This window comes from Mytilus californianus, unplaced genomic scaffold, assembly GCF_021869535.1.
Source record: "Mytilus californianus isolate M0D057914Y unplaced genomic scaffold, xbMytCali1.0.p SCAF_17, whole genome shotgun sequence".
Taxonomy (NCBI): Eukaryota; Metazoa; Mollusca; class Bivalvia; order Mytilida; family Mytilidae; genus Mytilus; species Mytilus californianus.
Window position 1 is genome coordinate 5,638,684 of NW_026262659.1, and position 144,179 is coordinate 5,782,862.

Here is a 144,179-nt window from a genome sequence, read left to right on the forward strand (position 1 = left end):
TCGCTAAAAAACGACGATTTTCAAATAAAATGTCAAAAAATAGTTGTCAAATCCGTGAGTAAATACGTAAATACGTAAACCTTAGCAACAAATACCATGAATTGCGTATTTTAGATATTCAAGATAATTGAAATAAAAAAGATCACCCCCCCCCCCCCCCCCCACCCCCCCGAAAAAAAACAAAACAAAACATGTAAGATAGCTTTTTGTTTTTTTTTTAAATTACATGTTTAATTTGGATATTGGTTGGCGTCGTATTTAACTTGTTTTCTGGTGTTTTTCTTTTTTTTTAATGACAAATGAAAAAAAGAGTCTAATATTTATAATCTTGTATAAAATAAAATTTTGAACAAAATAAAAACCCAAAATTTGTTAAAATTACTTTAATAAACGAGTATTCAATTATAATGTCCATGCCGTACAAAAAAAGCACCCGGAAAATAGCAGTTTGATAAAGGGATAAATTCGTATATACCTGGCAAATAATGACAAATACCAAATTCTATTATTATGTATACATGTATGTATATTATATAATCATCACAAATGTATATTATTGCTTATGTGTATAATATCATCCAACAAATTTCCATTGTCCAGGTGATTGCGACCGATCGATAATATAAGTCCAATATGCGTGTCGTATACAGAACGTCGTCCCTCCTCTGGTCGGTTGACAAATTAAATATGAAATGACAAGTATAAACACACAAGAAACAGATTATTCGGTCTGTACATGCCTGTATTGGTTGAAGGCATATAATTGCTGATATATTTGTCATTGAAACTCTGATTGAAATTTGTCTTATTGGCATCGTACAACATCTCCTTATTTATATTTTGAAAAAAATGTCACTGCCAGCGGTTATGTATAATAAATGATAATATTGATGAACTAATGTTTCTGTTTAGGTTAAACCAAATATCAACATTTACTCTTCCACCAGACAGTCTGAAATATTTTATTATTATATAATGTACACTTTTGTTTGAATCTTCAGTTTATTTTCTCACGTGTTGTGTTTAAATTGTTCTTTTCAGTGAAAATTAACAGTAAAAATGAATCGAATTTTTGAGGGTTTTATTTGTCAGTTATATTGATCATGCGCAATGTCCAAGTATGTAAAGTTTATATTCCACGATTATACTTTAAAATACTGCTCGTTACCACGACATTCAATTATTTTAACAACCCGACAAGTATGAAATTCAATGTACATTTGTAAGAATATATTGGGTATAAGTGAAAAGACAGCAACCCCACGAAACCAATATGCAGAAGACATCACAAGACCAACATACAGTCAATAACAGTAGACAGGTTTACCCATATAGTGTATAACAGTTGAGAATTAATTTAACGGAAACAATGAAATATCTGCCATCAACGCCCATTTTATTTTTATAAAAAAAATTCTGAACATGCATGTAATATTTGCCACTGGACGTTAAGCAATTATCAATCGATCATTTTCATAAATGATATTATGTTTTTGAAGCTCAAAGTAAGTATATATTTATATATAGACCGTAACACGTGAAGCTGTGATACTGTGATTCTTTTTTATTTGTGAAGATGTTTTAAAAATAATGCTTATTCAGAATCTCGTTCTCAAGTTAAACATGTTCACTCAGCAAGGTCTGTGTATAATATGAATTCATTTAGGAAATAAGTGTTTAAAAAGAGTAAATTTGGTGTGGGATAATTTCAATTTTCCAAAAAAAAATATGATCATCAACGTGTCGTCTATAGAGAATGCAGTCATGCAGCCATTGCCGTGAAAGTACATGCAAATCTTCCATAGGTATACATACAAGTTATCATGATCTAATTTTATATAATCTTCATGGAAAGCCTATGTCTAAACCTTATATGCAGTTCTTGTATAGTTTGTCTTTTTAATGGTAACACGATAGCATGTTTTAAAACTGACTATTTTAACCCCCTTTTTTACATTGTATCATTATCCTTAAAAGTACATTCGAGAAGAGAGTTGAAATAGTTTGGTAATTTGTAGAAATAAAATGTCCAAACATGTAAGGCTTGTGCATATGCATGCATTTCTTTTTTTTTTTAGATTAAAAGTTAGAACTAAATATACACAGGTAACTTTCAACCGACTGTAACATGTGATTTAAAGCCGAGGTGGACATCCTTGATTGGGTTGGCGATTAGCTTTTTTGTTAATTTGTCTGATACATGCATGTATAGTGTGCGCCGATACGGGTCACCGAACACTAAACACCTGGTTATCGAATTAGCCTTATTCGGCCACTAACATTACGGTACGTCTAAATACCGCTCAGAACATACAAAGTGCACTCAGGACATGTAATAGATGTTTTAGTGTGCGTTAAGGGTATGCATTCGATAGATAATTTAATTTTTGATCTTATAATTTTTGTTTTCATAAAATCAATTCAATATTTGAAAAGTTATTTAAGTTTTTATCGACACGTGCCGTTTTTGGGGATATGCATAACCAATTATCATGTTGATTAGGTCGTTTGATCTTTAATAATTAGGAGTTTCACTGTGATTAGTGATGGTAATAAACACATACAAGTAAACTTGGCAAACAAAAAAGGTTTCCCTTTGAAAAATAATAAACATACTGTTTTTGCAAAAATGTTAAATAAACTTTTCATTTTGTTTGTAAATATTAAAGCCAATTGAGAAATCTTCACAAAGTCGGGAAATTTTCCATTCAATTTATTTAATTTGAAAACGTTAAAAAATATCGATAAAATTCATTGCCAATTGTGGCGTTCTTGGGGGTCAAAACAGCGTTTGTCTCTTTTTGTCTATTGCCGAACATTCTAAAAAATAATGAAACTCGTCGCCAATATCACCGGAATTACATAAAGTACAAATAAAATTTTCTCTCTTATTATTTTGCCATCTACCAATTTCAATAGAAATTTTTGTGTTCAAAGTTCTAAATCTACAAAAAGAATCACTATTTTTTGTAATATAGAATATCAAAGTAGGCTTCGCAAGTTAGACTGTTTTTGCATAGTCTTTAATCCCCCCCCCCCCCCCCCCCCCCCCCTAAAAGGAGAAGGTCCGGTAAGGGCTAATTTTGGCCTAAAATTTGACTTACATCTGATGAAAGATTTTTTATATTTTTTAAACACTTAAGTGTCTACTTCAGTCGATTCAATTAGTTTTTTGTAAAATATTTTAACTGATTTGGTCATTAAAGACGCTGAAATTCAAGCTTAAGTATGAAAATCTATCAATTATGCCATAAAACGTCACTTTTCAGATGTTTTTTTTTGTCTAAAATGAAAGTGGCCGCATTCGTGTTCAGTCTCAACCTTGATATATCTGATGTAATATCATCAAATACAACATATATCTAAATATTAAGACTGAACACAAGTGCGACCACTTTTAATTTAGACAAAAACCGTCTAAAAATTAGCACAAATGTTAAAATTGTGAAAATTTTAATAATTTTGCAAAAATTAATGATGCTAGTACCTGATGCATGTGCATTGTATGGTAAAAAACAACCAATATTTATGTAACGAAGGTATTAGGATTTCCAATAAATAGCTAAAAGCTTAAATTTTAACAAATTTGTAAAAATGCTATATTTTGGGGTCAAAATGGGGTCTTACCGGGCCTACTCCTTTCTGGTAACCCCTGATAGTGTTGAACATTATTAATAGACAGCTTACATATGCAAATTTTATCTAAAAAAATATTTCGTCATTAAATCTCATTCTTGTCCATTAATACATTTCTTGAACTTACTGTACTTATCAAAATTCGATTTTCATATGATCAAATCTCATATAGTAAGATTTAATTTCTTATTAAAATTGTTCTTGTCCAGTATTACAAGCATTGAATGAATTTAAATAAATTCTGAAATATTAATTTATCACCGCTTTCCTCTCAGTTTCTGTCGTTTATCATATTTAGGTATTTTTCTGATAATCAAAATTAAAGTTTTTTGTATCTCCGTGCAGTGTGATACGAGAAATATGTCTTCATGCAAGAAATACATAACAGGTCACGATCATAAGAGAAACTGTATTAAAATGCATGGAGTGGGAGTTTTTATTTTTTACTTCATAATCGTAAAAATGCACTACGCATAAAGTAAATTTAATACATGTAACATTAAACAATTCCGAAACAACTTAAAAACATCGTATAACATGTATAATTCAATTTTAGTCAAAACACTGTTCTAATAACATAATATTTATAAACAATAAGGATAATCCAATCAATTTTGTTGATTGGATAATTCACGGCTGAGTAGTTGTGTAATCAGTGACACGTGCCCTCACTATTTTATAAATATAATAAATATCTCTCGAAGTTCGTTTTCAAAATCTACCAAAATTTACTACTAAAATAAACAGCGTGCAACGAATAGATATATCCGTCCTGTGTGCATATACGGTAACTTTAAAGAGTCCTGGGCATTTTACTGGTTAATATCCATTTGTATTTTAGGTTGCTAGTAACGTTGTCGTTATTCAACTTTATTAGTCTTACGATATACATGTACATGTATTTATAATATCTTTAAAATATGAAAAAGGTCCAATTTGCTCATATAGCTCCTCGTGTAATTTGTTCATAGGGACAGACAATTAAAGGGGGTTATGTTTTTTTTTCTGAAAAAAAAATGATCCGGGAGAAAGAAAAAGAACTAGTCAGATTGAAAGTATTTGCCATTCATTTTAATTTTAAATTTATATAAAAAAAATCACGACAAAAAATAAATTATTTGAAATTAGCTTGCATGGTACGAAAAAAAAATCAGAAATCTTAATCTAGCTTATATAGTATCAAAGAGATATAACCTGTTATGTTGATTTTATGACGCGTCACTTTTTTTCACAGTCTGTGGTTCGGTTTGTAATGGTATATATTTTGTATTCTTTGTTAACATATACCTTTTTGTCTACTATTTTTCTTCAATCGATAGAATTTACTTTTAACCATCCACAATATTCATATCTAAAATTGACTGGAACGAATTCGATCATTGTGATCTTTTTTTCAGATATCCAGTGACAAATATTTCAGTGATCAAGAACAATAAAAATGAGGTTTGCAAAGTAAGTCAACCGTGATGACGAGCAAATATTTTAACCGTCATCCGTCAAAGTATTATGTGGGAAGTGAGTGCCCTGCAACATATCATTTTAGGACCCCTCAAAAGTGTTCTTGCAAAGGGTTGTATGTGTCCAAGCACTGGCTTTACCCCGCCGGTGCATCAGGTGTAATGTCTCAGGCCATTTTATCCTGTTGATAAAAAATCAAGTGTATCAAATAAAGGAATCCCCTCTTTTACACACACATACAAATAAGCAATTTGTTATGAATAAAAAGGTAGACTTGTCCAGGATTTTAACATGCGTGATCATCCTATATACATTGTTTTTTTTTATTATTATTGGCTTTGAATTAGCTGTCAGAAACTGCTGAGTACAGATCTGACTTTGTGGGGGATATATAAATACCATGCCACGTCGAGTCTGTGTTTTTGTTAGATGTTTTTCTACTTTGTATTGATCTGATGAGTTAAGACTTTTTTGACTGATTTTTATATTTTGTTCTTATGTTGTACTGTTACCCCACTGCCCTAGGTAAAAAAAAAGGGAAAACACGTTTAACCCCGCCTGTAGTTCGGTGGTTGTTGTTGGTTCATGCCCGTCATATTTGTGTTTATTATATGGGTTTTTCTCATTATTGGAGGCCGCGTGGTTGCCTATAATTGTTTACATCCACTTCCGATGAACTTAGGTGGATAGGTGTCTCATTGGCAATCATACCACATCTCCTTATTTTTAATATACCGTGCTTGGATGGATACAAATATATGTCCGACACAAAAACTCTTGTGAGTGATTTTGATAGACGTAAACCTGTTTCAAAGAAAGAAACTGACCATCGTCTCAGATTTTTGATTGTTTTTGTTTGACTTATTCACAATTTGATAATGACATTAACTGATTAATACACATTAAATTATTAACATGTTGTTTTCATTTTTTTATAAACTTTGGACGATTTAGAACTTGCTATACCGGTATTCTATCATGTCTATATACTCCGGTCTTTTGTTGGAATACTCCATGCTGCTCTCAAGATGTCCTTTGTCGTTCGGTTGCTGTCATACTGACGTGTAATCCATAGAAATGCCGAACTGGCTTATACCGATATATTATTCATCCTGTTACATGTAACAGCGAACGGACAATTTTACCTTGTTTGGAATTTATTAAATTGTCACATATATTTGGTTATTTATTTCTTATTGTTACTCTTTGCGGGTAATCATAGCCCGTGTCTTGTATGGATGGAAAAATATTTTTAAAGAAAATAGGATATGTCATCTATGTAATCAAAATATTGGCGACGAATATCATTATATGTGTGTTTGTTCACATCCTAGTGTGTCACTTCTTAGACAAAATCTCGTACCTAATTATTACTTACAATATCCTTCAAGGCAGAAATTAATCGGTTTACTTTCATTGTGCAACATAAAGGTGTAAAGGAAAGTATGTACTTTTCTTAGAAAGATTACTTATGTGTTGTAGATACAATTTTTTTACATTATATATATATTTAGGTACTCACAATCACTGGAATAAATAGGAAGATATCTGTACAAATGTAATCCTTTAAACTTAATAGGTAACATATAATGTATATATCTCAATGTCATGAAAATCACGTGCTATTATACATTACTCTTCTGTCGATTTATGTGTGTACTTTATCATGTTTAGACCTCTTGTACACGTTTGTGTCTGAGGAAATAAAATATTTTGTCTTTGTCTTGTCTTGTATTTATAGGGGTTTCCGTTCACAAATTATTTACAAAAAATAATTTAAAACCTGTTAACTGATTTCATTTGTTTTGCTTTTGGCATCCGATGGCCGAAGGATTTAACCAGTCGACGGCATAACTGTAGTGAATATTAAGTTTGCGGCAAATTAAATGTGTTTAGTTTAAACAGTATTTATTAATGAAAAATTATAACAATTAAGGAGTACAATATATGCAATGGTACATGAAATTCAAATATGGGATTCGGAAACAAGTTTGGAAAAACTTTTTTAAATCCGTCTCCCGAAAATGTGTTTGTTGTTGTTATAAGTGGTTTCTGTTGACATGGTTGACAAGGAAACAGATATTAACAACATATTTGTATATGATTAAAAATATATGCATAAATGCTTAAACACCATAAACCATTTGTAAACGTTTGGTGGTACATACAATTGTATTTTTAGGTGTTCGTCTTCGGTAAAAGAGCAAGGAGGAACGTGGTTACATGAACCGTTAAAATCAGTTGAAAACTGAAATTTTATTCACTACAAATGCAAATTGAGAGGTCTATGTATCGTGTGAATCTCTACGAGACTCAAATAAGAAACACAGTGCATGTGTAGTCCTATAACATAAGACTTCGGAGTTTCATATCATTTACATTCAACGTTTTTTTATCGAATAATTTTTTTTTACTATCAATGTTGAAACGGGTTTCAACATTGATAGTAAAAAAAAAAACGGGTTTCAACATTTATAGTAAAAAAAAAACGGGTTTCAACATTGATAGTAAAAAAAATTTTCCAATAAAAAACGTTGAATGTAAATGATATGAAACTCCGAAGTCTTATATTATTGGACTAAGTGCATGTAATGAATCATAATCGAGATAAAATAGGTTATTTTACAAAATTACAGTCTGGGAGGTTTAATCTTCGTGACCAAATTTTGTTTGGAGAAAATATGCTGTTTGGGTTTTGCCAAGGATTTACAGAGGCGGATTTAGAGGGTTTTTCAGGGGGCCCGGGCCCCCCCTTTTGTGGGAAAAATTTGGTTGATTATATAGGGAATCACTGAAGCATGACTGGAGCGGGCCCCCTCTTATGAAAATTTCTGGATCCGCCACTGATTTATATATGCATTCTTGGTTTTACTCACTGCTGTATGCCGTACGGTGAACTATATATAGTTGTCTGTTGGTAACTTCTAGGTCATCTAGTCTCTGGTGGGTTTTTGTCTCATTGGCAACTATACCACATCTATTTTTTTGTTATTCTCTAGTTAAAATTTCCAAAAAACTTTTTTATAAGTATATGTTGACCTTAAGATATTTGTTAATTTTTGGTTGATGGGTAGATGTCTGCTACTTTGGATTCATTAGTGTTTGGGATACCAAATATTGGATTTCATGGTAATAGATAAAGCACAAAATTAAATGTTCAACGAAGTACACATTTTCTAAAGAATTATATTTAGACGTTGGCAAACCCACTAAATTAAATATCCACAAGAATACAATTTTTTCTGAACGGAATTTGCTAAAAATATAAGACTCGGCAGTAATGTAGGTCTGGATGGGGTTAAATCAATCTAGAATAATGGCAAAAAAATATAAAGAATAGAGAAAAATGGGGAGCCAAAGTATAAAGAATAGAGAAAAATGGGGAGCCAAAGTATAAAGAATAACGGCTGTAAATAAAAATTACAATACTGATTACAGAAATGAATGAAGTACAGAATAAAGAAATCATACACTTGTATAACTAATAAAATAAAATCTAATAGTAAAATGATTTTCAAAAGAATTTAAACTGAATTAACACTTTTTTCAAAGATGAGGAAAAATGGTCTACAAATTTAAAGAATACAAAAATTAACATGTTTAAGGAGCCCCCATCCAGACTACAAGAAAGTTTTGGACTTCTTCAATCTGGTCAAATAATGGGACATACTATTACCATCTATGCATTACTGGTATTGTATCATAGCCTTAACTGAACTTTTTTTATGTGACTTCGACCCCAGCTGGTGACCTCTATTAACACTGGTATTCACATGGGTTTTTTTTCTGTTCCAATGAATGAAGGTGGCTTTACATCAATGGAAAACACTATGCATATTATGGACACCATTTTTATACATGTATGTAAGAAACCTGCTTTAATTTGTAGTAGACCGATCTAGGTTTAACTAGATTTTAAGCATGCTACCTCAAAAAAGAAATAGTTTGCTGAAAGACATTCAACTCTTTTCTTGAATGCTACATGCTTTGTCATGTATACTGAGGAGTAGCAAATACTAATTTTAAGTCTAGAATAAGAGACTAACTTACAATCACCCTTACTTAAATTTGGTAGGCACATATTTAGCGGTTGTTTGTTGCAACATCATATTTGGTCTCTGGTTGATAGTTATCTCACTGGCAATCATACCACATCTCCTTCATTTATATTATACAAGACTACAATATCATGAATATAATTACATGTACATGTAATTGAATATTTATTGTTGTCTGAATTTTGTTTAATAGCAAACATAGCTGTGATCAATGGTCATATAAATAAAATTATACTTTGAAGTATTGTTAATATGCTTGACCAGAATAAAATGCCAGTTTGGTTATAAACAGTGCATTTGTAATTAAGATTATCAGAAATACATGTATCGGTACACATTTAGACTTTAAGCACAGTAAGCAGTCAATTGGCGGTAAACATTGCAACATATCCAGAAAATTCAGGTGTACTATAATATAAATATTCACTGAATCTATGAAATTTTATTATTCCAAGGCACGATTAGATTCAGATACATGTATGAGCATGATGATGCACTACAAATATATGCACTAAGACTTTGAATACTTATAATTCCAAATTGCTATTTCAAATGAATAATTATCCAAGGTATTAACAGCCATCCAGTTGTATGATCTTTCTAACAAATTTTTAGTGTGCTATTTATTCAATGTACTATTTGCTTCTTGTCCAGTTTAATCCCAACATCACTTCATGGTACTGTACAATGCTGTTTGAGCTATTCATTTTTCCAAAAACAATAAATAATATACACAAAATTATGAATTCATCCACAATTGACATCTGTCTATATTTCCTACAAATCATAAGTGCACATTTATCATTTGTAGACTGCTTTATTTTTCTAGCTGGGAATCATCTACAAAAATCATATATTTGATATTAAGAATGGACTTGTTTCTTTAGTTTATATATGTTTTGTGTAACAAATATGTTAAGTACTAGTACTCTAAAATTATATGCCAAGAAGAAAATCACAATTACAACAACTTTTATTTAGGTAGGAGAAAGCATTCAAGCATGGCACTAGAACACAGTTATTTCATACTGCATTTATAAAAAGATTTAAAGTGTACTATCTGAATATAGTCCGAAATGCAAATTCAAGCTTTTTTTTACCTAGATTAATTTAATCCTTAAATTTGACAGCAATACACCAAACTTCTAAACAACCTGGGATTCAGTAAGATTAATATATTACCAAGGTAGCTGTACGGTTTTATGAAAATCCAAGTTGATTTGAAAAAGTTATAAAAAAAATTAAAGATGCATATCTGAATTTAATCATTTTTTTTTTTACCTATTAATTAAATTCTTTCATTTCACAGCAATGAATCAAGCTAACAAATAAACTGGAATTTTGTAAGATCTTTATTTAATTTAGTTAGATGGACTGATTTATACCAGTGAAGACTAAATTTGAAGGTCCAGACTAGTTGAGACAGGTCGAGACTGGTTAAGACTGAGTCGAGACTAGTCAAGACAGGTCGAGACTGGTTGAGACAGGTGGAGACTGGTCGAGCCTTGGTCGAGACTATTTCAGACTACACCAAGATCATCAAGTACTGAATCAGACTAATTAAGTAAAGTCGAGACCTAGTCGAAAAATTCATAGAGATCCATTCACTTTAAAGTTATTGTCCGGAAACCAAATGTGTCTTCGGATGACGATGACATCATAGCATTATACAACGCAAACATTTTTTTTGCCGTCGTATAAAAATCCCACCTGCGCTTTCTCAACAATATCATAAATATTTTTACAATGTGCTGAACTACTTTTGGGACAAATTATATCAAAATTATAGAATAAAATTGTCTCTGGTTAATTTTATGATCTTTGTCCTAATACAAGTACATGTTATGGGAAAACTTTACCTCAAGTCAGCCAACTAAAATAGCTATAATTTCCTTCTAAAATTTATCAGAAAACCCTGGGTTTCATTTGACTTTTTTTTTTTTTTTTAATTTCTTTCATCATTACATTTTGTAATAATTAATGTTTTGCAGTTTTAACCAATGTTTAAGTTGATAAATGAATACCCAATATAACCTTTATAAATGCATTTCTGAACATAATACAATATACATGTAGCATGTTGCTTCATACTTCTTTTTCAAATTGTTTTGAATATCCAGTAAAATTATGTGAGCAGGTACATGAAAAAGGGTGCAATTTAACATTTGCGGAAATCATAGTTGTGTGGGATACCTACATGTATGACCCTTTGAAATTCACCACTCAAGACAATTTACTGTCTTGTTGACATCTGTTTATTACCTATGGCATTTTAAGTATGTACATGTATATCATTTCTGATTATTACAAATACAATGTTAATATCCCGATTATTAGCTATTCTAATTTCACTTTTGTATGGTTATGAATTCATTTTCAGTAAATATATAATACATCATGAATATGTGTACATGTATTAGATATAAAAAATATTTTTCAGGAACAAATTAACTTTAAAATTAATATTGAAACCAACATTGTATTAATTAGCTTATTTTCAAGATAATTATGAACATGATGAATTTTATGACAAATAAGTAGATATCAAAGTTGTTTTACATACAATTGTTCAAGAAAATACGAAATTTACTTAAAACATATAAATATGGTAAATCAAAGACAAATTTATCTCATAACTTAATGATCACTTCTACTGTACCCTTTTGTCTAGGGCAACTGGTAATAAACATGGATATAGTAGATAAGGAGATGTTGTATGATTGTAAATGAGAAACTATCCACCCGAGACTTAAGGACGAGGATGTTAACAACTATAAGGCACTGTACAATAATCAACAATGACCAGAACCCATACCGTATTGTGTGGTGAGAATGAAAGGCACAGCATGACAAATTCTGAAATTTTCATAAGAGAAAACTAATGCCATGAGTTAAATTATGTTCTAATTTTGAAAATCAGGAGATGTGGCATGATTGCTAATGAGACAACCATAAACCAGAGTTCAAATGGCAAAGATATAAGCAATAACGTGTATACATAAGTCGCCGTACGACCTTCAACAATGAAAACCCCCATAATGTATTATAATATATATAGTCAGCTATAAAATGTTTAATGTCCAACATATGCGAAACAGTTTAAACATGTTAAATGAGAAAACTAAAGGCCTTTGAGAATATGTTATAATTTAAATCATACTTTATCTCAAGTGCACTATTCAAAAGATTATAAAGAGATGTGGTATGATCTCCAATGAGACTATCTTCCAGACTGATCATTTAATAGCTAGTCAAAAGATTGATGTACAGTTCAACTTCACAGGAAATTCATAAATTTCAAAAACATATAAAGAATTAGGTGTGACGCTAAATTCTTCAATAAACTACCGGTATACAGCCTTCTCTTCTTCTGTGTATCATTGTGTGTTGTTTTCCCCATACAAATTTAAAAATCATCGAGTATTGAAAACACATAATTTCCTATAGGTTTAGATTAACAAGCAAAATAGGTCAGTGTAGGTAAACAAATTCCTGAAAAGCATTATGATTATAGTTATATTTTGATTGATTGGTGTTTAACGCCACTTTCAGCACTATTATGATTATTGTCATGATTGTGCTATTTCCTGGAGGTCTGTGTATATTGGTGGAGGAAGTTGGAGAGCCATGAGAGAACCATCAAACCTTTGCTAGTAAAACTGACAATCCTAGACAATTAAGATTGGAATATAATTTAGTAGCATGCTAAATATACAGATAGATCTATAGGTTAAAGTTGCCACTTTTACATAACAAAGTGAATTTTTTACATCAAAATAGATGACTATTGAGTTTATGCACTTTCCAGTAAATTTCATATGTCACAATGCTTATGTTAATATGTCACAGTAGGAACCGATTGCGCGGGGCAGCTGTTCGGTAACTCCTTCTTAAAAAAAAACTTGAGATTGGTGTATAAAGATAAAACTTTGATTTCTGATGTTGTATAAATAAAATGTTGAACAACCATTGAAAGCAATTGCTTTACTTAATCCATATAAAACAATGTTAAGTTCTATTCGTCCGATTTTGGACTATTACACTAATAAAATAGTCTACATGGTCTAGGTCCGACAGGCAGCTCCCTTGTTGAATTATGCTTGTCACTGATAATGTTACCCAGCTGAGCCAGAGGCGGATTTAGGGGGGGGGGGGGGCCTGGGCCCCGCCTTTTGTGGGAAAAAACTTGGTTGATTATACATGTATAGGGAATCACTGAAGCATGACTGGAGCGGAGCCCCCTCTTCGGCGGTCAGTGGACCCCTACCTATGAAAATTTCTGGATCCGCCACTGTGAGCTGCCCAGTGTATCAAAATAATATGAGGATATGTTGGAACCCCCCTTTTTTGACGATCAATGATTTTGAATGGGGACATAAGGTTGGAACCCCCTTTATCCTGGGTTTGGAACCCCCTTTCAGAAATGGCTGGATCCGCCCCTGCTGTCCAGGTTTATTCTGATGTTAAGGCTAAATTTTATACTATTAATGCTTGATATTGATCAGCTGCTCGTTTTAGATTATTTTGTTTTAAATTTCGAAGAACAGGAATTTCAATGAACAGATGTATTATAACCAAACCCCGTTTCTTGTGAAAGTCGTCGATATAAACAGATAATGATCATTCATTAATGATGTATAGAAAATCCTTGTGTAAAGTAAGGAATGTATATCAATCGAAACTGTCAAAATGTTTTCAAAATATATACTTACGTTAATTCAGTCGGACACAGCAAGAAACTACTAAAAGACCAGACAAACGGCGCGAAATCATAGCGTTGATATTTTCGAAAGCTATCGGGATTTTTCATTATTCTAATCTTTACGGAAAGCGATTTACAGCTGCAGTCTCAGTTTACAGTCATCAATATTTTATATTTGCATAACCATTAAAGAATAATTATTAGAATGTTATTTGGTTATTGCTATTTTCATACAAATATTTTAACAGTTATTATCTATGTTATAAATTACCAAATTATGAAAATGAAACGCATGTTAACAAAACCGTGTATCTACAGTCCCGTTGCCGATCATGTCTCTTTATATTTATTCATTCAATTTTTTTTTCGCTTTTTTTTTATTTTTTTATTTCGATTCCTCTGCTAATCAAAGGAAAGCTATCCTCATATTATTTTGATACACTGAAAAGTACTGGACAACGATTCTATCGATGAACTGAAGTATACTAAAATGTACTTGTCAGTACTAGATTTAACGCTAGGCGTTTTTTCTTAATTACCTGAACCAGTACTAACTGGTACTTAATCGATCGCAGTAGTTAGTGTACTGAACATGTACTGAACAACTGAAAAAGATCTTGACATTTTCCCTTGCGGTAAATTCAGGCATTTAAGAGTTGTTCAGTTTAAAATGACCGTTTCAGTAGTAAAACCCGTTACTAGTGAATGTAACTCATCGCCTCAACATCACTTCATCACTGTTATTGACCAACCAAAATGTGTCTTGGATAACAGCTCAAGAGGAATTTTGGCAGTAAGATATGTTTATTCCTGTGGTTTGTATTGACAGAGTCTTAAAGTTTTATCTTTATTCCGAGCGGGTAGGGATAAGTGTCATGTTTACTTAAATAACACTATGACCGCAACATTTTAAAGATAAGAGCAATTTTTTAGGTCATTTTGTAAAAGATATTATCTTTAGATATGTTTCATAATTGCAGAATTGTAGGGAAGGAACAGTTTGTAAATTATAAACGAGCATCTGTTTTTTGTCAACCTATTTGGTTATATACTTCCGATTAGATTAGAAATTTCTATGGAATTTGCTATGCATATAAAATTTTGTTTTGTTAGTCCGCTGGGACGAATGACTGATTTTATGAGTTGCGTTTATAAGAGAATAAACTCATCATAGACAATGCTAAAAGATAAAAAAAAAGACGACGTTTCAATTAGTATCCATGAAGGCCTGTGTAAAACCATTTTAATAGTGGTTGTCATCTTGGATTATCTGTGGTTTCAAATTTTGTTATTTAAAATAAGTATTATGAATGACATTTCAGGAACAATGTGCTACAGATGTCGTCTGGTATTCATGAAATTGGACACCTAAACTGGCGAATGATACTGTGTTTATTTGGTGGGTGGGTACTGATCGGCCTTTGCATATTCAAGGGAGTCAAATCTGTTGGAAAGGTTGGTACCAGTTTCATCATATATCAAATCCTTTTTGTTACAAAAAAATGGATAACCCAAACTAAACAAAAGAAGTCATTTAAAAAAATTTTCTTTAGTCATTTGCAGTAAACACAGATCAAGAAAGAGATCACTTGAACATTATGTCATAAATGTGTAAATTGAAATTTGTAAAAACTCATTAAATATACCAGGCTTATAATTTGGCACATCAGACGCGCGCTTATTCTACATCAGATTCATCAGTGGCACTCAAATCACAACAGTTGGAAAGCCAAATCAGATACAAAAACCCAAATATTCAAAACAGCTGCGACAAATATGACTATGGCAATCTATGCCTGGGGCTAAAAAATGTAAATGTGAAATGTTTAAGTCATTTGCAATGAAAATTAAAAAAAAACAGAACGAGAGCATTTATTTGAACGCGTGTCATATATGTGCAAATTTGAATGTGTAAAATATATGTGTGAAATTCTGATAGTGAATGATATGATTTTCATGAATACAGTATGTGGTCGAATGTCAACAGATATAAAATGACTTTGAGAGTAAAGACCTTCCGAAGAGTTCACATTATAGATTCAAGAAACGGTTCATGCCGCTATATAAACAAGATATGTCACAATATTGCATAACGAGTCCATTAGTGATTATAAGGGTACCAGATAACCGATAAACTTTTACTGGATACTGATATAAGAATCTTTATTCATATAGTCAAGACTAGATAAGATTTACCATCCAATTGCAAGAATTGAAAAAACGTAACATTTCAATTAGTAATTCCTTTTGATGATAGCTGTTCAACTGTTTCAGCATTTCGAACGCATGAAATTTATAACGGGTTGGTTTCATTTCTTACAGGTTGTATATGTTACAGCTACACTGCCCTATATATTACTGACAATTATACTGGTCAGAGGATTGACTTTAGACGGTTCAATAAATGGTGTTATTCAGTATCTACAACCAGACTTTAGCAAGTTGTTGAATGCTCAGGTATGTTTAAATATAGACATTTATACTTTTACTCGCGAGAGTATATGTGTATGCTCCATTAGAGATATTATAGCATGTAAAAATTTGTATTTGGTTCCGTCAGAGATTTTTTGCAAGCATACCTGAGGATTCTGTTACAGGTATACGGGTACATTCTGTTACGAGAGCCATACTTGAAATCATATGATCGTGTATTATAGTTCATTAGAGATATACTTGCAAGAATACATGTGTAATCTGTTCCATTTGATATATACACGCAGGTATACATGTGTATTGCTCCTTGAGAGATGTACAGTGTGTACACATATACCAATTCAATTGCGAAAATAACGAATTTGTAAGTAAAAGGAGTAGAACACAGTTTTGTCTTCAATGTCGTCACAATTCAATTCCCGTATTTATGACAAGAGACCCAATCAATACAGTGAAATTGTAAGGAAAGGGAACTATGTTTATTATATTGATGAAGGATACACCAAGAGGCGCCCTTTTATACTAATTTAAGAAATTTAAGAAATATTTTTGCAAGTTCACAAGAAAACAAAAGTGAAGCATTTGTTACTTTACATTTATTATGTACTTACACCCTAAGGTATTTTTTTTTTAGTTTGCATTTGACTGATTATTTTTTTAATTTGAATACTTCAGATTTGGATTGAAGCCGCGGTACAGGTGTGCTACTCGTTAGGAACAGGCAGTGGAATACTTATTACACAAGCGAGCTTCAATAAGTTTGACAATAATTGTATCAGGTATAACGATAAAATTTAATATCTCAGCTTTTAGTAGTCAGTGGTTTAGTACTGACATGACATACATTTCTAAAATTCTCTGTTGAAAAACTAATCAATTTCTTAGAAACTAAAACTCGCTCTGGAAAAGTTGACCTTAGATGAATTTGGTTATTCTTTTTTATGAAAAAATCTAAGAAGTATTTCGATGTTCCGTATTCCATTATGTTTGATTGTAATAATAAATAACAATAGTAGTGAGGTGATTATACCTGGGTAATATCAGTCCACCATCAGTGGTATCGACCCACCGCTATTACTCAATTGTTTTTTTTTTATTACAAATATTGTTTATCAAATGTCCTCCATAAGTGAATAGTCTGTTTATGCTATAACCTTGGACTTCAATAATATTACACACTTGTTGTTTGTATTAATTGACAAGTTTATATTCCAGAATTATTTTATTACAGGGATTCCATAATGTTCTCCTGTATCAGTGAATTCACCAGTATTTTTTCAGGACTTGTTATTTTTACAGTTCTTGGTTATATGGCAGGACAGTTGTCAATTCCATTGGAGAACATTGTGAAAGGAGGTAAGTTTGTTTTGACAATAGAAGAAAAGTATAAAATAAACTACATATAAAGAAATTAGCCATGCGATTAAAATTGTTTGTTTTATAATAACTACATATAAAGAAATTAGCCATGCGATACAAATTGTTTGTTTTATAACCAGCATTTTGTTTTATAAACAGCCTTTTTATTTTTGAACCAGTTGTTGTTGAGCCTGCAACTTTTGTCGGAAAAGCGAGACATAGCGATCCTACATTCCGTCGTCGTCTTCGACGGCGGAGTCCACAAATATTCACTCTGGGGTTAAAGTTTTTAAAATTTTAATAACTTTCTTAAACTATCCTGGATTTCTACCAAACTTGACAGCTTGTTTATGATCATAAGATAGTATCCAGAGTTAATTTTGTTAAACAAAAATCCGGTTTATCCGTATTTTACTTATAAATGGACTTAGTTTTTCTGCCAGTTAACATTACATTCACTCTGTGGTTAAAGTTTTTAAAATTTTAATAACTTTCCTAAACTATCCTAGATATGTACTTAACAGGACAGAAGTTGGTTTATGATCAAAAGGTAGTATCTAGAAGGAAATTTTGTAAAAATCTATTTCCTGTTTTTCGGTACATTACTTATAAATGGACTTAGTTTTTCTGCCAGTTAACATAACATATAGTCTGCAATTAAAGTTTTTAAAACATTTATTAGATTGAATTAAGGGATAAATCATCAAGCAATGTAAAAATTATCTTCTTCATCATTTGTTCATTCAAGAAATTTATGTTTCAACTCTTATATAAATCTATAGATTTAATTGCATAACTTTTTTCATACATTTCAAACGTTTTATTTCATTAACTGTAAATCTATTATGTGCATTCACCTATTACACTGAAAACATAGACAACAGCAAAAGTAGGCGAGACACTGGGTTCCGCGGAACCCTTACGATTTTTGTTTTGTTTTATAGCCATCAATGCGCTTGTCGTATTGATGAGTGTATTGTTAGGACAATGTAAACCATGGCTAAGATGAACCAATTAACAAAAGTTATCAGCACGTGTTGTAAGGCTACTGTAAACTGACAGATATGTGGTCATCATGGTCCTTTTTGAATATGACTTGTGTTAAACTCAGATCGTTTGTACTCTATCAAGTTTTTTTTCTCATATTATATAGACTAGGTAAGATTTAAAGCTCGGCATATGGTATTGACATTTGTCTATCGTTGAAGATTGTAATTATGGTGACCTCTCTCTATATGTTATTTTGTCATATGTGTAGTTTGGGTTAGTATCCTAATATCATCATATTATACCGAACATATTTATTTCTTCATACATTTAGCACATAACGATGGAACCTGGTTATCTTTGGTTTTGTTTGTGTTTCCAATTATCAAAACAAACTAGTAATTGGGTCGGAACCATTGCTGGTGGTTGTTTTGTCCCCAAGAGTACCACAAGTCCAGTAGTCAGCCCTTTGTGTTGACAGTTGACATTAAATATCATTGATATGTTAATATTTTGTAAATTTACTGTTTATAAAATGTTGAATTACTAAAAAAATAAGGTTTTTCTATCCAACGCATAGATTACAGTAGCCTTGTTAGCAGTAAAGACGGTAAAATAACATATCAAAGATGTTCAAATATATGCAAAATTAATATCAAACAAAGAAAAAAAAATGCATTGTATTTTACACTTTTTTAATGTGTTTTATTTCAGGCCCAGGACTAGCATTCATTGTGTATCCCGAGGCTTTATCAAAACTTCCTGGGGAAAATGTTTGGTCCTGTATATTTTTTGTTATGATTCTATGTGTTGGTCTTGATAGCAATGTGAGTACATAATCTTTATATTTGAGTTTTTGTCTGATAGCACCATCGTTCCCCCATGCATGTATTTTCCTTTCTTTTATAGGCCAATGAAAGAATTACATTCGTTCCATAACATAAATTGTAGGATGATCAATGTTGAGGAGCATGTCTTTTTTATCAATTAAATAAAAACATAAGATAAAATATATGTACCCAGTAATGAAACCAAACATTTTGATTTTCTATAACAAACAATATAACCTATTTGACAGCAGAACACGCTATAGATAAAAAGACAAAGTATATTTTGTGAATCGTTACTTGATTTCCCTAAATCACTCAAATATAAACATTTGAAAAATTAGAATGCAATGCAAAATGACAACACGCCTACATTTGCATAAGTTTGGTGTGCGTATTCCTTTTTGTGGAGATTACTCTCATTAGTGATGTTTAATATCCAACATCCGAAATCAAAGTTTCAAACAATGAAGAGCAAAAACTATAACATAACAGGTCAAAATTAGCAGACAATTGTACGTATATTGCACTTATCTACGACAAGAAAAAAGAGGTTTTCAAATAGCTCTTGAACTATTCCGTTCTTATACATCCTTAATTTGGCTTTCAAGTATTCGACTTTGAGCTATCCTGATGAAAGCGCTTCGAACGTATGGAATTTATAAAGTGTTGTTTTCATTTTTTAGTATTGTAACATGTATTTTGGTATTTCAAATCAGGTGTGATCGATCAATGGTTTATAGAGCTTAATATTTACAGTATATCAACTATCTAACAATAATTGTGATTATCTTTTTTTTCTCGCTATTTTGATACGAAAGAAGTGATTGTAGTATTGGTACAGGTATTTCTCGATTCCAACTCAGATAAACATTCGATCTAAACTTTTGGGAAGTAAATGTTTACAAACGTTAAGACCCAAAACGGGTCTCCAGAAGAATTAACATATATTGAAATGAATTGTATTTTGCTTTAGTTTGTAACAGTAGAAGCCGTGATAGGAGTTTTTACAGATAGCTTCCAAAGATTACGACGTAGAAGTGATTTCTTCACCGTGGCATGGTGCTTTGGAAGTTTTGTTCTAGGTTTAATCTTTTGTACACAGGTAAATAATATGCCATCGAAGTTATATTTGGAAAAAATACAGATATTTGGTTTGATTTATTGATAGTTGTTTGCTTAACGTCTAGTGGCAAATGTTTCATACAAATTCAGGACGAGAACAAATTAACAATAGAGATCAGTAAATACTATAGGTAGGTCCTGTAATAGGAGTCGATAGGGATAAACGGCGGGAATGTTAACTTCCACTGGAAAATGGCGGTATATTATATAGGAACAGAAATCTAGCCTTGCAACTGCCAACTTGCATACCCCTCAAAGAGTTGCTCCATTGGTTCTTAACGTGCAGAGAGCGTGTCGCTCTTTCTAAACAAGGCTTCGGATTTAAAGTCTTCATTCTGACCGAACATGGCTGCGTAAATATACATCCTGCAAAACCAAACGGACGCCCACATTGGCAAGGGTTTTACTGTCGGTAGGAAAAAGCGACCATACTTAATCTGATTCCCCAGTACAGGGAGAGTCACAGCTTGCCTTATTGAATACAAGGCTTACTCTATTGTTCTGCATGTTCGGTAAAAATCAATCTAAGTAACTATGTTATCATCATATTATCTATAGTTCCAATAATTTTAAGCAACATTTGCTCAAAGACTGTCGCTAATTTTCGGAAATCCTTAATTTTTTAATATATACTTCTATCTAGTCTAACTTGCGTTTGATGCCTTTACCTTTGAATAGGAAAAAAGAACCATAGAAATGTACTACATAATTGACGTTTTACAATAACCCGTTTATGTTTTATTTCTTTTGGTCGTATTACTTTCGACGTGACTCGGTATTTATGTATCCCGCTATCATTTTCTTTTTACTTTGTGCGTTCCGGGTTATGGTGGGTCTAAAGGTGCGATTCGCGTTTCTCAAAGTGTTGTTTCAATTTTGTTAATCCGTTTATGTTTTACTTAATTTGTACTTTATCGGTAAAGTGAATACTATATACGGTCTGCACTATCAACGTCAAAAACTTTTTTTTATCGGAGTCTTTGTCAATATTCAATCATCTTTAAGAACTTTTTTGTTGACGTCTTTGTCAAATATACACCCTTTTTTGTTGGCGTCTATGTTAAATTTAGTTGTATGTTTGTTTGATTTTTTTAGTCAGTTGTGTTGTGTGTTCGTGATGTTTGTTTACACAGTTTTGGCTGGTTGGTAATTATTGTTACACTGACTTTATATGTATGTTGGCTCACCCAATTTCGTCAATATAACGGAACTATAAACAACTAAAAAAAAATGTTATTTGAAATGTAAATGAAAATCAATATTGTCTTATTTTTATTTTTTATCGAGAGCATTTGATTAGAAGTTGGTTATACTAATATTTATTCCATACAGCTAATTCCAAGTGTTCCACGATCCATGTCAAACTGTTCAATGTAAGGGAAACGTTCGTTATGAAAATAACGTATTTATGTGAATATCACGATTTTAAAGTTTTGTCTGTTGAGGATAAAAATTTAACCAAAAATATTTTTTTTTTTACAAAATGATTATCCGAGTTAAATGTATTTATAGTTTTTAAACAGATCGGTTCAATTTATGTGCATAAATGTCCTTCTCGGTGTATTTGTAATTATGTTATCAGTAAAGTCCTTACAGACGAGATGCCAAACATTGAAGAGTTATATTTCTCGGTGTTTTCAAAGGTAACAGCCATGGTGGACAATATTTTTCGAGGGGTAACAATCTGCTCTATCCCCTCTCAGCTATGTGTTATTTCATTTATTATACTGCATTTCTGTTATTACTGTCTATTAAATTTCAAATTCAACTTAATAAACTATGACGTCTTGTACATAAAAAATCACCCGTACTTAACAAAAGAGCACAATTGATCAATCGTTTCCGTGAAGGGCAATAGAGTATTTAGCCATGGGATAGAATAAATTATCACCCTCGTATTAACCAATCAGAATCTGACATTTTAACATGAAGTATAATAAATATTTTTAATATCTTTACAGGGTGGAATATACATATTTCAATTAGTTGACTGGTATGTTAATGCCCTGTCACTTGCTATAATGGGTTTTCTTGAATGTATCATAGTAGGCTGGATTTATGGTAAGTTTTTATAGTCTATTGTCCGTGACTATTGCAACAATAATGTATATTCTGTCGATTGCTATGTGTTCTTTTCATGAAACGTCAGTGAAAGATATATTGTTTTTATCCTGTAAGTTTTCCAGTAACATGTAACTGGTCCTAAACTTCAATTTAAACTTGTAACAAGAGTTGACTTTGTTTAGTTCAATTAATTACTTAGGGGCAATACAATTAAGTACTATGCGAATGAAAAAGATGTAGAGTATAGGTTTTGAGATACAAATTCAAGAACAAAATAAAAGTATGATAACCATTAAGAAGGCACCAAAAGTTCCAGATATTGTCTTTGATTGCAAAGTATTTTCAATGCAATTTGTCAAGCTGTAAATAGCAGGAACAGTTGGGAATTAATTCATTAGACAATACCAATATCTGCTATTTACACCAAATTTCTATGTAATATATAATGAATGAGCAGTTCTCCCGACATTGAATAGGCTTTAAAAAGTTAATGAGTGTTTGAGGTCTCAGACTGTAGAATATATGGAATGTCGGTCGATAAAACCAGTCAATAAACCGCTTTACTCAGTTACATCATTACAATGGACGACAACAGCAGTTTCTGAATGCAAATCAATAGTCATAAGAACCCCTTATCAAATCCGTTCATTGCGTATTTATTTTCCAACTTTGGTTAAATCTAGATTTCAGAATAAACTCATTATAGATACCAGGAGCAAAATTTGTACGGCAGACGCGCCGCTGATTTTTCGTGCCCAAAAGACTCATCAGTGACGCTCGAATAGAAAAAGTTAAAAAAGCAGAATAAAGTACGAAATTGAAGAGCATTCAGGACCCAAAATTCTGAGAGCTTTTGAAAATACAGCTAAGGTAATCTATTCCTAGTGTAACAATTCCTTAATATTTCGAAATATTCTTAGTTTTGTAAACAGTAAAAAAATTAAAAAAATTATAATTATTACCATATCAATGATAATTCATGTCAACACACCAGAAATGTTGAATACTGGGCTGGTGACAACTTCGAGGAGGAAACCTCCAACAGCAGTGGAATTGACTCATTATTATAGTGCTTATCAACCAGAGACTGTGAAAGATTGACGGCATCTATTCTAATAAGTTATTGTGACCTAGGCCTTTATTTATGATTTTGATATGAGAGTTTGATTTTAACAGTGGATGTCATTACTGTAAGACATTCCCTATAATAGAATTAGTTAGTGTTGATGACATGATCATTATAAACAACATAACAGGTATGGAAAGATTTTCTAAAGATGTCAATCTAATGTTAGGACGAGGAGTTCCGATATTTTTTAGAGTCTGTATTATGTTCGTAACACCTCTGATAATGTTTGTAAGTATGATAGGTCATGTAACATCGAAGTTATCAAATATCACCTTCATCAGTTTTGTCGGACACCGAAAGTTTTTTAAACCTAATAAACCAAACTTGCTAGACCATTCAACTCAAACATGCATCTTAACAGAAGAAGCGGTACCGAAACTAACCGGACCCAAAGTAGATCGCTGCATGATGAAACCCACACCACAAAAAAAAAGAAATTCGATATGAAAAAAAGATTATATGAATAAACCGTCAATTGGACAGCAAATGACAAAAAAAGAGATATTCAGAAGACGATATAAACTCTCCAACAATTAGACAAGTTTCTATACAACGCATTGAATTGGATTAATACACATTATGATGTATGATGTGTTGACAGGTACTAATTATTTCAACACTAATTGGATACCAGCCACCTACATATGGCAGTTACAAGTATCCCACAGCGGCTGTCTCTATTGGAACGATGCTGTCTATCCTGTCTATAGTACCTATTTTCATTTTTGCATTGGTTGCCATCATTAAGGCTGAGGGAGACTCAATTTATAAGGTAATGTACAAACATGTTATGAATATTGAATATTACTAATTAAATGCTATAAACATTCGTACATTTCGTTCATCCTAAGCGCTTTTCTGGATTTACCTTCATCACGATCGCTTAAATCTAGCCATTTGAAAGAAATGGATGCGCAAATACGCCGTACCATTAGGAGCTATATGACCGAAAAGGACATAAACAGATTAATTTCAGGTCGACTTTGTATGAAGGCGTTGGAACCTTAGTCTCGTAATTATTTCTTAATTGATGAACTGGGATTTTGAATAAGAATATTTTATAAAGCATGTCAGTACCGAAGCACTGACTACCGATTTGATGATAGCTTCGGGAACTAACAGCTCATCGACAGCGGTATCGACCAAGTGCTAGTAAATGAAACAATTACTGTTCTACTTTAAAAAAAAATACACACTTACTTCAAATTGAAAACGCATCGATTTTTAGATTTTGCTTACATGTATTGGTTAAATTATGTATTCATTTATTATAATATTCCTTTTTGTGAGGTTGGGGGTATTAAATCATATTTTGATTTATCCCTACTTAAAAATGTAAAAATCTAAAACACAGTAAGTCTTCCTTTTACTATAGCGTCTTCTAATAGAACAAATTAATGATATACGTCATATTTTTCCTTGAAGATTTGTTTTCTGTTTATATCATTCATTAAAATACTGTACGTACAGACATTGTGAATAATGTAAACTCATTTAGGTATTAGTCTAAGTTATATGTGCTTATAGGAAAATGATATGTTTCCTACGTTTTATCAGCTTGAACATAATTGGTATCATTCTCTTTGACCAGTTTCACTTTGGTTGTAGTAAAAATATATGTACTTATAAGTTATGAAATAAAATTCATTCAGCCACGTTGGCCATAAAAAGAATTGATGTTTTTGCTCTAAGAGCAACAAAGGTAAACAAATCAGTATTCATATTGTTTTAACTATTGATGTTTAGCTGTAACGTTTAATGTTTTGTCTTCTCGATCTCATCGGTTCAGCAGTAGGTGATAGTTGATAAAATCATTTTAGTAGAATTGATCGTTCGACAAATTTTATAACACTTTTTAATCAAATCTTTCAGTGCCATTAAGTAGAAATAAACTTATACCGGATTGACTAATTTCAGTACTGGATTGGGTATTTTCATTGATAACTCATTTGATGCCTTACACCTTGGCCATATCATACCCCTTTTCCTTCTACAAAAACATTCGCAAGTAATAAGATATTCGTTTTATGTGTGTTAATAAACTATGGGTATTTTTATAAAGATAAGTTAAATATAAATTCAAGGACTTTCCTTGTAAATAAATAAAGACAGACATACTTGTACATTTTACTTGCAATTAAATATCACTAGTGTTTTCTTTTTTGTTTCAGTAAGTAGCTAATGCCTTGAAACCAACATCACAATGGAAACCAGTTGGTCAAGACTATGAGGCTGTGTGTAAGAAGAAAGATATTACAGACATGAATTTACTGGAGAAAATCAAACTTAACCTGCTTGGCGAGACTAACGTTTGAACAGATGTTATTAGACGTGTTAGGAAAGGGGTTTAAATACTGCGCTGATGTTAAATACCAATACCGATACAAGATTTAAGTGTGGACTTTCTCAAAATGCAATTGCACTGAAAAGTATCCCGGCGTAGTATAAAAGTTTACGTTTGTGGTGTGTTTGATACAATATAAAGCGAACAGTTAACGTCGACTCAAAATTTTAAGACGTGCATTGGCCTTACGTAGATTTTCATACATTCATACATTAATTTGTATTTGTTTGATTTAAGAGTGCAAAACAAAACTTAACAAAAATATATGTGAGAGTCAAGAATGGGAATGAAGGATTTTACGGCCACAAGTCCAAATATATATATTAAGCGATATGATTAGAATATGTTTAATAGTTAAATAACTCATTTTGTCTCTCCACAATAGATATGTCCTATTTCCGTTGCAAAATATAGTTAGCATGCATTTTGTGTCCAGGGATACAGGGACGCGTATATATGTGTGGCTTAAACAAATCAGTGCTAATCTGAACTCATCGTTATATCTATATATAAAAAAGAAAAGAAAAAGTGGACACAAGTGGATACAGTGCTATTTCTATATAAAACTTTAAGAAGCAGGGGGCTAATTGTCTAATACTTTCTGGGTATGAATGCAATGAATGGACAGAGGGACGAAAGAACGGACGGATGGACCAATTCACCCATCACTATATACCGTCCAATTTAGAAAGCGGAGTGTATAGTGAATCAAAGACAAAACAAAATGAAGCAAATCGAAAAAAAAATGACCGACATATAATTTAGCAGACTTTGTTTTGAAAGAGGTGAAAATGAATATTCCGTTTTCAAAAAACCTCCTGACCCAAATATACTAACATTAACTTCTCCATATGAAAGTTTAACGCCACTTTCAACAATATCTCAATTTAATCGTGGTGTTCTGTTTTGTTGGTGGAGGAAGCCGTGGTAACAAGAAAAAAAAAACTTCCGACCCTTCACCGAAACGTAAATTAAACATGCTTGATAATGTCCAAACGTTGTAATCTTTTAATACTTAATTCGATAACCTCTCTTTTCGATAACCTCTCTTTTCCGAAAAACTAACTGATAAAAGTTGATAGAAGGAAAATGTCAGGGCAAAATTTTTTATGTGAATAAGAATTAATTCATTTAACATTATATAAAATTGTCAGCTACCTTTCTAGATAAAATAAAAGTATAAAGATAATCAAATTGAAAACACTTTTATTTCGGTCTTTTTTTTAATTGTCAAGTACACAAATTTCTAGGTTGGTTTATTTTTAGAATTTTACTCTACTGTGTAACACATTTCTTCTCTATTCTAGAAAATGATATAAAATAAGGAGATGCGGTATGATTGCCAAAATAGACTACTATCTACCAGAGACCAAATTTTGTAAATGTTTGCAACTATAGATCACCGTATGACAGACCCCCAACACGGAGCAAAACCATTCCCGCATATAAAAGCTAAGAAAGGCCCCGACATGACAATTATTTTTTTAAATAAATTTCAAATAAACGAACGTTTTGAACAAAGATTGATGTAGAGTAAAAAATCGGATCAGAATGTGATTTGATTCCTGTGTTTTTTCTATTCATTTATTTTGATCACTTTGTAGATTTTCCTTGTAGTCGTTCAACAAAATAGTATGAAATGGGGGAACAACGGTCTTAAACTTAATCGATCCCTGCTATGACACAATGCAAGAATAATGTTCGTGTTGTTTTGCTGGATCCTCGTCCGTGTATTGCGGAATAAATTGTTACTATTTTATTGTTTAAAAATCATCTCAGCATTATCCAACAAACCCATACAGGTAACTATAATGAATGATTATCTGTGCTTTTTGAGATGGTCCCCACTATAGCCTGTAGTGGTATTGGTATTTAACATCAGCGTCAAAATCGTATTGACTTTCCTAACACGTCTATTGAAACATGTTGTTAATAATGAATCTGATATAAAGGTGTGCAATTTAATCATTACAGCTGTTTCAATTTCGTATGTATCACATTGTGTTACATTGTAATATATTTATAAGGACAATGGTAGTATGATTCCTCCATAGGCGACAATACTGCTATTTGCCTAATCTGCTTTTTTATTTATCAATTGTTTATTATATTATGTTACTTTGTATACACATGTATGTAGTGGATGTATATTTTGACTAAGCTTATATTTATTCCTATCGTCAGAACATAGTTTTATCTTGTTTTATTAAAGGTGTAGAATAGCGGAAATTCTATTTGTCTCATTCACTTAATATATATTGTCATCTAAATTGTTTTTAGTGTTTTCTTTTATGTTTAACCCCTAAACGATTTCAATCTATTCATCATATTACTTGTAGTGTTTCCAGAATATGGTATCTATACGTGTTAATGTAATGTGTTTGACAAAAGCGTAAACACAAATACACCGGCTTAAAGAAATTAAAAGTAAATGACTGCTTTAAAAAAGATTAAAGTATAGGCATCCTGCTGCTGGTGGAGGTTTTCTTTTCCTTTTATTGTTACTGAATTTTGCTATTGTTGTTTTGCAGTATGTAGGCTCCCGTTGCTATACTACAGTGACTTATAGATCTTTTCACTTCAGTTACTGATAATCCAATAGATTGCCAAACTAGATGTGGTTTTCCAATTTCGACGTGTTCCAAACAGAGGTATTTTCCTGTTGATTTATTAGTTGATGGATCTTTATAAATTTTTGACCTGTAGTTATTTATTGCTGTTTTATATTGATGTTTCCATTGTAACTTGTTATGTTGATTATTCAGTAAAAATTCTAGATTTGTTAGGTCATATAGTTCCAAGGTTTTGGATACTATGTGGTAGAAACTTCCTGGGTTGTTGATGCAGATGGAGATCTGGCGTTGGCTAAGTTGCTGTATACTTTCATTTTCGTTGTTTAGGATACTATACAGAAAGAGTTGACGTTTGTGTAACTATGCTTCTATGGGTAGTACACCTATTAGTAGATACACGGCACAGAGCGCTGTTCTTTGAGACAGTGATTGGAAATTTTGTAGGCAGTTTATGTGGAACTTCCTAAGGCGGTCAATATATATTTGTTTAACTAATGGTCGTATTTCAAGTCCAAAAAGAAGGTAAGGTATTACATAGCTCCGATATATTTGGTAAGAGGTTATGGGATTTAAACTATTTGATCCATAAGTTAACTGTTCATTAATGAGTAGAGTGTACTATGAGCTATGGACAGTCTATCCTCCACATTTATTTCATTTTATTTAATTTCAGCTCTTAATAATCCTAAATGTTTAGTTTGGTTGGTTGGTGTTATACAAGTAGTAGTGCCGATATTCCACTGTAGGTTTTTCCTAACAGTTTTTCCTCTGGTTAGGATGACAGCAGTTGTTTTTGTTGGATGAATTGTGACTCTGTTCTGTTTTGCATTTCGTAGAGCAGTGTTTCGCATAATGTGTAGTTCCTCTGCATCATCAACCGGTGGTGCTATATCATCTGCACATGTGGGTGTGCCAGTGTATATATTGCCAATTTTTATTTTTTTGTGGCTTTTCATTAGTTCATTCAATACGCTGTTAATGTAAACTTTGTACAGGTGAGTTGATATGACTCCACTTTGTCAAGAGAGTTTCAAGCAATCTTACTTTATATGATGACATCATACCACTCATGACGTCTGTCAAACATGTCGGTATTCTTCTGAACTGTAAATTTAGATCAATGGACCAGACATTGAATGCGTGCAGAGTGTTGAGAGCAACTGCTCTTTCAGTTCTAAATTCTGGAATTCATCCATCAATTTTTAACCCTTTGACTTGTTCCAAGATAATACTTCAAATATAATACAGCAAAGCCCTATATGGTTGTGAGTTATGGAACAATTTGACTCAAACAGAAATTACGATGTTAGAAAGATCTCACAAACTTGTGAGTAAAATCATCCAAGGACTTCCGAAACGAACCCTTTCTGACAAATGTATAAGTCTTCTTGGTTGGTTTTCAATTGAAACATTATCAACACATGTAAACTTATATTTTTTTTGGTAGACTATGTAGGTTGAAGTCTTCTGCGTTACTAAAACGAATAATGATAAGCAGAATAATGGAATTCAAACGTAAATGCGTTCCAGAACAACTAGGTTTTATTCCTGACATCTATGAAGCAGCCGAAAAATATAATATTACAGATTATATTGTGAATTTTGCAAATACTGTTACTTTTCCATCAAAAAAAACTTTGGTCAGTTATTGTAAACCGAAAAATAAAAGCAACCGACGAAACATGGTGGTTATACCAAATTTCATGCGATAATGACTTTTATATGTTTAGACATATTCATTCTGCAATCAAACCGCATAAAGCATGGACAATTGCTAAACAGTTTCCTGAACTTCATGCCTCTTCCAAGTATGTTATTGACTTATGTTCTGTAGTACGTTATGAAGATGAACATTTACTTTGTGACAAATGTGGCAAGTTTTTCTTGAATATTGTTGAACATTTACTGGTATCATGTGATTTTATACAAGACAAAAGAGATGATCTATGGCAGGACATAATTAACGTTAATCCCATTCTGTTCAGTGTTTTTATGGACAGTCTTTCGGCACATGAATTCACAACGACAATTCTCTCATGCAATATGTCATATGAATTAGGAAATGACGAATTAACTTTTTTTTCTAAGATTTGTAACGTCATGTGGAAAACATCTGCAGAGGTTTCCACAATCGATAGAATATGTGTCCGTTATCGCCATTATTGACAGTGCTCATGTTTTATCTTCATTAACTTGAAACAGTAACTTAAATTCTTTGTTTTTAATTTTTTGATTTATATATTTCATGTACACCAAATCTCTATCATAGAGGAAATAAAGTTATATATACAGTTGGTAGTTTCCATCAGCATGGTCAGATACACTCCTGGTCCCAATTTTCAAATCTGCTGCAGTTAAAGATGCAGGAAACATATAAGCATTGTCATCAATATAGGTAAATCTTTCACCACATTGCTTAATAAAAAAGGATTAAATTGGGCAACTTTCAATGATATTTTATCTGATGCACAGTTTGATTTTCGGAATGGTTAAAGTACAGAGTAAAGTAACAAAAATACTAAACTCCAAGGAAAATTCAAAACGGAAAGTCCCTTATCAAATTGCAAAATCAAAAGCTCAAACACATCAAACGAATGGAAAACAACTGTTATATTCCTCACTTGGTAGAGGCATTTCCTTATGTAGCAAATGGAGGATTAAACCTGGTTAACCTCTCACTTGTATGAATTTGGAAAACGTTTTTTACTGGATAATTCCAGTCCTAAAAATTACTGGAAAATAATGAAGATGTTAATAAAATCTAATAAGGGGAATAACGCAATTCCACCAATACAAAATATAAACAATGAGCCAAATTTTTACCATATTGTATATGACGATATTGACAAATGTTGACAGATGAATAAATACTTCGCGTCATCAAAACTTGAAGAAAAAATTTTGAGCTGCCCAATTTGAGAATAGAAAGGAAGGAATAATTAGTGATATTCAAATAACAGAGAGTGAAATAGTCGATATACTTCTTACTCTTCATCCTAAAAAAAGTATCCGGGCCAGACAGAATCAGTCACAGGATGCTTAGAATATCCAAAAAAAAAAAATAGCAAAACCCCTTAAAATTATATTTAATAAATCCCGGTCCCAAGGTAAATACCCTTCTTCAAGGAAAATAGCCAATGTAATTGCCATATTTAAGAAAGCTGATGCATCCCTACCATCTAAAACAGTTAACGTCGACTCAAAATTTTAAGACGTGCATTGGCCTTACGTAGATTTTCATACATTCATACATTAATTTGTATTTGTTTGATTTAAGAGTGCAAAACAAAACTTAACAAAAATATATGTGAGAGTCAAGAATGGGAATGAAGGATTTTACGGCCACAAGTCCAAATATATATATTAAGCGATATGATTAGAATATGTTTAATAGTTAAATAACTCATTTTGTCTCTCCACAATAGATATGTCCTATTTCCGTTGCAAAATATAGTTAGCATGCATTTTGTGTCCAGGGATACAGGGACGCGTATATATGTGTGGCTTAAACAAATCAGTGCTAATCTGAACTCATCGTTATATCTATATATAAAAAAGAAAAGAAAAAGTGGACACAAGTGGATACAGTGCTATTTCTATATAAAACTTTAAGAAGCAGGGGGCTAATTGTCTAATACTTTCGGGGTATGAATGCAATGAATGGACAGAGGGACGAAAGAACGGACGGATGGACCAATTCACCCATCACTATATACCGTCCAATTTAGAAAGCGGAGTGTATAGTGAATCAAAGACAAAACAAAATGAAGCAAATCGAAAAAAAAATGACCGACATATAATTTAGCAGACTTTGTTTTGAAAGAGGTGAAAATGAATATTCCGTTTTCAAAAAACCTCCTGACCCAAATATACTAACATTAACTTCTCCATATGAAAGTTTAACGCCACTTTCAACAATATCTCAATTTAATCGTGGTGTTCTGTTTTGTTGGTGGAGGAAGCCGTGGTAACAAGAAAAAAAAAACTTCCGACCCTTCACCGAAACGTAAATTAAACATGCTTGATAATGTCCAAACGTTGTAATCTTTTAATACTTAATTCGATAACCTCTCTTTTCGATAACCTCTCTTTTCCGAAAAACTAACTGATAAAAGTTGATAGAAGGAAAATGTCAGGGCAAAATTTTTTATGTGAATAAGAATTAATTCATTTAACATTATATAAAATTGTCAGCTACCTTTCTAGATAAAATAAAAGTATAAAGATAATCAAATTGAAAACACTTTTATTTCGGTCTTTTTTTTAATTGTCAAGTACACAAATTTCTAGGTTGGTTTATTTTTAGAATTTTACTCTACTGTGTAACACATTTCTTCTCTATTCTAGAAAATGATATAAAATAAGGAGATGCGGTATGATTGCCAAAATAGACTACTATCTACCAGAGACCAAATTTTGTAAATGTTTGCAACTATAGATCACCGTATGACAGACCCCCAACACGGAGCAAAACCATTCCCGCATATAAAAGCTAAGAAAGGCCCCGACATGACAATTATTTTTTTAAATAAATTTCAAATAAACGAACGTTTTGAACAAAGATTGATGTAGAGTAAAAAATCGGATCAGAATGTGATTTGATTCCTGTGTTTTTTCTATTCATTTATTTTGATCACTTTGTAGATTTTCCTTGTAGTCGTTCAACAAAATAGTATGAAATGGGGGAACAACGGTCTTAAACTTAATCGATCCCTGCTATGACACAATGCAAGAATAATGTTCGTGTTGTTTTGCTGGATCCTCGTCCGTGTATTGCGGAATAAATTGTTACTATTTTATTGTTTAAAAATCATCTCAGCATTATCCAACAAACCCATACAGGTAACTATAATGAATGATTATCTGTGCTTTTTGAGATGGTCCCCACTATAGCCTGTAGTGGTATTGGTATTTAACATCAGCGTCAAAATCGTATTGACTTTCCTAACACGTCTATTGAAACATGTTGTTAATAATGAATCTGATATAAAGGTGTGCAATTTAATCATTACAGCTGTTTCAATTTCGTATGTATCACATTGTGTTACATTGTAATATATTTATAAGGACAATGGTAGTATGATTCCTCCATAGGCGACAATACTGCTATTTGCCTAATCTGCTTTTTTATTTATCAATTGTTTATTATATTATGTTACTTTGTATACACATGTATGTAGTGGATGTATATTTTGACTAAGCTTATATTTATTCCTATCGTCAGAACATAGTTTTATCTTGTTTTATTAAAGGTGTAGAATAGCGGAAATTCTATTTGTCTCATTCACTTAATATATATTGTCATCTAAATTGTTTTTAGTGTTTTCTTTTATGTTTAACCCCTAAACGATTTCAATCTATTCATCATATTACTTGTAGTGTTTCCAGAATATGGTATCTATACGTGTTAATGTAATGTGTTTGACAAAAGCGTAAACACAAATACACCGGCTTAAAGAAATTAAAAGTAAATGACTGCTTTAAAAAAGATTAAAGTATAGGCATCCTGCTGCTGGTGGAGGTTTTCTTTTCCTTTTATTGTTACTGAATTTTGCTATTGTTGTTTTGCAGTATGTAGGCTCCCGTTGCTATACTACAGTGACTTTTAGATCTTTTCACTTCAGTTACTGATAATCCAATAGATTGCCAAACTAGATGTGGTTTTCCAATTTCGACGTGTTCCAAACAGAGGTATTTTCCTGTTGATTTATTAGTTGATGGATCTTTATAAATTTTTGACCTGTAGTTATTTATTGCTGTTTTATATTGATGTTTCCATTGTAACTTGTTATGTTGATTATTCAGTAAAAATTCTAGATTTGTTAGGTCATATAGTTCCAAGGTTTTGGATACTATGTGGTAGAAACTTCCTGGGTTGTTGATGCAGATGGAGATCTGGCGTTGGCTAAGTTGCTGTATACTTTCATTTTCGTTGTTTAGGATACTATACAGAAAGAGTTGACGTTTGTGTAACTATGCTTCTATGGGTAGTACACCTATTAGTAGATACACGGCACAGAGCGCTGTTCTTTGAGACAGTGATTGGAAATTTTGTAGGCAGTTTATGTGGAACTTCCTAAGGCGGTCAATATATATTTGTTTAACTAATGGTCGTATTTCAAGTCCAAAAAGAAGGTAAGGTATTACATAGCTCCGATATATTTGGTAAGAGGTTATGGGATTTAAACTATTTGATCCATAAGTTAACTGTTCATTAATGAGTAGAGTGTACTATGAGCTATGGACAGTCTATCCTCCACATTTATTTCATTTTATTTAATTTCAGCTCTTAATAATCCTAAATGTTTAGTTTGGTTGGTTGGTGTTATACAAGTAGTAGTGCCGATATTCCACTGTAGGTTTTTCCTAACAGTTTTTCCTCTGGTTAGGATGACAGCAGTTGTTTTTGTTGGATGAATTGTGACTCTGTTCTGTTTTGCATTTCGTAGAGCAGTGTTTCGCATAATGTGTAGTTCCTCTGCATCATCAACCGGTGGTGCTATATCATCTGCACATGTGGGTGTGCCAGTGTATATATTGCCAATTTTTATTTTTTTGTGGCTTTTCATTAGTTCATTCAATACGCTGTTAATGTAAACTTTGTACAGGTGAGTTGATATGACTCCACTTTGTCAAGAGAGTTTCAAGCAATCTTACTTTATATGATGACATCATACCACTCATGACGTCTGTCAAACATGTCGGTATTCTTCTGAACTGTAAATTTAGATCAATGGACCAGACATTGAATGCGTGCAGAGTGTTGAGAGCAACTGCTCTTTCAGTTCTAAATTCTGGAATTCATCCATCAATTTTTAACCCTTTGACTTGTTCCAAGATAATACTTCAAATATAATACAGCAAAGCCCTATATGGTTGTGAGTTATGGAACAATTTGACTCAAACAGAAATTACGATGTTAGAAAGATCTCACAAACTTGTGAGTAAAATCATCCAAGGACTTCCGAAACGAACCCTTTCTGACAAATGTATAAGTCTTCTTGGTTGGTTTTCAATTGAAACATTATCAACACATGTAAACTTATATTTTTTTTGGTAGACTATGTAGGTTGAAGTCTTCTGCGTTACTAAAACGAATAATGATAAGCAGAATAATGGAATTCAAACGTAAATGCGTTCCAGAACAACTAGGTTTTATTCCTGACATCTATGAAGCAGCCGAAAAATATAATATTACAGATTATATTGTGAATTTTGCAAATACTGTTACTTTTCCATCAAAAAAAACTTTGGTCAGTTATTGTAAACCGAAAAATAAAAGCAACCGACGAAACATGGTGGTTATACCAAATTTCATGCGATAATGACTTTTATATGTTTAGACATATTCATTCTGCAATCAAACCGCATAAAGCATGGACAATTGCTAAACAGTTTCCTGAACTTCATGCCTCTTCCAAGTATGTTATTGACTTATGTTCTGTAGTACGTTATGAAGATGAACATTTACTTTGTGACAAATGTGGCAAGTTTTTCTTGAATATTGTTGAACATTTACTGGTATCATGTGATTTTATACAAGACAAAAGAGATGATCTATGGCAGGACATAATTAACGTTAATCCCATTCTGTTCAGTGTTTTTATGGACAGTCTTTCGGCACATGAATTCACAACGACAATTCTCTCATGCAATATGTCATATGAATTAGGAAATGACGAATTAACTTTTTTTTCTAAGATTTGTAACGTCATGTGGAAAACATCTGCAGAGGTTTCCACAATCGATAGAATATGTGTCCGTTATCGCCATTATTGACAGTGCTCATGTTTTATCTTCATTAACTTGAAACAGTAACTTAAATTCTTTGTTTTTAATTTTTTGATTTATATATTTCATGTACACCAAATCTCTATCATAGAGGAAATAAAGTTATATATACAGTTGGTAGTTTCCATCAGCATGGTCAGATACACTCCTGGTCCCAATTTTCAAATCTGCTGCAGTTAAAGATGCAGGAAACATATAAGCATTGTCATCAATATAGGTAAATCTTTCACCACATTGCTTAATAAAAAAGGATTAAATTGGGCAACTTTCAATGATATTTTATCTGATGCACAGTTTGATTTTCGGAATGGTTAAAGTACAGAGTAAAGTAACAAAAATACTAAACTCCAAGGAAAATTCAAAACGGAAAGTCCCTTATCAAATTGCAAAATCAAAAGCTCAAACACATCAAACGAATGGAAAACAACTGTTATATTCCTCACTTGGTAGAGGCATTTCCTTATGTAGCAAATGGAGGATTAAACCTGGTTAACCTCTCACTTGTATGAATTTGGAAAACGTTTTTTACTGGATAATTCCAGTCCTAAAAATTACTGGAAAATAATGAAGATGTTAATAAAATCTAATAAGGGGAATAACGCAATTCCACCAATACAAAATATAAACAATGAGCCAAATTTTTACCATATTGTATATGACGATATTGACAAATGTTGACAGATGAATAAATACTTCGCGTCATCAAAACTTGAAGAAAAAATTTTGAGCTGCCCAATTTGAGAATAGAAAGGAAGGAATAATTAGTGATATTCAAATAACAGAGAGTGAAATAGTCGATATACTTCTTACTCTTCATCCTAAAAAAAGTATCCGGGCCAGACAGAATCAGTCACAGGATGCTTAGAATATCCAAAAAAAAAAAATAGCAAAACCCCTTAAAATTATATTTAATAAATCCCGGTCCCAAGGTAAATACCCTTCTTCAAGGAAAATAGCCAATGTAATTGCCATATTTAAGAAAGCTGATGCATCCCTACCATCTAATTATCGACCGATATCCCTAATTAGCTGTGTAGGTATAGTAATGGAGAGGGTAGTCTACAAACATATTTATAACCATCTACATATAGGAACAAACATATTTATAACCATCTACATATAGGAACAAACTTATTTATAACCATCTACATATAGGAACAAACTTATTTATAACCATCTACATATAGGAACAAACTTATTTATAACCATCTACATATAGGAACAAACTTATTTATAACCATCTACATATAGGAACAAACTTATTTATAACCATCTACATATAGGAACAAACTTATTTATAACCATCTACATATAGGAACAAACTTATTTATAACCATCTACATATAGGAACAAACTTATTTATAACCATTTACATATAGGAACAAACTTATTTATAACCACCTACATATAGGAACAAACTTATTTATAACCATCTACATATAGGAACAAACATATTTATAACCATCTACATATAGGAACAAACTTATTTATAACCACTTACATATAGGAACAAACTTATTTATATATATATCAGTCAGGATTTTTACCTTAACATTCAACTGTACATCAACTTATTGAATTTTATAACACTATATTATATTCTCTTGAAAAAAAAGAATTCAGTTGCTTCGTATACTGTGATTTTTCAAAAGCATTTGATAAAGTATGGCATAATGGACTTATACATAAAATGAACTCTTATGGAATAAAGGGAAGTTTATTTGCATGGACTAAAAATTATCTTTTTTAAGGAAAAAAAAGAAGTTTTGTCTTTATCATTGTCTATTGTTTCTGCGGGGTACCCCAAGGCTCTGTTCTCTGTCCCTTTTTATTTTTTGCTGTATTATAAATGATATTGGCGAAAATTTTATTTCACTGACTAAACTTTTTGCTGATGATACGTCGCTGAGATATTCCACCGCACACACTCAATGTTTGGGAAAAAAATGGTTAATGTCCTTTAAACCAGATAAAACGGAAATAATTATTTGCTCAAATACTAAGATGGTTAATGTCCTTTAACCCAGATAAAACGGAAATAATTATTTGCTCAAATACTAAGATACCAAATAATTTAAGTTTTTCGTTCAATGGAATATCAGTATCTAACACATCCAGTCATAAACACTTTAACTTTAAATCTTTCCCAGGAAGCAAAATGGAATGAGCACGTAGAAAATATTTCCAAAAAATATTACAAAGCATTTAGGAGTCTTAAAAAAATTAAATTTTAAGATGAAAAGACAGAACCTAGAAAAAAATGTATCTGGTATATATTTGTACTATATTTGAGTATGCTTGTGAAGTGTGGGACAATTGTTGTATTTGCTATTCAAACAAATTAGAAAAATTTTAACTGCAAGCTGCGAGGATTGTAACAGGATTGCCAATCTTTACTAAAACCGAATATTTATATTGAGAGAATGGCTGGGAACCCCTACACAGTAGGAGGTACAGGAGAAAACTCCAATTATTTTATAAGATATACAATGGTCTTGCTCCACAATATTTATGTGATTTAATTCCCCCAACTATACAAAGTACAACTGTTTATCCACTGCGTAATGGTAATGACTTAATAGCCCCCTTTTGTAGACTCTGCTTACCAAATTCTGCATGTATTTCCTCGTCCATCAGAGAATGGAATAAACTTAATAATTATATCTGTACACTTGATACGCTATCTTAGTTCAAACGCTCTTTGTTGAATAATACATACGAAGCAAATACTGTACCTTATGTATGGTCCGCGGAAATTGAGTGTAATTTTAAGACAGCTGCGATGTTCATCCTCATTTCTAAAAAACGACCTATTTGAATCAAATATAAAACAAAGTCCATATTGTGCCTGTGGCGCTCTGCGTGATGATGCATTTCATTTCTTCTCTAATTGCAATGAATACACCGATATATATAAGGATTGATCTATTAACCAACATGTGACAACAATAAAATTGAGAATGGAAATGGGGAATGTGTCAAAGAGACAACAACCCGACCACAGAACAGACAACAGCAGAAGGCCACCAACAGGTCTCCAATGCAGCGAGAAATTCCCGCACCCGGAGGCGTCCTTCAGCTGGCACCTAAACTAATATATATACTAGTTCAGTGATAATGAACGCCATACTAAACTCCAAATTGTATACAAGAAACTAAAATTAAAAATAATACAAGACTGACAAAGGCTAGAGGCTCCTGACTTGGGACAGGCGCAAAAATGCGACGGGGTTTAATATGTTTATGAGATCTCAACCCTCCCCCTATACCTCTAGCCAATGTAGAAAAGTAAACGCATAAAAATTTAGAGTTGCTCACTGAGGGTAGCCAAACTTTAACATACGAAGAAAACTGTGAAATCTTTAAAGAAGTCTTTAAATTTATACAAAAATCAAAAAGATTACTCTTAATATAATCAAATAAGATATGAATAAACAAAACCACCTTGACCACAGAATTTCATTTATTTATTTATTATTTATTATTTTTATTTTTTATTTTTTATTTTTTATTTTTTATTTTTCTCAATTCTTTATCCTTTCCCTTGTTAATTGTGCATGCTCTGTATAATTGTAATTTTAATATTATGTAAAGGCGAAGACTTCATAAGTTGGTTAAACTTGTGTCCGATCCTATTTGTATTTTGAGCAAATAAAAACGTTATAAACTAAAACTTGTATGGCAGTCGCATAAAATTCCATTATATTGACAACAATGTGCGAACAAAACAAACAGACATATTAGATAATTGGTTACTTTTTACACATTGTGACTTGGATGGATAGTTGTCTCATTGGCACTCGTACCACATCTTCTAATTTATATATACATGTAATAGGTAAAAATGTCAAAAATAGGGGCACACCCGTCAACATTGTGTTATAAACTTAATCACGATACAAACAAACAAATATGTCAACAAAGAAAAACAAAATGGCATATAGACAAATCACATAAGCAAAAATGAAAGACAGGAGTACAAAAAATGACCATAGCACAATAGTACAATCTTGGGATGTATAAGTACCGAGCCACCCCAAAAGGATATTACCAAAAATGGACTAAACAATAAAGGTTAATAATTTACAAAGAAAACTAAAAGAATACTATAACACGTCATTAAGATGATAAACAACGTCAGTACCTAGAATCTATACTTCAAGACCATCATGTATTATTTGTGAAGTTGATACGGAATATTTATCAACAAGGTCTTGGTATCTTCCGATGAACTATTCAAGAAAAAGGACGAGACGTTCTTTGACATAACCCTGGTTCATCAACTTTCTGCTCAGACACTGGTGACGTTCTATAAAGTCTGAGTAGCAGCTGCAAGCTCTTGAATACTGCATGAGTTGGGAAATGTATATCCCATATATATGCAGGTGTTGATGCTGTGTTTTGTTTATACTCTGTTATTCAAAATGCACACTGTAAAAGTAATTTAAGTTTTATTTTTAAACTGACACCTGTGTCATCAAAACATAGAATGTGCAAACAACATTATATTATTGTAGTTAGATACGCAATAAGATACTTTGTTTTGAAAGTCTAATAGTTACCTTGCCGGTAGAATAACCTAATAAATTGCAGTAATAAGGTCATTTCGTATATTATATGAACTCTATCTGTCATCCAAAAGAAGACATAAGAAATCAAACTTTAAATCTAAAATTTTTACACTCAGTTCATGATATCATTATTTAAAATCCCACTGTAAAATGTTATTAAGTGCCAAAAAACGACCTCAAATGAATAAGAATAAGAATAAGAATAAGAATATTTTATTGAATTCAATTAAAAGGCCCGTATCCGAGCAAATATATATATATATATATATATATATATATATATATATATATAAACAAGTCTAAATTGAAAACAACGTTCAAACCTATGATTGCGTTGGATAAAAACCGCAATTTGTATACGTGTGCATGCAAAACAAATTTCTTGGTAGATGGGTCTAAATACAGCATAAAAAACATTTTCCAAAAGACCAAAAAAGTGAAAAAGTATATTCTAACAAAACGCATTTGAGTAGTAGGTCGAACAACGGATGTTCTTAAACCCTGCTGACTGCCATTGGCGATTGCCAAATAAACGGATCATCAGATGTAACAAAATGGATCTTAACTATTAACTTTAAAACCAAACAGAAATCAATAAACTTGCGGAAAACATGGTATACCGCAAACAAAAGATGCAAACTATTAGTACACCATATCCGGATATCGACAATTAATGTCTCTTCAGTGATGTTAGGAATCGAAACGGTTTTTGGAAGGCCATATAATTTACCTCAATTTAGGATAGACTCTTGAATTTTGAGGAGTCAAAATAGGATAAACGGATCATATAAACCCGAAGGAAAATATAATACAAGCCCAAACTAAAAAATATAAACAAGTCTAAATAGAAAACAATATTCAAACCTATGATTGTGTTGGATAAAAACCGCAATTTTTATACGTGTGCATGCAAAACAAATTTCTTGTTAGAGGGGTCTAAATACAACACAAACAACATTTTCCAAAAGACCAAAAAAGTGAAAAAGTATATATTAACAAAACGCGTTTGACTAACAGGTCGAACAACAAATGTTCTTAAATCCTGCCATTGGCGATTGCCAAATAAACGGATCACAAGGTGTAAAAAATGGATCTTAACTATAAATTTTAAAGAGAAAACAATAAACTTGCGGCAAAGATGGTATACCGCAAACAAAGGTGCAAAGATTTTTTGTACACCATATCCGGATTTCGACAATTACTGTCTCTTCAGTGATGTTAGGAATCGAAACGGTTATTGGAAGGCCACATAATTTACCTCAATTTAGGATAGACTCATGAATTTATATATATATATGACAGTACGGTTGTCATAATCAGCGATCTGCGGGTAACCTCATTTTTCAGTTAGCACCATTTATGGTGTTATGTTTAATTATATATCACTGACAGTGCGGTTGCCAGCAATCTACGGTAACAATATATATTGAATCAGTATATACAATATGTATAAATTTCGAGAATAATTTTATGAAAGGCTCTGGCCAAATACTCCCAATTTGTTGTTTGGTCTTAATAAGCATCTGGGATAAAGTGCACAATTGTCTGATATAAATTTTATTGCACACGTGTATCATCTTTATTTTAGTAGTTTGTGGTTAGTATTATTAACATAATTCCAAAGTAGAGAGAATATTTACCTTAAAGTATAATGTATACCGATATAGTTTTTTTACATCAATAAAAGAGATAAAAAGTAGTTAAGAGTTATTCCAAATATATGCGGAATTTTATGTTTACAACATAACAGCTCTGCAACTGAATATTGAGGCTATCTCCATTTGTTTCGCATCTCTACTTATCTATATATTATTATTTTTTTTTTTATTCATTGAAGTCAATTCTTATCAGATACTAATTGCAGTAATAACAAAGTAATAAGAATGCTATATGTTCCATTAGTAAAACATAATATTCAACTCTAGAATGCAAAACATTATAATTAGAAAAGATGAATGGCGATTTTACCTAACTTTTATGTTACAGATTAAGGGGATATCAGTGTCATCTAATGTTTGGTTGAAAGATAATAAGTGTCATTTTTATAAAAAAAAAAAATATATTTAAATCATTTATGAAGAATAGAGATATCCATTTGTGTTCTGAAAGTTAGTGTAACTGTAACTTGTCAATAATCTGTTACAAAATATTAGAATCGATGGACTGATTACCCGCGTCATGCGAATCTACATTAGAATCGATGGACTGATTACCCGCGCCATGCGAATCTACATTAGAATCGGTGGGCTGATTACCCGCGCCATGCGAATCTACATTAGAATCGGTGGACTGATAACCCGCGCCATGCGAATCTACATTAGAATCAGTAGACGGATTACCCGCGCCATGCGAATCTACATTAGAATCGGTAGACTGATTACCCACGCCATGCGGATCTACATTAGAATCGGTAGAGTGATTACCCGCGCCATGCGACAGATTGACTGAATATAGATTCGCAGACCATAGTGTTGTATAATTTAGAAAATATATCGTGTTGGAAGCCACCATATGTTTTACTTTTTACAATTAATAAACCCAATGCTCTACTGGCTGATTTGGCTACTGCCTTAGCCATTAATTGATAATCTAAAAATTCTGTTAATAACATTCCCTGATATTGATAGTAACTAACACATTCCATTACCTTTGTACCTATTGTAAAAATAAATTCAGTTCTAGGTACAGATGGATTTCTACAATGCATAATTTTGGACTTATCAATATTGACATGAAGTCCATTAGTAATACACCAATTGTTAAGAATATCTAACATTTTCTGTAAATCTTTTTTATTTTCCGCCATTAATACCATATCAACAGCATACAATAAAATTGCTATTTTTTCATCATCAATATTTATACCAATATCTAGAGCATTTACATCATCAATTAGAGTTTTAATATCAATATTAAACATAACAGACGATAATACACAACCTTGCTTCAAACCAGTATCTACATTAAACCATTCAGTCATATTATCGTTAAGGCGTACACTACATGTTACATTTGAATAAAGCCCTTTAAGGGCATACATAAATTTTGAACTAATTCCCAAATTTTCTAATTTGTTAAACAACAATACTCTATTTATTGAGTCATATGCTTTTTTAAAATCTATAAAGGCCACATAGGTAGATAGTTTACATTTTTTTCTTGTCTCAATAATTGAAGTTATTGTACTAACATGATCAATTGTACTTTTCCCTTTTACAAAACCATTTTGCTCATCTTTGACTACCTCCCTTTCATCTAACCAATAAATTAATCTATCATTTAAAATATTACAATACATTTTATATGCAAATGGAGCCAAAGTTATACCTCTGTAAGATAATGGGTCTCTTGGATCTGAGGTTGAGCATTTTGGTATTGGGGTTATAATTCCTTTATACCACATATAAGGGACAATGCCCTTCTTAAAACATAAATTAAAAAGTTTGTGTAATACACATATAACAATGTTATTTTTACATAATTCTGCATGAATAAGGTCAATACAAGGGCTTTTACAATTCTTTGCCTTCATTACGACTTTAAACACCTCATTGATTGAAATTTCTTTTTTATTGAGCCATCATCTTGTACTACTTCGTTAGGTATGTTCGATTGCCTCTCATTGCCAATGCCAATGTTGCCAATTTTTTGCCAAAATTGCTTAGAGTCAGTGTCACTCAATTAAGCAAGTTCTTCCTAGCCTCTGTGCCAGTATTGTCTTTTTGATTGTTGGACGGATTTATCAAAGTTTTTGCGTTTTTCGATAAAAATTCTGCGCATCTCTTTTTTGTAGTATTACATGTATGTGGACTACATGTATTTAAAAAGTTTTTTTCAGCTTCACATACATTGTTTCACTTTCAGTCAGTTTGTTATTCCACCAGGGTTTTTTAAATCGCCGTCTTTTATTGTTGGTACCATTCAAGACTCTTACCCTTGATTCAAGTTTATTGTTCATTTCATTATGCATAATGTCAACAAAATTGTTATATAAATCATCAACATCTTTTTGTAAACCATTTGAACATTCTATATTGTGTATACATTCATTTATACTTTTTATTGAAACTTGATCAGACATCCAATTATTTGGAATAATTCTTATATGAATTGCATATTAGGGAAAACGTTAATATGATTGGTCGAGAGGACTTCCGGTAGTTGATCTTGACGTTGTTTATTTTTTGATAGACGACGTTGACCAAACTACTTTTCGTAACCAATGTAAACAAGATGGCGGCGATAATAACACCGACGTTAAAAACATTTATTTTCACTGTACGTTAATCGTTAAATTAAAAAAATATACACAAAAACATTCGTTTGAACGATAAAAAGAGTTTTTGTAGCTTATTTTTTATCAGATAGCAATACATATTTTTGCGTTAACCAACAAATATATTCATGCGCCAGGCCTATTCAATGACACAAATATACAACTTACGTGAGATAGAGGTTACGAATGTGAAAAAATATATTCCCTATCTCCAATTTTAAAGAATTATAAGGATTAAACGCCTTTTTAAAGGAATTTATTGGTGTATAAACTGGACCAAGTCACTCACAAACATATCATAAAAGTCCTTCGGACTTTTATTTGTTTGTGAGTGATTTGGCCGAGTTTATACACCAATAAATTCCTTTAAAAAGGCGTTTAATCCTATAATATTTTTCACATTATATGATACTGACTTTTTCTGATTTTGTTTTTTACTATTGACACTACATTTATTTGTTTTAATTTCACTATTTGAGGAAAAATTAGCCTCTAATTCCCAGCATAACATGGAATGATCAGGTATGTGTTGTGGGTTGAGTATACCTGGGATTTCACTTTTATTGCATAAAACACTTGCTCTTATGACTTCAAATTTTTTATATCGACTTAGATTTTCATATGGCACTGCAAAATAATCCACAACTGACGAACCTTTGGTTGATATGCTTGTAAAATCGTTATGAATATAATTCCGGCCATCAAGTAGACATAGGCTAGCATTTTTTAGAAAATCGTTAAAGATTTCCCCGTAACTGTTGACTGTGTTATCTATTACACTACGTTGAGTAAGATTATCTATTCCAGTAATGAAATCATCCATATCACCAATTCGGCTATTAAAATCACCACATAGATAAAATAATTTTCCATTTGGTATTGTGTAAATTTGTTCCATTAAGACATCAAAGAAATTATGTGCATTAATTGAACGGGAAGAAAATTCTGGTGGTAAATATATCAGTAGTATAAAAACAATTAGATGGTTCATTTAGGTACATGTATATCTATTAATTTACTCAGTGCAGAATTCAGAATGAGCTGATTGATTTCTTAACAAATTCATATGTATGCAAAAAATCAAGAACAGATCTGTTTTTATAAGGCCAATTATAAAGAAACTGGGATTAAGGCATTATACATTTATACTGTATTAAGCGTAATATTATATCTAAAACATTAATCAAATGTGATTTAACAATAAAGAATTACAAATTATTTGAACATAAAAAGACCATTCCTGCAAAACATCATTATCCACAAAGTTTAAGATTACAACTGTAATGATATTTCTCTAAGAGCAGTACGGGTGTAACAAAATTGTTATTTTCAAAATGGGGGTTCTTTGGCATACATTTTGTACCAATAATAACAAATTAACATGCAAAAAAAGGTCTAAAATGACTTACAAAGAGATGATCAATGATGCATGGCCTGTTCCAGGAACTAATTGAATCATATATAACTCAGACATCTATCATATATAACATCCATTTACTTTTTACATGAAAACACCAACATTAACACTTCCCTCCTATTACAAATTTAAAGAAGCAGGAAGTCTGATTTTAGTGCAGGGAGCATGCTCAGTATGCTATAAAGTTAGCGGCGAAGTTCCAGCAAACTTTAAGACTGCTTTAAGGTTTGTTTACAAAGTTCTTTCAATTTTAAGAAAGTTAAGAGTTTGCGGCAAACTTGCGGCAAACTTGTACATTTGTTTGCCGAAAGGTCGCTGCTAGCGGCGACCACTGATGAACAAATTTCAGGTCTTCTGGCGAACTAAAAAAATTGCTGCAAGTTTGCTGCAACCTTACCGCAAGGTTGCAGCAAAGTTTCTCTTCTTATAAGGGATGATTTTGACAAGAATGAAAAGGGAAATCGTCAAACAAGTAGTATATTTTTTTATATGCCAATAAGAATATTTGGCTTAATAATTTCCAGAAAGAAATGCACTTTCTCAACAACAACAAAAATTAAAAAAGAAATAACTAATTTTTATCTAAATTGGTGTTCCTTCTTTATACATTTCCTGTATTCGAATATACATGTACAAATATTTTATTGCAAAAATGCTCAGGTAAGAGTTATGCGATTTTGTTTATTGTTTCAACCAAATTACTGATAATTATAACTTAATTATAACTTGATTATTGACCTATGTCAGATGGTTATGACACTGATTTTACAAGTGAAAAAAAAACAACATCTGATTAATCATTCAGCTTTCACACAAAATTAACAGAATAATTTTATGTAGTGTAGATTAAAATAAATAGTACATTTGTAGGTTACTATAGAGGTCAAGAATTTGTGTATTCAGTAAGTTGTGTAATAAATTGTGTCTATTTAATTATGTAACAGGTCATGAGATATTAATTGTGGTGAATTTAAGACTGGGGTTGTTTCCAATTAATACTTACACCTTTGAGTGTAATTGTTTGAAAATCATGACAGTTGATAATCATACTGGTATTGTATCAGTACTCTTACTTGCCTTAGGAATGAATTGGAGTAATAGCATTTAAAAAAAGTGTGAGAAACAACTCTGATATGAATACACATCTTTTACCAAATTTAATTCAATAACTTACACGAACATAAGATATTGATAAAATACGTTCATATCTTTTATTAATTGCTAATTAAAATTTGATACATCACTTTTTCACATTAATTAATCAATGGCAATTTTATATAAATTTTGATTTACAAAGGAACTATATGCAAGTGTATATCTAAAATAAAGTAGCTGTATGACCAATCATTTCTTAATTCAAGGGCAAATAACATGTCAAAAGTAGCTATATAGGCAGTTGATGATGAAAATGGTGTATAAAGATTCTGCAAGTCATAAAAACACATAATCAGTTTCATGATATGTCTTCAACTTAGAATTCTTCACCATCTCACAATCGGGAGTGATCACTTAGATCCAGCATGGCTGATTCAAAAATATTTTGGTACTCTGAGTTACTATAAGTAAAAAGTGAATTAATAACGAAAATTCATTTCATTTACTTGGGGGACGACGGTAGGAGGATTTTGAAAATGAATATACTGGCCTGGTTAGAACTGAATATTAATAATGATAGTTCTTCAATTTAATAGTGTTCCAAATTTTAAGGTAAAATTGCAGATTGCGGACGTAAATAAAAAGAAAAGTAACAACCGCTGCAATATCTCCACTGGGACTTACAGATAAAAGAGAATCAAAGGATACCAAAGGGACATTCAAACTGATGTCGAAAATAAACTGACAACGCCCAGGCTAGATAAGAAAAAGACAAACAGACAAACAACAGTACACAAAACAACATAGAAAACCAAAGACTGAGCAACACGAACCCTACCAAAAACTGGGGGTAAGCAAATTCTGCTCCATATGTGGCACCCGTCGTGATACTCATGTAAGTACAAACCGGGTGATGTCTGATTCGGTTGATCACATTCGGGGGAAGGGGACGAGATTTTAGTTACGACAATTAAAACATATCCGTCGTCATCTGTGATACAGATATTCCATAACGGTCAACCCCCTCGTGATGGCATCCGTAAAATTTACGAAGGGATGATTTCAACTTCACCACTTGGAACTCTTGTGAGCAGCAACCCTCTATCAAGGAAATCATGATAGGAAACACAAGTCTTGGAATATCATATCAACTGAAAGATAGATATAATACGAAGTATATAATATACATCGTATGCAGGCGCTGCTGGAATGTTGCTACATAGAAATGGAAAGTTCACAATTGGGAAGCTGAAATCATCCCTTTTGTCGTAAGTTTTGTTTTCAACCGACCCTCATTGTCAATTTCTAGATGTAAGTCAAGATATGAGGCAGACTTGTTCGTTCATTATTTTGTACATAAATAAGGCCGTTAGTTTTCTCGTATGAATTGTTTTACATTTGTCATTTCGGGGCCTTTTATAGCTTACTATGCGGTATGGGCTTTGCTCATTGTTGAAGGCCGTATGGTAACCTATAGTTGCTAATTTCTGTGTCATTTGGTCTCTTGTGGAGAGTTGTCTCATTGGCAATCATACCACATCTTCTTATTTTTATATTAACTGTATCTGTTGTATCCTTTATCTCAAGTTTGATGGGATAGATGCGTTCAACATAGTCACCAAATTTTGAATTATTTAGTGAGAGAACATCATCATATAGCGGAAAGTAAAGTTAAAGGAATAAATTGAGGATATTGCTAACTTCTTTTCTTTCTTCCTAAGAAGTTCCTGTATGACGTCAGCCTCGTGTGAATAAAGGAACAAGTCAGCAAGAAGAGGAGCACAGTTGGTTCCCATGGGAATGCTGATTGTTTGTTGAAAAACACATCCTCCAAATGTAACAAATATGTTGTCAATCAAGAAACCAAGCATCTTGATAATGTCTGTTTCAGAGAATTTTTTACAAAGTATGATTTATCCCTCCCTAAGACAATAATCTTGTATCTACGTACATGTAAGCCATTCTTTTTTATGAAACAAAGCATGACCAACTCTCAATTTTTCTTTTAGTTTGGAATGGGGATACTTGTGTAAAGTGTAGAAAAGTCGAATATTTTAATACTATTGCAAGATGAATGTACTCTAAAAGATCTTTGGAATTTTTTAGTATCCACATCTGATTCACGCCACCTCTAGAATAGGTACATTTGTAGTTTCCCAATAACTTTGAAGCCCGGCTTCGATTGCTGATAAAATTGATGTTAATAATTTAGAAAGAGGTTTCGTGGAGCACTTGGAAGACCCAGCAATATAATGTTGCTTGTAAGGACACTTATGAAGTTTAGGTATCCAATACAGTGAAGGAAGATCCAGCTCTTCATCTTTGGTTGAAATTCCAAAGGATCATAGAACAGACCTATGATTATCCAGGATTTACTCCTTGGTAAGTGTCGTGGGGGTATATGTTGAGTTTATTGTCAATACCTACACAGGGCTCGACAATAACGCTAGTCCGATTGTCTGGCACCAGAGGAAAAAAGGTCGGACAAGAAGGGACAAGTAAGAAAATAAATTAAATCCAACTTTGATGATTAAAGTAAGTATCTAATAAACAAAAAACAAGAAAAGAAGATAAAAAAAAATATTAATTTGACATGTTTACTTGCGATCGATAATTTAAAACTGGTTCTGTGTCAGATACTTTATAACAGATAAAACGCATACTATTCTCGGAAACCAGTCTTACTGATCGGAATCAGCTGTGCGCTTTGTAGATAAGGTAACACAGACAGTTCGGCACCGTCACGGAAACGAATCGGCTCCATGTTTAATAGACAGTTCGGCACCGTTGGATACATTTCGGGACCAAGACAAACCAGTACCTCGTTTTCCTACGGTATTATGTTGCTTTATGATAAATATATGATAAATTTTATTTGGCAAAAATATTTTTAAAAGAAAAATGAAGAAATTATTGACCATAAAATTCATAAAATCATATTTGATCGTATTTAGACAAAACAATATTTGATTGTGTTTGAATAAACATTTTAATATATTAAAAACAAAGCTGATTGTAGTAAGGCATTAATCATAATAATCAATATTTTATCAACATAAAAGACCAGGATACAAACTTAATGAGTGTAGACTGACAGGCCTACTAGACTGTGCCTGATGTGCAGAGTCTAATGAGACTTTGGCATTAATGAAAACTAGAACCTAAGTCCTGTAACTAGACACGACTAGATTCAGTTGTTCCCGTCTCATATTTTTGAAAAGGATATCAAGAGATATAAATCAAATTCTGTTCTATTGTTTTAATTCATTTTGTTCATTGAATTAACCTAAAATGCAAAAAAAGTTAATATAAAGGTTTTTTTTTTGGACAAGTTACAATTCAATTCGGACAAGTAAGTTTTGGTATATATGTACTTGTCCTATTGGGCAAGTTGAAAAAAAGGTTATTGTACAGGCCTGCCTACTTCATTTATCAAGCAGTTTATGTTATGTGATTTACACACAAAAACGATGTTGTTTGTGGCTTTATCTGCAGGGACAGCAAGATATTTCTTTGGAGGTAGGACAGGTGTATGCAACATTTGGGTCTTTTAAGATTGTAGCATTTGTGTTCATAGACCCATTCAGTTTTTTAATTCTGATTTGTATCAACGACCTCACAGCCTTAATTCATCCAGAAAGAGTATCTACATCTTCTTTCACGTGTTTAATCCATTGTTTAGGTCACCAGTAATAATGTGGCCAGCCAGACATATAAATGTATTAGTCCCAGAGTCTACATATATATATGCATGTACATGTAATGATATATATCATAAGTAAGCTTCAATTTTGAGAGTCATCCAAGTAGAGTTAACACTTCGATTTGGGAAGTTTGGGCTCATAGCACTAATTCTGTAACTCTAGGCGACCCTAGGTTGATGAATGTAAGTAGGCCAAGAAGATTTCAGACCACTACAAATAATTTACCTGCTCCACTTTATTTCAAAAATTCAAAGATAAAGATTTTTGAGCCTCAGCTCTCTTCCGACTTTTTACTAATTCCCTACTAAAACAGTTTTAAATTACAATTCAAATTCAGTCTTTAAAACTCTAGCTAAACATGAAATTATTGTTTACAATCGTAACAATGCATAATTTGTTGTTTTCATTTCCGGTATTCAGTTCAAACACAATGACATATTATCATCGTTTTTCGTGTTAACCAACTTTCATTTCTTCTCCCCAATAGTGCCACAAGGAGCATGGACGTTAGCAAACATTCCTTTACTTACAATTATAAGTATATAATACAGAAAACATGCTGTTCGAAGCTTCCAACACAAAAATCTGTTTATCAACGCCATTTTTGTACACCTGAATGGAGCAGTTTGTTTACAAATGAAGACTTCCGATTTACCTGCGTTTAGCATAAACGATTTCAACTTCTTTAACTTTTTATATATTTGTTTTTACAATTTATCTATAAATATTTATTTAAAAAATTGCAAAGAATTTATTGTGCAATGGAGAATATATTATGATATCCAAGTAAAGGTAAAGATTCAAAATAGTTGGTCGAAATTAATAACTTCTCCCTCAGGTGAGTCAATTTCAAGAAGTATCAGCTTTATAAAAAAGCTTGACCAAGTTAGATATAAGTGATTTGACGCGTCAGATAAATTATGCCACTGTGAGAGTGTTTCACAACATAATAGGATCATAGAATGTCACCAGACTGTAATATTTCCATACACAATATAATCCGAATAGAATAGAATAGAATAGAATAGTATGTTATAATGCTGAATAATTACATTAAATTTATATACAATTATTACAACGATTACAATGATACAATGAACAATTAGAAGAAGAAAAACAATCAATAATAATCAAAACCAGTAATAAAACCAGTTGAATTGAATATATTAAGTACTGTAACCCAGTTTCATAATACTGACAAGCTGACACAAACCCACCTGCCACTTCTATCTGTAATTGTAATAAAAGATTACTGTAATTTTATATGAAAAAAACTATCAATTGACTATCTTACTTGTAGGAATTACTGTCTTTTTTCGATAATGAGTGATTGAAACAGCGGCATCAACACTTGCTTAACTTCGTCACTATCTATACTAAATAATCGTGCATGTAGAATGGTCTTGAATTTCTGTATTCTTTAGATTTTTAGAGATTTTCTTAATCTTCAAAATTCTTATGAAAATGATTATACTATTAAATTTTCATGTGATTTGGTGATTTCTTTGTTCTGTTCATCATTCATTTCTGTAATCACTATCGTATTACCATACTCTTTTGTTTTCCACAGTTATTCTTTTATACTTTTGCACCCCATTATTCTCTATTCTTTATACTTTTGCACCCCATTATACTCTATTTTTTATATTATTTGCTAATTTTTCTCTATTCATTATTATTCTTGTCATTATTCTCTATTCTGTAAACCCCATCAAGACCCTCATGTAGTGTCCACCTCAAAACCTTTACCTTGGGCACAGAATATATATGAACCATATGAGTATTTGGACCATACGCGTATGGTCCGGGTAATTAATACGATGAACGTTGAACAGTAATTGCGTAAGGCATAACCCTTCAAGGTGTCATAAATTAAGGTGGTATGGGAGTATAAATTAAGAATTTGTTCATACTTTGGCAAAACGTAGTATATATTGTGATATGTTCAAAAATATAATAAAATTGATAGGTCACCGAGCTTTTTCTCAAGCTACAGGTTGTGAAAAAATGACACATTTTGTATGAATTATGCAAGAAAAAAACATCATTACATGAATAGAAGCTAAACTAAATGATAGAATTGTAAAATAAAATACGAGAAGATAGCTTTTATAAAATGCTTTCAGAATATCAAACAAATAGGGTTACCGTACGTTTTTTCCTGCTAAAACATAAAATAGCAAAATTTCGCATAGATTCCTTTAGAAAATTTACTATTTCAGAGTTACCTCCCCTTAATACGCCAATTCAAAAACATTGAAAATCAAGCAAAAATAATCTAAGTTTGTAAAGATATTAATAATTATAAGTTAAAATCTTATAAATTTGTTCTTTTGAGTGAAAATTCACATAAGTTAATTGCATTCCTAATCAAATTTTGCTGACTTGATTGAAAATCTGGACCTTAGGTGCTCTGCTATTTTACAATCCAAGAAGGCGAAAGACACCCATACTACCTTAAGAGTTTCTAAAAATGAAATTTTGACATAGATAATAATTTGGTAATCATTGTCACCTTGATTAATGAAATAAAATGAACTTTATTCACAAGTTAAAATTACAGTAGAAGCATTTTTGCATGGTCATTATTAATTTTTCTTTACGAAACACAATATGTCGACTCCGAAAATAACTAAATGAACTGTTAAAAAAGAAGTCAACTGTTTTACACATTAGCAATTGAAGCATTGAACTCTCCTTTTTTCTTTATTTTGATATGTTAATTTATTTTTTGTAAATTAAAATTTCTTAAACAATTCAAATTGTTTTTAGTTATTGAATTTGTTCATGTTCCTCTTTATACGATTTAAAATTAGAGTAGTTTATACGTGCTACCCCTATATTCTTATGTAGAAACCACTGTTATTGTAAGATCGTATGCATAAGAGTATGAACACATCAGTTTAGTGAAAATAAGTGGAAATTAGAAGAAATTAAAGCAAATCTAATCTAAACGTCGGGGGGGGGGGGGGGGGAATGTCCATGCCCCAAACACCTGCAGTTTCACGTACGGACGAAACTGTCGGCAGGCTAAAGGTGCATAAAATTGACTTTAGATAGCGAAGGCAAGACAGCAAATATACCAAGATTCAGAAAATATTTAACAAATATAAAGTATTTCAATTAATAACTTGAACCGATTTTAATTCAGAGAACGAGCTGTGTCAGTTAAGGAAGTTTGAATATATCCAAAAAATACCTATTTGGTCTAAATACTCATATGGTCCGGCCCGTTAATAATCATGGCAAACGAGTATATATTCACATGATCCGACCATACCCGTATAGTCGGACCATATGAGTATACCCATATGGTCATGACCATACGCGTACGGTCTAAATACTCATATGGTCTGGAACATAAATAAATAAACAGTTGTCATGAAGCCACACGTTAATGTGTATATATTTAAGGAACGCAACATAATCTTATTATCATTAGATGCCATGGTGTCAAGTTTGAACCGACGTTAAGCTTTGAATATTGACTGCTAATTTGACATAGATATTAAGATATCTAGTTCAACGCGCCTAGTAGCGTAACTAACGATGTCACTATAAGTTATATGGTTCGCTACTGACCCCCTACGGATCCATAGAGGGTTAGTAAACCCATAGGGGGTGAGGCCGAAGGCCGAATCTCCTATGATTTTATTCACCCTCTATGGTCCGTAGGGGGTCAGTAGTTAACCGTATAACGAATTTATCGCCCGCGAGACTTTTTTCCGCTGTGTTTTGTAGAGAAATAAACAATTAAACACAACAACATTAATAGATGACGTCACTATTTACAGTAGACGTGACGTCATGAACCCCCTATGAAATTTACTAACCCCATACGGATCCATAGGGGGTCACCACGTGACGGCGTTAAACCAATCACAACGTTATAATTTACCGGCGGTGCGATAAATTGTCTTATTTAATTTCTATAATTCACGTCAATATTTGACATTAATCGTAAGCTGAAACATAATGTTGAATGATCAAACTCAGAAATTACATTATACGTATTGATTACAAGACGATTGAAGTTAACCTGTTTCTAATGCTTTTTTGAGTGCTTCATGTGTCGCTTTTGAAAAATTATATTCAATAAAAAGACAAGATTTCCTGGATGCATAGGATATATATGACCCACCAAACGTTATTGTACCAGAATATACACAGTTGTCATGAAAGGAACCTGTAATTGAATTGTTAACTTCTACGTCATTTGGTCTCTAGTGTAGAGTTGTCTCATTGGCAATCATACCACCTTTTCTTATAAAAAAAACAAACACCAAAACAAATAAAAACAAAAACTCCGACACGTGTTACATTTCTCTTTAGCAGTCTCCTCGTGCAAAATTTTACAATTGTTTTTTCACATTGAAGTTTTTCGGACGTCTATTTCCGTTATTGTTTCACAGGACTTCTACAATTACATGCATTTTTTGTGATAGAAATGCACTGGCAGACATATATAACAAAACATGAGGTAATCAGCAATCCCTTGTATAATATATCAGACTTTATGCAGTCACACATATAATATAATCTAAAATTTATCCATACTATTATAAGTTTATTTTGTGTGACATGCCGTAAAGGTGAGCATTTTTAATCGCTACCGAATTTTAGATTTTACACTGCAGTTTGATATGAAATGATTTATATATTTGATACCAAAAAAATTCCCCATTATGTATATTCAAAAAGTTGCATGGTTAATTGATTGATTACTTTATCACGTACAAATTAAAGCATCCTGTAGATGTTATCACTTGTAAGGCCTAGAAATTGTTCACTGTTATTTTGTTCATTAATAAGCGTTTCCTTAAGATACTGTTAGGGTTATCGTGCCCTTATTCAAATCCATGCATCAATGTTCTCTATATACGTAATAGGAAATGTCTCGTATACCTCAATAGGCTTCAATCCAACGACAAAATAACTGAAAAAGATTTCCAGAGGACACTATATACAGTCTTCAATAATTGATAAGTGTCTTTTGAATTAATTGCATGCACATTTTCATATTGTCGTCCCTTTTCATATTTTCCTATCTAGGCTGACAGTGATTATTGGTGGCCTTGAGCTGTTTTCTGCTCTTAGGTCGGGTTGTTGTCTCTCTGACACATTCCCCGTTTCCATTCTCAATTTTATAACAGCTAGATGCTCAGAAAGGTTAAACATATCCTGTGTATATTTGGCACTCATCGCTTTGTCGAATTACTTATTGGTAAAATGTTGGTATTTAATGTCATATTCGAAAAAGATCGCAATTTGAAGAAAAATTCGAAGCACGGCAATCAGTTGTGCAATATATACACGATAACGATCGACAACCATAAGACTTTAGAAAAGTAATCGCGATCTTAATCTAGGCTAAGTACTACTACAGTAACTACTATAGACTACTCTCGACACCGACTTCTGACGCCAATAGTATAAATAGGTGAAATAGAGGGATATCGTATGAAAAAAAAAATTGAGGAAAAACATTTCATGAACATATTCAATTTAACGATATGTATTTATACTATTTCGAAAAGTAACGAATATCAATACTAACATGTATTTGTAAACCATTCAACATTGAACTATATTAGTCTTCAAGTAAAAATTACTGCAATAAGTTCACATCTGAGATAGAGAGAGAGAGAGAAAAAGAAGAACATCCGAAAATACGCATTTTGTTCGATTTCTGTTCTTTTGTCCTCTTTAAGAATAATTATAAACAAATTATGTCTGCGTCAGTCATAAATTAAATAATTGTTCGCTCTATTTTAATTTGTAGATGTCAGTAAATAAAGGATTTAGTTTTTCCAATATGGAAGTTCTGACCAATAAAGAAGATGTTTCTTCTCAACGCCATTGCATCTTACTGAATATCAGTACCTTACAAAATGCTCCAGATGTTCCTGGGGTGAAGCATTATGATGTTGAAGGTAAAGTGTTGATAATCATGAAGTATTCATTATAGAATTAATCTTTAAGGCAATATTAAATTTGACAGGTCAAACCTGATGGATGCTAGTAGTTATCTTCGTTGTCCTCGGGGGTCCTCGTCTGAATATTTAAGGTTTTACACATATCATATATACTAGTAAGTATAGGGTTGGGGATTAAGCAGTTTTGCGTCCTAAAAGTCCAGAAGGTCAAGTAAAGACGCTCATAGTGTTTCCATATTTATGCCGAACATAAAAATTAATAAAATGTACTAGGAAACACGGAATAATGGCCTATAGAAACTAGAAAGTTGGTATTGTACTTATATATATGTTATTCACCATACATAAAAAGCTGGCTCAATCTATGAAGTCAACATATCGGTCGTTTACCACCAGAACTACAAGACGACATTTTTTTGAAAGATGAACTTAAAGAACGACATGACGCTGCTTTAAATCATTACAGTTCTGAAAAAACCTTATTATTTGCTTCGATTCTCCACTGAACACAGGGGTCTCGGTGGCCGAGTGGTCTAAGTAGTTACTACTGTAATCACTAGCCAGTCAACACTGAGGTTGTGAGTTCGACTCCAATCCTAATTCACTAGGATTGTCGGTTTTCCTATCGACGGTCGGTAGTTTTCTCCTGGCACTCCGGCTTCCTCCACCAATAAAAACTGGCCGCTACGAAATAGCACAAAAACGGTGCTTAAAAGTGGCGATAAAACACCAAAAATCAAAAATCAAATCCACTGAACACATAATATCTCAAAGATAGTCAGTGGTTTAGAATAATATGTATGGGTTAGGTATTTAATAGTTGGAAGTTTCCATCAGCATGGTCAGATGCACTACTGGTCCCAATTTTCAAATTTGCTGAAGTTAACGATGCAGGAAACTATCGTGATATAAGCATTGTCAGCAATCTAGGTAAATAAAGGTAACAGTAGTATACCGCTGTTCGAAATTCATAAATCGATTGAGAAAAAAACAAATCCGGGTTAAAAACTAAAACTGAGGGAAACACATCAAATATAAGAGGAGAACTACGACACAACAGAAACACAACATTAAAATGTAACACACACAGAAACGAACTATAATGTTACAATGGCCATTTTCCTGACTTGGTACAGGACATTTTAAGAAAAAAATGGTGGGTTGAACCTGGTTTTGTGACTAGCCAAACCTCCCGCTTTTATGGCAATGTTAAATATAACATTAAAATGACAACATTACGTGACAGGACTACAATACAAATAAATGGGAGAACATATAGGACAGAGAAACATACGAATGATAGCTTACAAAAGGTACCAGGCAAGACGCGCGTTTCGTCCACACAAGACTAACCAGTGACGCTCAGATCAAAAAAGTTCGAAAGCCAAAACAAGTACAAAGTTGAAGATCATTGAGGACCAAAAGTTCCAAAAAGCTGTGCCAAATACGGCTAAGGTTATATGTCTGGGATAAACCTTTCACCACATTTCTTAATAAAAAAAAGATTAATTTGGGCAACTTTCAATGATATTTTATCTGATGCACAGTTTGATTTTCGGAATGGTTATAGAAAAAAGTTAAATCACAAAAATACTGAACTCCGAGGAAAGTTCAAAACGGAAAGTCCCTAAATCAAATGGCAAAATCAAAAGCACAAACACATCAAACGAATGTTTGAGTACAGAGTAAAATAACAAAAATACCGAACTCCAAGGAAAATTCTAAACGGAAAGTCCCTTATCAAATGGCAAAATCAAAAGCTCAAACACATCAAACGAATAGAAAACAGCAGTCATATTCCTCACTTGGTAAAGACATTTCCTTATGTAGAAAATGGAGGAATAAACCTGGTTGCATAGCTAGCTAAACCTCTCACTTGTATGAATTTGGATAATTTTTTTACTGGATAATTCCAGTCCTACAAATTACTGGAAAATAATGAAGATGTTAATATCCAGTTTGATGGTTGCTTATAGTTGGACTTTCACCTCTTAGACTTGTGTGGCGCTGGCATTAAATCTGTTAAAGGCCTGGCGATCTTGCTGAAATCTTTTACAAACTTTCTTTAGTAACCAACAAAGCCGAGAAACTGTCTAACCTCTTCTGGTGATGTTGGTTTTGGCCAATTCTTTACTTTCTCTAACTTGGCTGGATCAGGCTCAATACCATTCTTGGAGACAATGTGGCCAATATATTTCACTTTCTCTTGGAAGAAGGCGCAATTCTTGGATGACAACTTCAGTCCACTTTCTCGTAATCTCTGTAGGACATTCTCCAGATGTTCTAGGTGTTCCTCATAGCTGTCAAAATATATGATGAGGTCGTCTAGGTATATGAAACAGATGTTGAGATGAAGGTCGCCTAGGATATCTTCCATAAGTCTCTGGTATGTTGCTGGGCTGTTGACAAGTCCAAATGGAAGGCGATTGAACTCATAAAATCCTAGCGGTCCTACTGTGAAGGCTGTTCTCTGTTTTTGTGATTCTTCAAGCTCCACTTGATGATATCCAGACTTCATATCAAGTACGGTATAAAAGTTGTTTCCACCAAGTGCGTCTAAGATCTCTTCGCTCCTTGGAAGAGCATATGAATCACGACAAGTCTGGTTATTTAATTGCCTATAGTCAATGCACATTCTTAGCTTCCCATCTTTCTCTCTGCACAGGACTACATTTGATGACCATGGAGAATGTAATCGACGGATGATACCAGATGCCAGAAGGTGGGTGCGAACTTCTTCGAACATTGCAGGTGGGATGCGTCGATGTCGCTGTTTAAATGGCCTTTCATCCTTCAACTGTATCAGTGTGAACAATATCGATGTCTGAAGTACTGAAGACATCTCTAAACTGGGGAAGTAGTTTCTTTCCCTGTTCTAGTTGTTCATCGTCTAGTAGATCTGTTGGTAGACTCACATCATACAGTACATCGTGGTTGTTGGTATCAGATGTTTCAATGTCAGCAACTGGAACTGGCTGTACTTCACACAAGATGGCGTTTGGTGAAACAGTGATAGTTCTGATAGTAACGTCGCTGATGTGTACTGGTACTAGTCGACTATCTTTGTAGTTGTAGGAGACTAATGATGGAGCAATGTCTAAATCGGTTGGAATGGCAGCTCTTTCTGTGGGTTGTAGCAAACAACAAACAGGATTGTATGGTATCTCATGGTCCATGTAACCTTGAAGTACTATATCTTTGTTGGGATGAATATGTACTGTCTTGCCTTCTGCATATTTGATGATTGCCAGTCTGTTACTTCTCTTCTGCAATTCCTTCTCTCGTAATGATAAGCAGCGGAAAGTGATGTACCATGGTGTAAACAAGTCTGCATCTTGGAGAAATATGGTTCCTAAACGGTTTTTAACATCATCTATAGCTGCGTTGAGGACGTTCGTTCCAAGGAGCAGTAGTACAGCGTTGTTGTAAGTGCTGTCTGGTACTACTAGAAGTAAGCATGGTTGAGATCTATCTGCTGATGTACCTGGTAACTCTAAGTCTGCTGTAATGTATCCAAGATACGGCATACTCTGACCATCAGCACACTCAATGTTCAGAATTCTGTTCAATGTCTCTATGGGTTGTTCAGCAAAATACTCTCTGTAGAAGGCTTCGCTGGCTGTGCTGACTGTTGAACCAGTATCCAGTAAGGCTGATACTTTCATACCATTGATCTTAACAGTTACTTCGTTGGTGCTGCCTAGGAGACCTGTTGTATCTCTGCGTGGTTGCTGCTGGTAAGCAAAGGCTCTGTCTTCCATGTTGCTCTGCTGATAGCTGTATGCTCGTCTAGAATGGTCTAGTCTGACGCAACATGCGAAGGATAGATGACCGGCTTGACCACATCGGTAACAGATTATAGGTTCTCTAGGTTGAAATGTTGTAGTCGGGGCAGGTGGATATTCAGGTTGTACTGGTTGGTAATAGTCGTTGTCCCAGTAGGGTCTTTGTCTGCGGTTCCTGCGTAGTCGACGTCGTCTACGTGATGAACCATACTGTTACTGGGTATCGAGTTGGTACTCAGTGGGCTCCATCGTGGAAATAATACACGATAAAAGTTCCGATATAATACAATGTAAACGCTGTATAGGCAAAAAAAAAATTTTCAAAAAAAAAAAATTAATGACTTATATTCAAGTCCAAAGAAAATATTTCAAAACAATGAAGAATCAAGTTCAAATTATTTCCCCTTCTGTATCAATTGTGAAAATAACTGCGTACATTATACAAAGTCAAGTGATATCAATCAATCCCTAAATTCAAATACCTAAACTGCAGTCAAGAAGAATGAGTAACAGGCGACTAATGCAACAAGTCAAGACCGACTTAAACCACAGTAAATATCAGGTACACAATCAAAGAACTAAGGACAATAACTCCAACTAAGTCAAGTATACCTCCTAAACAAAGTCCAAGAATCAACTACACTTCCGGTATGGAATGTCTAGTCAAGTACATTCTGATCTGATGTGCTAAAGCTAAGTGCTAATGTAAGTAATGTTAGACTGTGTGTAAAACCTCACAACTATACTAAACTACACTCTCTATAATCAAGCTAGGTAAAACAAAAATATGTTTTCAAAAATACATGTACAACTACATGTATTTATAATGCCTATGTCTATATTAAAGTATAGGTCTTATACCACCACACTGTAAAGATTTTAATCAAAATCAATCTCATAATCAAAATATATATAAGAAATCAATACTCACTAATCAATACACCACACTAAACAATCAAATTCAGTACTATTAACTAACTCTAGTTAACACTCATTGTCAGATAAACATTATGTAAACAAACTATCAAACAATAAAATAACTCTACATACTCAAGTATACCACTGGCAGAAAAAAATACCAATTTCTAAAAATCTTTTTACCACATTTAAGATTTGCTAAGTCTATTTCAGTTATACTCAGTTACAAATATGTATAATCAAGTCTAAAGTACCCAATACTATACGATAACTCTACGATCTATATGAATACCAATATCAGAACATTATGTGTTTATGTGTCACATCATAATGCATAAGCTGATTAGTACTATATACTATAACTATACGATAGTGTTGCTTTTTGTGTTTACTTGAATCTGTATAAGTCACACATGGGTTTACTAGTAGTGCAAACGAACTATCACAAAAGCCTAACTGTCACTGTGTATATGCAAGTGTGTATGAAAAATAAAAAAATTAAATGAAAAAAGTCAAAACGTCAAGTGCTATGACCAAGTACTGATGCACCAAAAACAAAATTAAAGTGTAAGTAAATGTATACTAAGTGTATGTATTGATGCACCACTACCAGTTCACACTAAACGTGGTGTTTCAATCCATCATAGAATAAGTCAGTGACAGTATAACACAATACCCTAGAAGTAAATGAAAAACAATATTCTAAGAGTCTTTTTCAATCAGGTATGTGTAAAAATGTGTGAAAAAAAATTAAGTGTTGAAAGCAAACTATGCAAAACTATAAGCTACAATATATATAAAGTAAAATTGCCTACATTATAAATAAGAATATTTTCCAACACAAATCATCAAAATATTCTTTTCACAATATACTCTAATTTATCATACATGCCGCCATTTATCTACATGAAGTATTCGTAAAATACTGGTATTACGATATCTCTAAACATTAAAATATTACGCTATGAACAGGGCAAATATTACATTACTCTATGAAAATATGACCTAGCTTCTTCACTAAGATAAGCTCATTCAAATCTTTCTTTCCGGTGTTATAAACATGCAATTTGAAGAGTATTTACTCGAAAATAGGAAAGTTAACAAAATTTATTAATTCGTGTCAAAATGTTAATAAAGAAGAATGTGCAACTTACATTGTCAATAAAGTAGTCGTGTCTAGAAACTATAAAGCTCAATCTAGTAATATCTAATAATCTGTATAATACAATCTAGACAATTACATGGACGTCTTTCTCTGACCAGTGTCCAGGTAAATTCTACCCAAGGAGCACAAAGGAAAAACTCAACTTAACCGCCAATAACTAAGAACCAATCAAAACAAGAGTTCAATTTCAACCCCCATGACTATGTATGAGTATTATTACTCAATACGTAAATTATATACTAAATCAAATCATAAAGGATAAATATCCTTTATAATAAAAATACTTTGCACGAGTGAAATAATTTAACTAAGACTCCAAATAGAATAGATTTTTATTATAAATCAATGATTTCTAAAGTACAAATTACATAATTTATAAAACATAATAAATGACTCTGGTACATCAGTACTTCTAACAATGTTTAATGCAATAAAACATACTTTATACAATTTAAATAATCTTTCTGAATTAAAGATAATAAATAATACTGATCATTTATATTTTATATTTTAAAAAGTGGGACCAAGAGTCACCATAGTTTCTTCAGAGTAAAAAAGCCTTTTAGCTCAAGCCTATGTTTCTTAGTTGAACAGTACAGTACTGCCTATAAAATATCCTACAGAAAAAAGTTTACCAAAAATATTGACAGAAATTCTTAAAAAAAAAATTAAAATTAAAATTATAAGTGACATAATTCAATTATTAGTGACATAATTCAATTATTAGATTAGCTAGCACAGCTAGTAGCCCTTTCCAAATTGCTCAGGGTATTTTATAGATTATGAAAGTAAACTTTTTGAAACCTTAAACGGCTTCTAGGCTTCTACTCTTCATGTTGCCGTATCAGCTAGTATACATATTTATAAATTGTATACTTCACCTTAATAATTGGATATTTATATCACCAATGAAAGAATAGATTGTTAAATTTTACAAGAATTTGCCATTTGAATAAATTCAATTTTGTAAGAAAACATCTCTATGAATTAAATTTCTTGTTTGACTTGATAAACTAGTTTTTGCACTTATTACTGTAGCTTATTTAGTAAAGAGATAATCAAATAAGCAAGGTTTATTTAACTTATAAGTATGATTAACTGACCTTCATTTCCTCTTTCATAAGTTTTTTCCTCAAGAAATTTTCATTACAAGGGATTTTCTCTTTCTATTTTTTTGTGTTTTTGTCCATCCATAGGCTATCATTAATTTGTCAGACTTCTTTCCAGTATGAATGAGATTTTCTAACACGTGCAGTTTCAAACGCAATAAAGATGATCTTTGTTTCACTTTTCCAATTTGTAAATTTTCACTATGCACATGACCCTGACACATATTTTGTTAACGTTATATGACGTATGTTGAAAAAAGAAAACAATGTCATCGTCAATGTGTGTAGGGACCAAGAAGGGTTTTAGTTACTTTCATATGGAGGTATCGTATGGAATTGTGAAAAACAACACTTTCTAATCACAATTTCATTCATAAATCTAATAAAATCAGTATTTTAGAGTACTTTCGAAACAGGTTCAATGAAAAGAAGTTGAATATTCCCAGTTTTAACTAGAAACGCAGCCAAAACCAGCTTCAACTTGACATGACTACTGGTCACTAAAATTGTTGTATTAGAGTAAAATATGATGGCTTTATAATTGTGTAGAAATTTGAAATAGATTAACCGGTTTCATTTAAGATTTTTACCGTTCTTTTCCGTATTTGTATACGCAAACGTCAATTTATTTAAATTCGATGTTTTTTGCGAACAAAAAAGATGGCTGATAATTTTAGAACGGACAGGATAAAGTAATAGCAAATAAAATTTATTTTTGACAATGTTTCTATGTCGTATTGAACCTATATTGCTCACCAAACCTACAAAATTTTAAAATCAATTATAATAAAAGCATGACAAGTTGAAAAAATAGTTTAAACAACGATTTTTTAGTCGATTGATTTCGCGGACTTTTTAAGGTCACCAACGACTGTAGCGCCACCTAATTATTTCCCCCTGCTATTGTTCCTGATAGAGCTTGACGACAACGGCCGTTTCTAAGGACTTGATTTCCAACTGATACATACTATTTACTTCATTATTAATGAATAATTTAATTTTGGATGTAACACGTTTTCTGATTGGCTGAAAGTGTTTTGTCTATCAGCTCATAGACATAAGTTTGTCATGTGACCGTGACGTCACCAACGTTTTTTTTACAAAATTAACTCCTTAAAAATGGAATTTAGAATTAAATTATAAGGAATGACTGTAATATTTTTTCTGTCTATTCGAAATAACCTAAAAAATGTGGTCCACACTGAAAACAAAACTTTACGACAAAAGAGATGATTTCAGCTTCCAAATTGTGAACTTTCCATTTCTATGTAGCAACATTCTAGCAGCGACTGCATACGGAGTATATATCTCCCAATTGATACGATATTCCCGGGCTTGTGTTTCCTATCATGATTTCCTTGATAGAGGATCGCTGCTCACAAGGAAGCTATTAAGCCAAGAGTTCCAAATGGTGAAGTTGATATCATCCCTTCGTAAATTTTACGGACGCCATCACGAGTTGGTTGACCGTTATGGAATAACCGTTTCACAGATGATATCGGATATGTTCCTTATGTCGTAACTACAATACCCTTCCCTTTAAACGAATATGACTTACCGAATTAGACTATTTACCGGATTTGTAATAACATAAGCAACACGACGGGTGCCACATGTGGAGCAGGATCTGCTTACCCTTCCGGAGCACCTGAGATCACTCCCAGTTTTTGGTGGGGTTCGTGTTGCTTAGTCTTAAGTTTTCTATGTTGTGTCATCTGTACTATTATTTGTCTGTTTGTCTTTTTATTTTTGGCCATGGCGTTGTCAGTTTGTTTTCGATCTATGAGTTTGACTGTTCCTCTGGTATCTTTTGTTGCTCTTTTATTCAGTGTGCACCACATTTTTTATGTTATTTCTACTTAGAAAAAAAAATATTACAGTTATTCCTTAAATAAATATAACAATTCTCGTGGTATGGCCGCTTTCCTTAGCAAGTACTTTTTTTTCAAATTCGCGCAACCGGATTTATGACGTCAGCAGATTTTCCATAATATGACTGCATCTAAAGCGACGTCGCGAAATGTGATCGTTTTTATTAGAAACATCGCGAAATTACAACGTTCTGATTAACAACGTCGCGAAAACAACACAAAATGTTTTGAAAACGTTATTATCTGCCTCTGTTACTGTATCGTATGTCTTTAAAGGAAAAAAAATAATAAATTCCTTTATCTTTGTCAATCATTCTATAACGACCCTGCTCAATAGCTACTTTATGAGCACTATTTCTCATTTGTGAGAGGTGTTTCCTATTTTCAGTGTTCTTTACAACATTCTGTTAAAGATTATCTTTCCAAAATAGCATATATCTTTTAATCAAAACATCTTTAATCTCATCAACATTGAGATTATTAATATCTACATTCAGCTGTTTGCAATAAAATAATAGAACCATATTTGTATATCATTCTAGATAATATGAATGCTAACTGTAACAATGACACTTATTCATATTTGAACATTTAAAATAATTATAACTGAACAAATAATATCAATATGTAGTGGAGTACTATTGTGTTGGTATTTTGATATTTTTGTGACCCGACAATTGTAAAGCACCGTGGCACAATCTAGGGGAGGCTTATGATAGGAGGCCGGAAACAGAAACAGGAAATAAAATCAAACTATAATATCGAGTAACTCGATATTCACTTTATAAAGAAAACATCAAAGTAATTACAATATAATTTCAAAGTACAATTTTAAACTTAAAATAAATCGAAAACAATAATAAAATACTACAAACAATTCCAATTGAATATAAAAAAATGATAATAATAATTACTGTAAAATTAAACCTTTTGAATTGAAATACTAGTTACTTATAAACTTTATTTAATTTATCCAAAATAAAGTCATAGGAAAAATAATTTTAAATCTAAATTATTTTCGAACCAAGAGACTCACCTATAATATCAAGAAACTCGCTTTTAATGTTATAGCGGCTTGCTCAGTTTATATACTAATTTCTGCAGGTCCTAGTAACATTGATTATCTTTTAACCCGTAAACCAAATAAAATAACAAACGAACTTATGAAATATTAACAAAATTAGAATACCCAAATATAGCTATGGTCCGAAACCAGGCCAAAACTATGAGTTACATAAAAATGGTTTTTCTTTAATGTTCTGAAAAATGGAGACAAGTCGATGAGGGGTACCAAAAGAAATAGCAAAGCCAGAATAACAACAGATATTGACAACAATACAAATATAAAAAATTTGAACGAACACAACGTTTGCCTTCTTAAAGAATAAAACAGTTAAATAATAGTTGTATATAAAATATTTGTTTCAGAAGATCCTACATACATTGATTAATAAACTGTATGGAATAAAATAAACTGCATTTTTCTATTACAGTAGTACGACCTAGTTCCTAACAAACTGCTAAACTAGTTGATTTACTGTAAACTCTAAATATTTACTTATAAAATTTCAGGCATAAAATTTCACATGAAAATTTCCTCTACTTTTTCTCTAGTTTATGAGAATTAATATTTTGTGATTTAAGATTACAAGTATCCCAAATTTCGGAACCATACAGTAAAATAAGCTTAATTGTGTAATAAAAATATGAAGACTTGTATCAATGTTTGGCAGGATACTATCAAAACCATCTTTTAGTTAACAACAATGCTTTTAGAGCCAATATGACAAATTACATTACCAAACCCGTTTCAGCGTAATATTCTCCCATTTATATTTTATACTCTATTAACTTTCATACATTAAGTTGACTAGTGATCTGTTCCAAATTTTTGACGCTACACGCATGAACAGTTTATAAACATGAACCATTAATATTTTCATACCATCCTACCGTCCTGTTTCAGTTATTAGAAGGCAAGTTTTTTTTTATATATATTTTATAATATTGTGTGTTTATTCACATTTAATATATATGCTTATCCATGTCTATAGATATAAGAATATGTGGTATGAGTGCCAATGAGACAACTCTCCATCCAAGTCAAAATTTATAAAAGTAAACCATTATAGGTCAAAGTACGGTCTTCAACACGGAGCCTTGGCTCACACCGAACAGCAAGCTATAAAGGGTCCCAAATGTTACTAGTGTAAAACCATGCTTGTTTACCAAAGTTTGAAACTCAAATCATGTTAATCCGCTTGATTTCTGGAATCAATCTGAAAAATATTTAAAAATTAAACTGTTATTAACGTTAAACGTTGTCTGTTACGCAGAGAAATTTAAATGGCTAATATCAAGACAGCTTTCTTTAATTAATTCAGCGTTTATGTTTGGTGCGGCAATTGTATTTCTTTTTTTTTTTGTTTTTTTTTTGTAATTATATTTCAATATCCATAACGGGTTTTTTCTCCATAAATAGCAAAAAGTTATATCAAGAAGAATTCGTTCCTGTAATGCAATGATCTAATGGAATGCGTTGAAAATACCAACTAAGTATGTTATAAAGTGTCAGATTGATATAATCCACTTTGTAGCCATATTCAGATTCCACACTACAATTGGTCACCCTAATAAAGGGCAGTGAGTAAAGTCTTTCACTTACTCATTCGGATATTAAATGTATGTGATTCACTATTACACGTTATGATATACTAATTTGTTCATCTCACTGCGTAATAAGGTTGCAGAATGTTGCAAAGAAGTTTGTAATAATTCAGCTAGTAATAAGTTTCTATTGTCCAAATCAGATTCACTCCAATGTTTGACTTCGATATAGATATATGGTCATCCATCGTACCTCTCAAGTCGGGCAGTAAAATCATTGCTTAAGTTGTTTGGCGTTAGTGCGGCTGAGCATTCTGTCTGAATACGCAACCACGTACGATCGGAATGGGGACATTTAATCTGATACCTCGTTTGGAGAGAGTGACACAATCTCTTCACAACAGGGAAACCTTGCAACAACTTCGTGAGGTGTATGTAAGTATGTAAGATGCTTGTTGCGAGGTATAATTTATGACCCATTTCCGAAATGCACTTATTATCCACTGACAGTCCGAATGTTTCCCATTTCTCCTTCATAAAAAGGGTCATGGATGATATTTCTTCATTTCGCAAATATATTTAGATTATAATGATTTAAATGAAATTTTATTATAAACTGGAACAATATTTTCACCCTACACAAATAAGAAGATGTTGGATGATTGCCAATGAGACAAACCTTCACCAAAGACAAAAGATCATGGAATTAAACCACTACATTCCGCACTGGAGATTATCGTACGGCCGTCAACAATGAGCAAATCCCATATCATATAGTAAGCTATACAAGGTCCGGGCATGAGAAATGTGAAACATTTCAAACGAGAAAACAATTTTGCCCAGCAACATGTCACCCATGGACCCCTCAAAGAGTTGTTGAAAAGGTTCTTAACGTGTAGAGAGCGTGGCACTCTTTCTACACGATGCATTGGATTTAATGTCCCCATTATGACCGGACGTGGCTGAGTATTAATTTTGTACATCCTGCACAGTCAAACAGATGCCCCACTTTGACAAGGATAAATTAACGGCCGATTGGAAGAAGACCTAATTGACCATATTTCTATTCCCTAGTCACCCATTAGGTGATTTTGGAAATGAATAGTCTGGACTAGTACTAACTGTAAAAAATAAGCCTGTCCAAGACATAATGAAAATGTATATTTTGTCCTACAAAATGCAGGAATTTGCAAGAAATATTTGTGTACAGAAAATTGAAAGAAATAGATGTGTACAAAAATTACAAAAAATAGTTGTATACAAAAAGTGAAAATAATTCTCGCGCTTAAAAAACAGACAATTTATCTACCGGTGTTAAATGAGTATCAGCAAAAAATCCCCCTCCTGCTGAAAATCAAACGGTCCACTAAGGTTATTAAATTTAACCATGTTTTAAACTGAGCAATTTTTGAGTTTTTTGTCATATAAGTAACTAGTAAATAATTTAATTCACAATTTGTATTCAATATCTGTAACATCCGTAAATATTCATAATAAAGCCATGACATAATATCTAATTTTATGTATACTTAACACGCAAAAGGCATACATTGACTATCGACTAGTCAAAACCTGTTTTAAACTACTTGTAAACTTTGATTTTTATTAATCTGAACGTAATAGAGTTTAGTTTAAGTGTTGAGTACAATTACACCACACCCAGTTTAGCTCAATGTGAACACGGCCTAAGTGTCCCTTTATCTACAGCAATACATATCTAGTTATGTTTTAATTCATTAAAAACAAAATCAATGATAGTTTCGAAAACGACAATATTCAAAGATCTTACCGCAGTATTAAATTAATAACCTTTGATAATAAGTTGATTCCAAAGATCAATTAGTTTACACGGATCGTATCCATATTTACGGCCTCTATAAACATCATGGATATCCCGCTTGTAATAAGGTTTCTAGAGGCAGAGACAAAAGTTCAAACATGCCTCTGAAAACAAATTGTTAAGATTTTAAATTATTTGTTGTAGCGAAATCCTTGACTGAAAAATACCAGTTATATTTAGAACATGTTCATTAAAATCTAAAACTTTACTACGGTAGTAAAGCATACTTCGTAATAAAGTCAAGAAGAAACGTTTTATTCTGTGCACATCAGATTCAGATTCCAAACCACAATTGGCGATCCCAAAAAGGCATTAGCTGGCTAGTATATTGTGCTTACAAAAACACATTCAACTTAGATTAATATCAAACAAACTTAATTTTATTAGCTGATTCAATATTTCCTACCCACATGACAAAATTCTTTAAAGATACCTGGCTTATGATTTAGAACGCATGCGCACAACCAATATTTGTCTTCATATACCTCAACAGTTGGAAACAAAATAAACTAAGATAGTTGAACAGCAATGAAATCCAAAAGTTACCAAAAAAGGTTTAATCTGGTTAAGGCCATCTATACTTTTGGTTAGAAAAAACGTTAGTATTTAAACAGAAACCAGATATAGGTTCAGTACTATAATTGTTTTTTTTTCTCTACCTATGATTGAGATGATATCTTAATGTATGGGGTTTGATAGAAAATAACATCTCATTGTCAAGAAACGAACTAAACCATGCAACTCTATGGACTTTGAACACTATCATTGACCTCTCAACCTTCACCCATTCACAAAGAGTACATACGTCTTCTTTTGGCGCGATTGTTTCTTGTTCCCGAAAGCGACAGATTGACTGAATATAGATTCGCATGGCGCGGGTAATCAGTCTACCGATTATAATGTAGATTCGCATGGCGCGGGTAATCAGTCCACCGATTCTAATGTAGATTGGCATGGCGTGGGTAATCAGTCCACCGATTCTAATGTAGATTCGCATGGCGCGGGTAATCAGTCCACCGATTCTAATGTAGATTTGCATGGCGCGGGTAATCAGTCCACTGATTCTAATGTAGATTCGCATGGCGCGAATAATCAGTCCACCGATTCTAATGTAGATTCGCATGTCGCGGGTAATCAGTCCATCGATTCTAATATTTTGTAACAGATTATTGACAAGTTACAGTTACACTAACTTTCAGACCACAAATGGATATATCTATTCTTCATAAATGATTTAAAAAATGTTTTTTTATAAAAATGACGCTTATTATCTTTCAACCAAACATTAGATGACACTGATATCCCTTTAATCTGTAACATAAAAGTTAGGTAAAATCGCCATTCATCTTTTCTAATTAAAATGTTTTGCATTCTAGAGTTGAATATTTTGATTTACTAATGGAACATATAGCATTCTTATTACTGCAATTAGTATCTGATTAGAATTGACTTCAATAAATAAAAAAAAAATAATAATATATAGATAAGTAGAGATGCGAAACAAATGGAGATAGCCTCAATATTCAGTTGCAGAGCTGTTACGATGTAAAAATAAGATTCCGCATACATTTGAAATAACTCTTAACTACTTTTTATCTCTTTTATTGATGTTAAAAAACTATATCAGTTTACATAATACTTTAAGGTAAATATTCTCTCTACTTTTGAATTATGTTAATGATACTAACCACACACTACTATAATAAAGATGATACACGTGTGCAATAAAAATTATATCAGACAATTGTGCACTTTAAATTACATAATATTATCCTAAATGCATTTACATCATGTGATAGACGTTGATCAAACTAAATAGGAACACAAGTGATGCGCATAGAAATCGGTTTAAATGTTATGAATTATGTATCATATATAGAAAAAATAATACATAGCGATGACTCTTGTGATTTTATTCAAGCATTGAAGTTTTATTCTCTCTTTGAATAAAAAAAAACCAGGCACACATGGTTGCCGTTAGTTGTAAGCCACATTTGTTTCTCGTTTATTGTTTTTAGCATACATAAGACCGCTGGTTTTTTTTCTTGAATTTTTCACATTTGGTCATGCTAGAGCCTTCATTACACAGTATGCGTTTCGTTGGTTGTTGATGGCCGCGTGGTGACCTATAGTTGCTTTCATCCTAGTCCTTTGGTCTCTGGTGAAAGTTGTCTCATAGCCAATTGTATTATTCTTCCTACATTTATAAACATTTTTTCCAAAAACGTTTTACCGAGAAAGGCGATTCCAACCAAATCCATGACCGACCTCAGGTGCTATGGTGGAAGGGTAACATATTTCAATTTTATCACTAATCTGTGTCTTGTTACAACAAAATAGAAATGGGTACCCATCACAAATGGTTAGTGTTATCATAACCCCGAGAAGACATTCGTACAGTTTACACTTAAAACTGCGATTGTTCAGAAGTGCTAAATGAACAGCAAATTATCCCGTAGATGAAAACATTATTCGTCTTTCAATTAAGTGTTTCAAAAGCCATTGTCGTCTCGTCCAGCTTTCTTATAACTTGCTATATTCTATGTAATAGCTTTTCGGCAATTATTTACTGTTTGTATTGTAAGCGTTCCACTCTAGTCAGCGATGAATCTTATCTTGTTTCTTTTTTTTGGAGGGGGGATAATGGTTTTAAGAAACGTATGATTGAAATTTCAATACACATGATAGGTGATTTTGGAATAACCTCCGTCAAGCAGTGGAGATGCATCTTTCTTCCAAAGCTAGTTTTTGCTTGATAAAGTTGAAACCTTAGTCTTAGTGCCATTTCATCATTTATAATTAAGCTGGTTATCTATAATAATGATATATTACTGTATACGAGAATGACATCGTCTACTTTTAGAAACGTTCAAATGTTGTTAAATGTTCATTTGAAAAAAAGCCAAATACTGCATTTCACTTTTTCAAAGGAGCAACTATCATCCTTCAAGATCTGTTATGCGTATCTGAAAATACCTTTCAGTGGAATGCAACCGCCGTATATATGAATCCAAATAAAATGTTTAATGTAGTATCAAATATAATAGACGAAAATTCATTTTTAAATGAATTATTAAATAAAAAGTAGTAAATGGGGTATGCATGTCAATGAGACAAAGGAAAAAAGACTTTTTGATAAACATATTACAAATAAAATAGTTTAAAATTTAGTTTCAAGATAAAGAAGAAGAAACCAAACGAGTCTTAATTTTGTTGCATTTGAACATGTCAACTGAAGTACGTCATATAAAAAATTTAAAAAAATTAAATTTATTTTTTATTCAGTAAACGTAAATATATGGTGTTTAGTAACGTATGAAATTAATTTAGTAAAGTTTGAGCAGAATCCATTATTTCATACTACAAAAAAACTGTGAACAGAACCAATTAGTTCATACTACAAAAAATCTGTGAGCAGAACCCATTAGTTCATACTACAAAAACTGTGAACAGAACCCATTAGTTCATGCTACAAAAACTGTGAACAGAACCAATTAGTTCATACTACAAAAAACTGCGAGGAGAACCATTAGTTCATACTACAGAGCTGTGAGCAGAACCATTAGTTCATACTACAAAAGCTGTGAGCAGAACCAATTAGTTCATACTACAAAAGCTGTGAGCAGAACTACCATTTCGAACTAGAAAAAACCCACCAATTTTTACAGAACATAACTGAGAAAAACCCATAAATTCATATTAGAACATAATTGAGAGCATAGCCCACTTATTCAGTTTATAAAAAACTGTAAGCAGAACGCACAATTTCATACTAGAACAAAACTAGCAGAACCCACAAGTTCATTCTAGAAAACAAAAACTTAGCATAACCAACATATTCATACTAGAACATAACTGTGAGCAGAACCCATATATTTATACTACCAAAATCTGTGAGTAAAACCCACAAATTTATACTAGAACAAAACAAATCAGACCCCCCAAATTCAATCTAGGTTAAGATTCAAAACCCACAAATAAATACTAGACAAAAATAGAGCAGAGCCAACGAATTACTTTAATTATAACAAAAATGTGAGCAGACCCCACAAATTCATATTAAAAATCTGTAAACAGAACCCATAAAATCAAATAACAAAAACTGTAAGCAGAACACAGGTACAAGGAAACTGTGAACAGAACACACAAATTCGTACTGGAAGAAAACTGAGCAGAACCCATACATTCATACCAAAAAGATCTATGAGCAAAACTAATAAATTCATACTAAAATCATATGTGAGCAGAACCAAAAAATTCATATTAAAAAAACTGTAAACTGAACCCATAAATTGATACAGGAAAAAACCTGTGAGCAGAACCCAAAAATGTTTACTAAAATAACTGTGAGCTGAACCTACAAATTCATTTAAAAAAACAGTGACCCGAACCCACATATTAATACTAAAAAGCACAAATTTAAACAAGAACAAACCTGTAAGCTGAACCCACAAACATATACTAGAAAAACTGAGCAAAACTTAGAAATTTATACTAGAACATAATCGTAAGCTGAACCCACATATTCACTTGAAACAAACTATGTGCAAAACCAACAAATCAATACTAGAACAAAACTGAGCAAAACCCACAAATTCATACTTAAACGATCTGTAATCAGAACCCACAAATTAATTTTAGGGAAGAATCAGAACCCACAAATACATACTCGACAAAAATAGAGCAGAGCCAAAGAATTACTTTAACTATACCAAAAAATGTGAGCAGAATCCACAAATTCATATTAAAAATTATAAGCAGAACCCAAAAATTCATATTGAAACATTATGAGCAGAACCCACAAATTCATACCTCAAAATATGTAAACAGAATCCATAAATCAGTCAGAACCCACAAATTTATATTTAAAAACTGTAAACCGAATCCAAAAATTAATACAGGAACAAACCTTTGAGCAAAACCCACCAATGTTTACTAGAAAAACTGTGAACAGAACCCATAAATTCATATTAGAAAAACAGTGATCCGAACCCACATATTAATACTAAAAAAGCAGAGTCCACAAATTCAATCAAGAACAAACCTGTGAGCAGAACCCACAAACATATAGTAGAAAAACTGAGCAAAACCTAGAAATTCATACCAGAACATAATTGTGAGTAGAACACACATATTTACACTTGAAACAAACTATATTCATATGATGAAGACATAATCTTTCAATCAGTTTAATTGAAGTCTGGAGCTGGCATGTCAGTTAACTGCTAGTAGTCTGTTGTTATTTATGTATTATTGTCATTTTGTTTATTTTCTTTGGTTACATCTTCTGACATCAGACTCGGACTTCTCTTGAACTGAATTTTAATGTGCGTATTATTATGCGTTTACTTTTCTACATTGGCTAGAGGTATGGGGGAGGGTTGAGATCTCATAAACATGTTTAACCCCGCCGCATTTTTGCGCCTGTCCCAAGTCAGGAGCCTCTAGCCTTTGTTAGTCTTGTATTATTTTTAATTTTAGTTTCTTGTGTACAATTTGGAGTTTAGTATGGCGTTCATTATCACTGAACTAGTATATATATTTGTTTAGGGGCCAGCTGAAGGACGCCTCCGGGTGCGGGAATTTCTCGCTGCATTGAAGACCTGTTGGTGACCTTCTGCTGTTGTCTGTTCTATGGTCGGGTTGTTGTCTCTTTGACACATTCCCCATTTCCATTTTCAATTTTATGTGCAAAACCACAAATCAATACTAGAACAAAACTGAGCAGAAACCACAAATTCATACTAAGAAGATACATTTTTGTATGTAAGCAGAACCAACAAATTCAAACTAAAATGATCTGTAAGCAGAACCCATAAATTCAAACTAAAATGATCTGTAAGCAGAACCCACAAATTCAAACTAAGGAAAAAATGAAATACAATGATATGTAATGGAAGAGTTGTGGGTTTAAATGTTATCAGATGTGTCATATTTATTTCAGACTTTGTTAAGTTCAGTTTTTTCTAAGAAAAACCCTTAAAAACAATTAGATACATTATGTAAAAATCTCAAAAGAAAGTTCCAATGTCATTCTGGTTTTCAGATTGTGTGACTATTTTAGGACAATCCAGTCAGTAGGTGCCTCGAAAGAACAGATATGAAATCCAGGGATGAATGCATTTAAAATGTCTTCTCTATATAATGTAAAAAAGGAAAATAGTTGATTATTTGAAAACATTTTTGATTATGAATGATTGAAAATGTTAAGAAGTATTTTCGTATTATAATAACTTTCTTATTTTTTTTTTTATAATTTAGTGAAAATGAATAATGAAAGCAAAGACAGCACGCGAAGAACTTCTGAAAGGGAAAAATGGAACAATAAAATTGAGTATTGTTTGTCGATTATTGGTTACTTAGTAGGATTAGGAAACCTCTGGCGTTTTCCTTACATCTGTATGAGAAATGGAGGAGGTAAGATCTAGAGTACTATTTGTCCATGATAGGATTAGGAAACCTCTGGCGTTTTCCTTACATCTGTATGAAAAATGGAGAAGTAAGATCTAGAGAACTGTGTGTCCATGGTAGGATTAGGAAACCTCTCAAGTTTTCCTACATCTATATGAGAAATACAGTAGGTAAGGTATAGAGAACTGTATGTCCATGGAAGAATTAGGAAACCTCTTGCGTTTTCCTTACATCTGTATGAGAAATGGAGAAGGAATAAGATATAGAAAACTGCATGTCCATGGTAGGATTAGGAAACCTCTAGCGTTTTCCTTACATCTGTATGAGAAATGGAGAAGAAATAGGATCTAGAGTACTCTTTTTCAATGGAAGGATTAAGTAATGTTTAGCGTATTCCTTACATATGTATGACAAATGGAGGAGGTAAGAACTTGACAACAAAATAAGAGTACAGTTTTTCGATTATTTGTTACCCGGTCGGAAAAGAAAAAAATCTGCCGATACATCTATTTGGAAAAAAGTCTGGAGGTAAAATCTTAAGTACTTATTGGCAATTATTGGTGTCATGGTTTGATTAAGAAAGTTTATAAGAAACGGAGGTTTGAAACAATGAGTGTTGTTTGTTAATTATAGGTAACCCTGGGGATTATGTAACATCTGTAGTTTATGAGAAATGGAATAATTACGATCTTGAGTGCTGTTTGTTAATTATTGGTTACCCTTGGGATTATGTAACCTTTGTAGTTTATGAGACATGGAAGATTTACGATTTTGAGTGCTGTTTGTTAATTATAGGTTACCCTCGGGACTATGTAACCTCTGGGGTTGATGAGAACAGGAAGGTTAACAATTGCAATTGACTTTTGTACTTTAAGTAATTGCGTTTTAATTATATTTCAGGAGCCTTTCTGATTCCATTTTTGTTTTTCCTCATATTTTGTGGTATACCACTATTTTTTGTGGAGACAGCAATGGGACAATTCAGTGGTAAAGGACTTCTGCATGTATGGGACATTTGTCCAATGTTTAAAGGTTGGTATGATTGTACCGTAAATTTGTACAATATTTGAAAATCCGTATGCATGTATGAGGATTATTTCAATAGGGTTGAAGTTTGTATGTAAATGTACTATTTGTCCATTTTCATATGCATGTATGCATGGTAAACTAGCCAATGTTTCAGGGTTTCTGCATTATACATTGACATACAAATGTTTGTTTTGTTCAGTGTAAAAAGGTTTGACAAAATGGTAGTCCTTTATAATCTTATATCCCTCAATTCTCTTCAACTTTGTATTTTACATTGCCATTTAATTGTTTTGATTCGAGCGTCACCGATGTGTCTATTGTAGACGGAACGCTTTTCTGGCGTTCAAAATTAAATGCCTGGTAACGTTGATGAAATATAATACAGTATTTGATTCAAATAAATATGTTCATACATGTATATAATTGCATACTATATGAATATGCAATTTGAATAACAGTTATAGATTTATCCCATCGTTTTCAATATCGATCGCGCAACTAAATAGTCACTTTCCTGTTTTATGTTTTATATTTTAAAACTGGCAAGACATGGTATTTGTTGTACGGATACTATAATTACTTAACTATGTCTATTGAGGTAAAATGGTAAAATACAATGCCGACCTTATGTTTCATCAGGTCTTGGATTTGGATTCATGGTACCAACTTTGATGTGGAATGTGTATTATACGCTAATTCTAGGATGGGGGTTGTACTATATCGGAAACTCATTTATCAGTCCTTTACCTTGGACAACATGCAATAATGAATGGAATAGTCCGAACTGTGCATTAGATAGAAGTTTCATTGGCCGTCAAGGAAACCCGAACACATTTTCCTACATTGATACAAATGAAACAGACAATGCGACTCATCGCCTCAACATCAATTCATCACTGACATTGACCTACCAAAATGTGTCTTGGATAACAGCTCAAGAGGAATTTTGGCAGTAAGATTTGTTTATCTATGTGGTTTGTATTGACACAGTCTTAAAGTTATCTTTATTCCGAGCGGGTGGGGGTAAATGTCATGTTTGCTCTAATATGAAATGGCGCTATACGCCAGTAAATAACACTATGAACGCAAAATTTAAAAGATAAGAGCAATTGTTAAGGTCATTTTTTAAAAGATCTTAAGTTTAGATATGTTTCATAATTGCAGAATTGTAGGGAAGTAACAGTTTGTAAATTATAAACGATCACCTGTTTTTTTGTCAACTTGGTTATATACTTCCGATAAGATTAGAAATTTCTTTATTCTATGGAATTTGCCATGCATATAAAATTTTGTTTTGTTAGTCTGGGACGAATGACTGATTTTATAAGTAAGGCTTATAAGAGAATAAACTAATCATAGACAATACTAAGAGAAATTGTATCTACACTGGTTATAGATGTATAAAATAAGACGATGTTTCAATTAGTATCCATGAAATCCTGTGTAAAACCATTTTAATTTTGGTGGTCATCTTGGATTATCTGTAGTTTCAAATTTTGTAATTTAAAATAAGTATTATGAATGATATTTCAGGAACAATGTGCTACAGATGTCGTCTGGTATTCATGAGATTGGACACCTAAACTGGCGAATGATACTATGTTTATTTGGGGGGTGGGTACTGATCGGCCTTTGCATATTCAAGGGAGTCAAATCTGTTGGAAAGGTTGGTACCAGTTTCATCATACCTCAAATCCTAAAATTTAAAAAACTCATTAAATATACCAGACCTATAATCTGGCACATCAGAAGCGCGCTTCATCTACATCAGAATCATCAGTTGCGCGAGAATAGCAACAATTGGAAAGCCAAATCAGATACAAAAACCGAAACATTCAAAACAGCTGCGACAAATATTGGTATGGCAATCTATGCCTGGGGCTAAACCATGTAAATGTAAATGTGAAATGTTTAAGTCATTTGCAATGAAAATTAAAAAAAAAGAACGTGAGCATTAATTTAAACGCGTGTCATATATGTGGAAATTTGAATGTGTAAAATGTATGTGTGAAATTCTGATAGTGAATAATATGATTTCAATGAATACAGCACCTGGTCGATTGTCAACAGAGATTAAATGACTTTGAGAGTAAAGAGCTTCCAAAGAGTTCACATTCAAGATTCAAGAAACGGTTTATGCCGCTATATAAACAAGATATGTCACAATATTGCATAACGAGTCCATTAGCGATTATAAGGGTACCAGATAAGCAATAAACTTTTACTGGATACTGATATAAGATTCTTTATTCATATTGTCAAGACTATATAGGATTTACCATCCAATTGCAAGGACTAAAAAAACGTAACATTTCAATTAGTAATTCCTTTTGATGATAGCTGTTCAACTGTTTCGGTTCTTATACATCCTTAGCTTTTAAATATTCGGCTATGAGCGTTCCTGATGAAGGTAAATCCAGAACAGCACTTCGGACGCATGAAATTTATAACTTGTTGGTTTCATTTCTGACAGGTTGTATACGTTACAGCTACACTGCCCTATATACTACTGACAATTATACTGATCAGAGGATTGACTTTAGACGGTTCAATAAATGGTGTTATTCAGTATCTACGACCAGACTTTAGCAAGTTGTTGAATGCTCAGGTATGTTTAAATATAGACATTGATCATTTTACTCGTAGAGAAAGTATGTGTATGCTCCATTTGAGATATTATAGCATGTATACATTTGTATTCGGTTCCGTCAGAGATTTTTGCAAGCATACCTGAGGATTCTATTACAGGTATACGGGTGTATTCTGTTACGAGAGCCATACTTGTAATCATATACGCATGTTTTATATTTCATTAGAAATATACTTACAAGAATACATGTGTAATCTGTTCCATCTGATATATACCGCGGGTATACATGTGTATTGCTCCTAGAGAGATTAAAGTGTGTACACATATACCAATTCAATTGCAGAAATAACGAATTTGTAAATAAAAGGAGTAGATAGATATAGGAAGATGTGGTATGAGTGCCAATGAGACAACTCTCCATCGAAGTAACAATTTATAAAAGTAAACCATTGTAGGTCAAGGTACGGCCTTTAACACGGAGCATTGGCTCACACCGAACAGCAAGCTATAAAGGGCCCCAAAACTTACTGGTGTAAAACCATTCAAACGGGAAAACCAACGGTCTAATCTATATAAAAACGAGAAACGAGAAACACGTATGAACTACATAAACAGACGACAACTACTGTACATCCGATTCCTGACTTAGGACAGGTGCAAACATTTGCAGCGGGATTAAACGTTTTAATGGTACCAAACCTTCTCCCTTTTCTGAAACAATAGTATAACATCACAACATAGAAAGACACTCTATAAAATATCAATTGGAAGTCTTAACTCAATCAAAAAACGTAAATTAACACACAATGAACGAATAAATTAGATCTGTGATACCTGAATGCATATACATAGTTAATAAAAATTATAAGGGATAAATAATTAAGGTCAAAAGTAAATAAACAGGTTTAAACAAAGTTAAATTATGATACCATTGTGAAATATTAAACAAATGTTAGAAAATCATCACTCTTGAAAAAACCTGCGTCATATTATACACAGGGAAATGAAAATAATTTTGTTGTTAAGTATACTTCATCTTCTGTGTGTATAAAATCTTCCGTTTAGGAATACCAAGCAATTTCTTTAATATCAATAAAACTAATTTAACACTTGGTACATATGGGGTGAATATCAACAATAAAACTATACAATAAGTGCTAGATAAAAATTCCTGTACAGTATTTAAGGAGAAATGAAATAAGAACACATTGTGTCTTCAATGTCTTCATAATTCCCGTTTTTATGACAAAAGACCCAATCAATACAATAAAATTGTAAGGAAAGGGTACTAAGTTTATTTTATTGATGAAGGATACACCAAGATCTTTTATATTAATTTAAGAAATTTAAGAAATATTGTTGTAAGTTCACAAGAAAACAAAAGTAATGCATTTGTTGTTTTACATTTATTATGTACTAATACTAAAGAATTTATTTAGTTTACATTTGACTGATTATTTTTTTTAATTTGAATACTTCAGATCTGGATTGAAGCCGCGCTACAGGTGTGTTACTCGTTAGGACCAGGCAGTGGAATACTTATTACACAAGCGAGCTTCAATAAGTTTGACAATAATGTTATCAGGTATAACGATTAAATTTAATATCCCAGCTTTTAGTAGTCAGTGGTTCAGTACTGACATGATTTATAACATGCATTTCTACAATTCCCTGTTGAAAAACTAATCAATTTCTTAGAAACTAAAACTTGCTCAGAAAATGTTGACCTTAGATGAATTTGGCTATTCTTTTTTTATGAAAAAATCCAAGAAGTATTTCGATGTTCCATATTCCATTATGTTTGATTGTAATAATATTTAACAATAGTACTGAGGTGATTATACCTTATGGTAATAACAGTCCACCGTCAGTGGTATCGACCCAAGGCTATTACTCAATTGGTTTTTTTTTAATACAAATATTGTTTATCATAAGTGAATTGTCTGTTTATGCTACAGCCTTGGACTTCAATGATATTACACATTTGTTGTTCGTATTAATTGACAAGTTTATATTCCAGAATTTTTTTATTACAGGGATTCCATAATGTTCTCCTGTATCAGTGAATTCACCAGTATTTTTTCAGGGCTAGTTATTTTTACAGTCCTTGGTTATATGGCAGGACAGATGTCAATTCCATTGGAAAAAATTGTGAAAGGAGGTAAGTTTGTTTTGACAATAGAAGAAAAATATAAAATAAACTACATATAAAGAAATGAGCCATGTCATTAAAATGGTTTGTTTTATAACAACTGCATATAAAGACATTAGCCATGCGATAAAAATTGTTTGTTTTATAACCAGCATTTTTTTTGTATAACCAGCATTTTGTTTTATAAACAGCCTTTTTATTTTTTAACCAGTCGTTTGTTTTATAGCCATCAATGCGATAGGCGTATTGTTACGACAAGGTAACCTTTTCTAAGATGAACCAATTAACAAAAGTTATAAGCACTTGTGGTAAGACTACTGTAAACTGATAGATATGTGGTCATCATTTTCATATGTGTAGGTTTGGTTAGTATTATGATATCATTATATTATACCGAACATATTTATTTCTTCATATATTTAACACGTAACGATGCAACCTGGTTTTCGTGGGTTTTGTTTGTGTTTAGCATATCCAACTATCAAAACAAATTTGTCATTGGGTCGGAACCATTGCTGGTGCAAGAGTATCACAAGCCCAATAGTCAGCACTTTTGTGTTGACAGTTGACATGAAATATCATTGATATGTTAATATTTTGTAAATTTACTGTTTACAAAATGTTGAATTACTCAAAATACTAAGGTTTTTCTAATCAACGCATAGATTACCGTAGCCTTGTTAGCAGTAAAGACGGTAAAATAACATATCAAAGATGTTGAAATATATGCTAGATTAATATCAAACAAATAAAAAAAAAATAAACATTGTATTTTACACTTTTTGAATGTGTTTTATTTCAGGCCCAGGACTAGCATTCATAGTGTACCCCGAGGCTTTATCAAAACTTCCTGGGGAAAGTTTTTGGTCCTGTATATTTTTTGTTATGATTCTATGTGTTGGTCTTGATAGCCATGTGAGTACACAATCTTTACATTTGAGTTTTTGTCTGATAGCACCATCGTTCCGCCATGTATTGTCCTTTCTTTTATAAGCCAATGAAGGAATTACATTCGTTTCATAACATAAAGTGTAGGATGAGCAATGTTGATGAGCATGTCTTTTTTATCAATTAAATAAAAACATAAGATAAAATATATGTACCCAGTAAAGAAACCAAACGTTTTGATTTTCTATTACAAACAATACAACCTATTTGACAGCAGAACACGCTATAGATAAAAAGACAAAGTATATTTTGTGAATCAGAAGCGCGTTACTGGATTTCCCTAAATCAGGAACGCTCAAATATAAACCTTTGAAATTAGAATCCAATTCAAAATGACAACACGCCTACATTTGCATACGTTTGGTATACGTATTCCTTTTTGTGGAGATTACTCTCATTAGTGTTGTTTTTTTTTTGTGAATCAGAAGAACGTTACGTGATTTCCCTAAATCAGGAACGCTCAAATATAAACATTTGAAAAATTCGAATGCAATTCAAAATGACAACACGACTACATGTGCATACGATTGATGTACGTATTCCTTTTTGTGGAGATTACTCTCATCAGTGATGTTTAATATCAAACATCCGAAATCAAAGTTTCAAACGATGATGAGCAAAATAACATAAGAACATAAGAACATAAAACAGGTCAAAATTAGCAGAGAATCGTACGTATATTGCACTTATCTACGACAAGAAAAAAGAGGTTTTCATATAGCTCTTGAACTGTTTCCGTCCTTAATTTGGCTTTTAAGTATTCGACTTTGAGCATTCCTGATGAAAGCGCTTCGGACGTATGAAATTTATAAAGTGTTGTTTTCATTTTGTAGTATTGTAACATGTTTTTTGGTATTTCAAATCAGGTATGATCGATCAATGCTTTATAGAGCTAAATATTTACAGTATATCAACTATCTAATGGAGATTGTCCTTTTCTCTCTCGCTATTTTGATACGAAAGAAGGGATTGTAGTATTGGTACAGGTTTTTCTCGATACAAACTCAGAGAAACATTCAATCTAAACTTCTGAGAAGCAAATGTTTACAAACGTTATGACCCAAAACGGGTCGCCAGAAGAATTAACATATATTGAAATGAATTTTATTTTGCTTTAGTTTGTAACAGTAGAAGCCGTGATAGGAGTTTTTACAGATAGTTTCCATAGATTACGACGTAGAAGTGAGCTCTTCACTGTTGCTTGGTGCTTTGGAAGCTTTGTTCTAGGTTTAATCTTTTGTACACAGGTAATCAATATGCCATCTAATATAATTTTGGAAAAATACGGATATTCGGTTTGATTTATTGATAGTTGTTTGCTTAACGTCCAGTGGCAAATGTTTCATGCAAATTCAGGACGGGAACAAATTAACAATAGAGATCAGTAAATACTATAGGTAGGTCCTGTAATAGGAGTCGATAGGGATGAACGGCGAGAATGTTAACTTCCACTGAAAAATGGCGGTAAATTATATAGGGACTGAAATCTAGCCTTACAACTGGCAACTTGTGGACCCCTCAAAGAGTTGCTGCAATGGTTCTTAACGTGCATAGAGCGTGTCGCTCTTTCTAAACAAGGCATCGGATTTAAAGTATTCGAACATGGCTGCGTAAATATACATCCCGCAAAACCAAACGGACCCCTTACATTGGCAAGGGTTTTACTTCCAGTCGGAAAAAGCGACCATACTTAATCTGATTCCCCAGTACAGGGGAGAGTCACAGCTTGCCTTATTGAATCCAAGGATTACTCTATTACTCTGCATGTTCGGTAAAATCAATCTGGATAACTTCGTTATCATCATATAATTTATAGTTCCAATAATAATAAGCAACATTTGCTCAAAGACTGTCGCTGATTTTCCGAAATCCTCCATTTTTTAATATATACTTCTACCTAGTCCTAGTTGCATTTGATGCCTTCAACATTGAATATGAAAAAAGAACCATAAAAATGTACTACATAATTGACGTTTTATTTATAAAAATGTACTACATAATTGACTTTTTAACAATAAAAATGCTAATATTGAAACCACATATTTAAAATAAAAAAATAAATATATAGTTATATTTATATCTTTTTATTTATATTACAGTCTTCCTTTTTGTCTTCATGCTATTTTATTTCTTTTGGTCGTATTGCTTTTGACGTAACTCGGTATTTATGTATCCCGCTATCATTTTTTTTTTTACTTTGCGCGTACCGGGTTAAGGTGGGTCTAAATGTGCGATTCGCGTTTTCACAGTGTTGTTTCCATTTTGTTAACCCGTTTTTGTTTTACTTAATTTGTACTTTATCGGTAAAGTATATAATATATACGGTCTGCACTATCAACGTCAAAAACTTTTTTTATCGGAGTCTTTGTCAATATTGCTGGTTGGTTCTAATTATTGTCACACTGACCTATTATGTCTGTTGGCTCACCCAATTTTGTCAATATAACGGAACTATAAACAACTAAAAAAAACTGTTATTTGAAATTTACATGAAAATCAATATTGTCTTATTTTAATTTGTTATCGAGATCATTAGATTAGAAGTTGGTAACACTATTATTTAAAAAAAATGTTAATTTTGGCTGAGTATTATAACAAAACGTTGGAAATATCATATACCTGCAAAATCTAAAGCTCGTTCCAGACACTTATTCCAAGTGTTCCACGATCATATCACGATTTTAAAGTTTTGTTTGTTAAGGATAAAAATTTATGTTTTTTTTTTACAAAACGATTATCCAAGTTAAATGTATTTATAGTTTTTAAACAGATCGTTTCAATTTATGTGCATAAATGTCCTTCTCGATGTATTTGTAATTATGTTATCAGTAAAGTCCTTACAGACGAGATGCCAAACATTGAAGAGTTACATTTCTCGGTGTTTGTAAAGGTAACAGCTAAGGTCGACAATGTTTTTTCGAGGGGTAACAATCTGCTCTATCCCCCTCTCATCTATGTGTTATTTCATTTATTATACTGCATTTCTGTTATTACTGTCTATTAAATTTCAAATTCAACGTAATAAACTATGAAGTCTTGTACATAAAAATTACTCGTACTTAATAAAAGAGCACTATTGATCAATCGTTTCCGTGAAGGGCAATAGAATATTTAGCAATAGGATAGATTAAAGTATCACCCTCGTATTAATCAATCAAAATCTGGCATTTTAACATGAAGTATAATAAATATTTTTAATATCTTTACAGGGTGGAATATACATGTTTCAATTAGTTGACTGGTATGTTGCTGCCCTGTCACTTCCTATAATGGGTTTTCTTGAATGTATTATGATAGGCTGGATTTATGGTAAGTTTATATAGTCAATTGTCCGTGACTATTGCAACAATAATGTATATTCTGTTGATTGCTATGTGTTCTTTTCATGACTGAAAGATATATTATTTTTATTATGTAAGTTTTTCAGTTACAGATAACTGGTCCTGAACTACAATTTAAACGTTAAAGAAGAGTTAACTTTGTTAAGTTCAATTAATTACTTAAGGGAAATGCAATTAAGAACTATGCGAATGAAAAAGATGAAGAGTATCGGTTTTGAGATAGAAATTCAAGAACAAAATAAAAGTATGAGAACCATTAAGAAGACACCAAATGTCCAGGTAATGTCTTTAATTGGAAAGTATTGTCAATACAATTTGTCAATCTGTAAATAGCTTGAACAGTTGGGAATTAGTTCATTAGACAATACCAATATCTGCTATTTACATCAAATTTCTATGTAATATATAATGCATGAACAGTTCTCCCGACATGGAATAGGCTTTGACCTATAATGGTTTACTTTTATAAATTTTGACTTGGATGGAGAGTTGTCTCATTGGCACTCATACCACATCTTTTTATATCTATTTAACTAGTTAATGAGTGTTTGATGTCTCTAACTGTAGAATATATGGAATATCGACCGATAAAACCAGTCAATAAACCGCTTAACTCAGTTACATCATTACAATGGACGACAACAGCAGTTTCTGAATGCAAATCGATAGTCATAAAAACACCTTATCAAATCTGCTCATTGCGTATTTGTTTTCCTACTTTGGTTAAATCTAGATTTCTAAATAAACTCATCATAGATACCAGGAGCAAAATGTTTTACGGCAGACGCGCCGCTGACTTTTCTCGCCCAAAATTCTCATCAGTGACGCTCGAATCGAAAAAGTTAAAAAGGCCGAAAAAAGTACGAAATTGAAGAGCATTCAGGACACAAAATTCTGAGAGCTTTTGAAAATACAGCTAAGGTAATCTATTCCTAGTGTAACAATTCCTTAATATTTCGAAATATTCTTAGTTTTGTAAACAGCAAATTTGTAATTATTATTATATCAATGAAAATGTATGTCGACACACCAGAAGTGTTGAATACTGGGCTGGTGACAAATTCGAGGAGGAAACCCCCAACAGCAGTGGAATTGACTCATTATTATAGTGCTAATCAACCAGAGACTGTGAAAGATTGACGGCATCTATTCTAATAAGCTATTGTGGCCTAGGCCTTTAAAGTGATTTTGATATGAGATTTTGATTTTAACAGTGGATGTCATTACTGTAAGACATACCCTTTAATAGACTTAGTAAGTGTTGATGACATGATCATTATAAACAACATTACAGGTATGGAAAGATTTTCTAAAGATGTCAATCAAATGTTAGGAAGAGGAGTTCCGATATTTTTTAGAGTCTGTATTATGTTCGTAACACCTCTAATAATGTTTGTAAGTATGATAGGTCATGTAACATTGAAGTTATTATATATAACCTTCATCAGTTTTGTGGGACACCGAAAGTTTTAAACCAAACTTGCTAGACCATTCAACTCAAACATCTTAACAGAATAAGCGGTACCGAAACTAACCAGACCCAAAGTAGATTGCTGCATAATGAAACCCACACCACAAAAAAAAAGAAATTCAATATAAAAGATAGATTATATGAAAAAACCACGAATAAACCGTCAATTGGACAGCAAATTACAACATAAAGAGAGATATTCAGATGACAATATAAACTCTCTAACAATTAGACAAGTTTCTATACAATGCATTGAATGGGATTAATACACTTTATGATATATGATGTGTTGACAGGTACTGATTATGTCCACACTAATTGGATACCAGCCACCTACATACGGCAGCTACAAGTACCCCACAGCGGCTGCCACCATTGGAACGATGCTGTCTATCCTGCCTATAGTACCTATTTTCATTTTTGCATTGGTTGCCATCATTAAGGCTGAGGGAGACTCAATTTATAAGGTAATGTACAAACATGTTATGAATATTGAATATTACTAATTAAATGCAATAAACATTCTTACACGTTTTCGTCCTAAGCGCTTTTCTGGATTTACCTTTATCACGATCGCTTAAATCTAGCCATTTGAAAGAAATAGATGCGCAAATACGCTGTACCATTAGGAGCTATATGACCGAAAAGGACCTAAACAGAATAGCCAGATTAATTTCAGGTCAACTTTGTATGAATGCGTTGGAACCTTAGTCTCGTAATTATTTCTTAATTGATGAACTGGGATTTTGAATAAGAATATTTTATAAAGCATGTCAGTACCGAAGCACCGAAGCACTGACTACCGATTTTATGATAGCCTCGGGAACTAACAGCTCATCGACAGCGGTATCGACCAAGTGCTAGTAAATGAAACAATTACTGTTCTACTTTTAAAAAAAATACACACTTACTTCAAATTGAAAACGCATCGATTTTTAGATTTTGCTTACATGTATTGGTTAAATTATGTATTCATTTATTATAATATTCCTTTTTGTGAGGTTAGGGGTATTAAATCATATTTTGATTTATCCCTACTTAAAAATGTAAAAATCTAAAACACAGTAAGTCTTCCTTTTACTATAGCGTCTTCTAATAGAACAAATTAATGATATACGTCATATTTTTCCTTGAAGATTTGTTTTCTGTTTCTGTTTATATCATTCATTAAAATACTGTACGTACAGACATTGTGAATAATGTAAACTCATTTAGGTATTAGTCTTAGTTATATGTGCTTATAGGAAAATGATATGTTTCCTACGTTTTATCAGCTTGAACATAATTGGTATCATTCTCTTTGACCAGTTTCACTTTGGTTGTAGTAAAAATAACAACAAAGAGCAACAAAGGTAAACAAATCAGTATTCATATTGTTTTAACTATTGATGTTTAGTTGTAAGGTTTAATGTTTTGTCTTCTGGATCTCATCGGTTCAGCAGTAGGTGATAGTTGATAAAATTATTTTAGTAGAAATGATCGTTCGACAAATTTTATAACATTTTTTAATCAAATCTTTTATATTTATGCCATTAGGTAGAAATAAACTTATACCGAATTGACTAATTTCAGTACTGGATTGGGTATTTTCATTGATAACTCATTTCATGCCTTACACTTAGGCCATATCATACCCCTTTCCTTCTACAAAAACATTCGCAAGTAATAAAATATTCGTTTTATGAGTGTTAATAAACTATAGGTATTTTTATAAAGATAAGTTAAATATAAATTCAAGGACTTTCCTTGTAAATAAATAAAGACAGACATACTTGTACATTTTACTTGTAATTGGATATCACTAGTGTTTTCTCTTTTGTTTCAGAAAATAGCAAATGCCTTGAAACCAACATCACAATGGAAACCAGTTGGTCAAGACTATGAGGCTGTGTGTAAGAAGAAAGATATTACAGACATGAATTTACTGGAGAAAATCAAACTTAACCTGCTTGGCGAGACTAACGTTTGAACAGATGTTATTAGACGTGTTAGGAAAGGGGTTTAAATACTGCGCTGATGTTAAATACCAATACCGATACAAGATTTAAGTGTGGACGTTTTCAAAATGCAATTGCACTGAAAAGTATCCCGGCGTAGTATAATAGTTTACGTTTGTTGTGTGTTTGATACAATATAAAGCGAACAGTTAACGTCGACTCCAAATTATAAGACGTGCATTGGCGTAGATCTTCATACATTCATACATTAATTTGTATTTGTGTGATTTAAGAGTGCAAAACAAAACTTAACAAAAAAAAATGTAAGAGTCAAGAATGGGAATGGCGGATTTTACGGCCACAAGTCCAAATATATATATTAAGCGATATGATTAGAATATGTTTAATAGTTAAATAACTCGGTTTGTCTCTCCACAATAGATATGTCCTATTTCCGTTGCAAAATATAGTTAGCATGCATTTTGTGTCCAGGGATACAGGGACGCGTATATATGTGTGGCTTAAACAAATCAGTGCTAATCAATCTGAACTCATCGTTATATCTATATATAAAAAAGAAAAGAAAAAATGGACACAAGTGGATAAAGTGCTATTTCTATATAAAACTTTAAGAAGCAGGGGGCTACAGTAGAAGGTTGTCTTGCTGCGCATAGTTTTAATATTCAAGAAAACCACTTTCCATGAGCTATATGTGATTCGTATTGTCTACTACTTTCTGGGTATGAATGCAAATGGACAGAGGGGTGAAAGAACGGACGAATGGATCAATTCACCCATCACTATATACCGTCCAATTTAGAAAGCGGAGTGTATAGTGAATCTAAGGCAAAATAAAATGAAGCAAATCGAAAAAAAAAAAATGCCCGACATATAATTTAGCAGACTTTGTTTTGAAAGAGGTGAAAATGAATATTCCATTTTCAAAATAACCTCCTGACCCAAAGATACTAACATTAACTTCTCCATATGAAAGTTTAACGCCACTTTCAACAATATCTCAATTTAATCGTGGTGTTCTGTTTTGTTGGTGGAGGAAGCCGTGGTAACAAGAAAAAAAAAACAACTTCCGACCTCCACCGAAACGTAAATTTAACATGCTTGATAATGTCTAAACGTTGTAATCTTTTAATACTTAATTTGATAACCTCTCTTTTCCGAAAAACTAACTGATAAAAGTTGATTGAAGGAAAATGTCAGGGCAAAATTTTTTATGTGAATAAGAATTAATTCATTTAACATTATATAAAATTGTCAGCGATTATAAAGATAATCAAATTGAAAACGCTTTTATTTCGGTCTTTTGTTTAATTGTCAAGTACACAAATTTCTAGCTTGGTTTATTTTTAGAATTATACGCTACTGTGTAACACATTTCTCTATTCTAGAAAATGATATAAAATAATGAGATGCGGTATGATTGCCAAAATAGACAACTATCTACCAGAGACCAAATTTCGTAAATGTTTGCAACTATAGATCACCGTATGACAGACCCCCAACACGGAGCAAAACCATTCCCGCATATAAAAGCCAAGAAAGGCCCCGACATGACAATTATTTTTTAAATAAATTTCAAATAAACGAACGTTTTGAACAAAGATTGATGTAGAGTAAAAAATCGGATTCGAATGTGATTTGATTCCTGTGTTTTTATATTCATTTATTTTGATCACTTTGTAGATTTTCCTTGTAGTCGTTCAACAAAATAGTAAGAAATGGGGGAACAACGATCTTAAACTTAATGAATCCCTACTATGACACAATGCAAGAATAATGTTCGTGTTGTTTTGCTGGATCCTCGTCCGTGTATTGCGGAATAAATTGTTACTATTTTATTGTTTAAAAATCATCTCAGCATTATCCAACAAACCCATAGAGGTAACTATAATGAATGATTATCTGTGCTTTTTGAGATGGTCCCCACTATAGCCTGTAGTGGTATTGGTATTTAACATCAGCGTCAAAATCGTATTGACTTTTCTAACACGTCTATTGAAACATGTTGTTAATAATGAATCTGATATAAAGGTGTACAATGTAATCATTACAGCTGTTTCAATTTCGTATGTATCACATTGTGTTACATTGTAATATATTTATAAGGACAATGGTAGTATGATTCCTCCATAGGCGACAATTTTATACTGCTATTTGCCTCATCTGCTTTTTTATTTATTAATTGTTTATTACATTATGTTACTTTGTATACACATGTATGTAGTGGATGTATATTTTGACTAAACTTATATTTATTCCTATCGTCAGAACATAGATTTAACTTGTTTTATTAAAGGTGTAGAATAAAGGAAATTCTATTTGTCTCATTCACTTAATATATATTGTCATCTAAATTGTTTTTAGTGTTTTCTTTTATGTTTAACCCCTACACGATTTAAATCTATTCATCATATTACTTGTAGTGTTTCCAGAATATGGTATCTATACGTGTGAATGTAATGTGTTTGACAAAAGCGTGAACACAAATACACCGGCTTATAGAAATTAAAAGTAAATGACTGCTTTAAAAATCAAAGCGCGAAAGCGCTGTAAGGCATTTATTACAGGTTGTGTGTATTTTTAGTCCAGTTATATCATTATCTTGCATAGTACAGTGTACTTATCAGAGCTGGCTTTCAGTATTTAAGATTTAGAGTTCTCTAACGATATTGAACAAATTTTATGAATGTCATATTTTGAGCACTATATGAAGGCGATTGTTCTCACTTGTTTATGAACTAGTGCATTATGTCCAGTTTGTACCTTTTTTTATCTATGTTTATAGTCAAATACTGTTTAAAATAGTTAGGCATTTTCTTTTTAGTAATAAGTAAATGTTATCAACTGTATTTTATTCAACTTTGCAAATGTGGTTTGTTACTGGTAAGTATGGATGATAGTTGTTTCATTGGCAATCATAACACATCTCCTTATTTATATAATGATTTATATTCAACAACCTCAGGTACAAAAAAAATGTATGTAACTAAACTATGATGGGAAACCTTTGACTTCTTTCTTTTTATATAAACTTTTGATTTGGTACCATAGAACTATGTAGAATAAATGTACATTGCAACATGTCAACTCTTTCAATGACAATACTTTTTTTAGAAACTAAAACTCCAAGCAAAATTATATCTCTAAGTATAAAGTAATTTATGAATGAAAAAAGGAGTTCTTAATTAAGAAATAAACTGATTCGCTGAGCGCAACTGGATACACCCGCAGAGGTCCAACCCTGAACAGTTGGGGCAAAAATGGACACAATATTCAAGCTTGATACAGGTCTGAATTTGAATTGTAATTAAATATTTGACATATTATAGTTTCTGAATAAATGTAGTCAAAGAACTTGAAATCGGTTATATGAATTGAATTTATATTCAATTAAAGATTTCTTGCTGTTGTGCAATACACTGTGCTGTTGCGCAATACTTAATAAATCTGTTGCCAGACTATAAACAAATAAAGTTCAATTTCTTCTCAATGTCATATTTGAAATTTATGAAAATCAATAGGGAGACTACATCAATAGCTATAAATAATTCACCAAAGTTTCATGCGAACTGCTTAAAGCATTTTTGAGTTGTTGTCCAAAAGCTGAAAAATCCCCCATTTTTTAATGAATTAAACCCCATAACTCAGAAATGTAAAATGTAAAATTTATAAAATTCTAAAGGGAGCTTACAGATTGATAATTTAGTCTTAGATGCAAGATTTTGTTATCAGTTGTTATTGGCTTTGAACTAGCTGTCAGTAATTGCGAGTACTCTCAGATCTGTACTTAGTGTCTTTTTGTTATTTGGATGTACAACTACCCGGCCACGTCCACTTGTATTTGTATTTATCCATCTGATGAGTTAAGCCTCTTTCAACTGATTTTTATAGTTCGTTCTTATATTGTACTGTTACACCACTGTCCCAGGTTAGGGGGAGGGTTGGGATCCCGCTAACATGTTTAACCCCGCCACATTCTGTATGTACATGTATGTGCCTGTCCCAGGTCAGGAGCCTGTAATTCAGTGGTTGTCGTTTGTTTATGTGTTGCATATTTGTTATTCGTTCATTTTTTGTACATAAATTGGGCCGTTCGTTTTCTTGTTTGAATTGTTTTACATTGTCATTTCGGGGTCTTTTATAGCTCACTGTGCGGTATGGGCTTTGCTCATTGTTGAAGGCCGTACTGTGACCTATAGCTGTTAATTTCTGTGTCATTTGGTGTCTTGTGGAGAGTTGTTTCATTGGCAATCATACCACATCTTCTTTTTTATATTTACATCAAGAGATATAAACAATTCACCAAAGGCGAGGCAACAAAACTTAGTTGTAAGATCTCTGAAATTTTTTACACGGTACGAGTTTTTCTCATTGTTGGAGATTGTACGGTGACAGTAACACCTGTAACTGCTTAAACCCATTTCTTATGCATTTTGGTTCGATAAACTCACTGAATATCATATCACATTCCTTATTTTCATATGCATTACAATTTACATGTGCATGTAATTGTAAATATATATATATCAGAACCAAATTAACTGCATCACTTTTATTTATGCATCCTTTGGCACAATACAAGTTCTAAAATTACACAACATAAAACAACTAAATGTTATTTCAGATGAAAGTTTTGTTTCAGTTCCATTCATAGGAATTATTAGAATTTTGCATGTTTTGCCAAGTCCAATAATTCGCTCTATTTGCACGTGTTAATTGGGGACTGTTCTATCCCGTATAAGAGTTTTGGAACTAATTCTGTTTCTTTTTTTGAAAAAAAGTTAGCAAACAAATCTTGCACATTTAAACCTTTGTCTGCCATCACACTGTCACCAGGATCACATAATTGAACTATTCTACATCTTTCAACTTTTTCACAGTCACTGGTACAACAAAAATATGTATTAGAGACATAGTTGACTAAACCACCAGGTGTCGAACATACAAGTAATTTCAGTGTTTCTGTTTTTATATGATGAAAAAGTTGCCTGAGCTCTAGGAGCTTTAGGTTTTATCACGGGATATTCTGTGCTGTCAATAATAATCCAAATTGTAGGAAACTTTAATTTGAAGTTGGATGGCGAAAAATACCTGACTTAACCACTAGATGGTCAAGTGTTAGCCTCACGCCACTGTTTAGACATAAAAACAATCCATGTATGCACAATATTCTTAACACTAGATTCAATCTAGAATCTAGACAGTTCAAAGTTGGTTGTGTAATGCCTCAATTTCATCAAAGTCATAAAAAAACTGATTTTCAACTGACACCCTATCAATTTGAAAATATATGTATCTCAAACAATGTGCTGCTGGACCAAGTGTGGTCAAAACAAATAAAAATTTAGTATACAACTCTAAACAGGTATAAAAATGCATGGCTGTGTTACGTGTCTTCATTTCAAAATTCTCTGCTGAAAACATATGCATTGATGGTGTTTGCGTAATTCCATCTGTGAAGCTCAACATTAGCTCGGCAGTTAGTGGTGGACAGTCATAAATCCTTTCTGCAGTATGAATGACTTCTTCAGGAAAACCAACTTTACAATCAAAACTTTCCTCTAGATTTCTACTACAATATTCATCAAGTTTAGTTCTTTTGTTTTCACAGGAAACTGCCCTGATTTTTCTTTTTGCGGACGATTCAGTCTCTTGCTTGGTCCAGGAAAATAGGCTGGGAATGGCAGTAGACTTTAGTCTCTGTATGGTGGGTTTGCGCCCTGAAAAAGGTTATAGAACATTAGTTTTTTGATAATTAAATGAACTTCCATTAGCAATGTATACTTTGTACTACCTGGCAAAATATTAACTAGATTTATTCATTACAATCTGGATAAAACTATGCCAATGTATGTTATGTAAATCCAAAGGACAAACAATGAGAGACCTATGCAACAAACATACATTGTTTGTATCTAAATAACTATAATATAGATCTGAGCATGTCATTGTTTTGTTCCTGTTAACATTGTCATTGATATTTTTCAAGAAAGTCTATGAGGCATAGCTTATGCATTCCTGTCATTACTACATTAGCATAATTACTGCTAAAATAATTCTCAGTATGATATACCTCTTGTAAGAAATCATTATAATTGTAGCAATCACCAAAAAATCTCAAACAGATCACATTGAATCGTAATCCAAAAAATTATGACGTCTTGAATTAACCCCCCCCCCCCCCTTTTTATTCTTAAACGATAATTGCGGTTGTAAACAGACTTTGGTTTATTCGCATGGCGATTACATATATAACTATATATTTTAAAAAGAAAATAGAGTTTTACCATGAATAGTTTCCTGCACGTAGTCTTTTTCAGTAAAATATGACTTGCAAACAACAGCTGATTGAGATGGACTCCACGATTTCATCGTGTTCTCGTCCAATCTGCGTATGGGCCATGGCGTTGATCCAACTTTTCCTTCTTTTTAAGTCATTTGGAAATGCATGTCCTCCTCTTAAATGACATCCAGGTACACAACAACAAGTACTTGGCATCGTTAATTAAAAATGTAACTGTAATAGTTGCACAGTGCAAAAACCGGAAGTTGAGGAATAGGATCGGCTACCACGGCGCCACCTATTCAGGAACGATAATTTGCTACTTTATATAACTGCGAAATAACAATAACGTTAGACGGGTTCACGTGCATAAACAGAAATACGCTTTAAATTGTATAATATAATTCATATTCAGTCGACCTTTAATTATTATATCAACGACTGAAATGATTTATAAACATCTAGATTGCAGATAACACTCGAAATTAACCCGACCTCTTTCCACACGGAATTCAAATAATTCTAGTTTGTCAATCGGTTGACTGCTTATAATCCAAAATACAAATATATCAAAAGTTTTTAAAACACAATGATCGTTTCTCTATTTCCCAATGTACATGAAATGAAAAAAAAAACATTTTATATCACAATAAGGGGGGAGAGAATTCAACATTTTCCGGATCTGCTTGGAGCCTAATGACCCTCCACGTAAATAAGTTGGATATCGCAGAAGGAAAGATTAAACCGGCAACCAGAAAGGCATTAAAGCACTGCCTTTAAAAATTAAAGTGTAGGCATCCTGCTGCTGGTTGAGGTTTTCTTTTCCTTTTATTGTTACTGAATTTTGCTATGTTGTTTTGCAGTATGTAGGCTCCCGTTGCTATACTACAGTGACTTATAGATCTTTTCACTTCAGTTACTGATAACTCAATAGATTGCCAAACTAGATGTGGTTTTCCAATTTCGCCGTGTTCCAAACAGAGGTATTTTCCTTGTTGATTTATTAGTTGATGGATCTTTATAAATTTTTGACTAGTAGTTATTAATTGCTGTTTTATATTGATGTTTCCACTGTAACTTGTTATGTTGATTATTCAGTAAAAATTCTAGATTTGGTAGGTCATATAGTTCTAATGTTTTGGATACTATGTGGTAGAAACTTCCTGGGTTGTTGATGGAGATGGAGATCTGGCGTTGGTTAAGTTGCTGTATACTTTCATTTCCGTTGTTTAGGAGACTATACAGAAAGCTCGCTCAGTTGACGTTTGTGTAACTATGCTTCTATGGGTAGTACACCTATTAGTAGATACACGGCACAGAGCGCTGTTCTTTGAGACAGTGATTGGAAATTTCGTAGGCAGTTTATGTGGAGGCGGTTAATATATATGTGTTTAACTAATGGTAGTATTTCAAGTTAAGTTAAGGTATTACATAGCTCCGATATATTTGGTAAGAGGTTATGGGATTTACATAGCTCCGATATATTTGGTAAGAGGTTATGGGATTTAAACTATTTGATCCATGAAGTTAACTGTTCATTAATGAGTAGAGTGTACTGCGAACTTTGGACAGTCTATCCTTCACATTTATTTCATTTTATTTAATATCAGCTCTTATTAATCCTAAATGTTTAGTTTGGTTGGTTGGTGTTATACAAGTAGTGCCGATATTCCACTGTAGGTTTTTCCTAACAGTTTTGCCTCTAGTTAGGATGACAGCAATTGTTTTTGTTGGATGAATTGTGACTGTTCTGTTTTGCATTTCGTAGAACAGTGTTTCGCATAATGTGTAGTTCTTCTGCATCATCAACCGGTAGTGCTATATCATCTGCACATGTGGGTGTGCCAGTGTATATATTGCCAATTTTTATTCTTTTGTGGCTTTTCATTAGTTCATTCAATACGCTGTTAATGTAAACTTTGTACAGGTGAATTGATATGACTCCACTTTGTCAAGAGTGTTTCAAGCAATCTTACTTTATATGATGACATCATACCACTCGTGACGTATGCCAAACATGTCGGTATTCTTCTGAACTGTAAATTTAGATCAATGGACCAGACATTGAATGCGTGCAGAGTGTTGAGAGCAACTGCTCTTTCAGTTCTAAATTCTGGAATTCATCCATCAATTTTTAACCCTTTGACTTGTTCCAAGATAATACTTCAAATATGTTACAGCAAAGCCCTATATGGTTGTGAGTTATGGAACAAGTCGACTCAAACAGAAATTACGATGTTAGAAAGATCTCACAAATTTGTGTGTAAAATCATCGAAGGACTTCCGAATCGAACCCTTTCTGACAAATGTATAAGTCTTCTTGGTTGGTTTTCAATTGAAAGCATTATCAACAGATGTAAACTTTTTTTTTTGGTAGACTATGTAGGTTGAAGTCTTCTGCGTTACCAAAACGAATAATGATAAGCACACTAATGGAATTCAAACGTAAATGCGTTCCAGAACAACTAGGTTTTATTCCTGACATCTATGAAGCAGGCGAAAAATATAATATTACAGATTATAATTTGTGAATTTTGCAAATACTTTTTCTTTTCCATCAAAAAAACTTTGGTGAGTTATTGTAAACCGGAAAATAAAAGCAACCGACGAAACATGGTGGTTATACCGAATTTCATGCGATCATGACTTTTATATGTTTAGACATATTCATTCTGCAATCAAACCGTATAAAGCACGGACAATTGCTAAACAGTTTTCTGAACTTCATGCCTCTTCCAAGTATGTTATTGACTTATGTTCTGTAGTACGTTATGAAGATGAACATTTACTTTGTGACAAATGTGGTAAGTTTTTCTTGAATATTGTTGAACATTTACTGGTATCAAGTGATTTTATACAAGACAAAAAAGATGATCTATGGCAGGACATAATTAACGTTAATCCCATTCAGTTCAGTGTTTTTATGGACAGTCTTTCGGCACATGAATTCACAAAGACAATTCTCTTATGCAATTCGTCATATGAATTAGGAAATGACGAATTAACTTTTTTCTCTAAGATTTGTAACGTCATGTGGAAAAAATCTGCAGAGGTTTCCACAATCAATAGAATATGTGTCCGTTATCGCCATTATTGACAGTGCTAATTTTTTCTCTTCATTTACTTTAAAAAACAGTACCTTAAATTCTTTGTTTTTAATTTTTTGATTTATACATTTCATGTACACCAAATCTCTATCATAGAGGAAATAAAATTATATAATTATATAGTTGGTAGTTTCCATCAGCATGGTCATATACACTCCTAGTCCCAATTTTCAAATCTGCTGCAGTTAACGATGCAGGAAACTATCGTGATATAAGCATTGTCAGCAATCTAGGTAAATCTTTCACCACATTTCTTAATAAAAAAGGATTAAATTGGGCAACTTTCAATGATATTTTATCTGATGCACAGTTTGATTTTCGGAATGGTTAAAGTACAGAGTAAAGTAACAAAAATACCAAACTCCAAGGAAAATTCAAAACGGAAAGTCCCTTATCAAATTGCAAAATCAAAAGCTCAAACACATCAAACGAATGGAAAACAACTGTCATATTCCTCACTAGGTACAGGCATTTCCTTATGTAGAAAATGGAGGATTAAACCTGGTTTTATAGCTAGGTTTAATCTTCCATTTTCTAGCTAAACCTCTCACTTGTATGAATTTGGATAACGTTTTTACTGGATAATTCCAGTCCTAAAAATTTATGGAAAATAATGGAGATGTTAATAAAATCTAATAAGGGGAATAACGCAATTCCACCAATACAAAATATAAACAATGAGCCAAATTTTTACCATATTGTATATGACGATATTGACAAATGTGGACAAAAGAATAAATACTTTTCGTCAATATCAAAACTTGAAGAACACAAAATTTTGAGCTGCCCAATTTGAGAATAGAAAGGAAAGAATAATTAGTGATACAAATAACAGAGTGAAATAGTCGATATACTTCTTACTCCTTATCATAAAAAAAGTATCCGGGCCAGACAGAATCAGTCACAGGATGCTTAGAATATCCTCCAAAAAAATTGCAAAACCCCTTAAAATTATAATTAATAAATCCCGGTGGTCCCAAGGTAAATACCCTTCTTCATGGAAAATAGCCAAATTGTAATTGCCATATTTAAGAAAGCTGATGCATCCCTACCATCTAATTATCGACCGATATCCCTTATTAGCTGTGTAGGAAAAGTAATAGAGAGGGTAGTCTACAAATATATTTATAACCATCTACATAGGAACAAACTTATTTATATATATATCAGTCAGGATTTTTACCTTAACATTCACCTGTACCTCAACTTATTGAACATTATAACACTATATTAAATTCTCTTAAAAAAATTCAGTTGCTTCGTATACTGTGATTTGTCAAAAGCATTTGATAAAGTATGGCATAATGGACTTATACATAAAATGAACTCTTATGGAATAAAGGTGCATGGACTAAAAGTTATCTTTTTTAAGGAAAACAAAAAGTAGTTATCGGAGATTCGTCTTCATCATTGTCTATTGTTTCTGCGGAAGTACCCCAAGGCTCTGTTCTCTGTCCCCTTTTATTTTTTGCTGTATTATAAATGATATTGGCGAACATTTGATTTCACTGACTAAACGTTTTGCTGATGATACGTCGCTGAGATATTCCACCGCACAAACTCAATGTTTGGTAAAATAAATAGTTAATGTCCTTAAACCCAGATAAAACGGAAATTATTATTTGCTCAAATACTAAGATACCAAATAATTTAAGTTTTTCGTTCAATGAAATATCAATATCTAACACATCAAGTCATAAGCACTTTAACTTTAACTCTTTCCCAGGAAGCAAAGTGGAATGAGCACGTAGAAAATATTTCCAAAAATATTACAAAGCATTTAGGAGTCTTAAATAAATTAAATTTTAAGATGAAAAGACAGAACCTAGAAAAAATGTATCTGGTATATATTCGTACTATATTTGAGTGTGCTTGTGAAGTGTGGGACAATTGTTGTATTTGCTATTCAAGCAAATTAGAAAAATTTCAACTGCAAGCTGCGAGGATTGTAACAGGAGTGCCAATCTTTACTAAAACCGATTATTTATATTGAGAGACTGGCTGGGAACCCCTACACAATAGGAGGTACAGAAGAAAGCTCCAATTATTTTATAAGATATACAATGGTCTTGCTCCACAATATTTATGTGATTTAATTCCCCCAACTATACTAAGTACAACTGTTTATCCACTGCAAAATGGCAATGACTTAATAGCCGCCTTTCGTAGACTCTCCTTACCAAATTCTGCATTTATTTCCTCGTCCATCAGAGAATGGAATAAACTTGATAATTCTATCTGTACACTTGATACGCTTGATACGCTATCTAAGTTCAAACGCTCTTTGTTGAATAATACATACGAAGCAAAGACTGTACCTAAGCATTTTATGTATGGTCCGCGGAAATTGAGAATTTTAAGACAGCTGCGATGTTCATCCTCATTTCCAAAAAAAGACCTATTTGAATCAAATATAAAACAAAGTCTATATTGTGCCTGTGGCGCTCTGCGTGATGATGCATTTCATTTCTTCTCTAATTGCAATGAATACACTGATATATAAGGATCGATCTATTAACCAACATGTGACAAAAAATCTAGAGTTGCTCACTGAGAGTAGCCAAACTTTAACATACGAAGAAAACTATGAAATCTTTAAAGAAATCTTTAAATTTATACAAAAATCAAAAAGATTCCTCTCAGTATAATCAAATAAGATATGAATAAACAAACCACCTTGACCACAGAATTTCATTTATTTATTTATTATTTATTATTTTTATTTTTTATTTTTTCTTATTTTTATTTATTTATTTATTTATTTTTCTCAATTCTTTATCCTTTCCCTTCTTAATTGAGCATGCTCTGTATAATTGTAATTGTAATATTATGTAAAGGCGAAGACTTCATAAGTTGGTTAAACTTGTGTCCAATCCTATTTGTATCTTTGAGCAAATGAAATCGTTATAAACTAAAACTTGTATGACAGTCGCATAAAATTCCATTTTATTGACAACAATGTGCGAACAAAACAAACAGACATAATAGGTAATTGTTTACTTTTTACACATTGTGACTTGGATGGATAGTTGTCTCATTGGCACTCGTACCACATCTTCTAATTTATATATACATGTAATAGGTAAACATGTCAAAAATAGGGGCACACCCGTCAACATTGTGTTATAATCTTAATCACGATGAAAACAAACAAATATGTCAACAAAGAAACACAAAATGGCATATAGACAAATCACATAAGCAAACATGAAAGACAGGAATACAAAAAATGACCATAGCACAATAGTACAATCTTGGGATGTATAAGTACCGAGCCACCCCAAAAGGATATAACCAAAAATGGACTAAACAATAAAGGTTAATAATTTACAAAGAAAACTAAAAGAATACTATAACACGTCATTAAGATGATAAACAACGTCTCTACCTAGAATCTATACTTCAAGACCATCATGTATTATTTGTGAAGTTGATACGGAATATTTATCAACAAGGTCTTGGGATATTCCGATGAACTAGTTTAGAAAAAGGACGAGACGTTCTTTGACATAACCCTGGTTCATCAACTTTCTGCTCAGACACTGGTGACGTTCTATAAAGTCTGAGTAGCAGCTGCAAGCTCTTGAATACTGCATGAGTTGGGAAATGTATATCCCAAATATATGCAGGTGTTGATGCTGTGTTTTGTTTATATTCTGTTATTCAAAATGCACACTGTAAAAGTAATTTAAGTTTTATTTTTAAACTGACAGCTGTGTCATCAAAACATAGAATGTGCAAACAACATTATATTATTGTAACTAAATACGCAACAAGATATTTTGTTTTGAAAGTCTTATAGTTACCTTGCGGGTAAAATAATCTAATACATTCCAGTAACAGGGTCATTCCGTATATTATATGAACTCTATCTGTCATCCATAAGAAGACATAAAAACTCAGTTTAAATCTAAAATTTTCACACACAGTTCATGATATCATTATTATAAATTTCAAATTTTATCCCAATGTAAAATGTTATTAAGTGCCAAAAAACTACCTCAAATGAATAAGAATAAGAACTAGATTTGCCATTGCAAGCAATAGCGGATGTCACCCTTCCCCCCATTGCCACTAAGTGGCAGCCATTTCAAAAATTTTAAACCGGGATGCTTATATGTGCATGGCTATACATGTTTCTGTAAATTTTCAGAACATTTAGAGCATTTTTGATCAATTAAAATTTTTTGACATTTTTGCCGTTTCCATGGCAAAGGTGGCCATTTCGGAAATTCCAAAGTCAAAAGTCTCATCTACACTTGGCAGTTAAGAATCATATTAAGTTTCATTAAGTTTGGAGCATTTTGTAATTTTATGAAATTTTTGACATTTTTGCTGGTTTCCATGGTAACAGAGACCATTCCCAAAATTTAACGACATGTGCTACATTTGTACATGGGAGGGAACATACCATTAAAATTTCAATGGATTTGACATACCAATTTAAGAAAGTTAATGTCACTTTTAGGTTTTTGGATCGTTTTGGCCTGTTTTGCATTGTTTCCATGGTAACAACAGACATTTTTGAAATGCCAACGCCAAATTCCACGTCTACCAATGTTGCTCATCATGTCTGTCAAGTTTCATTAAATTTTAAGCATTTTAATATTTTTGAAATTTTTGGTGTAGTTTCCATGGCAACATAGTAGTTCCAGTAATTGCTAAAATCATCCGAAACCAGTATATAGTGGGCACCTACATTGTATTAAAATATCATGATTCTAAGTTTATGCATATCCAAATAATCCACCAAACTCTAAAATTTAATTTTTTCACATTTCTTTGGTTTCCATGGTGATGGCATTCATTTTTTAGTGCCAAAGTTGCACTGCAACTCTTAAGTCAGGGTTCCTTGTTATAGTGAACAACCATTACGTTTGGTGCATTAGACTCTGAGAAAACTGCAGGACAAAATTAGGTGGAAGAATAATAATAATAATAATAATAAAAAAAAAAAGAAACGGAGGAAAAGCAATATGTCGATCGGGTGACATAATAAGAATATTTCATTAAATCCAATTAAAGGGCCCTTTAATTGGATTCAATGAGATATTCTTATTATGTCACCCGATCGACAATGTCGGGTGACATATTGCTTTTCCTCCGTTTCGTTTTTTTTTTATTATTATTATTATTATTATCATTCTTCCACCTAATTTTGTCCTGCAGTTTTCTCAGAGTCTAATGCACCAAACTTAATGGTTGTTCACTATAACAAGGAACCTTGACTTAAGAGTTGCAGTGCTTATGTAGACGTGGAATTTGGCGTTGGCATTTCAAAAATGTCTGTCGTTACCATGGAAACAATGCAAAGCAGGTCAAAACGATCCAAAAACCTAAAAGTGACATTTACTTTCTTAAAATGGTATGTCAAATCCATTGAAATTTTAATGGTATGTTCCCTCCCATTAAATCTCATTATCAAGATTATTGCATTCTCTGATGGACGAGGAAATAAATGCAGAATTTGGTAAGGAGAGTTTACGAAAGGGGGCTATTAAGTCATTGCCATTTTGCAGTGGATAAACAGTTGTACTTAGTATAGTTGGGGGAATTAAATCACATAAATATTGTGGAGCAAGACCATTGTATATCTTATAAAATAATTGGAGCTTTCTTCTGTACCTCCTACTGTGTAGGGGTTCCCAGCCAGTCTCTCAATATAAATATTCGGTTTTAGTAAAGATTGGCACTCCTGTTACAATCCTCGCAGCTTGCAGTTGAAATTTTTCTAATTTGCTTGAATAGCAAATACAACAATTGTCCCACACTTCACAAGCACACTCAAATATAGTACGAATATATACCAGATACATTTTTTCTAGGTTCTGTCTATTCATCTTAAAATTTAATTTTTTTAAGACTCCTAAATGCTTTGTAATATTTTTGGAAATATTTTCTACGTGCTCATTCCACTTTGCTTCCTGGGAAAGAGTTAAAGCTAAAATGTTTATGACTTGATGTGTTAGATATTGATATTTCATTGAACGAAAAACTTAAATTATTTGGTATCTTAGTATTTGAGCAAATAATAATTTCCGTTTTATCTGGGTTAAAGGACATTAACCTTTTTATTTAAAGGACATTAACCATCTTAGTATTTGAGCAAATAATTATTATTGTTTTATCTGGGTTTAAGGACATTAACCATTTATTTTACTTAACATTGAGTTTGTGCGGTGGAATATCTCAGCGACGTATCATCAGCAAAAAGTTTAGTCAGTGAAATCAAATGTTCGCCAATATCATTTATAATACAGCAGAAAATAAAAGGGGACAGAGAACAGAGCCTTGGGGTACTCCCGCAGAAACAATAGACAATGATGAAGACGAATCTCCGATAACTACTTTTTGTTTTCCTTAAAAAAGATAATTTTTAGTCCATGCACCTTTATTCCATAAGAGTTCATTTTATGTATAAGTCCATTATGCCATACTTTATCAAATGCTTTTGACAAATCACAGTATACGAAGCAACTGAATTTTTTTTTTAGAGAATTTAATATAGTGTTATAAAGTTCAATAAGTTGAGGTACAGGTGAATGTTAAGGTAAAAATCCTGACTGATATATATAAATAAGTTTGTTCCTATATGTAGGTGGTTATAAATATGTTTGTAGACTACCCTCTCCATTACTTTTCCTACACAGCTAATTAGGGATATCGGTCGATAATTAGATGGTAGGGATGCATCAGCTTTCGTAAATATGGCAATTACAATTTGGCTATTTTCAATGAAGAAGGGTATTTACCTTGGGATCACCGGGATTTATTAATTATAATTTTAAAGGGTTTTGCAATTTTTTGGGAGGATATTCTAAGCATCCTGTGACTGATTCTGTCTGGCCCGGATACTTTTTTTAGGATAAGGAGTAAGAAGTATATCGACTATTTCACTCTCTGTTATTTGAATATCACTAATTATTCTTTCCTTTCTATTCTCAAATTGGGCAGCTCAAAATTTTGTGTTCTTCAAGTTTTGATATTGACGAGAAGTATTTATTCTTTTGTCCACATTTGTCAATATCGTCATATACAATATGGTAAAAATTTGGCTCATTATTTATATTTTGTATTGGTGGAATTGCGTTATTCCCCTTATTAGATTTTATTAACATCTTCATTATTTTCCATCAATTTTTAGGACTGGAATTATCCAGTAAAAACGTTATCCAAATTCATACAAGTGAGAGGTTTAGCTAGAAAATGGAAGATTAAACCTAGCTATAAAACCAGGTTTAATCCTCCATTTTCTACATAAGGAAATGCCTGTACCTAGTGAGGAATATGACAGTTGTTTTCCATTCGTTTGATGTGTTTGAGCTTTTGATTTTGCAATTTGATAAGGGACTTTCCGTTTTGAATTTTCCTTGGAGTTTGGTATTTTTGTTACTTTACTCTGTACTTTAACCATTCCGAAAATCAAACTGTGCATCAGATAAAATATCATTGAAAGTTGCCCAATTTAATCCTTTTTTATTAAGCAATGTGGTGAAAGATTTACCTAGATTGCTGACAACGCTTATATCACGATAGTTTCCTGCATCGTTAACTGCAGCAGATTTGAAAATTGGGACTAGGAGTGTATATGACCATGCTGATGGAAACTACCAACTATATAATTATATAATTTTATTTCCTCTATGATAGACATTTGGTGTACATGAAATGTATAAATCAAAAAATTAAAAACAAAGAATTTAAGGTACTGTTTTTTAAAGTTAATGAAGAGAAAAAATTAGCACTGTCAATAATGGCGATAACGGACACATATTCTATTGATTGTGCAAACCTTTGCAGATTTTTTCCACATGACGTTACAAATCTTAGAGAAAAAAAGTTAATTCGTCATTTCCTAATTCATATGACGAATTGCATGAGAGAATTGTCTTTGTAAATTCATGTGCCGAAAGACTGTCCATAAAAACACTGAACTGAATGGGATTAACGTTAATTATGTCCTGCCATAGATAATCTTTTTTGTCGTGTATAAAATCACTTGATACCAGTAAATGTTCAACAATATTCAAGAAAAACTTGCCACATTTGTCACAAAGTAAATGTTCATCTTCATAACGTACTACAGAACATAGGTCAATAACATACTTGGAAGAGGCATGAAGTTCAGAAAACTGTTTAGCAATTGTCCATGCTTTATACGGTTTGATTGCAGAATGAATATGTCTAAACATATAAAAGTCATGATCGCATGAAATTCGGTATAACCACCATGTTTCGTCGGTTGCTTTTATTTTCCGGTTTACAATAACTGACCAAAGTTTTTTTTGATGGAAAAGAAAAAGTATTTGCAAAATTCACAATATAATCTGTAATATTATATTTTTCGCCTGCTTCATAGATGTCAGGAATAAAACCTAGTTGTTCTGGAACGCATTTACGTTTGAATTCCATTAGTCTGCTTATCATTATTCGTTTTGGTAACGCAGAAGACTTCAAACTACATAGTCTACCAAAAAATTTTTTTTACATCTGTTGATAATGCTTTCAATTGAAAACCAACAAAGAAGACTTATACATTTGTCAGAAAGAGTTCGTTTCGGAAGTCCTTCGATGATTTTCCATAACTCACAACCATATAGGGCTTTGCTGTAACATATTTGAAGTATTATCTTGGAACAAGTCTATGGGTTAAAAATTGATGGATGAATTCCAGAATTAAGAACTGAAAGAGCAGTTGCTCTCAACACTCTGCACGCATTCAATGTCTGGTCCATTGATCTAAATTTACAGTTCAGAAGAATACCGACATGTTTGGCATACGTCACGAGTGGTATGATGTCATCATATAAAGTAAGATTGCTTGAAACACTCTTGACAAAGTGGAGTCATATCAATTCACCTGTACAAAGTTTACATTAACAGCGTATTGAATGAACTAATGAAAAGCCACAAAAGAATAAAAATTGGCAATATATACACTGGCACACCCACATGTGCAGATGATATAGCACTACCGGTTGATGATGCAGAAGAACTACACATTATGCGAAACACTGTTCTACGAAATGCAAAACAGAATAGTCACAATTCATCCAACAAAAACAATTGCTGTCATCCTAACTAGAGGCAAAACTGTTAGGAAAAACCTACAGTGGAATATCGGCACTACTTGTATAACACCAAACCAACCAAACTAAACATTTAGGATTAATAAGAGCTGATATTAAATAAAATGAAATAAATGTGAAGGATAGACTATCCATAGTTCGCAGTACACTCTACTCATTAATGAACAGTTAACTTCATGGATCAAATAGTTTAAATCCCATAACCTCTTACCAAATATATCGGAGCTATGTAAATCCCATAACCTCTTACCAAACATATCGGAGCTATGTAATACCTTAACTTAACTTGAAATACTACCATTAGTTAAACAAATATATATTAACCGCCTCCACATAAACTGCCTACGAAATTTCCAATCACTGTCTCAAAGAACAGCGCTCTGTGCCGTGTATCTACTAATAGGTGTACTACCCATAGAAGCATAGTTACACAAACGTCAACTGAGCTTTCTGTATAGTCTCCTAAACAACGGAAATGAAAGTATACAGCAACTTAACCAACGCCAGATCTCCATCTCCATCAACAACCCAGGAAGTTTCTACCACATAGTATCCAAAACATTAGAACTATATGATCTACCAAATCTAGAATTTTTACTAAATAATCAACATAACAAATTACAGTGGAAACATCAATATAAAACAGCAATAAATAACTACTAGTCAAAAATTTATAAAGATCCATCAACTAATAAATCAACAAGGAAAATACCTCTGTTTGGAACACGGCGAAATTGGAAAACCACATCTAGTTTGGCAATCTATTGAGTTATCAGTAACTGAAGTGAAAAGATCTATAAGTCACTGTAGTATAGCAACGGGAGCCTACATACTGCAAAACAACATAGCAAAATTCAGTAACAATAAAAGGAAAAGAAAACCTCAACCAGCAGCAGGATGCCTACACTTTAATTTTTAAAGGCAGTGCTTTAATGCCTTTCTGGTTGCCGGTTTAATCTTTCCTTCTGCGATATCCAACTTATTTACGTGGAGGGTCATTAGGCTCCAAGCAGATCCGGAAAATGTTGAATTCTCTCCCCCCTTATTGTGATATAAAATGTTTTTTTTTTCATTTCATGTACATTGGGAAATAGAGAAACGATCATTGTGTTTTAAAAACTTTTGATATATTTGTATTTTGGATTATAAGCAGTCAACCGATTGACAAACTAGAATTATTTGAATTCCGTGTGGAAAGAGGTCGGGTTAATTTCGAGTGTTATCTGCAATCTAGATGTTTATAAATCATTTCAGTCGTTGATATAATAATTAAAGGTCGACTGAATATGAATTATATTATACAATTTAAAGCGTATTTCTGTTTATGCACGTGAACCCGTCTAACGTTATTGTTATTTCGCAGTTATATAAAGTAGCAAATTATCGTTCCTGAATAGGTGGCGCCGTGGTAGCCGATCCTATTCCTCAACTTCCGGTTTTTGCACTGTGCAACTATTACAGTTACATTTTTAATTAACGATGCCAAGTACTTGTTGTTGTGTACCTGGATGTCATTTAAGAGGAGGACATGCATTTCCAAATGACTTAAAAAGAAGGAAAAGTTGGATCAACGCCATGGCCCATACGCAGATTGGACGAGAACACGATGAAATCGTGGAGTCCATCTCAATCAGCTGTTGTTTGCAAGTCATATTTTACTGAAAAAGACTACGTGCAGGAAACTATTCATGGTAAAACTCTATTTTCTTTTTAAAATATATAGTTATATATGTAATCGCCATGCGAATAAACCAAAGTCTGTTTACAACCGCAATTATCGTTTAAGAATAAAAAGGGGGGGGGGGTTAATTCAAGACGTCATAAATTTTTGGATTACGATTCAATGTGATCTGTTTGAGATTTTTTGGTGATTGCTACAATTATAATGATTTCTTACAAGAGGTATATCATACTGAGAATTATTTTAGCAGTAATTATGCTAATGTAGTAATGACAGGAATGCATAAGCTATGCCTCATAGACTTTCTTGAAAAATATCAATGACAATGTTAACAGGAACAAAACAATGACATGCTCTCATCTATATTATAGTTATTTAGATACAAACAATGTATGTTTGTTGCATAGGTCTCTCATTGTTTGTCCTTTGGATTTACATAACATACATTGAATCAGGCAAACATAGTTTTATCCAGATTGTAATGAATAAATCTAGTCAATATTTTGCCAGGTAGTACAAAGTATACATTGCTAATGGAAGTTCATTTAATTATCAAAAAACTAATGTTCTATAACCTTTTTCAGGGCGCAAACCCACCATACAGAGACTTAAGTCTACTGCCATTCCCAGCCTATTTTCCTGGACCAAGCAAGAGACTGAATCGTCTGCAAAAAGAAAAATCAGGGCAGTTTCCTGTGAAAACAAAAGAACTAAACTTGATGAATATTGTAGTTGAAATCTAGAGGAAAGTTGTGATTGTAAAGTTGTTTTTCCTGAAGAAGTCATTCATACTGCAGAAAGGATTTATGACTGTCCACCACCAACTGCCGAGCTAATGTTGAGCTTCACAGATGGAATTACGCAAACACCATCAATGCATATGTTTTCAGCAGAGAATTTTGAAATGAAGACACGTGACACAGCCATGCATTTTTATACCATTTTAGAGTTGTATACTAAATTTTTATTTGTTTTGACCACACTTGGTCCAGCAGCACATTGTTTGAGATACATATATTTTCAAATTGATAGGGTGTCAGTTGAAAATCAGTTTTTTTATGACTTTGATGAAATTGAGCCATTACACAACCAATTTTGAACTGTCTAGATTCTAGATTGAATCTAGTGTTAAGAATATTGTGCATACATGGATTGTGTTTATGTCTAAACAGTGGCGTGAGGCTAACACTTGACCATCTAGTGGTTTAGTCAGGTATTTTTCGCCATCCAACTTCAAATTAAAGTTTCCTACAACTTGGATTATTATTGACAGCACAGAATATCCCGTGATAAAACCTAAAGCTCCTAGAGCTCAGGCAACTTTTTCATCATATAAAAACAGAAACACTGAAAATACTTGTATGCTCGACACCTGGTGGTTTAGTCAACTATGTCTCTAATACATATGTTGGTTGCACCAGTGACTGTGAAATAGTTGAAAGATGTAGAATAGTTCAATTATGTGATCCAGGTGACAGTGTGATGGCAGACAAAGGTTTAAATGTGCAAGATTTGTTTGCTAACTTTTTTTCAAAAAAAGAAACAGAATTAGTTCCAAAACTCTGATACGGGATAGAAAAGTCTCCAATTAACACGTGCACATAGAGCGTATTATTGGACTTGGCAAAACATGCAAAATTCTAATAATTCCTATGAATGGAACTGAAACAAAACTTTCATCTGAAATAACATTTAGTTGTTTTATGTTGTGTAATTTTAGAACTTGTATTGTGCCAAAGGATGCATAAATAAAAGTGATGCAGTTAATTTTGTTCTGATATATATATATTTACAATTACATGCACATGTAAATTGTAATGCATATAAAAATAAGGAGATGTGATATGATATTCAGTGAGTTTATCGAACCAAAGTGCATAAGAAATGGGTTTAAGCAGTTACAGGTGTTACTGTCACCGTACAATCTCCAACAATGAGAAAAACTCGTACCGTGTAAAAAATTTCAGAGATCTTACAACTAAGTTTTGTTGTCTCGCCTTGACTTTGGTGAATTGTTTATATCTGTTGATGTAAATATAAAAAAGAAGATGTGGTATGATTGCCAATGAAACAACTCTCCACAAGAGACCAAATGACACAGAAATTAACAGCTATAGGTCACAGTACGGCCTTCAACAATGAGCAAAGCCCATACTGCACAGTGAGCTATAAAAGACCCCGAAATGAAAATGTAAAACAATTCAAACAAGAAAACGAACGGCCTAATTTATGTACAAAAAATGAACGAATAACAAATATGCAACACATAAACAAACGACAACCACTGAATTACAGGCTTCTGACCTGGGACAGGCACATACATGTACATACAGAATGTGGCGGGGTTAAACATGTTAGCGGGATCCCAACCCTCCCCCTAACCTGGGACAGTGGTGTAACAGTACAATATAAGAACGAACTATAAAAATCAGTTGAAAAAGGGTTAACTCATCAGATGGATAAATACAAATACAAGTGGACGTGGCCGGGTAGTTGTACATCCAAATAACAAAAAGACACTAAGTACAGATCTGAGAGTACTCGCAGTTATTGACAGCTAGTTCAGAGCCAATAACAACTGATAACAAAATCTTGCATCTAAGACTAAATTATCAATCCGTAAGCTCCCTTTAGAATTTTATAAATTTTAGATTTTACATTTCTGAGTTATGGGGTTTAATTCATTAAAAAATGGGGGATTTTCCAGTTTTTGGACAATAACTCAAAAATGCTTTAAGCAGTTCGCATGAAACTTTGGTGAATTATTTATAGCTATTGATGGAGTCTCCCTATTGATTTTCATAAATTTCAAATATGACATTGAGAAGAAATTGAACTTTTTTTGTTTATAGTCTGGCAACAGATTTATTAAGTATTGCGCAACAGCACAGTGTATTGCACAACAGCAAGAAATCTTTAATTGAATATAAATTCAATTCATATAACCGATTTCAAGTTCTTTGACTACATTTATTCAGAAACTATAATATGTCAAATATTTAATTACAATCCAAATTCAGACCTGTATCAAGCTTGAATATTGTGTCCATTTTTGCCCCAACTGTTCAGGGTTGGACCTCTGCGGGTGTATTCAGTTGCGCTCGGCGAATCAGTTTATTTCTCAATTAAGAACTCCTTTTTTCATTCATAAATTACTTTATACTTAGAAATATAATTTTGCTTGGAGTTATAGTTTCTAAAAAAAGTATTGTCATTGAAAGAGTTGACATGTTGCAATGTACATTTATTCTACATAGTTCTATGGTACCAAATCAAAAGTTTATATAAAAGAAAGAAGTCAAAGGTTTCCCATCATAGTTTAGTTACATACATTTTTTTTGTACCTGAGGTCGTTGAATATAGATCATTATATAAATAAGGAGATGTGTTATAATTGCCAATGAAACAACTATCATCCATACTTACCAGTAACAAGATATAAAAAAAAAAGGTATGAGTGCCAATGAGACAACTCTCCATCCAAGTCAAAATTTATAAAAGTAAACCATTATAGGTCACAGTACGGTCCTCAACACGGAGCCTTGGCTCACACCGAACAGTAAGCTATAAAGGGCCCCAAAAAATTACTAGTGTAAAACCATTCAAACGGGAAAACCAACGGTCTAATCTATATAAAAAACGAAAAACACTTATGAACCACATCAACAAACGACAACTACTGAACATCAGATTCCTGACTTAGGACAGGTGCAAACAAATGCAGCGGGTTTAAACGTTTTAATGGTATCAAACCTTCACCCTTTTTCTGAAACAATAGTGTAACATCACAACATAGAAAGACACACTATAAAATATCAACTGAAATAGCTTAACTCAATCAAAGGACATATTAACACGTATAGATACCATATTCTGGAAACACTACAAGTAATATGATGAATAGATTTAAATCGTGTAGGGGTTAAACATAAAAGAAAACACTAAAAACAATTTAGATGACAATATATATTAAGTGAATGAGACAAATAGAATTTCCTTTATTCTACACCTTTAATAAAACAAGTTAAATCTATGTTCTGACGATAGGAATAAATATAAGTTTAGTCAAAATATACATCCACTACATACATGTGTATACAAAGTAACATAATGTAATAAACAATTGATAAATAAAAAAGCAGATGAGGCAAATAGCAGTATTGTCGCCTATGAAGGAATCATACTACCATTGTCCTTATAAATATATTACAATGTAACACAATGTGATACATACGAAATTGAAACAGCTGTAATGATTACATTGTACACCTTTATATCAGATTCATTATTAACAACATGTTTCAATAGACGTGTTAGAAAAGTCAATACGATTTTGACGCTGATGTTAAATACCAATACCACTACAGGCTATAGTGGGGACCATCTCAAAAAGCACAGATAATCATTCATTATAGTTACCTGTATGGGTTTGTTGGATAATGCTGATATAATTTTTAAACAATAAAATAGTAACAATTTATTCCGCAATACACGGACGAGGATCCAGCAAAACAACACGAACATTATTCTTGCATTGTGTCATAGAAGGGATCCATTAAGTTTAAGATCGTTGTTCCCCCATTTCTTACAATTTTGTTGAACGACTACAAGGAAAATCTACAAAGTGATCAAAATAAATGAATAGAAAAAACACAGGAATCAAATCACATTCGAATCCGATTTTTTACTCTACATCAATCTTTGTTCAAAACGTTCGTTTATTTGAAATTTATTTAAAAAATAATTGTCATGTCGGGGCCTTTCTTGGCTTTTATATGCGGGTATGGTGTTGCTCCGTATTGGGGGTCTGTCATACGGTGATCTATAGTTGCAAACATTTACGAAATTTGGTCTCTGGTAGATAGTTGTCTATTTTGGCAATCATACCGCATCTCCTTATTTTATATCATTTTCTAGAATAGAGAAATGTGTTACACAGTAGCGTATAATTCTAAAAATAAACCAAGCTAGAAATTTGTGTACTTGACAATTAAAAAAAAGACCGAAATAAAAGCGTTTTCAATTTGATTATCTTTATATTTTTATTTTATCTAGAAAGGTCGCTGACAATTTTATATAATGTTCAATGAATTAATTCTTATTCACATAAAAAATTTTGCCCTGAAATTTTCCTTCTATCAACTTTTATCAGTAAGTTTTTCGGAAAAGAGAGGTTATCGAATTAAGTATTAAAAGATTACAACGTTTGGACATTATCAAGCATGTTAAATTTACGTTTCGGTGGAGGTCGGAAGTTGTTTTTTTTTTCTTGTTACCACGGCTTCCTCCACCAACAAAACAGAACACCACGATTAAATTGAGATATTGTTGAAAGTGGCGTTAAACTTTCATATGGAGAAGTTAATGTTAGTATCTTTGGGTCAGGAGGTTATTTTGAAAACGGAATATTCATTTTCACCTCTTTCAAAACAATGTCTGCTAAATTATATGTCGGGCATTTTTTTTTTCGATTTGCTTCATTTTATTTTGCCTTAGATTCACTATACACTCCGCTTTCTAAATTGAACGGTATATAGTGATGGGTGAATTGGTCCATTCGTCCGTTCTTTCACCCCTCTGTCCATTCATTGCATTCATACCCAGAAAGTAGTAGACAATACGAATCACATATAGCTCATGGAAAGTGGTTTTCTTGAACATTAAAACAATGCGCAGCAAGACAACCTTCTACTGTAGCCCCCTGCTTCTTAAAGTTTTATATCGAAATAGCACTGTATCCACTTGTGTCCACTTTTTTTTCTTCTTTTTTATATATAGATATAAAGATGAGTTCAGATTGATTAGCACTGATTTGTTTAAGCCACAAATATATACGCGTCCCTGTATCCCTGGACACAAAATGCATGCTAACTATATTTTGCAACGGAAATAGGACATATCTATTGTGGTGAGACAAACTGAGTTATTTAACTATTAAACATATTCTAATCATATCGCTTAATATATATATTTGGCCGTAAAATCCGCCATTCCCATTCTTGACTCTTACATATATTTTTGTTAAGTTTTGTTTTGCACTCTTAAATCACACAAATACAAATTAATGTATGAATGTATTAAGATCTACGTAAGGCCAATGCACGTCTTAAAATTTGGAGTCGACGTTAACTGTTCGCTTTATATTGTATCAAACACACCACAAGCGTAAACTATTATACTACGCCGGGATACTTTTCAGTGCAATTGCATTTGAAAAAGTCCACACTTAAATCTTGTATCGGTATTGGTATTTAACATCAGCGCAGTATTTAAACCCCTTTCCTAACACGTCTAATAACATCTGTTCAAACGTTAGTCTCGCCAAGCAGGTTAAGTTTGATTTTCTCCAGTAAATTCATGTCTGTAATATCTTTCGTCTTACACACAGCCTCATAGTCTTGACCAACTGGTTTCCATTGTGATGTTGGTTTCAAGGCATTTGCTATTTTCTGAAACAAAAGAGAAAACACTAGTGATATCCAATTACAAGTAAAATGTACAAGTATGTCTGTCTTTATTTATTTACAAGGAAAGTCCTTGAATTTATATTTAACTTATCTTTATAAAAATACCCATAGTTTATTAACACTCATAAAACGAATACTTTATTACTTGCGAATGTTTTTGTAGAAGGAAAGGGGTATGATATGGCCTAAGTGTAAGGCATGAAATGAGTTATCAATGAAAATACCCAATCCAGTACTGAAATTAGTCAATTCGGTATAAGTTTATTTCTACCTAATGGCACAAATATAAAAGATTTGATTAAAAAATGTTATAAAATTTGTCGAACGATCATTTCTACTAAAATAATTTTATCAACTATCACCTACTGCTGAACCGATGAGATCCAGAAGACAAAACATTAAACGTTACAGCTAAACATCAATAGTTAAAACAATATGAATACTGATTTGTTTACCTTTGTTGCTCTTAGAGTAAAAACATCAATTCTTTTTTAATGGCCAACGTGGCTGAATGAGTTTTATTTCATAGCTTATAAGTACATATATTTTTATTACAACCAAAGTAAAATTGGTCAAAGAGAATGATACCAATTATGTTCAAGCTGATAAAACGTAGGAAACATATCATTTTCCTATAAGCACATATAACTAAGACTAATACCTAAATGAGTTTACATTATTCACAATGTATGTACGTACAGTATTTTAATGAATGATATAAACAGAAACAGAAAACAAATCTTCAAGGAAAAATATGACGTATATCATTAATTTGTTCTATTAGAAGACGCTATAGTAAAAGGAAGACTTACTGTGTTTTAGATTTTTACATTTTTAAGTAGGGATAAATCAAAATATGATTTAATACCCCCAACCTCACAAAAAGGAATATTATAATAAATGAATACATAATTTAACCAATACATGTAAGCAAAATCTAAAAATCGATGCGTTTTCAATTTGAAGTAAGTGTGTATTTTTTTTAAAAGTAGAACAGTATTTGTTTCATTTACTAGCACTTGGTCGATACCGCTGTCGATGAGCTGTTAGTTCCCGAGGCTATCATAAAATCGGTAGTCAGTGCTTCGGTGCTTCGGTACTGACATGCTTTATAAAATATTCTTATTCAAAATCCCAGTTCATCAATTAAGAAATAATTACGAGACTAAGGTTCCAACGCCTTCATACAAAGTTGACCTGAAATTAATCTGGCTATTCTGTTTAGGTCCTTTTCGTTCATATAGCTCCTAATGGTACAGCGTATTTGCGCATCTATTTCTTTCAAATGGCTAGATTTAAGCGATCGTGATAAAGGTAAATCCAGAAAAGCGCTTAGGACGAAAACGTGTACGAATGTTTATTGCATTTAATTAGTAATATTCAATATTCATAACATGTTTGTACATTACCTTATAAATTGAGTCTCCCTCAGCCTTAATGATGGCAACCAATGCAAAAATGAAAATAGGTACTATAGGCAGGATAGACAGCATCGTTCCAATGGAGACAGCCGCTGTGGGATACTTGTAACTGCCATATGTAGGTGGCTGGTATCCAATTAGTGTGGACATAATCAGTGCCTGTCATCACATCATATATAATAATGTGTATTAATCCCATTCAATGCATTGTATAGAAACTTGTCTAATTGTTAGAGAGTTTATATTGTCATCTGAATATCTCTCTTTATGTTGTAATTTGCTGTCCAATTGACGGTTTATTTGTGGTTTATTCATATAATCTATCTTTTATATTGAATTTCTTTTTTTTTGTGGTGTGGGTTTCATTATGCAGCAATCTACTTTGGGTCTGGTTAGTTTCGGTACCGCTTATTATGTTAAGATGTTTGAGTTGAATGGTCTAGCAAGTTTGGTTTAAAACTTTCGGTGTCCCACAAAACTGATGAAGGTTATATATAATAACTTCAATGTTACATGACCTATCATACTTACAAACATTATTAGAGGTGTTACGAACATAATACAGACTCTAAAAAATATCGGAACTCCTCTTCCTAACATTAGATTGACATCTTTAGGAAATCTTTCCATACCTGTAATGTTGTTTATAATGATCATGTCATCAACACTTACTAAGTCTATTAAAGGGTATGTCTTACAGTAATGACATCTACTGTTAAAATCAAAATCTCATATCAAAATCACTTTAAAGGCCTAGGCCATAATAGCTTATTAGAATAGTTTCCGTCAATCTTTCACAGTCTCTGGTTGATTAGCACTATAATAATGAGTCAATTCCACTGCTGTTGGGGGTTTCCTCCTCGAAATTTGTCACCAGCCCAGTATTCAACACTTCTGGTGTGTTGACATGAATTATCATTGATATAATAATAATTACAAATTTGCTGTTTACAAAACTAAGAATATTTCGAAATATTAAGAAATTGTTACACTAGGAATAGATTACCTTAGCTGTATTTTCAAAAGCTCTCAGAATTTTGTGTCCTGAATGCTCTTCAATTTCGTACTTTTTTCGGCCTTTTTAACTTTTTCGATTCGAGCGTCACTGATGAGAATTTTGGGCGAGAAAAGTCAGCGGCGCGTCTGCCGTAAAACATTTTGCTCCTGGTATCTATGATGAGTTTATTTAGAAATCTAGATTTAACCAAAGTAGGAAAACAAATACGCAATGAGCAGATTTGATAAGGTGTTTTTATGACTATCGATTTGCATTCAGAAACTGCTGTTGTCGTCCATTGTAATGATGTAACTGAGTTAAGCGGTTTATTGACTGGTTTTATCGGTCGATATTCCATATATTCTACAGTTAGAGACATCAAACACTCATTAACTAGTTAAATAGATATAAAAAGATGTGGTATGAGTGTAATGAGACAACTCTCCATCCAAGTCAAAATTTATAAAAGTAAACCATTATAGGTCAAAGCCTATTCCATGTCGGGAGAACTGTTCATGCATTATATATTACATAGAAATTTGATGTAAATAGCAGATATTGGTATTGTCTAATGAACTAATTCCCAACTGTTCAAGCTATTTACAGATTGACAAATTGTATTGACAATACTTGGACATTTGGTGTCTTCTAAATGGTTCTCATACTTTTATTTTGTTCTTGAATTTCTATCTCAAAACCGATACTCTTCATCTTTTTCATTCGCATAGTTCTTAATTGCATTTCCCTTAAGTAATTAATTGAACTTAACAAAGTTAACTCTTCTTTAACGTTTAAATTGTAGTTCAGGACCAGTTATCTGTAACTGAAAAACTTACATGATAAAAATAATATATCTTTCAGTCATGAAAAGAACACATAGCAATCAACAGAATATACATTATTGTTGCAATAGTCACGGACAATTGACTATATAAACTTACCATAAATCCAGCCTATCATAATACATTCAAGAAAACCCATTATAGGAAGTGACAGGGCAGCAACATACCAGTCAACTAATTGAAACATGTATATTCCACCCTGTAAAGATATTAAAAATATTTATTATACTTCATGTTAAAATGCCAGATTTTGATTGATTAATACGAGGGTGATACTTTAATCTATCCTATTGCTAAATATTCTATTGCCCTTCACGGAAACGATTGATCAATAGTGCTCTTTTATTAAGTACGAGTAATTTTTATGTACAAGACTTCATAGTTTATTACGTTGAATTTGAAATTTAATAGACAGTAATAACAGAAATGCAGTATAATAAATGAAATAACACATAGATGAGAGGGGGATAGAGCAGATTGTTACCCCTCGAAAAAACATTGTCGACCTTAGCTGTTACCTTTACAAACACCGAGATATGTAACTCTTCAATGTTTGGCATCTCGTCTGTAAGGACTTTACTGATAACATAATTACAAATACATCGAGAAGGACATTTATGCACATAAATTGAAACGATCTGTTTAAAAACTATAAATACATTTAACTTGGATAATCGTTTTGTAAAAAAAAAACATAAATTTTTATCCTTAACAAACAAAACTTTAAAATCGTGATATGATCGTGGAACACTTGGAATAAGTGTCTGGAACGAGCTTTAGATTTTGCAGGTATATGATGTTTCCAACGTTTTGTTATAATACTCAGCCAAAATTAACATTTTTTTTAAATAATAGTGTCACCAACTTCTAATCTAATGATCTCGATAACAAATTAAAATAAGACAATATTGATTTTCATGTTAATTTCAAATAACAGTTTTTTTTAGTTGTTTATAGTTCCGTTATATTGACAAAATTGGGTGAGCCAACAGACATAATAGGTCAGTGTGACAATAATTAGAACCAACCAGCAATATTGACAAAGACTCCGATAAAAAAAGTTTTTGACGTTGATAGTGCAGACCGTATATAGTATATACTTTACCGATAAAGTACAAATTAAGTAAAACAAAAACGGGTTAACAAAATGGAAACAACACTGTGAAAACGCGAATCGCACATTTAGACCCACCTTAACCCGGTACGCGCAAAGTAAAAAAAAAATGATAGCGGGATACATAAATACCGAGTTACGTCAAAAGCAATACGACCAAAAGAAATAAAATAGCATGAAGACAAAAAGGAAGACTGTAATATAAATAAAAAGATATAAATATAACTATATATTTATTTTTTTATTTTAAATATGTGGTTTCAATATTAGCATTTTTATTGTTAAAAAGTCAATTATGTAGTACATTTTTATAAATAAAACGTCAATTATGTAGTACATTTTTATGGTTCTTTTTTCATATTCAATGTTGAAGGCATCAAATGCAACTAGGACTAGGTAGAAGTATATATTAAAAAATGGAGGATTTCGGAAAATCAGCGACAGTCTTTGAGCAAATGTTGCTTATTATTATTGGAACTATAAATTATATGATGATAACGAAGTTATCCAGATTGATTTTACCGAACATGCAGAGTAATAGAGTAATCCTTGGATTCAATAAGGCAAGCTGTGACTCTCCCCTGTACTGGGGATTCAGATTAAGTATGGTCGCTTTTTCCGACTAGAAGTAAAACCCTTGCCAATGTAGGGGGTCCGTTTGGTTTTGCGGGATGTATATTTACGCAGCCATGTTCGAATACTTTAAATCCGATGCCTTGTTTAGAAAGAGCGACACGCTCTATGCACGTTAAGAACCATTGCAGCAACTCTTTGAGGGGTCCACAAGTTGCCAGTTGTAAGGCTAGATTTCAGTCCCTATATAATTTACCGCTATTTTTCAGTGGAAGTTAACATTCTCGCCGTTCATCCCTATCGACTCCTATTACAGGACCTACCTATAGTATTTACTGATCTCTATTGTTAATTTGTTCCCGTCCTGAATTTGCATGAAACATTTGCCACTGGACGTTAAGCAAACAACTATCAATAAATCAAACCGAATATCCGTATTTTTCCAAAAATATATTAGATGGCATATTGTTTACCTGTGTACAAAAGATTAAACCTAGAACAAAGCTTCCAAAGCACCAAGCAACAGTGAAGAGCTCACTTCTACGTCGTAATCTATGGAAACTATCTGTAAAAACTCCTATCACGGCTTCTACTGTTACAAACTAAAGCAAAATAAAATTCATTTCAATATATGTTAATTCTTCTGGCGACCCGTTTTGGGTCATAACGTTTGTAAACATTTGCTTCTCAGAAGTTTAGATTGAATGTTTCTCTGAGTTTGTATCGAGAAAAACCTGTACCAATACTACAATCCCTTCTTTTGTATCAAAATAGCGAGAGAGAAAAGGACAATCTCAATTAGATAGTTGATATACTGTAAATATTTAGCTCTATAAAGCATTGATCGATCATACCTGATTTGAAATACCAAAAAACATGTTACAATACTACAAAATGAAAACAACACTTTATAAATTTCATACGTCCGAAGCGCTTTCATCAGGAATGCTCAAAGTCGAATACTTAAAAGCCAAATTAAGGACGGAAACAGTTCAAGAGCTTTATGAAAACCTCTTTTTTCTTGTCGTAGATAAGTGCAATATACGTACGATTCTCTGCTAATTTTGACCTGTTTTATGTTCTTATGTTCTTATGTTATTTTGCTCATCATCGTTTGAAACTTTGATTTCGGATGTTTGATATTAAACATCACTGATGAGAGTAATCTCCACAAAAAGGAATACGTACATCAATCGTATGCACATGTAGTCGTGTTGTCATTTTGAATTGCATTCGAATTTTTCAAATGTTTATATTTGAGCGTTCCGGACTTCTCCTTTACGAATTACGACTACTTAAATATATATGTGTACTTTTAGTCTTGAAAACAAACAGCATTTTGATGCGTTTCTGGGATTTTTTATGAAGCGTATCATGCTGTTCAGCAGTCCGCGAGTAGAAATTTTCCTCCTCTGGTGATATGAAATACTACGATCTTTCAATACAATCTTTAATATTTCTTTTTTTTTTGTATCATCTTCAAATATTATACTCTCATATATGCATTATCATGTACACGAAACATTTTTCTTCCTCTAGTTATACCCCACGCAACGAGTTGCGGAGGGTATAATGTTTTTGACCCGTCCGTCCGTCTGTCCCGCTTCAGGTTAAATTTTTTGGTCAAGGTAGTTTTTGATGAAGTTAAAGTCCAATCAACCTGAAACTTCGTACACATGTTCCCTATGATTTAATCTTTCTAATTTAAATGCCAAATTAGATTTTTGACCCCAATGTCACGGTCCACTGAACATAGAAAATGATAGTGGAATGGGGCATCCGTGTACTATGGATAAATTCTTGTTAAATATAATTCAATGTTTCTAGATATTGCTTTTTTTCATCGGCAACAGACTTATAAAGATTTATTTTCAAATGTTTATGCCCCCGCCGTAGCGGAGGGGGCAATAAGTTTTTTTTTATCCTTGTCTGTCTGTACGTCCGTAAGAACGTCACAAAATGGTTTCCGTTCTCAAACTTTAGTTTGCCTCAACCAAATGTTATGAAACTTATACACAATGCTTATTAACAAAACACAGATCAAGTTTGAATTTTGGTGGCGTCGCTTTTGGCATTCTTGAGTTATGCCCCTTTACAAATGGGCAAATTGCTGAATTTTTTGTTTCCGTTCTCTAACTTTAGTTTGCCTCAACCAAACTTTATGGAACTTATACAGAATGTTTATTACCACAAAACATTGATCAAGGTTGAATTTTGGTGGCGTCATTTTTACCGTTCTAGAGTTATGCTCCTTTACAAATGGAAAAATTGCTGGATTTTTTGTTTCGGTTGTCTAACTTAACTTTGCCTCAACTAAATGTTATGAAACGTATACACAATGCTAATTACCACAAAACTCAGAGCAAGTACAAATTTGGGTAGCGTCGCTTTTACAGTTCTTGAGTTGTGTCCCTTGATAACATTATATGCAAGCGGGGGCAGCATCTGTGTCCATCCCCATTTATTTAGTTTATTTGCTTAGAATGCATTTCTTAAAGGTTTGATTTTTAGCGGAAAAAAACAAATTCGGTGACCTTATTTAATTTCTACTGTAGCGTCACCACAACTTCTATACTCTATAACGCTATTATACCATACAGTGTCGTAAAAAAATCGTGAGCGTGAACTATTCCTAACTATTGCCAATTCTCAAGCGTAATCAATTGATGAGGAAATAGACTTACTAGTTTTTAAGGACATTTCTGCTGCCAATACATAAAACGCACATTGGCAAATATGTAAATATACTGCAAGTGAAAGAAAGTTACTGTATAGACTATAACTCCATCTTTTCTAAATTAGACAGGGTTTCACATCTATTTTTAAATGTTTGTATTGTCCTAATTTTTATGAATCAAATATCGAGTTTGAAATTGTCCCGATTAACACAGTGTTGACAGAATGATTCTCATGATACATATTTTAAAACTGAACTTATAGTTCGCGCAAACCTCCTCATAATTTGTTGTATACTCAGATATCAGAATGTCTGTAAAGGGACTCGTACTCTTTCTAAATAATATCAAAAATGCCCTATGCAGGTACAAGCTTCTCATTTTATAGATATCAACGTCAGAATGATAAGTATTGAGACATTCAATGCAGTTAACCCTGTAACGATATACATATAGCAGGCTTATTTATACGTAAGAGAGCTACCAATTGACTTTAATTGGGAGAAAAAGGGGGGGGGATGAAAAATGTTGTCCTGCATTTCTTTTTAATTGTAATCTCTGTCCTGCCTTTTTCTTTTTCCCTCTATACGGTCCTGACGTTTTTTTCAAATTTCATCCCAGCCCCCCTACCCAAAAAATGAAATGGAAGCTTCCTTATAATATAAAAGTAACGTCACACTGTCTGGTACATGTAGCAATCTTTTGTATCAACGATTTATCTATTTACAGGAAAGGAAAAGAAGACTTCTACTCAAGACATGATATATTTACAGGAAAGGAAAAGAAGACTTCTACTCAAGACATGATATATTTACAGGAAAGGAAATGAAGACTTCTACTCAAGGCATGATATATTTACAGGAAAGGAAAAGAAGACTTCAACTTAAGGCATGATCTTTTACTGCTGTATAAAGACACCAAATAAAGGACAGAGCTTATTTTCTATTTAATCTGTATGGTTTAAATTATACTATTTGCTGTAAATGTTGAACAGTTGAAATTAAAACCACATTCTGCAAGATTATAAACTCACTTCAATGTGTCAATTTTTTTCATTTTCTCCCATAGGGTGTAATTTTTTTCATACGGGCTGGGAAATTCACCAGATTAAATTGATTGATTGATTGATTTGATGGTGTTTAACGCCACTTTCAAACTATTGTGCTATTTCAAGGCGGTCATTTTTTATTGATGGAGGAAGCCGGATTGCCCGAAGAAAACCACGAACCTTCGATAGGAAAACTGACAATCATGGTCCTAGTCAATTAAGATTTGAGTCGAGCGCACCTTGTACGAGCAGAATTCAAATTCATAATCTCAGCGTTTACTGGCTAGTGATACAGTAGTTGGACTGCTTGGAGCACTCGGCCACCGAGGCCCCGACAGATTAAAACATACGAGTTAATTTATAGCTATTCATAAATAAGGAGATCGGATATGATTGTCAATGAGACAACTATTCCTCAAAGATCATTTTAAGTGGTTTTTAACAATTAACGGCAACCTTACGGCCTTCAACATGAGAAAAACCATACTGTTTAGTCGCCTATTAAAGGCCCCGATATACATGATTACAGTTAAACAAGAGTTTGTGAGGAAATTAGCCCATTTCCTATACTGTATCATCTCTATCTCTGATGTTTGTTGTTAAATTTATCAGTGTGAATGTTTCCCCAGCTAATGATTCCTTTCAATTGTGTTATCTGCTGCTGAAAATGTTTCAGCACAGCGACTCTTTTCTATTCTTACTGTATCTGTTAGACGACATATTTCTCGCTGTTGTATACAACGGAATGTGCAATCATTGTGCAATGCATGAGTATTTTCTTCAAGCCTGTGAACTTATTTTGGTTATCATCTCTGTGGGAATAATTCCCCAATCTATAGATAACTATTTGGTTAAAATCGTTGTGAAGAAATTTCCCCAGTCTAAATATTTTTTTTTGGTTATCAACTGTGTAAGGAAATTTTCCCATTCTATTGATTTCGGTATCGTTCCAATCTTTTTTGGAAAATTTCCCCAGTCTATTGATTTATTTTTTTGGTTATGAAATTTTAGTTATTTCGTTTTCGTTATCATCTTTTTGGGGAAATTTCCCCATTCTATTGACTTCTTGTTGGTTATCATCTTTTTGAGGAGATTTCCCCATTCTATTGACTTCTTGTTGTTTATCATCTTTTTGGGGAAATTTACCCATTCTATTGACTTCTTGTTGATTATCTTCTTTTTGGGGAAATATCCCCATTCTATTGATCTCTTGTTGGTTATCATCTTTTTGGGGAGATTTCCCCCATTCTATTGACTTCTTGTTGGTTATCGTCTTTTTGGGGGAAATTTTACCATTTTATTGATTTCTTTTTAGTTTTCATCATTTTGGGGAGATTTTATCATTCTATTGATTTCTTTTTCGTTAACATCGTTTTAGGGAAATTTCTTCATTCTATTGATTTGTTGTTGGTCATCATCTTTTTGGGGAAATTTCCCAAATTATTGATATCTGATTGGTTATCAACTTTATGGGGAAATTTCCCCAATACTTGTTAACACTTATTTCTACGTTTCTCGTACATGTAAAGTAGAACGTGTTTATTTCTTGTTCTCCAAGTTTTGTTGTGTAGTGTTATTTGATACCATCATCAAATATATGTGTTACAACCATGCCAGTTAAATGTTTGTTGGAATATTTTGTTCACACAAATAGAAAACATTGAAAAAAGAGAATAAAATAGAAATTCTCTTTTTCAAATAGATTGCGTTAACAGCTTTCATTCAATTTTATGTCCTTCGTTTAATCATGTATGCCTAAACACCTAACTATATGAAACATTGATGCTTGCTCTTTTCTATTCAAATAGTGTTTAGTTATGTCACCCCCACATATGCGAAGCCTACTGATGATGCCCGTTGCAAACGATCACATTTCAACAAGTGTAAACGGGACGAAACTCATAACTCCAAACAGACGCAATTATATGTATTCATTGTATTCTTGGTATCATTACTTTAATTTCATCTGATATCCTGAAGTATTAAAGCACTGTTATTCATATTTTGCACTCATTTCAAATTTTAAAATACTCAATCAACTCTTATTTTTACTTAAATCCTGTAAATTTCAGTTTGGCCTTCCAAATCAATCACAAAGCCTTCTAATCTATTTTATTGCAAATGATCACATCGTAAACATTGTAAATGGGACGAAACTCGCATATCCAAACAGAAGTTAGATCCATTGATTGTATTTCGGTATCATCAAAATGTTTCAATGATTTCTAAAGTACTGATTTTATCTTGCATTAAATTTATAAGATTCGAACATTTATGTAAAATTAAAATTCTTTAAATGTTTAGTTTAGACATGACAATATCAAATATACAACATATTTGCAGAACTACATCATACATGGAAATTGTCGTGGCTTTCTACTGAGAGTCACTCGTCCTTCATTGTTAGTATGTTGGTACTTCCGGCACAATCTGTATCATTTTTTACAATATAAAACAGTGTTCATATTCACCCACTAGACAACACAACATAATTTAAGATTTTAAAGTTGCATATGCGCCTTCTTGCATCAACCAGAATGCGCACTTGCTCAAGTCATTATTAGAATTCGTTTATAAGACAGTACACGTCTGTGTCCACACTTTTTGAACGTGAAATAATAAGGTTAAACAGAAGGGACATTCATGACTCACCTTGCATTAATGCAAAACCTATGGCACGCGGGAACCACATAAATAAGATACTCACAGTTTAATGATAGATTATCGGTCGATCATTATAGATGAACACCGTAGATTTACCATAACTATTAAACAAAAGAATTGTCAATTTGTATATTGATCTATCCAAAAGACAGGAAAGGTGTAAGTGTCAACAATTTGTCATGTGAAATCCAAAGACAAGTAGGTAAATAAATCATGTTAACTTCAGAATCATAAAGATGATTTTTGATTATTTACCCTTATTCATATAAAATATAAAAGAAATCAACAAAAAGCATATAGACTAACACTACTTCATGAAATGTCAATACATGTTTTAAAATAACTATTCAAAGAAACAAAATAATTTAAAATCATGGCAAGGTACAAGTATTTCAGAAATAGAAGTCAAAATGATAAGAAAGAGTCTTTAAAATGCTTCATACAAATAGTCGTAATATAGAAATGATATAACTAGCTAAAAATAACATACACTTTTATATTTTATATTCATATTTAATTCCTTGATAACATTAAGCAGTCCAATTGTTTAAACAATGATAAGAGATAAATGGCCAAAGAAAAATAAATACACTTGATTATATTTCTAAAGCTAAATTAATATTTAAAAAAACATTCCATTTGGAACATGCTTTTAAAACAGATATTGGAAAAAAAAACATTAAATACCAAGACAATTTTGAAGCAATATTTACTACAAAATTTAGATAAATAGCAAATAGAAATTTTACTTTTATGAGGAACTTAAGGAAAGAAGAATAGAGACTATGATAATCAGTAATAAACATAACAAATAATAAATAGTATAAAATAAAATATGGTAGGATTGCCCCAAAAAAATCACAAGAAAAAATTGGTCATTACAGGAGTTAAAAACCAAACTGTCGCTCACCTGTATCTATTGTGGATTTAGAAATCGTGTAAAATAAGCTTAAAATCATAACAAATAGTACAAGATACCCTAATAATGATTGAGGCCAAGTTTGGTTTAATTTGGCCCACTAGTTAAATTAAAAGCAGAAGATTTTTTAAAAAAAGTTTACAAAAATTATCAATAAATTGCAGAAAATGATTTTAAAGGACAATAACTCCAATAAAATGTCAATTGACGATTTGGGTCATGTTGACTTATTTGTAGATCTTTCTTTGCTTGATATCTTTGCTGTTTACAGTATATCTCAATCTATAATGATATTCAAGATAATTAACAAAAACTGCAAAATTTCCTTCAAACGAGATATCATTGCAAAAGAACGCTGACATGAAAGTCTCCCAAACGAACACCAATTGAATATCCCTCCTCTCCAAAATTAATTTCACCCAGGGCCTGTATAATGCTGGAAATGTCTTTAAATGTTTTTTGGGAACACCTTTCAAAAATAATTGGGCAGGGTTTCCCCTGATACCGGCTAACCCAACAGGTCTGGGGGGGCATTCACCCCGTATAAGTATGCTGAAAGAGACGATATAATGGTTTATAGAAAATTAACACTGATTAATTCTGAAAAAGGAAAAATCAAGCAGAAATAAGAAGCACCCCCCTCCCTGGAAATCAAGTCATCCCATTGTAGTCTTACAATAGTTACTGAAGACCCCTTATCATTATTTAAATTAGTTTTCAAGTTGTGACCGTTTGAAATTGTTTTTTTTTACAATTTTCCCATAGGCTTCTATAGTAAACCCCTATGTTCTATTTTTAGTCATGGCGGCCATGTTGGTTGGAGAGCATGGTCATCGGATATATTTTTCAATCAAGATACCCTATTGAAAATTGTGGCTATGTTTAATTGTATTTGGCGTGTAGGTTAAGTGGAGAAGATTTTTGTAAAAGATTACATAAATTTACGAAAATTTGTTAAAAATTGACTATAAACTCCTTTAGGGGTCAAGATAGTGTCATTTGACCCTTTGGGTCAGGTGAGCTTAAAATGACATTTCAATTTGCACATAAAATAAATTCTTAACGGCAGACATTATCTGTTAACAAAGCTCTGTTCATTACCGGTTAATAAATTAAATAAAATTTTAGAGGATTGCAACACAATTTCATATAGCAGTCCTAAGTATGAAATCGTTCAAATTATAATGGCATATTGTTATTCTAAACTGTTTCCCAAACTTGATCGCCCTGAAGATCATAAAAAACAGTTTATTAAAATAAAGTATGTCAATAAAGGTTTTGATTTTGTAAATATTGCCGGTATTTTTAACGACCATTCTGTTAAAGAACAAATTCCGGGATATTTTGATAATACTGAGCTCCCTCTTATTTGTTATATTTACAAGAATTCTACCCGGAAATTTGTGTTTAATTATAGCCAATTGTGTAAAGATGTTAATATCAGTGAAAATACACCTACTTCATGTAATACATTCCGAATACATTTATGGACCCATTTCCCATGTTATAACAGGAGATCTTAACATCGTTCAAGACCGAGAGTTAAAATCATTCCTCAGTAAAGGACCTAAATATCGTCCCCCGTCAATTATTAATTGGAATGAGTGTCGTAATATCATCCACGACTCACTCCATACTTACTGTTTGAAATGGATAAAACGGGAAAAAGCTGACAAAAAATCCTTGGACTCTTTTTTTAAATCAGTAATGAACATAGTTGATATACATATACAACATTTTAAAGAACATTTTACTCTTAACAATAACCACAATAAACCTATTTCTCGTATCAAACATAAACTAAAAGAACTAGCCAAGGAATTTGTTTTTGTCCCGGCCGATAAAGCTGCTAATAATATTATTATTGTTTGACGTAAATTTTACATTGAGGTTCTGAAAAAAGAAATCACCAATTCACCAACATTCCAACTGACTCCATTTTCAGAAAACGACATCTGTAACAAACATAAACTTTTAGCTACCGCTTTACAAGCAGAACCAAATACAATGAAAGTCCCAACTATGTATTGGCTTCCGAAGCTACACAAAACACCTTACAAATATAGATTCATTTCGTCTTCAAGCCATTGTTCCACTACTAAATTGTCTATTCTTCTTACCAGTACACTTGGTACAATCAAAAACCTGATAACAAATTGTTCAAATAAGGCCTTCGAAAATAGTGGAATTAATTACTTTTGGGGTGTCAAGAACTCGTTGGAAGTACTTGATAAATTGCATGCATATATTGGTGATTTTGAATCTGTTCAAAGTTTTGATTTTTCTACCCTATATACCACATTGCCTCACATTCTCATTAAGAAAAAATTCACACACCTAATTAAATGGGCATTTAAAAAGTCAGAATGTGAATATATATGTTCAAACTCTTTTAGGTCATTTTTTAGTAGCAATAAACAAAAAAAACTATGTCAATTGGACATGCTTTGATACTATATATGCCCTTGAGTTTTTACTAGATAACATTTTTGTTCGCTTTGGAGATTCCGTATATCGTCAGGTTATCGGAATTCCAATGGGGACTAACTGTGCACCACTTATTGCGGACCTTTTTTTGTATTGCTATGAGTTACAATTTATGACAAAAATCAGTAAAGACCCATCGAAACAACATCTGATACACAAATTTAATAATACTTTTAGATATTTGGATGATATTTTGGCTCTCAATAATGACGACTTCAGTATGTATACTAAAGAAATTTATCCTGTTGAACTTACTTTAAATAAAGCTAATACTAACAATGACCACTGCCCTTTCCTCGATCTTGATATCTATATCATTAACGGAAAGCTTAATACTAAAATATATGATAAAAGAGATGATTTTTCATTTCCTATCGTTAATTATCCATTTTTAGATGGTGACGTTCCCTTGTCACCATCTTACGGTGTTTATATATCTCAACTTGTACGATTCGCTCGTGTATGTAACAATGTTTTAGATTTTAACGAGAGAAATTTATGTATTACTGAAAAATTATTACACCAGGGTTTTCGATATCACAAACTAGTCAAAACATTTACTAAATTTTATCATCGGTATAAGGACATCATTCGTAAATATAGCTCAACATGCAGACTTCTTATACGTTCAGGTATTTCACATCCAATTTTTTATGGAAATATTCTTTATAAAGCACAAAAATGTCAGTATTCACCTCTGAAACTAACAAAACCTTTAAATAGACTTATTAAGAAGGGATATAGTTACGATACTGTTGTCAGGTCATTAAAGATTGCATATTTTAGCGTTAATATTGATTCACTTATAGGGTCTTTGCATCGGCACTAAACACATTTATTTAAAAACCAGTTGTTGGCATGACACGGGTTATGTTCTTCTCATATATGTTATGATGGTATGATACTAAACCCCTTACGGGAAGGATTGTGCCTGATATTCATATGATGAAGACATAATCTTTCAATCAGTTTAATTGAAGTTTGGAGCTGGCATGTCAGTTAACTGCTAGTAGTCTGTTGTTATTTATGTATTATTGTCATTTTGTTTATTTTCTTTGGTTACATCTTCTGACATCAGACTCGGACTTCTCTTGAACTGAATTTTAATGTGCGTATTGTTATGCGTTTACTTTTCTACATTGGCTAGAGGTATAGGGGGAGGGTTGAGATCTCATAAACATGTTTAACCCCGCCGCATTTTTGCGCCTGTCCCAAGTCAGGAGCCTCTAGCCTTTGTTAGTCTTGTATTATTTTTAATTTTAGTTTCTTGTGTACAATTTGGAGTTTAGTATGGCGTTCATTATCACTGAACTAGTATATATATTTGTTTAGGGGCCAGCTGAAGGACGCCTCCGGGTGCGGGAATTTCTCGCTGCATTGAAGACCTGTTGGTGGCCTTCTGCTGTTGTCTGTTCTGTGGTCGGGTTGTTGTCTCTTTGACACATTCCCCATTTCCATTCTCAATTTTATTAAGTTGAATTAAACTGAAGGAAAAGGCTATTTTGATATGATTTCTAATTTTGTTAAAATGATAAGTCACAAGCAAGAAAGTCACAAAAAACTATAGAGTAAAAGTCACTAGAAAAAATGTCACAGGAAAAAAATCACAAGATAAAAGTAGCAATGTATGACAGAGTAAAGTTTTCTAAATGGAGCATGTCCAGAAAAAGTCATAATATACATGTATGAAATATATTAATCAAATAAGTGTTTGAATGCACAGAAAAAAAAGGTCACAACTATTTAGATGGTAGATTTTTAATGCATATCTGAAAAAGTCACATTGTAGCATATTCAGATTCTAAAAAAAATGTAAATAATTAAATGGGCACATATATGTAATGTAAGTGATGTTTATACATAGTCTGATTTTTCTCAGATCAGTTGTTTATATTAAAGGATAGCTCAGAAGTATACGGTCAAAAATCAAGCTGTGAACTTTGGAACAGTGATATAACTTATACTACAAGAACTGTTCATTATACTTGGTTCAGACAGTTTTCAAGATTTTATGTTAATAAAAGCATTCAATTAACTTGTTTACCTCCTACTTGTATTTCTGAAGATTTTTATTCCTTTAGAGCCCACGGCTTTAAAAAAAATAATTTACAGTACAATACAGTACATTTACCATAAAATTATATTTATGTTGATTAGATTACTTTAGGTATCAGCAGGTACTGAAAATGGTAACATCCCAGTTGGTCTACTCCCATTTGATCTACTCACAGGTCGCAAGTGGTATAACAATTTCGTCTCCTATTATAGTTTCCGTTCGGTCTACTCTTGATGAATTTTATATATTTAAAAATCCCTATGCAAGTCATAAAAAATTGGTAAACGTTTTTAATAATTGATGATATTTGTGTATCTATGTATTTTGTCTATTAGAGAAGATATTACAGTCATTAAAATCTGCGGTATAACTACATGCATGTGTATATCATGTGTGGGACTAGTGCGACACATTCAGTTTGATTAATTTGTTTGTAAAATATTTGCCATTTTGCTTATAGTCAAGATCTTTAATTGGAACATAAATGAGATAAATGCAGAAATCTAATATGTGTTATATTTTTTGTAACAAAAATAACCTGAATGTGTCTTTTTGAATTCATTTGGATTTGACTAGAAAGATGTTGTTCTATCTCATAGTTTGTAATAATTTTTCATATCTTTAGCCCTTTTTTGTTATTGTGTAGATAATGAACAAATTGTATTCCACGTTCCCAATATTTAAATAATAAAAATAGTAATAATAATCATTATTATAAATATAATGTCCCCTATTTTCACAGGCGAGGCACTGAATGATAACTGCAATTTTTACCTGCGTTTCAAACTGTCAATGCGTGAATTTAATTTTTTGGATTGAGCGTTTCTGACGAAGGTGAATCCAGAAAGGCACTTCCTACGAACACAATTTATAACGTGTTATTTTCATTAACTAGCACTGGGTTGATATCATTGATTGTAGGCTGTTAGTCCGCGAAGGTATCTTCAGCTCATTATTCAGTGCTTTGGTACTGACAAGATTTATAACATACTATTCTAAAATTCCCAGTTGGTACATCAAGAAATTAGTAAGAAACAAAGGTTCTAACTCCCTCAGGCAGAGTTGACCTTGGAGGAATTAAGGCGACAGTTGTTTGCGGATGTTCAAATCTCGTAAATCTATTAAAAAGAGACAAATCAACAAACACTGAGGGAATCGCATCAACTCAGAAAGGAGAGAGACCGGTGCGTCTCTGACTTCATATGTTTAGGTTTTAGCATTCCTAAAGAAGGTTGATCCAGATAGCGCTACGGGCGCACAAAATTAATATAAGTGTTATTTTCTTTTTATAAAAAAAAAGTGTTTTGTGGTTATTATATTTGCTCGTTCTACAAATCAAATTATACAAAAAAGGGTCGGTATTAAAAAATACCTCCTCCTTTTTCTTATACTAAATTCCTGCATTGTAATGATTATTCCGCATTTTTTTTTAAATAATTGATGATATCCCTATCCTTGTATTTTTTATTATTATTAAAGAGGGATGTATTAGTCATTGAAATATAGAACATCATTACAAAAAAACGTATTAACCTCACAGACTAAAAATGTGTACCCCAAAAGAAGGTCTATCCATATCCGTACTTCTTCATACTTGAGACACATGCCTATTCAAGTCCATATGTCGACCTTTCTAGCAATATTTTGTATCTTTGGGTTTCTATCTTAACTACACATGCCCCATAACGACATTTAGTCACAACTCAATAAATTAGTATAAAATTGTTGTGTAGGGACAATTCTTTTCCAAATTCGATAGAATGAACAGTTGAATATCATTCTAACATATTTTGATATATAGTTGCAGCCGAATATGAGATGATTATAAAAAAGGATGAAAGGATCAGTATTGGAGTTAAAATATTAATGATGTATTAATACATAAAATCACTTACTGTTACTTTTACTGCAGTCCTGGCAACTTGTAGTGTAATCAATAATGCAAATTACCATTCAAACCAGAAAGAAAGAAAAAGAGGAAATGTGAAGAAGTATTTTTTTCTGAATTATGATTTGTAAACAAATTAATATCTTCTATGACGGAACGTACATTCTCTTTTCCCACACATTTAAATTAAGATTTGAAAAATTTAGAAGGAAAAAATAATTATCAAATGGAATGGTGGCTACAATTTAATATGTGTAGATATGTACTATTGAAAAGTAGTATTGGTTTTTTTTTCATTATAAATGTGGTTTTGATGTTATTTCGATTGAAGATTTAACAGATAGTATGAGGCAAACACTTGATTTTGTCAATAGCTCAACATCAATATTCATATACAAAGTCTTTCCATTTATTTTAACGGTTCTCGTTTAGACCTACGCATTTGACAATTTCTTAAAACCTAAAAGTGCCTGTTAGGTTCTCCTGAATTGAAATGAAGTTAATTTTCTTTACAATGTTTTATCTATTTAAACAAATTATGTTATACAATGACCCATTTGTAGATTAAAAGCTCTTCCGAAAAAATAAAGAAAACAAAAGTTCGTTTTTATCCATATACTAGATTGGTGTTTACAGTAATACCAGAATAGATTATACTGTCAGAAAGTCCTGAAATACTAAAATATGAAAATAATTGTAAAAAATGCCAAATCACATATAAAACACACATTCATTTAGATCCATATTATTACAAATGGGAAAGCTACAACTAACATATTAGTAATTTCAAAATTGTAAGACAAAATAGATATTAAAGATTTGTTTTGTTATAATAGTGTGATATATTATCCTAATACATTATAATGTCAGCAAATCCAACATCGTTTTTTTGATAATTCATACGTTTATATTTTTCTTCTAATGTTCTTAATCTTATGGTTAAGATCCCTGGAACTGAATTAAACAAATGAGAATGATTTTATCAAATTGTAAACATTGAATGTGTATTTTGTCATTTATTACAGTGATTGATCATAATGCTTAATCATTCACATTTAATTCAGTAGAATAGTGGTAGTGTGCAATGCTCAATGCTCCTTTGCACACGATTATGAAGTATTGGAAAAGAGAAATATTTAAGCCATGATAATTAAGAATAGAAAAGGAAAACTGTTGTCATACATTATGTATGATTATTACCGTGAGAAATTCAAATACAGATGTTCTAGAGAGATTATAAGATCCTTATAATTGCAGAGATTTTTTAAAATTATCTATGAAGTGTTATTTTGTTGTCTCCTAATGAAATTTAACTATGGAGTAGGATTCATAACAGTTAAGTGATAAATCTAGGTTACGATAGGCTGTAGGTGGTACCCATTAAAAAATCAATCACATGACGGAAAAAAATCATAAATATTTTCAAGCAAAAGGCTTCTGGATTGTCTATATATGTACTATATTTCTAGTAAGTCTAATTACGTAAAGAGGAATTAGTAGAAACTACAACAGACATGTATCCAGAACCGGTTTATTGTATAGTAAATTTCTCTTGGTGTTGCCGTATCCACAGTAATGCAATCTTAATTGATCATAGCTTCGTTTACCGTACTAAATTATAAGCCTAGTATCTTTCATAAATTGTTAAAACCACGGGGTCGATCTAACTTCTGGTAGACGGTTCATCTCTGATGGTATCACCTGGTAATGTCACCAGGTCAGTAGTTGACTTGAGCGCTCTTGTGATGACATGTTATGTCATTGACAAGGTCATTTTCTTTAAATTTACTGTTCAATAAATGTTAATATCATTTAAAACACCAATGTTTTCTAATCCCAGGCAAAGATGACCAGCCAGATTAGCACAACTTTGGGGACAATTTTTGGCTTTCAATGCTCTACAACTTCGTCACTGATTTTGCCTTCTACAGGTTTTAACTGAGATCGTAGCTAAGGCCGCTTTAAAATTATTTACAGCTGTCACTCACCTCCAAAACATATAGATTGTTGTATCCATGCTGCTTACATTAATTCGCAAAAGCGAAAGTAGAAAAAAGTTGACCGCCAATCAAAATCTATTTCGCAATTGGCAAGCATTTCAAGTTATCGAACTTACGACTCGTGTTCTAGTTCACTTGGTCAAGGTTAACTATCATTATCGAAACAATTCACATTATCGACCGATAATGCATTATCAAAAAAGTAACTATCATTATCTGCGCGCGAGTCACATCAATTAGATCATCTATGATTGTCGACCGTAAAGTATACTTTACGCCGACTATCTATAATGATCGACCGAAAAACTATCATTATCCCCGATAAACTGTGATTATCTGTTAATGTGGTTTCCGCGTTCCATATTGCTGAAATCATATATTCATTTACAATCTGTATACACGTGCGTAATTAACGGGTTCTGGTTGAATGAACATGAATTTCAGTCGATTACACACAGATGACAATCAATAGAGTGTGTCACGTGTCGATAAAACATTTAAGAACACTGTAATCATGGTTATTACTAAAGATATGATTATATAATTTGGAATTATTTATTTATTTATAATAACATAGTCTACTTTTATATTTCATGTCCTTTGTGCCAACTATATCATCCCATCAAGTCCCTAGTGCGTAATATTGAGGTGGTCATTTGCGGTATTTCCTCGGACGTCTTTATTTCAACATTTTTATTCCTTCCGTATTATATTATGTAAAGGCAGTTTATGTAGATGAATTACAAGAACAGAAAATAGTAAATTGAAGTCATATTATTAGTCTCTGTTGTATTGTTTTTTTTTTAAACTTAGCATTGATATGTATTAGTGATTTCTGTGACTCTTTTTCTTACATATACACGTACATGTACCAAATGAACAAGTTTGTTACTTTTCACGTGAGTTTTTTGTGTGTGACTTATTTCCGTTTAGTACCTTATTTTTGTTTTGTTTTTGTTTAAACAAATGGGATTGAACACAAGTTATAACACCTCTCCTTATACAAATACAAACACAAAATACATAAGATAATGACGAAAAACAAAATAGGAATGCATGTAATACAAACTATAAACAAAAACGAAAATATAATATTGTTGTAATATGAACTGGCGTGAAGTGTGAGTAAGTAGGAATTCAGAATTTTAATTGTATGTGATGTTCTGAATCTTTGTGTTATTCTGATATGAGATTGAACAGATTCAAAAATTGCTTTACTTTGCTGAAATGTATAAAGGTCACCGTGAACAGCTAATAGAAGCTCAATACGTATAGTATATCTTTTTTAAAATCAAAAACAATATTTCTCTTGCTTCATTGTGAAATGGGCACTCGAAAAAATTATGAATACAATCCTCAACAGCATGGCTACAGCTGCATGTGGGATTTAGTTTAATATTAACACGGTGCAGATCTGCATTTAAAGAGCTTTGCATATTTCTGAACCATGAATGATATTAAGTTTTCTAACACCACAACTAAAGTAGAAGGGTGGCTGTTTTTATATTTCGGGAAGTCCATATGTTGGGGTTTAGACGTCCATTCAATTGTAGTAGAGGGGAAAAAAGATGTGCTGGTTATATCTAGTCTATAACACGGGTCACTACATAGTTGTTGCTATTTCATAAATCATAAGTTGAATTTGACCAATAAGTGGGAACATTAAATCGGAGAGATAATCAAGGGCAGTCTCGTTATGTAAAGAATATAACACATTGAGCTTTCTTGACTTTCTTCTGTTTACTAGCAATTTCCGGCCTGTTTCGAAATATGTAGCTTCACGACTGACATACACGGGCAACCCAGTTACTATTCCTTCTGCTTCCAACTTAACATGTTCTAAATTATTAGTATCTTGTTGAGTACAACTATCCCGAAACACATATGCATATTCCATAATTGGTATAATAAATGTTAAGTTTATACGAGCAAGTTTATTTCTATATAATGCATACTTAAATTTTTCAAGAACATTTAATCTTGTACTGTGCTTGCACAGTTCATTATGTTTTCTATATGTGTATGTATTTTCCTTGTTAATAAACATTATGTACATATTCCGGCTCGGAGACTCCGAGTTTCATGTGTTAAAACAATACCGTGTGATGATTTTAACTTATTTTACACTGAACAATGTTAAGATGTATATTCATATTCAATTCATTCACCAAAAGTGTATCATTATCAACGGCGGAGAAAATTTTAGCGCATTGATAGGACATTTAGCAAAAAACAGTCGGAAGTTTAAGCGCCAAAAACAATTCATTTATACCGAAAAGAGAAATTGTCAATGCCATTTTAGAGAATATTATTCATTCGTTGTATAATAATGAATATTAATATAGTATCATGATAGCACAATAAAACATAAAAAATAAATTTAGCAATAAAAGTCTAAAAAGTTAAAGGGAAACTCCGCAAAAAAAATGAAAAATTGATATCATGTTCATTTTGTATAAAACAGCACAAATTCATAAATATTAACGTTTCATTATCCTAGATAAAATATTACCATCAATTTCAAATTCAAAATATCAATTCTCTACATTGGCTTATACAGATAGAAATAAAGGCAACAGTAGTATACCGCTGTTCGAAATTCATAAGATACGGAACGAAAGATAGTCACAATTTAAAATATTTATTTTGAAAATAAGACAAAGACCTCCAGAACCGATCTGATTTAAATTCAGGGCCCGTATTTGCATAAAGGTACTCAAGTTAAGATTTGTTCCGAACGGACGGATTTTTCTACATGTTCTACGATAAATTAATACTACGATTGGATATCGTTTTATGCATATCAGTCCAGATCTATATCTAACTTGCTTTGCTTCGTCGAAGTTATGAATATAGAAAAATCACAGATTTATATTTCAACTAGAACGTTCTAGAGCAGTTTAAGAAATTCGTCATCATAATTGTTAGTTATATTGTACATGTATAACTATAATGCAAACCTTGTGAAATAGCACGGGAAATTCCAACTAAGCATCAACACTTTGAAAAAGCGACGGTTCTATTAATACCCATTGTCAATTTCAAGTTCTGTTTCGACATGCATTGTAATATATGTCACTGGACGTTAAAATTCCATCATCAATTTCGTCTTCGTCAAATATTGCTGTTGCTTTTTTTTTTTTTTTTTTTTTACATATACTTGAATGAATACACTACAAGTCTTTCCTATATGTTATCTCATTTAGATATTTAATGCAAAGTGAATTTTAAAGATGAAAGTCCAATAGTTCGATAATGCTTCGAATTAAATGTAAACTGAGAATATATATATATATATAACTGCCATATTCCGAATCCCTGACATTCATTTGTGTAAAAGAAGAAAAGATAACAATGATCGGTATCTGAGTGAATCTACGTCTCAATCAAGCTTCATAAAGATATTATGGAATATTCAAGATTTACAACTATTCTTGAATAAAAAGATATGGGCTATGATTGCCAATGAAATAAACTATGCAGCAGAGACCAAATTAGCCCAGTTGATTTTTGTGTGAACTATAACAACTGGAACCGTAATTCCGCTGTAGTGCACGTCGTTCGTATCTGTTATAACAGGAAGGTGCATGGTAGCCATACTACCCTACTAAGTTCAAAAGTACATAACAACCCTTTCTTTGTGCATAATATGCTCAGGAACATACATCTTACTATTTTGCTTGGATTGTTAGCAAATGCTACTTTTCAACTGTAGTCCTAAACCAAAGCGTTGGTTTTTTTTCCATCTGACAAGCTAAATTTTGGATTAAGTGATCATACAAGTACGGAGGCTAGAATTTATAATTCGGGTAGTCTGGCTGACTTCGTGCAATACCCCCGCTCCGTATTCATTATAGTTTTTACATAAATCATTTAAATTTTAGATCCTTCAGTTTGCATATAAATATCATATTTAAATTTCGTTTACAAACTTTACATACCAGAGACGAATAGAAACGTATGGCTTAGTACAACATGCATAAATAAAGGCAACAGTAGTATACCGCTGTTCGAAACTCATTCAATAATTATAACATTTTATTTGATGTCACCAATTGTAAAAATGTAAAATGAAACAATAACTAAGTATACCAACATAGACTTTTGTTGTATGTTTATACAAACCGAAACCACTACAACATCAAAGAATAATACCAAGCATGTGACAAAATGACGGGTTTGTAACAGAGGTATCGCAATTGCAGATGGATTGGTGTATAGTTGCCGTTTGTTTAACGTCCAGTGACAAGTATTTCATGCATATTCAAGACCAAACTAAGTTTGGCAGACGACAAAAGCGAAATGGTGACAAATTCATTGTTCAAAATTTATTTCCAAGTGTTATTTAGGAATTCAAATATTTATTATGGAAAGTAAATTTCACTTTTATTTATTGAACAAAATAAAAAGATCAAAACCGCCAAAAGAAAATAAACCCGGCGAATGAAAGCTGAAATAAATGAAATGTAAAAGGAAATTATTACACAAAAAAACTTTAAACTTTCAAGGTTACGAAAATAATGCTGATTTTATTCCTGGACAGTTTTGATTATAGTAAAAAATCACAAAAAGGTTTCTTGAAATATAGCGGAGAACTTTTTTTTTAAGTTTTGATTTATTAAGTTGAATACCGTGTGTGATCTATGGACACTCCTTGTTGTTGAATTTGGGTTTGGCTGACCTCAATTGATATTACGTTTTAAAACAATAATTCAAATTGAATATACAATTATTTTACTGGGGGGGGGGGGGGGGGGATTCATTGGCCCGAAAAAGAATTATCAACAATACATGCTTACAGTATTTTGAAGCATTGAAATGAAATGAAACGTGAGATATTTTTTACGAATAAAAAGAAAAAGCAAGTCTGCCCAAAAATAATTGATATTTCAAAGAAAGATTTATAGTGTGTTCATGGTAAACTTAAACCAGAATGCATATAGATGTCTCTGCTGATAACAGTCACAAATCACTTCTAAATATTAAAAATCAACGATGTAACATTAATGCATTACTATTTTATCGAAAGTGATCGAGATGCGCTAATTGCGTAATTCAAATTCTCGGACACTTATTTTTTTTCCAAAACACATTATATTTAATATCAGAGACATATAATCAGAGACATATATACATGTCTCTGATATAATACATGTATTATATGCTGAGATTATATGTCTCTGTTAATATGCATCCTTCTTTTAAAGTTTTGTTTTTATTAAACACTTTAGGACCGTATCTCGGGGGCACTGCCGAAAATAATCTTTCAAAAAGCAAATTTAAATTTCCATCTTTAAAACTTGTATATCAGATAAATTTGACCACATGACAAAGAATACTACAATAAACATTGGTCACGCAAGACATATTCCGATGTAAGACACGTGCCGTTACAATGTCATAGCCAGTATGCACGCATCAGCGCGCACAGGTTTGTCGAATTGGCCAGTTGATTGGAGGAAAGTTACCGAAAACCACGCCTACCTTAAACTAATACTCAATCAACCGCCTTTGACAGAAACATAAATCAAGCATGGATAAGATTACAGAGATTTGGTTGCGTATTCAATATTTGAAAAAGTTTAGACTCTTTATTCAAAATTAGAAGTATAGAATATGCCCGTAATGCAAGTTTTGCAATTTTACAATAAAAAGTATACATCATTTTCACCTACCTAGTGAGGAAAAAAAACAAATTTAATAAAATTTGCAAATTAAAACTATTTCGAATTGTTCTCTTTTCGTACAAAAAAATCACCAGCAATTATCTTAATTAAAAAATCAAAACGTTCTTTTACCTGTATGCAATCGCAAAAATAATTCATTTTAGTCTTTGATCTAGATGCAAAAGACGACAATGCTCCCTATTACAAGCTTTAAACTATAAATTACATGAAGACAGCCTACGGGTAAAAAACAAGTGTATATAATACCATACAGTATTTAATTCTCATCCGTCCTTGTAAATGTAAAACTCTGGATTCTCTTTGATATTTACCTGAGATATCATAAAAGACAAATAAATCTAACAAGGCTTTCAAAGGTGCTTGCGAAAAATAAAACGAAATAAAAGATTTTTTTGTAGACGAGTAACACATTGAAGTAGGAAATTTGACCGAATGAATGAAATAAACTTTAAAAAAATCAGTGCACATCTTTCTAGTGGCGAAAACACGCATTTCGAGTTACGT

The 144,179-nt window shown here is 32.3% G+C and overlaps 2 protein-coding genes across 2 annotated transcripts; one reads left to right on the top strand and one right to left on the bottom strand.

Moving 5' to 3' along the window:
* The first annotated feature begins 11,840 nt into the window (after positions 1-11,840).
* LOC127726457 (sodium- and chloride-dependent glycine transporter 1-like) lies at positions 11,841-93,068 on the top strand. The gene is made up of 12 exons (XM_052233834.1): positions 11,841-11,874; positions 14,557-14,647; positions 15,177-15,309; positions 16,177-16,311; positions 16,963-17,066; positions 17,519-17,643; positions 19,348-19,460; positions 20,437-20,565; positions 22,547-22,646; positions 23,906-24,006; positions 24,380-24,550; positions 90,548-93,068. The coding sequence occupies exons 1-12, from the start codon at positions 11,841-11,843 to the stop codon at positions 90,689-90,691; spliced, it is 1,380 nt and encodes a 459-aa protein (XP_052089794.1). The 3' UTR covers positions 90,692-93,068.
* Positions 93,069-95,586: 2,518 nt separating this feature from the next.
* Positions 95,587-97,215, bottom strand: LOC127726297 (uncharacterized). The gene is made up of 2 exons (XM_052233619.1): positions 96,965-97,215; positions 95,587-96,397 (listed from the first exon to the last, which is right to left on the bottom strand). The coding sequence occupies exons 1-2, from the start codon at positions 97,047-97,049 to the stop codon at positions 95,883-95,885; spliced, it is 600 nt and encodes a 199-aa protein (XP_052089579.1). The 5' UTR covers positions 97,050-97,215; the 3' UTR covers positions 95,587-95,882.
* Positions 97,216-144,179: the final 46,964 nt, after the last annotated feature.

Coding starts and splice junctions, on each gene's coding strand:
- LOC127726457 (XM_052233834.1), top strand. CDS start 11,841: ATGGATATAGTAGATAAGGAGATGTTGTATGATT. Junction 11,875..14,556: donor TAAGGAGATGTTGTATGATT/GTAAATGAGAAA, acceptor ACCCGTTACTAG/TGAATGTAACTCATCGCCTC. Junction 17,067..17,518: donor TTTGACAATAATTGTATCAG/GTATAACGATAA, acceptor ATTTTATTACAG/GGATTCCATAATGTTCTCCT.
- LOC127726297 (XM_052233619.1), bottom strand. CDS start 97,049: ATGAAATCGTGGAGTCCATCTCAATCAGCTGTTGTTTGCAAGTCATAT. Junction 96,398..96,964: donor CGTGCAGGAAACTATTCATG/GTAAAACTCTAT, acceptor AACCTTTTTCAG/GGCGCAAACCCACCATACAG.